The 112085-nt window shown below is 46.0% G+C and overlaps 2 protein-coding genes across 12 annotated transcripts; one reads left to right on the forward strand and one right to left on the reverse strand.

Moving 5' to 3' along the window:
* The first annotated feature begins 11967 nt into the window (after positions 1 to 11967).
* Positions 11968 to 28214, forward strand: TMEM11 (transmembrane protein 11). Of its 3 annotated transcripts, none has more exons than XM_063799691.1 (3): positions 12079 to 12477; positions 15344 to 15504; positions 27330 to 28214. In XM_063799691.1, the coding sequence occupies exons 1-3, from the start codon at positions 12178 to 12180 to the stop codon at positions 27844 to 27846; spliced, it is 978 nt and encodes a 325-aa protein (XP_063655761.1). In that variant the 5' UTR covers positions 12079 to 12177; the 3' UTR covers positions 27847 to 28214. The 3 variants fall into 3 exon arrangements, with proteins under 3 accessions (XP_003315618.1, XP_063655761.1, XP_054526959.1); XM_054670984.2 differs by having other exon boundaries at positions 12286 to 12477; positions 15344 to 15635; XM_003315570.7 differs by lacking the exon at positions 15344 to 15504 and having other exon boundaries at positions 11968 to 12477.
* Positions 28215 to 34762: 6548 nt separating this feature from the next.
* Positions 34763 to 99280, reverse strand: DHRS7B (dehydrogenase/reductase 7B). 9 transcript variants are annotated; one of them, XM_009432568.5, is made up of 7 exons: positions 99174 to 99280; positions 54014 to 54192; positions 47855 to 47964; positions 42369 to 42585; positions 41716 to 41808; positions 37321 to 37473; positions 34763 to 35235 (listed from the first exon to the last, which is right to left on the reverse strand). In XM_009432568.5, exons 1-7 carry the CDS (start codon positions 99191 to 99193, stop codon positions 35030 to 35032), a joined length of 978 nt encoding a protein of 325 aa, XP_009430843.4. In that variant the 5' UTR covers positions 99194 to 99280; the 3' UTR covers positions 34763 to 35029. The 9 variants fall into 9 exon arrangements, with proteins under 9 accessions (XP_009430843.4, XP_054526958.1, XP_016786295.3 ...); XM_054670983.2 differs by having other exon boundaries at positions 37329 to 37473; positions 99174 to 99259; XM_016930806.4 differs by having other exon boundaries at positions 98688 to 99201.
* Positions 99281 to 112085: the final 12805 nt, after the last annotated feature.

Consider the following 112085-nt stretch of genomic DNA (forward strand, 5'->3'; position numbering starts at 1 on the left):
AAGCTTACAGTGGGGCCCCAGGGTCATCTTAGGACCTCCCTAGGCTTCGCTGGGTTTCCTCTGTGGAAATGGGAAAAGTCACACCAGATCCCCCCGAGGCCCCTCCGAGCTGCAGCGTTCTCTCTAAAGAATTGGAGAGAAGTTTCTAGGAGTCCTTGGGTTTCAGGATCTGTGAGATACTCTCCAAGTGCAAAACCCCACAGAGAATTTGGAAGAGTCAGTATGAAGAAAAAGAATGTTGGCTGGGCGCAGTGGCTCACTCCTGTAATCCCGGCACTTTGGGAGGCTGAGGTGGGCGGATCACGAGGTCAGGAAATCGAGACCATCCTGGCCAACATGGTGAAACCCCGTCTCTACTAAAATACAAAAAATTAGCCAGCCGTGGTGGCGCGTGCCTGTAGTCCCAGCTACTCAGGAGGCTAAGGCAGAGGAATCACTTGAAACTGGGAGGCGGAGGTTACAGTGAGCCGAGATTGCACCACTGCACTCCAGCCTGGGCAACAGAGCAAGAGTCTGTCTCAAAAAGGGGGAAGAAAAGGGGAGGGAAGAGGGAGGAGAGGAGGAAGGGAGGGGAGGGGAGACAAGGGATGTTGGCTGGGTGTGGTGGCTCACGCCTGTAATCCCAGCACTTTGGGAGGCCAAGGCAGGTGGATTACCTGAGGTCAGGAGTTCAACACCAGCCTGACCAATATGGTGAAACCCTGCCTCTACTAAAATTACAAAAATTAGCCAGGCGTGGTGGCTTGTGCCTGTAGTCCCAGCTATTCGGGAGGCTGAGGCAGGAGAATCGCTTGAACCTGGGAGGCGGAGGTTGCAGTGAGCCAAGATCACACTACTGCATTCTAGCTTGGGCGAGAGAGAAAGACTCCGTCTCAAAAAAAAAAAAGAAAAAAAAGAAAGAAAAAGAATGTTAAAATATCTCAAATTCCTTTTTAAATTATTATCATACTTTAAGTTCTAGGGTACATGTGCACAATGTGCAAGTTTGTTACATAGGAATACATGTGCCATGTTGGTGTGCTGCACCCATCAACTCATCATTTACATTAGGTATTTCTCCTAATGCTATCCCTCCCCCTGCCCCCCACTCCCACCGGCCCCGGTGTGTCATGTTCCCCGCCCTGTGTCCATGTGTCCTCGTTGTTCAACTCCCACCTATGTCTCACTCATAAATTCTAATTGACATGATGAAATGATACTTTTTGGATATATACTGGGTTAAGTAAAATATATTATTAAAATTAACTTCAGGCCAGGCGTAGTGGTTTATGCCTGTAATCCCAGCATTTTGGGAGACCGAGGCAGGCGGATCACTTTAGGTCAGGAGTTCGAGACAGGCCTGGCCAACATGGCAAAACCACATCTCTACTAAAAATACAAAAATTAGCCAGGCTTGGTGGCGCATGCCTGTAATCCCAGCTGCTTGCAAGGCTGAGGCCAAAGAATCGCTTGAACCCGGGAGGCGGAGGCTGCAGTGAGCTGAGATTGCGCCACTGCACTCCAGCCTGGGCGACAGAGCAAGACTCTGTCTCAAAGAGAAAACATAATTTCACCTCCTTTTACTTTTTAAGTGTTGCTACTGGAAAATTGTGTTTGTTTTGGAGACAGTCTCACTCTGTCACCCAGGCTGGAGTGCAGTGGCGTGATCTTGGCTCACTGCAACCTATGCCTCCCCGGTTCAAGCAATTTTCCTGCCTCAGCCTCCCGAGTAACTGGGACTACAGGCACACACTGCCACTCCCGGCTAATTTTTTGTATTTTAGTAGACACGGGGTTTCACCGTGTTGCCCAGGTTGGTCTTGAACTCCTGACCTAAAGTGATCCACCCACCTTGGCCTCCCAAAGTGCTGGGATTACAGGCATGAGCCACCATGCCCAGCCGCTGCTGGAAAATTTTAAAGGACCTTTGTGAGCAGCACATTATCTATCCTGTGGCTCTCTGCAGTGGTCTCCCTCATCTCTGTCCCACTCATGCCAGGGCCCCTGGCATGTGCTCTATGGAAATGATGTGTGGATGCTGCCCAGATATCTCCAGGACCTGCTATTTGTTGGTCTGGGCTGGGGAGGTAGACCAGCAAGGGGCCAGAGAGTTCGGTTTAAGTGATACCCAGGTGAGCCCGGGGGTTTCCATGGCTGGGACAGATTTTGCTCTCATGGTCACCTTTTTCTTTAAATTTAGGTGAAATTCACACAATGTACAATTAATCATTTCAGAGTACAATTCAGTGGCATTTGGTGCATCCACAATGTGGCACAGCCATCGCCTCTATCTACTTCCAAAACATTCTCATCTCCCAAAAGAAACCTCATTCCCCCCAGAAGCCATCCCCATTTTCCCTCCTGCCCCCAGCCCCTGGCAGTTAACACATCTGGTTTCTGTCTCTGTGGATGTGCCCGTTCTGGACATTTCCACATAGTTGTAACCATACAATATTTTATTTTGTGTCTGGCTTCTTTCACCTGGAACAATGTTCTCAAGGTGCCTCCGCAAGGTCCATGCACCAGAGCTCCACTCTCCTTTAGCTGAATCACATTGCATCACGTGGCTGCACCTCCTTGTGTGTATCCATGTATTCATGGACGCCTGGGTGGATGCCCCTCCTGGCAATGGCAAGTGGAGCACACAGTCTCTAAGCAAAACCTACGAGACCGTCTGGGTGCTGTCTCAGTGATGGCTGGCCCTGCCCATTCCTTTTGCAACCCCTGGGAATCCATCATCCTACTGGGGTTCCCTTGTCCCTCCAGCCATCACGTAGGGTGGGACAGGATTGAACATAGCGTCAGACCCTCATTTCCATCGCCTTCCACCCAGAGTCAGCAATGTATCCAGCCCCAGCTCATATCTGTGTGCCCTGCCCTCTGTGTCTTGGGCCTCGGGCTGCCAAGGAAGCTGCTCCCCTTCAGAACCCTTGAGCATGGTCCTCCACCAGTCTGCTGCCCCAAAACCTTGGGACACAGAGCCATGTCCTCACCCTGTAGTGTCCTTGTCCCAAATCAACCTATTATCTCCAGCTCCCTCTCAGTCTTGCAGCTTCTCAGAAGAGGGACAGGTGAGGTGAGACAAGCCTGTCTTCATTTTGAGGCCTTGATCCAACTGGGAACGGGGGTGCTAGGGACTGAATTGTGTCCACCTAGAATTCCTGTGTTAAGGACCTAACTCCCAGGACCTCAGAATGGGACTGTACTTGGAAACGGGGCTTTTAGGAGGCAACGAAGGTGCAATGAGGCCACGGGGTGGCATCTTAATCTGACAGAAAGGGTGTGATTATAAGGAGAGAACTCTCTGTGTCTCTCAGCCATGTGGGGACACAAGAAGGCAGACATCTGCCTTCAGCAGCAACGGGATCTGCCAGCACCTTGATCTTGCACTTCAGCCTGCAGAACTGTGAGCAGGAACTGTGTTGTTTCAACCACCCAGTCTGTGGTATTTGGCTAGGACAGACTCACATACCTCCTTACCTAGGTAGACCTCCTTCCCCACTCACTCCTAAGTATGTTCAGTGATATCGCCTGCCTAGCACTCACCTGAAAATATCTCATTCTTGAATGCCTGTCTCCCCAGACGTGGGTTCCTTGCGGATGGGGCTGACCCATGAGGCTGCCCTGGCTCCCAGCCTGGAGCACACATGCCCTAACTAGGAGTGGGCAGAAGGATGGACAGAAGGAGAGATGAAAAAGTGTGATGCGATGCATGGGCGCTTCCTAGAATCTGTTTCCCATAACGTTAACTACCAGAGCAACTGCTGTCATCTGGCCAAGGGTTCCCTGGAAGTGTCTGGTGTCAGCAGGGGCCTTGCTGTGGAAATGCTGGACAAGAACAGGGCCCTGTTTGAGCAACAGGAGCCGCAGCCTCTTGTGGTCACCATGAGACACTGGGCAGCGTGGGCAGGCGCCTCCACCCATGTGTGTTTCCCAGTTCATGAAGTCAAAATGCTGCCAGATGTCTCACCTTCCACATCGTTGTTGTCAGGATGACATAGGCTCTGCAGTGAGCTATGGGAAGTGAGGGGCTGCAATGATCAAACCATCTTTGCCTTGCTTGCCACACCCTCATGTGACCAACTTGGCCCAGTTTGCCCAAAACTCTCCCAATATTAAAACTAAAAATCCCATGCCCTGGGATTCCCCTCAGGCCCAGGCAAGCCAGGAGAGCTGGCCACCCTTCCACATTCCTGCTCTGTTTTGGCCCCTGCCTTAGATGAGGGGCTGGCCACATGAGCTATGGAAGGGAGGGGCCTTGTCCATTCATCTCTCCACCACCAGGGTTGTACAAGCACGCTCTAAGGTTCTAGTTACAAATGCATCTCCAAGTCTGCACCACAAGCTCAGCATTCTTGCTGTTTCCATTCTCTGCCAAGGCGGACACTAACATAAAAGAGGGCTCATCTGTGCTTTCCTAGACTCACATTGTAAAACTATGGGACCAGTGAGGAGTTCCATTTGCATCTTGGGGCAGTGGGGTGTGCTTGGGGTTCCCTAGGAGTACTGCCCATGCTCACACCTTGGTGCCTTTCCCATGTCTGAGGTGGAAATGTTGATGTGGTGGGATAGATCAAGGCTCCCCAAGGACATCCTGGCTGCATGGTAGCCAGTGGCATTTTTGGCCAATAGCTGGGCTTCTCTGCTGCTGAGCCCTGTTAGGCTAGCTTTGGTCTCACCAAGTGGAGAATGTCTGCAGAGAGGCCTTTAGAAGGGGGTTGATTTCAGTGATCTACTGCTGCAAAACAAGGAAACCAGGGGCATCAAATCACAGCCACTTCATTCTGCTTGTGGATTCTGTGTGTGGGGAATCTAGAGAGGGCTCCACAAGAAGCAGAGGGCCCTGTCTCTGCTCAGCTGTGATGCTCACTAGAGCTTTGACACCTGGCCTCCCCACATGGCTTGGGCTTCTTCAGCATTAAGACTTCAGACTTCCATCATAGCACAGGGAGCTCCAGTGACAGAGCCTCTATGGCCTTTTAGGAGCCAACCTTAAAAGTCATTCAGCATCACTTCCTCTATACCCTGCTGACTGAAGCAGTTATAGGCCCACTCAGATTCCCTGAGAGGGGACTTAGGCACCACCCTGAAGGAAGGAATGCCGAGAAGTTTGCTGCCATGCTTTTAAACCACCACAGGGGTGCTGGGGGAGAAAAGAGTCTTCGCGTATGGAAAAGGTGGGACGGGGAGGCTGAGAGAGAGCGAGCGAGCAGAAGAAAGTGAACAGGTGAGAGACAGAGTGTGGCCACTGTGGTAAGTCCTGGGATTCTAGAGAAAAAGCCGTGCTATGTGTGATGTCACCATCCTCATCCATCTCCCTGGGCAACTTCCACCAAGTCCACACCATTTGTCACTGCTTCCAGCCTTGGATTTCTTTTTATCTCAATGATGTGACATATAGGACCAGCCACTGAGGTGCCTGCCAGGTAAAGGCTACCTCCATGAGGGTGGGGCAGGGCCAGTCAAGAGAGGCCTGGGGATGCCCAGATGGCAGTGTGGAGCCCTGAAATGAAGTAATGATGACTGGACCTTCGATTCACTGCACACACACACTGCCTCACTGTATGCTGAGGCTGAGGCTTCACTTTATTTTTCGAGACAGGGTCTCACTCTGTCACCCAGGCTGGAGTACAGTGGTGCAGTCATAGCTCACTGCATCCTCCAGTTCCTGGGCTCAAGTGATCCTCCCACCTTGGCCTCCCAAAGTGCTGGGATTATAGGTGTGAGCCACCTCCCCGGACCCGAAGAATTTTTTTAATCCTACGTGTTATGGGCTGAGTTGTGTGCCCCTGCCCCTCACCCTCACCTCAATTCAAATAACACAATCTTAACCTCCCAGTACTTCAGAATGGACTGCATTTGGACTTTTATTAAAGAGAAAATTAAGTTAAAATGAGGCCATGAGAGTGGGTCCTAACCCAATCTGACAAGTATCCATCTAAGAAGAGCAGATTAGGGCTGGGCATGTTAGCTCATGCCTATAATCCCAGCACCTTGGGGGGCCAAGGTAGGTGGATCACTTGAGGTCAGTTGTTCAAAACCAGCTTGGCATTTAGAACGAGGAAACATTTTAGAATGAGGAAAGGTAGGAAAGGATACACACCAACCTTTCAATATTGTTAGGATCACAGCAGTGCAGGGTGGCTTGTGGAATTATTAACTCTTATGACATGTCACTGAAGAACAAGATCCTGTAAGTGAAATTGCATATCTGGGGGAAAACATTGAAGCTGCACATTAATGGACGGAATGAGAAATACAATCTCCAGTAACAGAAATTTTAAATGTACTGTTAATGAATTTTTTTTTTTTTTTTTTTTTCAGATGGAGTCTCACTCTGTCCCCCAGGCTGGAGTGCAGTGGCGCAATCTCTGCTCACTGCAGGCTCCACCCCCCGGGTTTACGCCAGTCTCCTGCCTCAGCCTCCCGAGTAGCTGGGACTACAGGCGCCCGCCACCTCGCCCGGCTAATTTTTTGTGTTTTTAGTAGAGACAGGGTTTCACCATGTTACCAGGATGGTCTCGATCTCCTGACCTCGTGATCCGCCCGCCTCAGCCTCCCAAAGTGCTGGGATTACAGGCGTGAGCCACCGCGCCCGGCCTGAATTTTTTTAAAGTAAATAAACTCTGACTTTTTTCCTTAGTAAATACAAATTATTAAGGCCACCTTTTAAAAAGAGCATCATATTCAAAATGTTCCATTTCACTCATGAGAAATTCAAATTTTACAGAAAACAAGATGTCATTTTTTAAAGAAACCTTTTAAAGGATAATTTTAGATGTACAGAGAAGTCGCAAAAATAGTACAGTTCTGTATAGCCTTCATCCTGATTCCCCTGACATTAACATCTCACATAGTCATGGTATGTGCCAAAACTAAGGACCAACATTGGCAGTTACTATTAACTGAACTCAAGACCCCATTCAGATTTCACCTGTTTTTTTTTTTTTTTTCCTTTTTTGAGACAGAGTCTCACTCCATCACCCAGGCTGGAGTGCAGTGGCACAATCTTGGCTCACTGCAACCTCCACCTCCCAGGTTCAAGTGATTCTCCTGACTCAGCTTCCCAAGTAGCTGAGATTACAGGCTTGCACCACCATGCCCAGCTAACTTTTTTTGGTATTTTTAGTAGAGACGGGGTTTCACTATATTGGCCAGGCTGGTCTCGAACTCCTGACCTTGTGATCCGTCCGCCTCGGCCTCCCAAAGTGCTGGGATTACAGGCATGAGCCACCACACCCAGCCCAGATTTCACCTGTTTTTCCACAAATGTCCTCTGCTACCATATTGCATTTAGCGAGATACCACTTTCAAATTTGCAAAAAGAAAACACTTGCTAACAGACCATGCTGGCACAGCTGTGGGGAAATAGGCAGTGTCATGTACTGCTGGAGGGAGTGGGGAGCAGTCTGGCAATATTTATCAAAACAACAAGTGCCTACACTCTTTGACCCAGCAAGTTCTCGTCAGGAAATTATCCCAGTTTTATTTGCAATGGGTACCAGGAAGTGGCGCAAACATGTTTACTGCAGCACTCCTTGAAATAGTAAAAGACTGTCCAGAGACTGGCTGATACAATTATGGCATATCCAAACAATGGATTATCATGTACTGCTAAAACAAATCAGATATATACTGATGCAGAGTGATCTCCAAGATACAATTAAGTGGAAAAAACAAAAACAAACAAGAAATGGAGGAATGTGCATAATATGCATCCTCTGGGACAAAGAAAACATTTGTTAATATATGTCTACTTTATATCTGCAGAGGATCCATAACAAAGGTACCAGTTATTGCCTGCAGAGGGTTGTGGACAGAGATGGAAAGAGCCAGGTCACAAGAAGATGAGCAAAAAAACCCCCTTATTTTTCACTGTATATTGTTTTGTAATTTGAATTTTATACCATGTGAATATACTGCCCATTCAGACTTAAAATTCTACTTTTAAAATGCTCATTTTGATGCTTTTAATGGTAAATTCAAACCTTTATGTAGAACTATTATACCTAAGATATTGTTTTGGAAGATTTGCCTTTCCCTGAATGCTACTACATGCTATGAGGAATAAAATAGGCTGAGTTTTTACTCCTCAAAACAGCCCTGCAAGATAGGCGTTGTGTGAATGGCATCTATTTTCTCCCCTACACCTGCCTTTCTGTACTCTCCATGGTCAGGGCTGGAAGCCAGACAACTACATTTCCCAGACTCCCTTGTCATCTGACTCAGCCAGTGGGAGGCACTGGTGGGAGTTTGGAAGACATGAGATGGGGAAAGCAATTCTAATCTCTGGCTTCTGGTGGCACCCCAGGCCACAGCGGTGGTTCCAGTTGTGTGTCAGTAGTACCAGGCAGCAAGTGTGGCTCCAGGCTCCTGCTCAGCAGCTGAGGAATCAGTCTCTGGAAACGAATTTTCCTGTTGCTCCTCTAGCCTTGTGGGGGTCAGCCTTTGGGTGCCCTTGTTATCCCCTTGTTTCTCATGCCCTTCCAACACCTTTGTAAACAATACCCTGTATTAAATGGCTTTTCCTCTAATTACACACTGGCTAATATAGATAAAATTACTCATATTTTACAGGTGAGAAATTGAAATTCAAATAGAGAAAGTGACTTAACCAAAGGCAAGCTAAGTACCACGCTTGTCTCATGATGCTCCAGCCACCTTTGTCCTAACCTTATTGGAACACCCCAGGCCCATCTGCACTGCAAAGCCATTGCATTAATTCGCTCTGCACAGAACATTCTGTCTTCAGTCCTTCACATGCACACTCTTTCAAGTCCCACTCAAATGTTACCTTTTGATACAGTCGGGTTTTTGTTTTTAAGAGACAGGGTCTCACTCTGTCCCTCAGGCTGGAGTGTAGTAATACAAACATAGCTCACTGCAGTCTCAAACTCCTGGGCTCAAGAGATCCTCTCACCTCAGCCTCTCCAGTAGCTAGGACTACAGGCACGTGCCACCATACTTAGTTAATGTTTAAATTTTTTGTAGAGTCAAGGTCTCCCCATGTTGCCCAGGCTGGCCTCAAACTCCTGGACTCAAGCTGTCCTCCTTCCTCAGCCTCCTAAAGTGCTGGGGTTACAGGTGTGAGCCATTGTGCCCAGCCTTCAAATGTTACCTTTTTAGAGTGACCTCTTACCACCTGTGATCTCCAAGTCACTCCATTATATCATCCTGTTCCTTTTCTTCTTGGTACTCCTCTCTGAAAATATTTACTTAAGTTGTTTATCCCATTGGAATGTAAAGCCCGTTAAGACCCAGGAACAGTGTTTGTCTTACTAAACACCGTATCTCTGTGCCCAAGAGTACCTGCAGAGTATGCCTTCAACAACGATTTAAGAATGAATGAATGAAAAGTGTAGTAAGAGAAGTAGCAGATTACTTTGAGCACCAGCGAGGACATGCCCTTCCACTGGCTGCCTTCATACAGCAGGACAGAGGGCTCACGGGAGTCTCCACCGCAGGACAGCCCCCAGGAACTAATTCCCACCACTCAGGCTGTGCCCTCCAAAGGTGCTCAGCTAATACATACTGAGTCAATCAGGCTGCCTATGAACCTTCCAGACAACCTCCGTGCATTAACAGTAATCAGGAGGAAACACCGTGAGGATCTTAGACCAAGTTGGCAGATTAGAAGCAGACAGTCATTCAGAAGTTAAGGGGAGAGTAAAAAGCTGGAGAAATGGGATGTTCATTAGGGCCACGGTTGTTTCAGCATTTACATTTACTCTATGCACTAGACCTACCTCCAGTGCTTCTGGAGAGGCACAATGGCAGAGTGTAATCTCTGTAACTGGACAGTCTGGGCTCAAATCCTAGCACTTTCCTGGCTGGCAGTGTGAGCAAGTCACTCAGGTCCTCTGTAAGTTGATTTCCTCATTTACAAAATGAGATTGTTGATTAAAAAAAAAAGTGATACCATTATTAAGACAGAGTCTTGCTCTGTCATCCATTCTGGAGTGCAGTCGTGCGATCTCAGCTCACTGTAACCTCCACCTCCCGGGTTCAAGTGATTCTCATGCCTCAGCCTCCCGAGTAGCTGGGATTACAGGCGTGTGCCACCATGCCCGGCTAATTTTTGTATTTTTAGTACAGACGAGGTTTCACCATGCTGGCCAGGCTGGTCTTGAACTCCTGACCTCAGGTGATCCACCCGCCTTGGCCTCCCAAAGTGCTGGGATTACAGGCGTGAGCTAACGCACCTGGCCAACAGTATCACTTTTACAAGGTTGTTGTGAAAATCAAGATGTAGGTCACTTAAAACATAAAACAGCACTTGGCCTCCATACACGTATCACCTCATGAAATACCGCAATCCTCTGAGGGGAGATACTATCATCCCATGATACAAACCAGGCAGCTGAGAAACAGAAGTTACACAAGCAGCCCCTGAGCCAGAAGTGCGTTCTAGAATCCCTAGTATACCCTCTGAATCACCACACTGAAACAAAGAAAAGACAGCCATATCCGCAGTGTCATACCATGGAACTGTTCAGAGGTCTCCAGCATGAACTACGCTGACACTTGGAGGCAGGGCTGTATGACTCAACAGGAAGGCCAGGTACTTTTTAGAGACCAGACAGGTATAAGGTCTTGAAGGACAAAAGTTGGCTGGGAGAGCTGGGCACCGTGGCTCACGCCTGTAAATCCCAGCACTTTGGGAGGCCGAGGGGGATGGATCATGAGGTCAGGAGTTCGACACGACACCAGCCTGACCAACATGGTGAAACCCCGTCTCTACGAAAAATACAAAAATTAGCTGGGTGTGGTGGCACCACCTGTAATCCCAGGTACTCAGGAGGCTGAGGTAGGAGAATTGCTTGAACATGGGAGGCGGAGGTTGCAGTGAGCCGAGATCGCGCCACTGCACTCAAGCCTGGGCGACAGAGCAAGACTCTGTCTCAAAAAAAAAAAAAAAGTTGGCTGGGAGGTAAAAGCATTTTAGGTAAAGCATAGAACATCTGCGTATCTGCAAACCCTCTGAATTTACTAGCCTGGCAAGTTCCAGACGGGAAAGGTAGGCAGTTGAATTTGGAGAGCTAGGCAACTTCCAAACTAAGGAGGGGCTTCTTGATTGTGCTAAGGAGTTTGAATCACACACTGTAGGTGATGAGGGACGGTGAGAGGATTGCAAGCAGCTAAAACTGTGGTAGAATGTCAGCTGGAAGGAAATCGAAAGGAATCCTCAACAATGAGAGGGTCGCCTTTCCGTCTGCTGGCCCTCCTGCTGTGGCCTGCGGCGGGGTGGGGAGGGGGGTTCCACGACACAGAAGTGTGACGCGCAGGGCTGGGCTTCTTCTAGGCTGAATTCGGGACAGATTTTCGCATTTGTTTTGCTCAAGTATTTATGGGACCAATTAATATGTTTAGCAACGTTGTCTGTGGGAGCAGTAGAGGAACTGAGAAGTTCACAAACTGTAAGAGATCCTCCAAAGAGTCCACAGGTCTGAGGCAGCAGCACCTGGGAATCTCTGGGCTCCAGTTAGTCCTTCCTGACTTTGACTCGTTACAGCAGTGTCCAGACAGGGATATGTCGGGTCCTGTGGCAGGGTTCCCGTCAGGTGGGATGGTTTAGCCCCGCATCTGCCTTCAAAGATCCCGAGATTATGCCGTCGCAGCGGCCAGAGCAGGAGTGGGTGCGTGGCAGGGACTGAGTCTAAGAGGCCTGGAGGCCCTGTCTAAAACAAAGCTGTCGCTGGGCCCTCTCTCCTTCAAGCAGTTATCATACAGCTAGTCCCCTTTCTTGTTTTCAGACCCTCTCCTCTAACAGCCTGCACCTGCAAGCAGGGACCTCCGTGGCAGCAGGGACAGCGTGTCTGTCTCGGCCTCCAAAGTACCCCGGAGTCTAAGAGAACTGGGGGAGGATGGTGCGGGAGCAGCGCCTGCCTCCAAGGAGGGCCCGGGCGGCGCCTCCCGCCCCTCGGTGACCTTATGGGCCAAGGCTGTGAAGGGCAGGCGGGGCGACGCGGAGGGGCCGGGCGCTAGTGGCCCGCAGACAGCGCGGCGGCCCCCAGCGGGAGAGGCGGCCTGGCGGCCAGGACAGCGCGGCCGGGCGCCTCCGCGCGGTGCTCTGGGAGTTGTAGGCACTTGCCTCTCCTCTCTCCTTCAGCTACTGGCTCTCGAAACCCAAGGACCTACCGGTGGGTGGGCGCCTGTGACTCCCAGGCTGCGAACGCCGGGAACTCAGTTTCTTCAAAAATGCCCGAACCAGGACTGCTCCTGGGGTCCTCGCGCCCTCGCAGAAGGACTACGGGCCGCGGCGACCTCGGGGGCGGGGCTTCCGGCGCGCTGCCTTGTGGGCACGGTAGTTCCGCCGGGTCTGGCTTCCGCCTGCCGAGCGGCCCCGGACCGCAGTCCGGACTACACTTCCCGTCGGCCCGCCTGCTCTCCCCATGCCGCCTTGGCGCGAGACGTTGGCAAGCAGAGTGTCTCCAAGATGGCCGCTTGGGGAAGGAGGCGTCTTGGCCCGGGCAGCAGTGGCGGCAGCGCCCGAGAGAGGTGAGATCCAAGGGCTTGTTGCCCCCAGTGCAGGCGGCTCAGCGGCCGGAGAGCCCAGCGCGGCCTCCGAGGGCTGCAGCAGCCTTCCTTCCCTGGTTTCCCCGCGCTCCCCCTACCCTCGCCAGGCATACTGGGTTCCAGTTCCGGAGGATCCGGGATCCGGGTGGGAGCGAGGTCGAAGGCCTCGGCGGAGAGCTTAGGGGAAGGGGCGTTAGCCGGACTGAGTAAGGTAGGCAGCGGCCATGCGGGGCGGGGCCCGAGGCCGGGCCGTGCTGAAAGGAACTGGCGCCCAGCGCAGGCCTCAGGGACCCGCCTAGCTGCCCGCGGGCCGATCGGCTGCTGAAGCACCCTTCCCGCCTGGCCACGCGCGTGGCCTTCTCGGCCGCGGCCCCAGACGTGTAGAGGAAGGCAGGGCCCCCGGAGAGAGAAAGAAGGGGAAGCCTTCACAGAGCAGGCCGGCCGCGGCAGGGGTAGTTTGATCTGCACGTTTACCAGGGAGCTTTAGCTCCCGCCAGATGTGTCTCTTCCGGGCCCAGAGCCGGCCACTTCCTCGAGGGAAGATTCTGAAGACTTTTGGATGGTTCTGTGCAAGCGCTCCTGCCGTAGAAGTCCTTTAAAGTGACCTTTCCTAATGAATGGTGTGTGGGCAGGGAGCTAGGAGCGTGTTTCTTCCAACAGGGACCTCCATTTGAATAACTGATTTCTAGAAGATGAGATTGGAGTAGTTTCCGTGTTTCATGTTCAAGTTGCAGTTTTTGCATCTGGGAAGCAGTTTCAGCTAGTGGAAACCACTAGAAGCTGTTCAGCCACTAGAAATTTGGGAGAGGATGTATTGGTGGAGCCACGTGGATTAACTGTCCGCTAAAGCTTGATTGTTATAGCAGCGGTCAGCAAAAAAGGAAAGTTTTGGTTTTGCTGGTTCTCCCCCTCCCCGTCTTTTTGGTGAGGATTGTCTAACAGAAAAGTTATCTTCCTCTCAACTACTCTTTATTATTCCTTTTCTGTGACTGATTCCATCCCGTGTTCATTGCTATTGCTTACAGATGGCTTTCCCAGCTGGGAAGATTCTTCCTGTTTGGCAGTTGTGATAGAATCCTTTAGCTTGCTTGCACTTTATTCTTTAGCCCAGTTATCCAACGTTGCCCATTCTGCATTTCCTCTTCCTTGGAAAAGCAGTGGTAAACACACTTTTGTTTTTCTAACTCCCGCCTGGTATTTCTTAGATTGGACCATTTAAATAAGTTACCTCAATGGTTTTCAGATGCTCTTAAAAACTAGCAAACATTTTCAAGATATTCAATGCAAACAGTAATACGAAATAACCTGTTTAGAAAACAAAGTATTAGAAACATACGCCCTCTTGTTGGACTAAAAGCAACTGAAAAGAGCCGAATAGGGATGCCTCAGGCAGGGAACAGGAGCCTTGCCAGCACAGGTTAAGCTTTTATTGATCTAAGAAAATAGATGCTGAGAATTGTTTTTGCTTTGGCTTGAGACAAGTGTTTATTCAAAATGGATCTGCAAATTAGCAGTGCATAGGCTGGATCCAGTCCTTGACTGTTGAACCTCAACAGTTTTTAAGAGAATTTAAATTAGTTGCCAGCAGATTTCATATAAAACGCTCCCTGAAAAGCTGGGTAGTGGCTGACTCTTTTTGGTCGGGACAAGTGCTTGGTTCCAGTTCTTGGTTCCTCACCTGACAGCTTGACTCAAATCACCTGACAGCTTGACTCAAATCACCTGTCAGCTTGACTCAATGCATTTGCCTGCTTGGTCTCTGTAGGTGTTCAGGTTGCACCTTTGGCCTGGAACTGAAGGCTCTACTCACACACGCAGATGTTGTGTGTCAGCAGGAATGTGGCATTTGGTTTTGTAGTTTGGATGTCACCATCTACTCTCCTAGATAACGTGGTATGGGTGGAGACTACCTCTCTGTTTGCTCTTGCTGTAAACCCCTAGCCAGGTTCTGTTGGAAGAGTCATTTCCCCGAGCCCAGCTTCCCTAAGCTCTTCCCATGCTGAGCAGGGGATGGAAACATAACCCGCTGTGGGGCTAGCGAGCTGACTTCTGGGCATCCCTCCATTCCTGCTCAGTTGGTGATGACTGTTCAGGTGGGGCAGGGCGGATTAGCTGATGGCCCAGCACTCTAGATTATGAGATCTGAGTGTATTATTGGCTCTTATGACTGAAGTAGGCTGTTTATGGCTCTCTAAAATGACTTTGTTCCATGTCACATTCGTGCTGACTCAAATCTCAGCTCCATGTTATACGAGTGCTCTCTCCCATTGCTGCTCACACCTGGTTAGCATCTGCTTTTGCTGAAGCTGAGGGAAACATTATCTGGTTTGGGGAAGGGGCTAGAACAGAGTGACACTTTGGGCACACTTGCCAGATTTGCCAGCAGCTACCAACTCTGAAGCATGCATTGTACTTAAAGGTCCCACCCAGTGCCAGACTGCCTGCAGTATTACTGCTGGCGCTGTGTGTTGGATGGTCCAGTTTAGCACGTGTAGCGTGTGGGTTCTTGCTTTACCTTGTTGAGTCTAGAACCACAGCTCTAGAATTAGTGCTGAATTAACACAGCAGTTCAGTAGTCACCAGCTACATGTGGCAATTACATTTAAATTCATTAAAATTAAGTAAAATGAAGAATTCAGCTCCTCAGTCTCACTAGCCACATTTCAAGTGCTCAATAGCCACTTCTGGCCTGTGGCTACCATATTGGACAGCATAGGTGGAGGACATTTCCATCACTGCAGAAAGTTATGATATGGACAGTGCTGGTTTCGACTAAAATAGGAGGGGTGGAAATAGCAAAATGGTAGTGCTTGCATGTTGATTTTTCTCTCCACTCCATTAAATCTAGGGAACCAACAGTGTTTGTAATGAAGAACATCAGACTCTGAGCTGTAACCTGAATTCTTGTCCAAAATTCAGCACACTGGCAACGAGCACATCAAACAGATTGCCACTTGTCCTGTCGGCGTCTTTGAGACACACTTGCCCATCTAGGAAAGCACAGTGCAGGTATCTGTGTTCTGCCACCGTGTGCCAGCCCGGACCAGCTCACAGACAGCCCTGCCTGTCTTACTTGGGCTGCTCGGCTTCACTCTCTCAGGGCCCCTGAACCTCCCAGAGCCCTCCGTGATTGTTGGAATGTGAGTATAGCTGTGTGCTCTTGAGTTCCTGTTTTTATAATCACATGAAGATGTACTTGATCTGCTTCTGAGCATGATATGAGGCAACCTGGGGTGTGCAGAGGGCCAGATGCACGGGGCTAAAAGTTCAGGTTTAGCGCGAAGTTATTTGTTGTGGCCTGCCCCTCCCCTGGCTTGCGCGGCCATCTGCTCCAGCATTTTATAGGCAGCCAGTTCCCAGGGCTGACTTTCATGGCTTTCCTTGCCATGCTTTATTCCCCAGGACCTGTCCTCTTCTTTGTGAACTCAGGTGTGCCTGGTCCCAGGTGGCCCTTACACGTTCATCCAGTGAGCAGATGGAGCACAGGCCCCGGGGGCAGGTTGGGTCATGGTCCCGGGGTGACAGCTTCGCTTTCTGATCTGATCCTTCCCTTTTAGACTCTCAGGGTTTGGGAGTATTTAATCTCTCTTGAAAGACTCCATGCTTGCTTTTGTGTGTGGCGGGAGTTTTTGTTTCCTTCTGGCTGGGATGAGATGAGCAGATACGGGATCTGCACCCAAGTGTGTGGGGGTTTAGCCACTGGTTGTGGGGTTCTGCTCAGCTCTTTAACAAAGGCAAAGCCACATGTTCTGGCCGCAGAAGTTGGATTCGTAGGTAAGGATGGGGTTCATCCTCTTCAGTATTGATGTGCCTTCAAGTTTACAAGAATTTCTGTTTTCCTTGGTTCACTCAAGCAGCCTGGATTCCAAGTGCATTAATTTGTGTCTCAGTGGTTCAGTCCTTTAGGTCATGTTCCAGGGAAGGCTCCCCTTTCTGAAGAGGGGAGGGCTGCGCCTGGGTCCACGGAGGTGGGGAGGTGGCTCCTCTGCCCCAGCTTGTCGGTGTGCACCTGTTCTTCAATGAGCGAGGTGCGGGGGGTGGAGTTGGGCAGCACTCCATGACCGAGCGCACCCGGGAACCTCCTGACTGCCACGGTGTTCCGCCCTGGTGCCAGCAGCCACTTTATGGGCACAGTTCTCAGGAAAAGCTGACAGCCATGTAGTAGTCATAACAGTTCTTCAGAGCAGGGCTGTCCAGTAGGAGTTTCTGGCATGACAGACTCCTGGCGTGTCCCTGCAGTCCATTAGGGCAGCCATTAGCCACGTGTGGCTCTGAGGAACTGAGGTTTCATTTATTTATTTATTTTATGAGACAGGTCTGGCTCTGTCACCCCGGCTGGAGTGCAGTGGTGTGATCTCGGATCTCTGCAACCTCCGTCTCCCTGGCTCAAACCATTCTCCCACCCCAGCCTCCCGAGTAGCTGGGACCACAGGCATGTACCACCACGCCCAGCTCATTTTTGTATTTTTTGTAGAGGCAGAGTTTTCACCATGTTGTCTAGGCTGGTCTTAAAATTTGTGGGCTCAAGGAATCCACCCGCCCTGGCCTCCCAAAGTGCTGGGATTACAGGCGTGAGCCACTGTGCCCGGCCAGGAACTGAATTTTTTAAGATGTCTAATTTTAATTAATTTAAATTTCAACAGCCACATGTGCCTTAGGCAGAGGGGCAGTGCTTGGCGACTGTTCCCATCTTCACTGCAGTCCTCTGGGAGAGCCAGGGCCTCTGGCCCCGTTTGACAACACGGGAAACTGGCTCAGAGGGGCCGGGTGTTTTGCCCTAGGACACAAAGCCAGTAGGCAGCCGAGAGGGAACTTGAATCCACCCTCTCGACTCCCACACTCGGTGCGCCGTGTTCCGGCTCCCCAGATAGAAGGGCTGCTCAGTTACCAGTGCGCAGAGTAGGAAAGTGTCCTCTGAAGCAGACGAAAGGGCTGGGTGTCCTGTGAAAGTTCCTTGGCCTGTGGGAGCCGTCCTCAGGCCGTGGGGCCGCATGCCCGTGCCTTTGAGTCTGGGGCACGGGCTTTCACTGCTTCAGTCCTCTGCTTTCTGTGGGTCCCAAAGAAGCAGGGCTTAATTAGGCAGAAGCAGGTGGAGGTCCAGCCCAGCACCTCCTGTATCATAGGTGATCAAGTGACCCTTTCACTAAGTGAAAAGCAGCCTGACGGATGGGTTGACTTTTCTGGTACCAGTTCTCTTAATAACCATAATTGTTTTTCTCCTCCTGTGACTCCTGTGGCTCATGCCTGTAATCATTACAAATGTCCCTCCAACCTGTGTCTTTTGGGAACCTGTTACATTCAGGCCCAGTGCTGGGGAAACTACGATGAAAATGCAGCCTCTGCCCTCATGGAGCTTCAGGCCTGCCTGTGAGCCCGGGCCCCACTCCAAGAAGGGGCCTAATGTGGATGCTTCCACTCAGAATTGCCTCTGCTGGGTCTCTCAGAACTGGGAAGGTGATGGTGGCTGGCCTGGCAGCTTAGCCAGTGTTTGCTCAAGGGAAACGGAGCTGGAACTGTCCTCCTCTTTTTGGGCAGGACTACAGGTACACACCAGCATGACACCTCAGCCATGAGAAGCTGCCCGCGTCCAGACTTCTGCCTTTCATGGACACCGAGAAGGTTCTGGAGCAGGAAGTGAGCCACCTCCCGCTCTTCTTGGCAGTGGAAGGAGGCCCTCCCACGGGTATCTGGTCCCTTTACCTCAAGGGATATAGGGTTGAACAGAATTTTTCTTTTTAAGAATAAGTTTATAATTATTTTTCCTGTTATAAAAGAAACACTTTGGCCGGGCGCGGTGGCTCACGCCTGTAATCCCAACACTTTGGGAGGCCGAGGTGGGCGGATCACGAGGTCAGGAGATTGAGACCATCCTCGCTAACACAGTGAAACCCCGTCTCTACTAAAAATACAAAAAATTAGCCAGGCGTGGTGGCGATTGCCTGTAGTCCCAGCTACTCTGGAGGCTGAGGCAGGAGAATGGCGTGAACCCAGGAGGCGGAGCCTGCAGTGAGCCGAGATCACGCCACTGCACTTGAGCCTGGGCGACAGAGCGAGACTCCGTCTCAAAAAAAAAAAAAAAGAAACACTTTTTTTTTTAAAATATAGAAAAGCATGAAGAAATTGACAAGTCACCTATTAGGCCACCATCCAAAGAAAACCACTGTTGATCTATTTTCTTGTTTCTTTTGAGACAATGTCTCGCTCTTGTCCCCCTGGCTGGAGTGCAGTGGTGTGATCTTGGCTCACTGCAACCTCTACCTCCTAGGTTCAAGCGATTCTCCTGCCTCAGCCTCCTGAGTAGCTGGGATTACAGGCGCCTGTCACCACACCTGGCTAATTTTTGTGTTTTTAGTAGAGACGGGGTTTCACCATGTTGGCCAGGCTGGTCTGAAACTCCTGACCTTAGGTAATCCGCCCGCCTCGGCCTCCCAAAGTGCTGGGATTACAGGCGTGAGCCACCATGCCCAGCCTTATCTTAGATTTTTTAAAGTTATATGTTAAACACATCAAAAGTTATGTTTACAATATGTGAAAAGTAATAAACATGCCACAGCATGATGGCCCTTAAAAACATAATGCAAAATGAAAGAAGCCAGTTGTTGAAGACCACGTTACAGGATTCTATTTAAATGAAATACCCAGAATTGGCATATCCAGAGAGTTGGGAAGCCGACTGGTGGTTGGGGAGGGCTGGGGAGATGTGAAGGGACCGCTAATTGGTACAGGGTTTCTTTCTGAGATGATGAAAATGCACCAGGATCAGTTGTGCTATTGGTTGCACAACTTTGGGAAAGCCACCTCATCGTTCACCTCCGATGGGGGAGTTGCTCTGTGAATTCTATCTCAGTAAAGGTGCCATTAAAAAATACAAATCAGGCCAGGCATGGTGGCTCATGCCTGTAATTCCAGCATTTTGGGATCACCTGAGATCAGGAGTTCGAGACTAGCCTGGCCAACATAGAGAAACTCTGTCTCTACTAAAAATACAAAGTTAGCTGGGCGTTGTGGCACGTGCCTGTAATCCCAGCTACTTGGGAGGCTGAGGCAAGAGAATCGCTTGAACCCAGGAGGTAGAGGTTGCAGTGCTCCGAGATTGTGCACTGCACTCCAGTCTGGGTGACAAGAGTGAAACTCCGTCTCCACAAAATAAATAAACAAATAAAAATAAAGAAAATGAGACCAGGTACAATGGCTCTTACTTGTAATCCCAGTGCTTTGGGAAGCTGAGGCTGGCAGATCACTTAGGAGTTCGAGACCAGCCTGGCCACCATGGTGAAAACCCTGTCTCTACTAAAAATACAAAAATTAGCTGGGCGTGGCAGCACATGTCTGTAGTCCTAGCTATTTGGGAGGCTGAGGCAGGAGACTCGCTTAAGCCCCGGAGGCGGAGGTTGCAGTGAGTCGAGATAGCGCCATTGCGCTCCAGCCTGGGCGATGGAGCGAGACTGCCTCAAAAGAAAAGAAAACGGAAAATAACAAGTGTTGGTGAGGATATGGAGAAATGGGAACCCCTGTGCGCTGCTGGTGGGAATGTACAATGGTGCAGCTGCTCTGGAAAACAGTATAGAGATACCTCAAAAAAACTAAAAAATTGAACTGCTATATGATCCAGCAGTTCCACTTCTGGGTATATATACCCCCCCAAAAAAAAGCAGGGGCTCAAAGAGATGTTTGTGCACCCATGTTCATAGCAGCATTATTCACAATAGCCAGTGGTGGAAACCGAAGTGTCCATCACAGATGAATGGATTAACAAAATGTGGTTTATGCATACGGTGGAACATTACTGAGCCTTAAAAAGGAAGAAAATTCGGATACATGCTACAATATGGATGAACCTTGAAGACTAGTTATGCTCTGTGGAATAAGCCAGACACAAAAGGGCATATACTATATATGATCCCACTTGTATGAAGTACTTGTATAGTCAGATTCATTGGGGTAGAAAGTAGAATGGTAGTTTGCAGGGGCTTGGGGTTGGTGGGGAATGGGGGGATCATTTCATGGGTAGAGTTTCAGTTTGGGAAGGTAAAGGAATCCTGGAGGTGGATGGTGGTGATGGTTGGTACATCAGTGTGCATGTGCTTAGTGCCTCTGAACTGTACACTTAAAAGTGCTTACGGTGGTATATTTTACGTGTATTTTACCACACTTTAAAAAAGGCAAAGTGATAGTTGTGTGGGCTCCCCACCCAGCGCGATAGAGAACTAGCGTTACCCTGGCCTGCCTCCTCCTGCAGCGGAGACCCTGTGCCCCAAGTGCACCACAGCACCCTTGCTGTCCTTATAGTTGGCTTTCAGTGGCACATCCCTGAGCTCTGCCGCCTTAGAATGTGTGAGAATTGTATCCCTGGCTCAGGCCACTGGAACTGATTCATGTCACTAATGGAGGAGGTGCGATTCTGCTCTCCCCGCTCCTGTCATCTTTTGCTCTCACCGAACAGTCCTGCTCTGAACCTTCTTGTGCGGCTCTTGCCTTTTGGGGAGACGCCTCCAGACTGTGGCTGCTGGGACAGGCACAGGCTGCCCACATCCCAGAGGGGCCGTGGAGTTGCCCTGCTGAGTTTTCACTGTGGCCGCCTTTTAACTGGAATGCTAGTGTTGCCAGGGGATTCCTTTGCTGACTGCGAGAGCTGATTGAGTTGGGCTCAAAAGTGGAGAGATGAGGGCCTGAAGGCTGCCTCTGGTTGAAGGCTGAGGGAGGAAGTTCAAGATGCCCACTTTATGAGTGCCTGCAAGCTATCCTGAGGCAGCAGAGGGCGGTCCCATTCAGTGTCTGCAGCAGTCCCCCTGAGGTGCTGGAACGGGCTGACCCCTGCTCCCAGCACTAAAGGCTCAGAGAATCCAAAGCTTCCTCAGTGCTGGCATGATGTGTTTAGGATCATGACACTGATCCTTTTACTTTTCTTCTTCCATATGTTAAGACCCACTTCCGACAGTGATCTTTAAGTACCAGAGATCATGCCAGATTCAAAAGGATCAAAAGTCATTTACTAGAAAGAGCCTCCCTTCCTTTTCTTTCCTGAGCCCCTCAGTTCCCTCCCTAGTGACCAGTCATAAAAATCAGGTCTTTGTGTATCCTTTCAGAAGTGTTCTGTGCATATAAAAGCAAACAGAGACTTTTAAAAATACACTACGTATAGCATACTGTAAACACTCTTCTGAACCCTGCCTTTTCCCCTGAACTTGCTTTCAGTTGGAGACTTTGCTGTTACTGCTGCTACCTTTTTCTTTTTTTTTTTTTTTTTTTTATTGAGACGGAGTTTTACTCGTTGCCCACGCCGGAGTGCAATGGCATGATCTCAGCTCACTGCAACCTCCGCCTCCTGCATTCAAGCAATTCTTCTGCCTCAGGCTCCCAAGTAGCTGGGATTACAGGCACGTGCCACCAAACCCAGCTAATTTTTGTATTTGTAGCAGAGACAGGGTTTCACCGTGTTAGCCAGGCTGGTCTCGAACTCCTGATCTCAGGTGATCCGCCTGCCTTGGCCTCCCAAAGTGCTGGGATTACAGGCATGAGCCACCGCACCTGGCTACTTTTTCTTTCTTTTTTTTTTTTTTTTTAAACATAGACTCTATTAATTGCTCTCTTACTGGTCATTTCACACCTGCAATGAAAAGCAAAAATACAGTCCCTTAGGAAGCCCAGGGCTCAAAAGATTCCAACTAGCTCTTACTTAAAAAAAAAAAAAAAAGTCCATATAATTTAAAAAAAAAAAAAAAGGAAAAAAAAGATCTCCCATGCACCAGGGTTCAGGTCACCCAGTTCCTAAAGCCCATGGCCTTACCAGTTAGGGGGCAGCTGGTGATGCTCTGCAGTGGTTTGAGACAACCTTCTGACTGGGTTCTTTCCTTCATTAGGTTTTGTTTGACCCACAAGCAGAAGCAAGCCATATACGGGTGGCTGCTGGGTGGTCAGGAGCTGGCTGGACGTGGCTGTCTCCTGGGAGTACTCGGCAGTTTCTTTTTTCTTTTTCTTTTTTTTCTTTCTGTCATTCAGGCTGGAGTGCAGTGGCACAATCTTGGCTCACTGCAACCTCTGCCTCCCAGGTTCAAGTGATTCTTGTGCCTCAGCCTCCTGAGTAGCTGTAATTACAGGTGTGCAGCACCACGCCTGGCTAATTTTTGGTAAAGACGGTTTCACCATGTTGGCCAGGCTGGTCTCGAACTCCTGACATCAAGTGATCTGCACACCTTTGCCTCCCAAAGTGCTGGGATTACAGGCGTGAGCCACCGCACCTGGTCATGGCCACGAATTTCTGAAGTAAGAGAAGTCCAGCAGTCCCTGTCAGCAGTGCAGACCTGAACCCAAGGGCCCAGCAGTGACAGCTAAAAAACCTGTGTCTGCACTGACAGCACCCCACTCCCACCAGTGTACCAGGAAGTTGGAGTGCTGACTGCCTGGTCATGGCCGGGTGAGCTCCAACAGAGGGATCCTGCAGCTTTGGGTGCATCTGTGTGTGTTTTGGTTTGAACCTTGCCGTCTCCATATAGGGTCTGTTGCCTTATAGAATCCTAGAAATCCACTTCCCTAGACTTCACGTGTTGTCCTTTTCCAGTGGAAACCGAGATTCCCTTTGCCTAACTGGCTTTAAAAGCAGAATTGGTGAGCCTCTGGCCTCAGCGCCGTTGTGCAGGACCCTGCCTTTGTTTGAAGGCAGTGTGGCTTATGCCCTTTGTGTTTCCGCTGTGGATAGGTGTCTTAGACAGTGGGCAGCAACAGTGCCCGGCCCATATGAAGACGCCGAGGCTGCAGGAGGCCGGGGCCATGGTTTGACAGGCAGGTGGGGGCAGACCCATGCCACCATCTCAGGATGTGTGCTGACGAGTGCCCCCATGTCCACGTGCTTGCTTATGGCTGTGTCATTCACAGGACTGCCCACAGCCGAGGGCAGAGGATGCCCAGTCTCCTCACTCCCTGTGCTGGGGGGCGGGCCACACCTGGCAACAGCAGTGAGGTGGGAGGGAGCCTGGAGGGCCTTGGCTTCTGGCTGCTTCCAGGCTGGTTGGGACTCGTGGACACACCCACCCATCCGTCCCAGCAAGCGATGGAGCCTGCAGAGGGGTCTGGGTGGATGTGGGTGCCAGCTGGGCTTGCAGGGGGGCCGGAGGGGGTGAGGGGGTGGGATCTGCCCGCTGCTGTGTTTCCAGATGGGGCAGTCGGTTCCAGGACCGGGGTTTCCACTGGAATTTCCTCTGTGGGACCAACAGTGGTTTTCATTACATTCAGGATGGCGCTGGCCTGCTGGGCAGAGAAAGGTACCGCACTAGGGTGGATTTGGGTGTTGGCGAGAACATTGTGTAACCCCAGCTTGACACCTCCCTTTTGCTTTGAGTGTTCCTGAGGGAGGAAGCCCGCCTCTGGTGCCCGCCCCAAGGTGTCCCTGGCCTGGCTTTGACAGTCAGTAGGATGCACAGCTGACTTGGAAGCAACTCCATTTCCGTCTCAAGATTGGGACACGATTTGGCCCTCCACCCCTACCTTGTTATCTGGCCTCTCTGCTCCTGTTGCCTGATGGACTTGAGACCAGAAGGGAGTTCTCTTGGCCAGGAGTGCTCCCACCTGAGAGTGGAGGCCCCGCCCCTCCCCGCACAGCCAGGGCCACAGCCAGCCCATTGCGCCACCACCACTCATTTCTCATTTGAGCACGTGGGGGCACTGCTCGGCCTTCAGCCTTCCAGCGCCAGTGAAGACCCTGCTTTGGGTGTGCTTGTTTGCTGTAGGTAGCTTCTAAAATGCTGAATCTGGCTGGATGCGGTAGCTCATGCCTGTTAATCCCAGGACTTTGGGAGGCCAAGGCGGGTGGAACACTTGAGCCCAGGAGTTCGAGACCAGCCTGGGCAACATGGCATAACCCCATCTGTACAACAAAATTTTTTTAATTAGCCAGGCAGCCAGGCGTGGTGGCACATACCTATAGTCCCAGCTACTCGGGAGGCAGAGGTGGGAGGATCTCTTGAACCTGGGAGGTCGAGGCTGCCATCAGCAGAGATCACACCACTGCACTCCTGCCTGGGTGACAGAGCAGGAACCTGTCTCAAAAATAAAAACTGTTGAATCCTACCTGGGAGTAACAGCTGGCCTCTCCCTTACCTCTCCTCTAAGACCAAATGGAAAAACTCCACCGAGAACTTTAGAAGGAAAACCCTCCTTTCCCCATTTCATAAGCTGCTCGTGCACTCTTACAGTAACAGCTCATCAGTTCATCCCTGGCAAGGCAGCCGTGACACTGGCACACAGTCACAGGCGGCTTGGCAGCAACCCATGTTTAGGAGGCTCTTGTCCCACCCTCAGGGAACTGATTTCTCCCCAGTGCATGCCGTTTAATTAGGGCCTATGATTGAATTAGGAGGCTTTGCCTTAGCCCAGCTTAGTTACAGTGACTTTTTCAGGATAAAGAGTTCCGTTTGCCCAAGTCCAAGCCAGTGCCTTTTATGAAAGTGGTTCCCACCTGGGGGCGGGGTTAGGGTCCCCATGCTTGGGGGCACAGTCAGCCCATTACCAATGACTTTCATCTTTAATGTGGCCACATGAGATCGTTAACTAGTTGTTTATCCAACCAGAATGCAACCCTGCCTGTTAGGTTTGCTTATTTGTTTGCTGAAAGCTTTGAGCTGGGAGGAGTCTCAGTAGTAGGAAGAACTACGATTGCCTGTTCTTTTTCCTTGAAGTTTGCCGACAGTCCAATTTCCACCATCCTTCACTTGGAATTGCTCCATCTTTGAAGGAGGCTGGAGGGAGTTACCTTCATGCTGGGCTGAGGTTCTGGGGTGGCTTGTTACGAATATCTTCACTCGTCACTCCCATATTACGGCCAATGGCCAGGTGGCTCAGCTCCCCATGACTCTCTGCACCACAGCCAGGTGTGCCTGCCAGGACAGGCTGGGCAGACGGGACCTTCGCGTCTGTGCACACTGAGGGCTGTGCTTCTCGTTAGCCACGAAAGGAAGCTAGTTCCTGTCAGGCACATTCGGAGCTTCAGGTAGATGGGCCACATTAACCCTTGTGTTGCCTGGTACAGTGTTCCAGAGCCTCCCAGTTGGAAGGGCATGGACTCCAGCAGGGGAGCAGTGACCAGCAGGTCCCTGGAGCCTTGTGTCCTTTAGTCAGATGGGTCTGACCATCCTGGGTACCAGGGTGTGCTGAGGGAAGGGGCAGCTTTTCTCTGAGGCATGAGACAGAACATGGCTCTGTGCAGCCTTGGGAGCCATGAGTTGGAAAACTTGATCCAGCCTCAAGAGCTATGTCTAGCAGTGTCCCCGTCAGGGCCCAGATAAAGACTTCTTGCAGATGAGCAGATAACGGAAAAGTAGGATGTGGGGTGACGGTGCGGAGATTGAGAGAGATCTGTCTCAGCTGAAACCAGCCAAGGAAAGATGACAAGGCATGGATAGCCCTGTCTTCAGGCCTGCCCGCCACAGGTGAAGAAGATTCTGCTTTGGGTGGGAAATTTGTACCGCAGAGGCCTGAAACCAAGAAAAGCCAGACTGCCTGAAATGCAGCTTGGCCCACGGTCACTGCTGGGGCTGCAGCCGGGCTGCCGTCTGGCCTTGCTGCAGAGCTGAGCCTTCCGTGTGGTGGATTACTCTCCTGCTGGTTGGGGTCATGACATGCATCCCCAGTCCCAGGGGGAAAGCCCCTTGTGTGGTCTCCGTGGCAGTGTTTCTTATGCAAATGAGTGGCATTTGCCGGTGGTGCAGGGGCCTGGGCTTACAGGGCCAGAATCGGTGGCATTGCTGGGCTGGATGTTTTGAAGCCCCTCAGTTGACCCTCCTGCTTACTAAATTTGGAGCCCACTACTGTTCTTGAAGCGTTGTCTTTTCCTAATTCAGGGAAAGGGTCGCTTTTCCTATGCAGTGGGCTGGTGTCCTGGGTCTCCTCTTCTCCCCTCCGCAGCGGGGAGGAGCTGGGGGCTGCTGCCGGCCCAGGAAGGGCACCCAGGGCTTGTGCAGCCTGGCCTCCAGGAGAGCCAAAGGAGTTTGGATTTCATTCGCCCAAGGCAAAGCTCTTCCTTTCTGCCTCTGTTCTGCAGGCCCAGGATGACTACTTAGGAACCGTGCGGAGGGCAAGGGCTTAGCATTATCTGTCCTGAGGTCTGTGGTTTCCAGTGAAGAATCCTCTTGCAGTTGCCCTGATTAACTAAGAACGGCTTTCAGGCTGTTGGCCCTCTGCTGCCGTGTGTGCTCCTGTGATTCTGTGCCGAATTGTTCTTTCCCCTTTAGGCTCCTTTGCTGACTCAGATCAGTTGGTCCACAGCCTTAGGCTAACCACCAGGCCTGTGTTTGTCATTTTAAACGTCAAGGCACTGCTTTTCCTGCCTTTTTATATCTTTTTTTTTTTTTTTTTTTTTTGAGACGGAGTCTCGCCATGTCACCCAGGCTGGAGTGCAATGGCACGATCTCGGCTCACTGCAAGCTCCGCCTCCCAGGTTCAAGTGATTCTCCTGCCTCAGCCTCCCGAGTAGATTACAGGGATTATAGGCACGCGCCACCACACCTGGCTAATTTTGTTTTGTATCTTTAGTAGAGACAGGGTTTCACCATGTTGGCCAGGCTGGTCTCTAACTCCTGACCTCATGATCCGCCCCCCGGCCTCCCAAAGTGCTAGGATTACAGGTGTGAGCCACCGCACCCAGCTTTATTTCACTATTTTCAGGAAAAATCCTTTTTACTGATTATCTTGTGTTGGGATTTAAAGGAGATGAGGACCCAAGTGAGATGTGCTCTCCGCAGTGCAGGCTCAGACCTCCCCCAGCGCTGAAACACAGTTAAGTGCTCCTCAGCCTAATCATCCTGTCTCTCTCTCTCTCCCTTTCCTGCCCCCTCCATCAAAAGGGTGAGCTTGTCGGCCACAGACTGCTACATTGTGCATGAGATCTACAATGGGGAGAATGCCCAAGACCAGTTTGAGTACGAGCTGGAGCAGGCCCTGGAAGCCCAGTACAAGTACATTGTGATTGAGCCCACTCGCATTGGCGACGAGACAGCCCGCTGGATCACCGTGGGCAACTGCCTGCACAAGACGGCCGTGCTGGCGGGCACCGCCTGCCTCTTCACCCCGTTGGCGCTGCCCTTAGATTATTCCCACTACATTTCCCTGCCCGCTGGTGTGCTGAGCCTGGCCTGCTGCACCCTCTATGGGATCTCCTGGCAGTTTGACCCTTGCTGCAAGTACCAAGTGGAGTACGACGCCTATAAACTGTCGCGCCTGCCTCTGCACACACTCACCTCCTCCACCCCGGTGGTGCTGGTCCGGAAGGACGACCTGCACAGAAAGAGACTGCACAACACGATAGCACTGGCCGCCCTGGTGTACTGTGTAAAGAAGATTTACGAACTCTATGCCGTATGATTTCAGTAGAACAGGGAGCGAAGCAAAACCACCCGGCCCACAAGAGACAACAGAGTATTCAGATCGCCACACTCTGTGAGGCAGCAGAGCCTGGGAAGGTGTTTGGCTTAATATTTGTTATTTTTAAAAAATAACATCACGGGTGTACCCAGGGTTTTTCAGCTCATTACACTAAGATGTGGATTTCCATAACCCAAGAGGGGGGTCTGAGGCTGTGGAAGTCCGACTGGGCAGTGGAATGCTGATGGAGGCAGACGCTGCCGAGGGGGTGTGGACGTGCTTTGGGGGAGGTCTTTAAGTCTATTGTTTAACTGTACCATCCAGAGCCCACCAGAAGCTATTGATCATTAAAATTATGAGAATTTCAACTCCCGCTGTTCTCTCTTTCCATGACTGCCCGCAGCTGCTGCTGCACATCTGCTCTGGGTGGCGGCTTGCACATGGAAGGAGCAGGTGCCGTGGTAGCCACCCTGCCCTGCTCCTAGCTGCGGTCCAGTGTTACCACTTACAGCGACGACAAGCCTAGATCCAAGGTAGTCCTGGGGCCAAACCCCGCCCAGGAGCAGTCTCCTGGCTCACCTTGGCCTCATCATTCCGAAGGCCAGCACTGCCACCATGCTGTTCAGGAACATGGTAGGATAAGGTGACGAGGCTTGGAGGCCTTTGGGTGTCCACTTGGGTTCACGTGGGGAACTCTGGGCTCTAGGATCGCTCTTCAGAGATCTGAACACCTGTGTTTTCTTTGAAGCACCAAAACTCTTCCTGCTGTGGACCATGAGTTTATTAACCCATTGCCCTAGGCTGACAGAAGAGCCCTCGGAGCAATCTTGGAAGCACCCCCTGGCCTCAGTGCTCGCTGTTCCACAGGAGCCAAGCCGGTGCTTCTCCCTCACACCAGAAGGTAGATTGTGTCACCTGCCACATTTCCTCTAAGGCAGTGGTGGCCAATCTTGACTTCCCTGTGCCACATTGGAAAAAGAATTGTCTTGGACCACACATAAAATCCACTAACGACAGCTGATGAGCTAAAAAAAAAAAAAAAAAAAAAAAAATCACAAAAAAATAATGTTTCAAGAAAGTTTACAAATTTGTGTTGGGCCACATTCAAAGCCATCGTGGGCTGCATGAGGCCCGTGGGCTGCTGATTGGTGATTGGACAAGCTTGCTCTAAGGCCTTGGGTAAATGGGAAATTCTCTCTTCCACAAAAAGGCTGGGGCGCCTGTCTTCACTTCTGCCTTCCTAAAGCCCCATTCATCCCTGAAGAGCCACATGGCACCTCCTTCTGAAGGCCAGTCTTTTGTTTTGTTTTGTTTTGTTTTTGAGACAGAGTCTTGCTGTCACCCAGGATGGAGTGCAGTGATGTGATCTCAGCTCACTGCAACCTCCACCTCCCGAGTTCAAGTGATTCTCCTGCCTCAGCCCCGAGTAGCTGGGACTATAGCTGTGTGCTACCATACCTGGATACTTTTTGTATTTTTAGTATAGATGGGATTTCGCCTTGCTGGCCAGGCTGGTCTCTAACTCCTGGCCTCAAGTGATCTGCCCGGTTCGGCCTCCCAAAGTGTTGGGATTACAGGCGTGAGCTGCCGTGCCTGGCCAGGCCAATATTTAAGAGACAGCCAAAGTGGTTTCTCACCTAGTTTTAAAGTCCCCATCAGGAAGACCTGATGTCACAGAGTAATGAAAGGGTGCATGGGAAGGATTCACGAGGGGTGATTGGGCCATTTTTTGTAGGGGAGATTCAGACCTCTTAAGGATTTTCAAAGGGACCCACGGCCCACAAAAAGTTTAAGAAACTTTGATTTAATTCCAAGAGATTTAGAAATAACTTATCACTCAGTTGAGTGCTGGGGGCATGACGGTGTTGGGTGTGCACCACTGTTTACGTGGCAGTCTCTGGGCACCTGGAAAAATGGTAAAGGGGGAACTGCCTTAGCCACACAACTGATCCCGTAAAAACATGCCTCATCTCGACAGCAGTGTGAGTTGAAATGCAGCTGCCCATGACCCCTCAGGTGTCTGAGTGCTGGCATCTGAGCCTGCTGGGCAGGTTTTTGGTTTTTTTTTTTCTTAATAATGCCCAGGTTTGGAAAGGGAGCCCCATACCTGGCCTGGAAGTGCTCTGCCAACAAGTTAGATTTCATGGGGGAATTGACTAGAAGGCACAAGCTGGACAAGCCAGACAAGTCGAGGCAACCTCAAGTCAGCTGAGCAGGAGCCCTCCCCCGAGGTAGAAACCAGCTGCAAATGGGTAGCTCTTCTACCATTTCCCAAGCTGCACTGAACCAAGTGATTCTTTGGATGTATTAACCTAGATTCTGAAATGCCATCTTAGTTACATGGCCCCTGGCCAGGGAGATGGGGATGAGGTGCTGGTGTGGACTGCAGGCAGGGGTTTCGTGTGCCTGAGGCTGGCAGCAAGGAGAAGTGCGCCTCCCTTCCCACTGTCAGTGCTGACTTCTCTGTTCCTGCCATTGTCCTTGCTAGATGATCAGTCATGGCAGAGCTGCTGACAAGTCGCTTATGGTCATCTGTGATATGCGACAGTACTTCTCAAGAAATAGCATTTGAAGGCTGAGTGCAGTAGCTCATGCCTGTAATCCCAGCACGTTGGGAGGCTGAGGCAGGAGGACCATTAAATACTTGAGTCCAAGAGTTGAAGACCAGTCTGGGCAACATAACAAGACCTGTCTCTACAAAAAAAGACAAAAATTAGCCAGATGTGGTGGTACGCAAATGTGGTCTCAGCTACTCAGGAGTCTGAGGAGGGAGGATCATTCAAGCCTGAGAGGTTGAGAATGCAGTGAGCTGTGATCTTACCACTGCACTCCAGCCTAGGCAACAGAGTGTGACCCTGTCTCCAAAAAATAATTTTTTTTTTTGAGATGGAGTCTCTCTGTTGCCCAGGCTGCAGTGCAATGGCGCGATCTCGGCTCACTGCAGCTTCTGCCTCCCAGGTTCAAGCAGTTCTCCTGCCTCAGCCTCCCGAGTAGCTGAGATTACAGGTGCCCGTCACCACGTAGAGATGGGGTTTTGCCATGCTGGCTAGGCTGGTATTGAACTCCCGGCCTCAGCCATCTGCCTCGGCCTCCCAAAGTGCTGGGATTACAGGCGTGAGCTGCCGCGCCTGGCCAATTTTTTTTCTTTTTTTTAAACAGCATTCAGTAACTGCCAAGAAAAAGCAAAGGCCAAGTTACCAGGGCCCTCCTGTGCAAAATCCACTTAAATGAGTCCTACATGGACCACTTTAGGGAATACGTTGTGTCATTAATCTAGTAAATTAGTTGTAGCTACCCATCCCCACCCAATTTCAGAGAAGAGCGAAGAGCCGTTATGTAAAAGGACAACTGATCAAACTGGATCTCCCCGTTCCAGTCTGTCAGCTGCCTCCAAAGTTTTCACATCTGGTGCAGCAGCTGCTGGGCCCTGAGGGAAGGAAGGGAGACTTGCTGGGAGGTGGGCAGGGTGCCCAGGGCTGTACACTATTTTCTTCGATTCACTAATCAGCTGCGGCCCCTCTACACTGCATGGAGATGCTGCTGTTTGGAAAAGCTAATTGGTTTTATTTTTCCGTCTCTGGTTTTGGCATGATGTGAAACACCAAGGGGCTTAAAGAGCAAAGTGGAAAGTGTCTTTGAACTTCATCAGATATCTGAAGGCAGAACCAATTAAAAATCATGCTTTTTAGACCTCCCCAGCAGAATTTAAGGATGAAAGAGAAAGGGGCAAAAACCCTCTAAAGACAGAAAAGAGAAAGTGGAATGGCAGCATCGCTAACCCTGCTGGCAAACGTCCATATTCAAACACTGGTTTGAAAATCCAAGAGCAATGAAGGTTGCTCAAAGGCCATCAGCTGAACCAGGCTGTGGCTGGGCTTCTTGCTTTGGAGCAATGCACGTGGGGCTCACCCACAGGAAGTCACTTCAGCTGCTAAGTTGGGACAATTCTAAAGGCTAAGTCTCACATTATCCAAACCATTGCTGTCTCCAGGAAGGGACACTGAACTCCAGCGACCCAAGACAACTGTAGGAGCAACATGGACATGAAAGAGCACAGCTGCAGGCCCTTTTAGTCCTCAGCCTCTGAGGCCAAGAAGAGCGTCTGTCTGGTGTTGGTGTGACTTTAACAGGTCCCCTCTGGGACTTGCCAACCTCCTCCTCAAGAACAGTGGGCCTCAGACTCTGCCTTTGGCAAACAGCTTTATTTAGCTAGATTTTAATAATTCTTCAGTTTGTGTTAGTTTCTATTTATATGGCAAAATTATAAAGTTTATAAAGTTGAGTTTGAGAAAGTGATTTGAGGTTTTTAGAATGTTGGGTAAGTAAACAACCAATAATATTGACATCTGGCTGGTCTAGCACGTCAATCTCCAGTTGCTAACCACTTTATTTAATTGGGAGGAAATAAACTTTAGAAATGAACTTGACCTACTCAGTAAGCCTCAACCATGTATTTTTAATAAATTAGAAAGGTGGTAGCCAGGCATGGTGGCACACACCTGTAATCCCAGCTAGTCGGGAGACTGAGGCAGGAGAATCACTTGAAGGTGAATCACAGGAGGTGGCAGTTGCAGTGAGCCGAGATCACGCCATTGCACTCCAGCCTGGGCAACAAGAGCGAAACTCCCATCTCAAAAAAGAGGCCGGGTGCAGTGGCTCACGCCTGTAATCCCAGCACTTTGGGAGGCTGAGGCGGGCGGATCACGAGGTCAGGAGATCAAGGCCATCCTGGCTAACATGGTGAAACCACATCTCTACTAAAAATACAAAAAATTAGCCGGGCGTGGTGGCGGGCGCCTGTAGGAGGCTGAGGCGAGAGAATGGCATGAACCCAGGAGGCGGAGCTTGCACTGAGCAGAGATCATGCCACTTCACTCTAGCTGGGCAACAGAGCGAGACTCTGTCTCAAAAAAAATGAAAAAGAAAGAGAGGCTGGGCACGGTGGTTCACACCTGTAATCCCAGCATTTTGGGAGGCCAAGGCCGTCTCAGAAAAAAAACAAAAAAGAAAAAAAAAAACATGAAAGCAGGTGTTTGTTCTGGCTGCAATCCAACCAGTTACAGCTAACAGGTGGTATGTAGGTTAAGAAATCTTTAATGCTAGCCCAAGCTCCATGCACCCCAGCTGTGAGTCAGAACACAATGGCCCCAAAACCAAAAACCTCAGCAACATATGTGATGTTCCCATCTTCTGATGACGGAGTACACAGTTGGTAAACCTGCATTCCTTTGAGGGCAGCCTATCACATCAACCTCCAGTTGCTAACCATGTTATATAATGGAGAGGAAAGGACAGCACCTGGACACCAGGTGTCTCTGAATGTGGCAGCCAATAGCATCCAAGGAGAAATGTCCTCTCGTTTCCATCTAAAGGGAGAGCGCCCTTCATTGCTGCCATTTCCTGGAAACCTGCTGTGTGCTCGGCACTTTCATTCAACCTTAGACTCGGGCTGAGCTTTAGACAGGTGCTGCTGCTGTCTCAGTTCCAGCTCTTGCCTGGGTCTACTGTCTCCAGTGTGAACACTAAGGAGACCCTTCTCTTCCATGTCAGGAGGGAGGTTGACAATTTACCTGGAAAATGAAGAACGACCCATCACATCTGTGTCCACATTTTACCCAGACGCTCCTGGAACGTCCAGGAAGTGTTAGGAGCTGGGACAAGTCACCAGATCTAATCACCCATTTGTCCTCCTACCACCAGGAAACCTGAAACCCTCTGACACCCTAACCAAAGGCTGGCTATGGCCATTTTTATCATCTGTCTAGGGCAGCTGTTTAAAATACAAGCTCAGGCCAGGCACGGTGGCTCACACTTGTAATCCCAGCGCTTTGGGAGGCCGAGACAGGCAGATCACGAGGTTAAGAGATCGAGACTAGCCTGGCCAACATGGTGAAACCTCATCTCTACTAAAAATACAAAAAATAGCTGGGTGTGGTGGCGCGTGCCTGTAGTCCCACCTACTCGGGAGGCCGAGGCAGGAGAATTGCTTGAACCCGGGAGGCGGAGGTTGCAGTGAGCCGAGATTGCGCCACTGCACTCCAGCCTGGGTGACACAGCGAGACTCCGTCTCAAAAAAAATAAATAAATAAAATTTAAAAAAATAACATGTTGCTGACCATGTTATATAATGGTCATAAAATATAGGCTCAACAACGCCAGAGTTGGGATGTGGTGCAAGATGTCGGTATGATGTGCTAGGAGATTTGTAATCCAATTTGGGGAAGTCTACAGTGGACCTACATTTCAATTTTCAGTTTCAATAATAGGAAAAGTTTCCTCCTAAACACTAGAAATGAACTTGACCTACTCAGTGAGCCTCAACAATGTATTTTTAATAAATCAGAAAGGCAGAAACAGGCATTCTTTCTGGCTATGATCCAACTAGTTAGAGCTAACAAATGGCTCACTTCCACCAGACCAGGGGCTGCTGTAGAGTCTGCCCAGCTGGCCAATTTAATGGTTTCACTTCTAGAGGATGCATGGGGCCACACAGGGTCCTCCTCTCCCTTTTGGCTGCTCTCTCTTTAGTAAGTTCACCTTCTGCTTGGAGTGGTGCCTGGCATCCTACAGGGATTTGGTGAGAGTTAAGAGAGAAACAGGAATTCCTATGAGGTGCTAAAGCAGGCATCCCTTGGGATACACCAAATAAGCCATTACATACTGGCCCACTTTTTAAGTTGGATGAGATATCATAGGGACCTGGAAATGGGAGTGACTGCTGACTTCTTGAAACTACAACTTTCTCCCCTCAGTACTGGAGGTGGTCTTTCTGCCACAACAATGAGGTTTAAGTCAAATACAGAAACAACTGGGTCAGGTGACATAACATCTGATTCCAAGATTGAAACTATTTCTAGGAGCTGGCAGGGCGAGAATTCAAAGGACACAAGGTTCTAGTCCTGGAAGACTACAACTCTTACTGTTTGAGATGTTTATTTCTAGTTTTTAGCGGTAAACCCCAGCTCCATATTTATTCCTTAAGTGTTTCCCCTCACCCTGGGAAGAAGCTTGTTGTCGTTTTTGATGGCCCTCTGCCAGCAGATCTGCACGAAATGTGTTTCTTCAGTCTTTCCCACTTGTGAGACAAATCTCCATTAAAGCCTCAACAAATGCAACTGTCCCTTGTAGAGTAAGCAAGCCTAAGAGTGCTGCTTCTCTGCCCTGGCTCTGGCTGGTCAGAGTACTAGGAGTTCTTGGATTTCCGCTCTTTTCTGGCCCTGGAGGCCATGAGGCTGAAGAAGAGCCCAGGAGCCAGAGTTCGAAGATAAACAGCCAAGAAAGGCAGTAAGTCAGCCAGGATCACATCTTTCTTCTTCTTCCCCACAGCAGCAAGAACATCCTGGGCCACCTCCACAGGGCTTCGGCCCTGGGCTGTGGTGGTGTCCATAACTAAAATAAATAAAACAAAAGAAACACATGAACTTGGAAGCAGAGGTCCCTCTTGAGGAGTGGAGCTGATGTGAGCCGTCAGGTCAGCCTGCTGCCTTTCCCACCATGAAGCTCTTCCCAGGGCCAGGAAGCCAGTGGTGTGCCACCATCCCTGATGATTCCATGCTCCAAGGAAAGAGGGAACCATTTTGCAGCTGGATGTGGGTTAGTGGAGGAAGCGAGAGGTGGGTGGGATGTGGAAACAAGGTAGACTGAGGATCCCAGTTAGGGCTTGGAACCAAAGTGAGTCTGTCTGCCTGGTGCTCCACAGCAAAGGCACAGGGCCAGCCCGGGGTGGGGGCTTCAGAGTGAGCCCCTCACACCGCACCTGAAAAGCAGCTTCCTGACCTGGGAAACGTGTGCCTATTAGAACAACCAAAGACTAAGGGATGTTGTGCCACCTCATTTATCTTGGGTAGCTTGGCTTCAGGGTGGCCAGACAGAGGTGGGTGGGGACTATTGACCCCCATATGCACAAGCTCACTGAGTCAGGAGCAGACAGATGTCCCTGTTCTCGATGTCAAGTATTAATTGGATGAGAAACAGGAAGAAGTCCTTAGTTTGTTTTAGGTGTTAGAAGGGACAGCTGGGAGAGATTAGGAGGCGGTGTTAGATTAACGGCAACTGATGTTCCTTCTACCCTAGTAATTTGACAATTTTGCCCGCAAAGTAGGACCAGCTGGCAGGCACATAGGAGCGGCCACTAGCACAGACCATGTGAAACCACTTTTTTTTTTTTTTTTAAAGACAGGGTTTCGCTCTGTTGCCCAGGCTGGAGTGCAGTGGCACAATCATGGCTTACTGCAGCCTCGACCTCCTGGGCTCAAGCAATCCTCCTGCCTCAGCCTCCTGAGTAGCTAGACTACAGGTGGTGCCACCATGGTTGGCTAATTTTCGTATTTTTTGTGGAGGTTAGGTCTTGCACTATTGCCCAGACTGGTCTCAAACTCCTAGGCTGAAGTGATCCTCCTGACTTGACCTCCCAAAGTGCTGAGATTTCAGGTGTTGACCACAGTGCCTAGCCATATGAAACCACTCTTAAGTTGTCCAGATTGCCTGAGCTCCCTCACCAATGTCTGTTCTGTGTTTTTGTTAATGCAGAAAAGTAGGAAGTTTTGGATTACAGCTTATTTTTAAATGCTGCAGAGATAATTTTTTAAGTGGTATCTTCTAGGTATAAACAGGTGTAAAGCTGTATGAAGCCCCATGCCTCTGCATAGAGTCTACTGTGGGGAAAACAAGACTTGCTGTGTGAGAGAGCAGCTGCTGCCAGGACATGGGCAGTCTTGGTTCAGGCCTGGCTGGGCTGGGCGCAGGACCATGAGGCCCCTGGCAGACATCACAGCACAAACCCCAAGAGCTCACTTCAGGGAGGAGGACATGGCAGGACAGCACTGGAGGGGTGAGCAGGCCCTGTTCCAAGCATGGGGAGGCAGCACCAGCTCCAAGGGCTCCAGGGATCATGGGCACACTGGTCTCTGCTTGGCCTGAGCCTGCATGCTGGGGCCAGCTGCTCTGCCCGCGAGTGGTGACTGCAGGTCAGCTCTGCACTGTCTCCAAATGAGACAAGATGAAGGTGCTGAGACTGCTGCACTCGGCCTCACCCTGAAGACTGGCCCTGAATCAGTCATTTCTCAAGCCTACGGGACAGAGACAGACCATCAAACACCCTACACTTGCCATGAGGTCAATTCACTCCATCCCGATGCCGATAATACTCCTTGGACTCGGGATCTGCGAATGGGTTAGTTGGAAGTCTGTTGGCATTTCAGCTTGGCAACTTCCTTTTAGCCCTTGAGTCCTGCCCACAGAGGTCCTGTTCTGAATGCTGCAATGGTGACGTTCACACTAAGGGTAGGCCATGGTGGGGTAAAAGAAGATTATTCAATAGTCCATATCCAGAACCAACACCTCTGTCAAGTTTTTTTCACTTTAAAAGTTCTATTCCAAATGAAAATGACCAAAGAATCACTGAAGTAAGAGCAGCATGTCTCACTGTGGCTGACCGACAGATTTTCATAGGAGAAAAGAGAAACCGGGCCTCACCTCCATACCTAGATCCATCCGCGGTGATGGCATTTACAGAGAGGTTGGTGTGGATGTAGCCGGGGCTGATGACGGTCACCTCAATTTCATACTGTTCCATCTCGGCACGCAGACAGTCAAAGAAAGCCTGGGTTGCGTGCTTGGAGGCTGCATCTACACATGTGGACGGAGAGGCAGGTGAGTGAGTGCGCTGGGGTGGGCATGGCCTGGTGCCCAACTATTCACTACCATTCACGCTCTCTGTTTTGAAAACCTGGTTTTATTTGTGATCGTCTTGCTATGTTGCTTAGGCTGGACTCCAACTCCTGAGCTCAAGTGATCCTCCTGCCTCAGCTGGGACTGCAAGCGTGGGCCACTGTGCCCAGCTTTAAAACCTGGTTTTATTATTTAAGATTACAGTATTATAACAATGTTCATTTCCTGACTTTGAGAAGTGTACTGTGCCCTTGTTCTTAGGAAACAAACTGAAATAGGAATAAATGAGCATCATGTCTCCAGTTTCCTTTCAAATGGTTCAGGAAAAAAATTATAAATTATATACACATATAGTTTTATATATATTATAAACGGTATATATGCATATACACAGAGAGAGAGAATAAGATAAAGGAAATAAGGTAAAAGGTTAACAGTTAGGGAATCTGCATGAAGGGTGCATGGGAGTGATTTGTGCTGTTCCTGCAACTTTAAGTCTGAAGTTATTCCAAGTTAAAAGTTAAGCTGGGCACGGTGGCTCACACCTGTAATCCCAGCACTTTGGGAGGCCAAGGTGGGCGGATCACGAGGTCAGGAGATCGAGACCATCCTAGCTAACACGGTGAAACCCCGTCTCTACTAAATATGCAAAAAAAATTAGCCAGGCTTGGTGGCGGGTGCCTGTAGTCCCAGCTACACGGCAGGAGAATGGTGTGAACCCGGGAGGTGGAGCTTGCAGTGAGCGGAGATCGCGCCACTGCACTCCAGCCTGGGCGACAGAGCGAGACTCCATCTCAAAAATAAATAAATAAATAAATAAATAAATAAATAAATAAAAGTTAAAAACAAAAAACACTGAATGACTACTGGGTAAAACATTCAAATAGTACATAAAAGGACAGAAAGTTAAAAAAAAGAAAGTCCTCCTGTCTTCCAAATTCCATTCCTAGAGATAATCAGTGCTAACAGTTTCCCAGAATTTTTGTTTAATTCTATTTTGGTTTTCTTTTTTTTTCTTTTTTTTTTTTTTTTGAGACAGAGTCTTGCTCTGCCACCCAGGCGGGAGTGCTGGAGTGCAGTGGCACGATCTCGGCTCACTGAAACTCCGCCTGCCAGGTTCACACCGTTCTTCTCCCTCAGCCTCCCGAGTAGCTGGGACTACAGGCACCTGCCACCACGCCTGGCTACTTTTTTGTATTTTTTAGTAGAGACGGGGTTTCACTATGTTAGCCAGGATGGTCTGGATCTACTGACCTCGTGATGCACCAACCTCAGCCTCCCAGAGTGCTGGGATCACAGGCGTGAGCCACCGCACCCGGCCTTCTGTTTTGTTTTTTTAGAGAAGGCATCTTCTCTGTTACCCAGGCTGGAGTAGAGCTATGATCATAGGATCATAGCTCCTTGCAGCCTCGACTTCTTGGCCTCAAGCAATCCTCCCACCTCACCCTCCCAAAGCGCTGGGATTACAGGAGTAAGCAGCCATGCCCAGTGATTTTTTAAAAATATATTCTACGTATATTCATGTGATTTTACACATTTTATATTTTATATATATATATATATATCTTTTAATACAGAAATGAACTCTTACCTATTCTACTGTTCCTGCAAGTAGCTTTCTTCACCTGGTGGCAGGTTGGACAGCTCCCATGCTGGCCCTGCAGACCTGCCATGTAGCTGTGGCTGCCTAGTCCTCCCCAGTGAGTTACCAAGTGACAGAACTGGCCCCATCAGTGGGCCTTCATGGGTGTAAAAAATCCAAACCTGCCTTCTTATGTCTCATTTTGACAAATGTCCAGGCAGTGGCTTTTCATCTAGAAGAGCTATAGAGCTTACTCCACCTGCAAGAAACAGAGCTGTGCCTGCTCTCGAGCAAGGGCTTCACAACCCAGTAAAAGGTGCTCTGAATGGGAACACAGTGACCCTATAATGACATTCCTGGGAAACACACCAGTGTCTTCACAGTAAATCAGTTTCCTCCAATTCAGAATTGTAAATGTTTTAGCCTTAGGAAAGAAGGGGCATCCATCAGCTAAGGAAACAGGAAGACAGAAAGAAAGGAAGTGTCGCAGCAAGTCACATGAGGCAGTTCAGCAGTGTCTGAGCTTGCTGCAGTGCCTTGCTGGGCCTGCTCCATTGGTTTGGGGCACAGTTTCTGGGGTCTGGATGAGTTGGCTGTGGGTGGATGGAGAGGACTGCTCCTATCAGCCATGATTCCAAGAGTACAGCCCAGGCTTGGGGACAGGGAAGAGTGGGTTATCATGTAAGTCCCCAAAACAGAAGGATACACTCTGACAGCTGGGTCTCCCCAGAGCTCTCAGGCTGTGAGTTCTCAGCCAGGCTGTGCTGACCTCGCCGCTGGCCACATCACTTACCCTGCCAGTGTGAGGCCCAGTACTAAGGACACTGTGGATCACGTGACTTGGTCTTTACTTTAGCAGTGTGACAGAGAAAATGCCATTCTCCCCATTTTATAGGTGAGAAGGCCGCTACTTATCTGAGTTAACCAACTTGCCCAAGAGGCACTCCATATTCAGCCTGGTCATTATAAAGCTGAATACGGAGACCAACCATTGTATGCCTTACTGCAGTCAGCAGGCCAGACAACAAAAATCAGTGGTATTATTATAAATCAAAGTAAAACTTGAAAATAATTTAGTATAAAGAACTCCAGCTGGGCACGGTGGCTCATGCCTGTAATCTCAACGCTTTGGGAGGCTGAGGTGGGCGGATCACTTGAGGTCAGGAGTTTGAGACCAGCCTGGCCAACATGGTGAAACCCTGTGTCTACTAAAAATACAAAAGTTAGCCAGGTGTGGTGGCACACGCCTATAATCTCAGCTACTCAGGAGGCTGAGGCAGAAGAATCGCCTGAACCCGGGAGGCAGAGGTTGTAGTGAGCCGAGATTGCACTACTGTACTCTAGCCTGGGCGAGAAGAGCGAAACTCTGTTTCCAAAAAAAAAAAAAAAACCTCTTTATCCTGATTTACCTATTATTAACATTTTAACTCATTTGCTTTATCATTGATGATTCTATATATAATTGTTTTTTCCTGAACCATTTGAGAAGCCTTAGATGGCTGTCCTATCCAAAGTTGAAAGAGAATATTAACAAACAGGGAAATCATGCATGTACAAGCATGTATGATGATTGTAAATCTCACTAATATGTAAGGAAACAGGATCAGAATAGTTAAGTAATGTGTCCAAGAAAATACAACCAGAACCAAAAGGTAGAGCTGGGATCCAGATCTTGGAAGAAAGAATAAACTGTGTTACACTCTCAGTTCACAGCTGGCCCTATAGTGTCATGGAACTGGATGTTTGTGGCTGCCCTTGCAAAGTGCTGCAGCAGCTCAGATTTCCCTGCCTTTGCTGACCAGGCTGTGGCTGGGTCTAGCCCTTGGGTGGCTGAGAGGAGATGAGGCTGGTATAGGCAGTATTTCCTTTCAGGAGGTGATGCAAAGAAAGGACAGTTTGTGAAATTACCTTAAAACCCTTTTTATTGAAACCTTCCCATTTGAGTGCCCAGAGATATAAATATTTGAGAATGTTCTACATAGAACACTGCTGCTAATGGTCAAAGACTGAGGGGGAAAAAATATCCTCAAGTGTCCAGGAAAATGGCTAAATCAATTATGTCACACTCATTCAATGGATTACTGTATTGAAAGGATGAGGTAAATCCATACACGCTGATGTAGAAAGATACATTAAGTGAGATTAACAAGCCACAAAGCAATATGAATAATGCCATTCCATTTTTGCATGTTTGAATTATATGTAGAAAAAACTGTGGAAGCATATGCCCCAAAGTGATGGCATGGTTATGTATGTGGGACGAGCTAAAAATCTTAACAGTAGGAGTGGCTAGCACATGCCTAGTGCTTAGTGTCTGGGGCAGCTCCAAGCACGGCGCTCACAGCAGTCCTCTGGGCTAAGACTGAGGCTGTCTCCATTTACACTTGAGGGCAGGGCACAGAGAAGTGGGGATACTTGCCCAAGGTCACACAGGGGACAGAAAGTGGAGCTGGGATTTGATCCCCGGCATGTGGCTCTGGAGAACACATTCTAAAGTGCCTTTGCATTCTGGATAGTTTATTTCTACAATGTCTAAATTCTAGATAGTAAATGTGTTATTTTTATAATCAGGAAAAAACAATAAAGCCAAGCATTTTGTGGGAGAGAGAAGTACTCACATGCTGATCGAAAAGGAATGCTGATCTTGCCCTGGATGCTGCTGATGGCGACAATGTGGCCTTGCCTCCTCTTGATCATGGAGGGCAGGAGTGCTGAGGACAGACGCAGAGGCTTAGGCAAGCGCCCTACTTCCAGTCATTGCACCCGATGCTGATGGAAGGCGACCTTGCTTTTGATATTTAGTCAGAATGAGGGAGAATGGTGAAAACCCCTTAGGGTAGAGGACTATGTTGGAACTTCCAGCCTCCTATGGCCAGCAGAGTGCCAGCAGGCCAGCAGGAGAGAGGAGAGAGGCAAGGAAACAGGGACAGAGGTCACTGCAAATGGTTAGCTCAGTTCCCTTTTCCTGCTGGAGCCTCTCCCCTGGACTGAAATCCGTGGTGGGACATAAAAATATCCCCACCTTGTAGGGGTTTGCAGTCACCATGAAAAAGACATGTAGGTAATGCTGCACAAATGTGGCTGTCACTAAAGAGAACATCTTGATTGGAAGCTATAAAGCAAATACCCAAACTCTAACGATAACACCTAACACCCACTCCAGGGCAACAGAGAGGATGGAGATGGGGAACGTTTAGCTGAAAAGGATCCAAGTGAAGTAAAAAGAATGCCAACATATCACTTATCACTGCTCTTTTCTCAAGACTGTTACCTTTCGTTAGAGCAACTGGGCCAAAGTAGTTTGTCTCCATGACCCTCTTGTCCACATCCACTGTGGTGTCCATGATGGTACCACGGTAGCTGATCCCAGCATTGTTGACAAGTATGTCGACATAGCCAAAGCACTGCAGGATCTCAGCTGCTGCTGCAACTATGGCCCCAGAGTCTGTGAGGTCGAAGGTCACCAAGTAAGGCTTGTGTGTCTGCACCTGGTCAAATACAACAGATACAAATTCACTTTCTGAGTGGCAGGCCATCTGGCTATGTGTCCCACGGATCACTTAGGCTCAAAACAATAATGTAACTTTATATTTTAAGGAACTAGAAAAAGAATAGCAAACTAAACCCAAAACCAGCAGAGGAAGGAAACATTATAATAAAGATTAGAACAGAGAAAAACAAACAGAATACAGAAAAACAATAAAAATCAATGAAACCAAAAGTTGGCTCTTTGAAAAGATCAACAAAATTGAGAAAGCATTAACTAGAATGACAAGGAAAAAACAGAAGACACAAATAACTAAAATCAGAAATGAAAGTGGGACCACTGACTTTACAGAAATGATGAGATGATAAAAAAGATTATAAAGATTATAAAAATGATTATAAAAGAATACTATGAACAATTATTTGCCAACAAGTTAGAAAAACTAGAATAAATGGATACATTCCTTGAAAAACACAAATTACCTAAACTGACTCAAGAAGAAATAAAAAATCTCAGGAGACTTATAACAGATAGAGATTGGATCAGTAATCAAAAACCTTCCACAAAGAAAAGTCCTGGACCGGATGGCTTCACTGGTGAATTCTGCCAAACATTTAAAGGAGAATTAACACCAGTCCTTCTTGTACTCTTCTAGAAAACTGAAGAGGAGAAAACATTTCCTAATTCAGTCTGAGGCCAACATTACTTTGATACTAAAGCCAGATTAAAGATATCACAAGAAAATTATAGAGCAATATCTCTTATGAATATAGATGCAAAAATCTTCAACAAAGTACCAGCAAATTGAATTTAACAGCGTATTGAAAGGATTATTCACCATGACCAAGTGGGAGTTATCCTAGGAATGCAAGCAAAGTTGGTTCAACATAGGAAAATCAATCATGGCCAGGTACAGTGGCTCACGCCTGTAATCCCCAGCACTTTGGGAGGCTGAGGAGGGAGGCTTGCTTGAGCCCAGGAGTTCGAGGCCAGCCTGGGCAACATGGCAAGACCCTGTCTCTTTAAATTAAAAAAAAGAAAATTGGCCAGGGGCAGTGGCTCATGCCTATAATCCTAGCACTTTGGGAGGCCGAGGTGGGTGGATCACCTGAGGTCAGGAGTTCAAGACTAGCCTGACTAACATGGAGAAACCCCCGTCTCTACTAAAAATACAAAACTAGCTGGGCATGGAGGCATATGCCTGTAATCCCAGCTACTCGGGAGGCTGAGGCAGCAGAATCACTTGAACCTGGGAGGCGGAGGTTGTGGTGAGCCGAGATCGCACCATTGCACTCCAGCCTGGGCAACAAGAGCAAAAACTCCTTCTCAAAAAAAGAAAGAAAAAAAAGAAAATTGAACATTATAATATATCGCATTAATAGAATGAGGGAAAAACCCCACTTGATCATCTCAATTGATGCAGAAAAGAGATCTCACAAAATCTAACACCCTTTCATGGTAAACATACTCAATAAACTAGGACTAGACCAGAAATTCCTCAACACAGCAAAGGGTGTTTATGAAAAACCCACAGATAATATACTCAGTGGAAAAAGATGGAAAGCCTTCCTCTAAGATCAGGAACAAGATAAGGACGCCTGCTTTCACAACGGCTACTCAACATTGTACTGGAAGTGCTCACCAGAACAATTAGACAAGAAAAAAGTGACCCAATTTGGAAAGGAAAAAGTAAAACTACCTCTGTTTGCAGATGGCATGATTCTATATATAGGAAATTCCAATAAACCCACAAAAAGCTAATAAGAGTTAATTAACAAATTAAGCAAAGTGGCAAGGTACAAGAGCAACATCCAAAAATCAGCTGTGTTTCTATATACAAACAATGAATAATCTGAAAAGGGAATCAGGAAAGCAATTCTATTTACAGTAGCAGTTAAAAAAATTAAATATGCTATGGTTTGAATGTGTCTCCCAAAACCTATGTGTTAGAAACTTAATCCCCAATGCAACAGTGTTGAAAGGTGGGAACTTCATGAATGGATTAATGCTGTTATTGTGGGAGCTTCCTTATCAAAGGATAAAATCAGCCCTTTTCCCTCTCTCTCGCCCACGTGATGCCTTCCTACATGTTAAGATGTGGCAAGAAAGCCCCTGCCAGACACCAGACCCTTGCCAGATGCTGGCCCCTCAAACTTGGATTTCTCAGCCTCCAGACTTTGAAAACTAGATTTCTTTAAAAATTACTCAGTCCGGCGAGGCGCACTGGCTCACTCCTGTAATCCTGGCATTTTGGGAGGGCAAAGTGGGCAACTCAGTTGAAGCCTGGAGTTCGAGACCAGCCTGGGTAACATAGCAGGACCCTGTCCCTACAAAAAATGAAAAAATTAACCCAATACAGTGGTGTGTGCCTGTAGTCCCAGCTACTCAGGAGGCTGAGGCAGAGGATTGCTTGAGCCTGAGATTTTCAGGCTGCAGTGAGCCATGATTGCACTACTGAACTCTAGCCTAGATGACCGAGCAAGACTATGTCTCTAAAAATAATAATAAAATAAAAATAAAAATCACCCAGTCTCTGTTATTGTTACAGCAGCATAAAACAGACTAAGACAAACACTTGGCAATAAATCTAAGGAGATGAAAGACTGTAAAACACTGCTGACATTAAAGAAGATGTAAGTTCATGGAAAGACATCCTGCATTCATGGACTGGAAGACCGTGTTGTTGATGTGAGAGTACTCCCCAAAGGGACCAATAGATTCGATGGTATTCCTATCAAAATCCCACTGGCAGTTTTTGCAGAAATAGAAAAAAATAATCCTAAAATTCATATGGGATTACAATGGGCCTTGAATAGCCAAAACACTCCTGAAAAAGGACAGATGGAGGACTCACACTTCCTCACTTCAAAACTTGTACAAAGCTACAGCAATTAAAACAGTATGGGTCCTTCCCCTCCTCCTCCCCCTTGCCTCCCCCTGCCTACCCTCATGCTCCACCTCGTCCCCCTAAGGGGGAGAAAATCCAGTACGGTACTGACATAAGACAGACATATAGACCAACTGAATAGCACAAGGAACCTAGACATAGACACTTCAAATATGTAATCAATTGATTTTTGTAAGGATGCCCATTCAATGAGGAAAGACAGTCTTCAACAAATGGTGCTGGGAAAAGTAGATAACCACATGCAAAATAATGAAATTGGACTCTTATCTAATACCATGTATAAAAATTAACTCAAATGGATCAATCACCTAAATGTAAGATTTAAAATTATAAAACTTGGCCAGGCGTGGTGGCTAACACCTGTAATCCCAACATTGTGGGAGGCTGAGGCAGGTGGATCATGAGGTCAAGAGATTGAGACCATTCTGGCCAACACGGTGAAACCCAATCTCTACTAAAAATACAAAAATTAGCTAGGTGTGGTGGTGCGTGCCTGTAGTCCCAGATATTTGGGAGGCTGAGGCAGGAGAATCACTTGAACCTGGGAGGCGGAGCTTGCAGGGAGCCAAGATGGTGTCACTGCATTCCAGCCTGGGTGACAGAGTGAGACTCCCTCTCAAAAAAAAAAAAAAAAAAGAAAGTGGGCTGGGCATGGTGGCTCATGCCTGTAACCCCAGCACTTTGGGAGGCCCAGGCGGGTGGATCACCTGAGGTCGGGAGTTAGAGACCAGCCTGACCAATATGGAGAAGCCCCGTCTCTACTAAAAATACAAAATTAGCCGGGCGTGGTGGCGCTTGCCAGTCATCCCAGCTACTTGGGAGGCTGAGGCAGGAGAATCGCTTGAACCCAGGAGGCGGAGGTTGTGGTGAGCTGAGATCGCACCATTGCACTCCAGCCTGGGAAACAAGAGTGAAACTCCATCTCAAAAAGAAAAAAAAAAGAAAGTGAAAAGATACTGAGTGAGAGAAAATATTTGCAAATCACATATCTTATAAGGGATTAATATCCCGAATACATAAAGAACTCCTAAACTCAACAACAACAAACAACAACCTGATTAAAAAAACAAGCAAAGGACTTGAATAGACATTTCTTTTTTTTTGAGACAGAGTCTCGCTCTGTCACCCAGGGTGGAGTGCAGTGGTGCGATCTTGGTTCACTGTAACCTCCACCTCCCGGGTTCAAGTGATTCTGCTGCCTCAGCCTTCTGAGTAGTTGGGACTACGGGCATGCACCACCACACCCAGCTAAGTTTTGTATTTTTTGGTAGAGATGGGTTTCGTCATGTTGGCCAGGCTGGTCTCGAACTCCAGGCCTCAAGTGATCATCCACTCACCTCGGCCTCCCAAAGTGCTGGAATTACAGGCGTGAGCCACAGTGCCTGGCCTTGAATAGACATTTCTCCAAAGATTAATAAATGGTCAATAAGCACATGAAAAGATGCTCAACATCATTTTCAATTAGGGAAATACAAATCAAAACCACAAGAAGGAGGCTCAGGTAGGAGGATCACTTGAGGCCACAAGTCCAAGACCAATCTGGGCAACATAGTGAGACCGTGTCTCTACATAAAAGTAGAAAAAAAAAAATTTAGCTGGGTGTGGTGGCACATGCCTATAGTCCTAGCTACTCAAGAGGCTGACGTGGGAGGATCACTTGAGCCCAGGAGTTCAAGGCTGCAGTGAGCTATGACTGTGCCACTGCACTCTAGCCTGGGTGACAGAGCAAGAGCCTAAGAAAATAAAACAAGGGCTGTTGTGGTGGCTCACGCCTGTAATCCCAGCACTTTGGGAGGCTGAGGCGGGCAGATCACCTGAGATCAGGAGTCCAGCCTGGTCAACATGGTGAAACCACGTCTCTACAAAAAATACAAAAATCAGCTGAGCGTGGTGGTGTGCACCTGTAATCCCAGCTACTCGGGAGGCTGAGGTGGAAGAATCGCTTGAACCCAGGGGGCGGAGATTGCAGTGAGCCGAGATTGGGCCATTGCACTCCAGCCTGGGTGACAGAGCGAGACTCCGTGTCCAAAAAAAAAAAAAAAAAAAACACCTTTTAAAGTTATCACCATCCCCCACTCCCACCCAATAAGTAGAGCTTAGCCAGGTAAAAGGAAAGGGAGAAAAGAGAACTTTCTCAACTCACAGTGCTAGCCAGTAGGGGCATCAGGATGTAAACCACTGGACAGTTCTCTCTCCCCATGCAGTGGGCCCAGTTCGCTATGGAGACCTGCTGCCTTCCCTGGGACAGTGTGACGCATGGATGTCCTACAGCTCAGCAGTCCAGGAGTGGGCCACTATCTCCTCAGTGCCTACAGAAGACAGCCTGCACTCCTTCCCCATGGAAAGCACGCCCCTGGCTCACCTTGGTGGCATGAGAAGCGGTGAGTTCTCTGATGAGCTCTTCTAGGGCCCCACCATTCCGGCCACAGAGCACCAGCTTAGCACCCGCAGCATAGAAGACTTTTGCACATTCTAAGGGAAGAGAAAAGAGCCTTGACAGCCATTCTTCCTCAGTGCCGTTCAGTTTAAATTCACCCAGCATTGCTGTTTGCTGCTTCACACCCTTGACAGGTCTGTGTTGGCACCTGCTGTGTGGCCCAGCATGAAGCTGGGAGCTAGGGCCCAATGCCGGGCTCACGCCCAGTGCTACAAACATCCACGGGGCAAAGAGAAAGGAGGGCCAAGGTGGACAGATGTGTTAAGTATCATGCTCAGAACACCCCATGATGTTCCTGTTCACCTGGATCAGCTGTGAGCATCACCTATCTTCACAGCTGAGGGAGCTCACCAAGGTCACTCAGGCAGGGTCTTGTCCTGATTGGCAAGGTCAATGAGGGCCAGCTATTATGGTGCTGTGCCCTGCCAAGGCTGTGTGGTGGCACTACCCAGGCACAGCTCTCCTGGAAATACTCACACAGTCCTGCAGAAAAGCTGGGGCAGGGGACCGAGGCCCTTCCCAGATCTGATGGGCTGTTTCCCAGGGAGTGCTTGAGGCAGAGGGAGCAGAGTGCCTGAAGGGCCGCAGGCAGATAGAGCTGGGACAGAAGGTGGAGGGTCTAACAGCCTCACTGGCTGGGGAGGGGTCAAGTCAGTGCACGCAAGCACCTGCCACACGCAGGACTATTAAGGGTGCCTGCCTTTGAAAAGGCTCAGTCCTGCTGGGCGGGAGGGAGTGGGGACACTGGAGGAAAGCAGGCTCCACCAAGCCCACCACACTATTCCAGGTGACAATCGATGCGGACTTCAACTACGACCACAGCAGGGACAGTCCAAAGCTAGTCAGACACGTGTTCTATATTCTTTTGGTGGCAAGAAACAGCAACTAAACTCACACTGGGGCAAAGCAAAAAGAGAATTTGCCAGAGGGATTGTGGGGAAGTTCAAGAATGAAGAGGAGAGCTGGATGGCCGAAACCTAGGAGGGACCCAAGTGCTGGCTGCCCGGGTGCTCTCACGTGCCTGGGTGCTCTCACACGTGGGCAGGCCCCAGAGCTCACATGCACAGTTTTGTCTTGTCTCTTCCCAGCTCTGATCAAATCCCAGGGAAGGCCGTGATCAGCCTTAAGTGGGGGGCCCAGCAAGGGTCACAGGTAATTCTCCTGTGGCTAAGCAGGAGGGCCTGACAAGAAACCCCCTGGACGCAGCAGGGTAAACCATGAGAACTGGGGGTGGAGGACTACTCTATGGGGAGTCAGAAAGGAAACGGAGTGATGGGAGGAGAGGAGGCAGAGGGTGGTGTCGTTGCTTCTTGCTTACCCTCCCCTGCAACATATCCTATGTAAATGTTCAGTGCCCCAAAAATGTACATATAGCTTATGAAAAGCAGGACAGCCCAGCAGCCAAGAGAGTGGACTTGAGCTAGACTTCCAACTCCAGTAAGTTAGAACCTCTTTGTTTCTGACTTTCCTCTTATTTAGGATGCTTTTTATCTATCAAACACAGTAGTAAGAGATTACCTACCTTAACTCATTCAGTCCCTCGGGGTGTAACTGTGAGATTGAATGAGTTAAGGTAGGTAATCTCTTACCACAGTGTTTGATAAACAGCACTACAGCAGTGTCAATTGTCATTTTTGTATTTCTATTTATTAAAAATTTTTTTTTAGAGACAGGGTCTTACTCTGTTGCTCAGGCTGGAGTGCAGTGGCACAATTATAGTTCACTGTAGCCTCGAACTCCTGGGTTCCAGTGATCCTTCCACCTCAGCCTCCAGAGTAGGTGGGACCATAGATACTCGCCACCATGGCTGGCTAATTTTTGTATTTTTGTAGAGATGGAGATTTTGCCATGTTGCCCAGGCTGGTGTCAAATTCCTGGGCTCAAGCGATCTTCCTGCCATGACTTCCCAAAATGCTGAGATTACAGGCATGAGCCACTGTGCCTGGCCATATTTCTGAACTACTTTGTAAAAATGTTCTGGCCGGGCACAGTGGCTCATGCCTGTAATCTCAGCACTATGGGAAGCTGAGGCAGAAGGATTGCTTGAGCCCAGAAGTTTGAGACCAGCCTGGGCAACATAGGAATCTTGTCTCTACAAAAAATAAAAAATTAGCCAGGTGTGGTGGCGCATGCCTGTAGTCCCAGCTACTCAGGAGGCTAAGGTGGGAGGATCCCTTGAGCCTGGGAAGTCAAGTGAGCCATGATCACACCACTGTACTCCAGCCTGGGTGACAGAGCAAGACCTGTCTCAAAAAATAAAAATATGTGTAAATAATAATGTTCTAAAAACTGATGATGAAAACTGAAACATAGTTTTTTACTTTTTCTTTTTTTTTTGGATACAGGGTCTCGCTCTGCACCCAGGCTAGAATGCAGTAGTGTCATCATGGCTCTCTGCAGCCTCAACCTCCCAGGCTCAAGCGAGCCTCCACCTCAGGCTTCCAAGTTGCCGGGACTACAGGCACATGCCACCATGCTTGGCTAACTTTTGTAGAGATGAGGTTTCGCCATGTTGCCCAGGCTGGTCTAGAACTCCTGAACTCAAGCGATCCTCCTGCCTGGGCCTCCAAAAGTGCTGGGATTACAGGCATGAGCCACCGCACCCGGCCACATGCTGGTTTAAAGAGGCACTCCTGTCCTCACCTGAGGCATAGTCTCCCTTAAGTGCTCACCAGCAGATCTGCACAGGATACCTTGGCCCCTGGCTGACCCTGACCTGACACCAGTGAGCCACTGACTTGGTTCCAGACCGAATCTTAGAGGCCCAGGTGATTAGGTGGCACCCTAGCTCCTGGTTCATGGAAGGGAATGGCCTTTGCAGGCTAATTCCATCTCTGGGAGCCATGTGGTGATGGGCCAATGCTGCAGGGTCGGAGGATCAGGGCTGCCATCTCCTCAGCTGGGAAGGAAAGGTCAGAGGGGCAGGCGGTGTGTACTGGTCTGAACAGGCCTGCCCTTAGAGAAGTGTCAAACTTCCTTAAAGCTAGATGGGTTCAAAACATGGGAGGAGAAGAAACTCCTTCAGCACCAGGGGTCCTGAGAGGTCTGAGGGAAGGCTCCCTGACGTCTGTCTCATGGTGTGAAGCCTCCGTGTGCTCCACAGCTTCTTGTTCAGCTCCCCACACAGCATTTGCTCATCCCCCAGGCGCCTCTCCATACACCCGACAGTCTTCGGGAAAGAGGTGCTAAGTAGACTCAATCTAGACACACTATCTTCTTTGAAGGAGATGAGGTTGGTGTGTTCGTTGGCTCATCCCAACAAAGGGCAAAAGCCCGGAGAGAGCACCCACCCTGGGTAGTGAGGCCTGGTCCCAGCGCCCCAACCCTGCCTCCCTGGTGCGCTTCTCAGCAGAGCAGTAGAGCCCCCACAGGAATGAGGGGGGTGATGGCTGCACTCCAAGCCAGATGCCAGCATTCCTGAGGCTAGAACTGCTCATCCGGTTTATAAATCATTCCCAAAGGCTAGGAACCTTGGGCCCTGCTGGCTTCCTCACCCCATTTTGTCTTGTCCTGACCAATACCTAGGACATTTGTGAGGTGCCACCAAAGGGTGCAGACACAGAACCCTTCAAAGGTGGGAGTCCCGCTGGAGTCTAAACAGCTTTGGGGAGATGACTGCCTCAAATCTGTTTGAGTTTTGCTTCCTAGCAAAGCTAAAAAGAGAGGAAATGAAAGTTTGTGTAGGGAGTGACAGAAATGAAAACAACAGATTGGAAGGATTCCATTTTCATTTATTGAAAAGCTGATATTGGAAGGTAGGAGGGTCCAAGGAAAACAACTCCAAGGTACGATATGTGAAGGGCTGCAGATGACTGTCCAGTGCCGCTGGCACGCCTGGCTGGAAATCAACAGAGCTGTGCACAGCCCTGTGGCTAAAGCTGGAGGAAGGAGATATCCAGAACGTTCTGTTCCTTTAGTCAGTGGTCCCACAGTATTCTACAAGGACAAGCTCAAGAGGCTTAAGTACACAAAACAAGAGACAAGATAGGAGAAACACGGAAAACTGAAGACTCGTTGCATAACTCCAAACCTTCCGGGTGGCTGACACGGCAGGCAGAGCCACTGAGGACAGCATAGCTCTGCCTCCTCACAGAAGCAAGGCAACATCAGAACGTCCTTGGTGGCATCAACAGTGGCTGTACTTGACATGGCCAGTTAAGAACCTGCCCTACTTTATCTGGATGGAGGGACTCTTGTTCCCAAAAAGTTAAATGGGGCAGAATATAAGCAGTGACTGGAATCCAGGAAGGGCCTGACATCTTATGATACATAGACAGGTCTGGTGACCTCCGTGACATTTTCTGTTCCCTTCATAGTCTTGGTGTCAGGAGAGGAGATGCAGAATGAAGATGACAGCATGCTTCTCAAACATGCACGGATGGGAGCACGTGCGACTCAGAGCTCCACCTCTGCCAGCCCTCAAATGCTCTTCAAGGACTTTCACAAAATGCTTCTCTTTGAGCTCAAGAGAAGTGGCTGCTGACCACCCTATATATAGTAACTGAGTAAGGTCAGAGGACTGACGATGGCAAAGGGCCTGCAGACAGCTGTCCCTGCAAAGGTCTGGATATCCAATGACAGACATGGTGTTCATCCCTGGAGACCTCACCTAACATCCACAGTGGTGCACAAATGAATCCATACTCCCTAAAGCTTTCCCAAGCCACCCCTGGCCAACTGCAAGCCACTTCCACCACAAAGACCCACCTGCTTCTCTGTGTTCATGCAACACCCAACTGTATAAGTCCCTGCAGGACCGTGCTTCTCCCCTACCTCTGGGCCTGTCTGGAATGTTCTGTCTACTAGCCCACCTATTCCTTCTACCTGGCCATCTCCCCTGCTGAAGCTTTGAGACTGTGAGTTCTAGAGACAGAGATGTGGGTTTGACTCTAGGTTTTGTACCTTCTGGCTGGAAGTCCTAGTCATTCCTTCTCTGAATCTTAGCTGTGAGAAGTCAGTGAGATAATGCATGTAAAAGTGCTTAGCACAAGTCAGCACATATACATGTGCCTTGTTGCCACCAGGCTGGTTTGAGAGCATATGTTACTGCAATGGCAATATATTGAGATAAGTCCTTGCCTTTCTCCTTACAACAGACAACTGTGACCTCCTTGAAGGAAGGGACCCTGTCTTTCATCTGTTTGTTCTAGAACCTGACCCAGAGCTTCCCACTTTAGTGGGTACTCCATCAGCTCCAGCTGAGCTATCACCAACCAGAAGATGTAGCAGCGGGTGGGGTCACCACAATTCAGGGAACTCCTCAGCTTTCTTCCATGGAACTCAGAGTAAGCGTGGATGGCAGATGGTATGGTGTGTGCATGTGCAATGTGCCAAGTCAATATACGTGTGTGGCAGGAAAACAATGGAGCCCTGTAACTCAGAGGCTTCCAGAAATGGGAGAAGGGGGAACCCAGGTTTTGACACTCCAGGCCAGGGTCCCGGTACACCATTCCTGAGACTTAGAAGCTCATGGTGTTCACTGGGTTGGAATGGACCTAGATTGGAGACCCTGGAACAGCTGAGGCACCATTTATCCTGTCTTTGACCTTGTCTAGACCATGCTGAGGGGACAGCTGGGGGCCTGGCCTGGGATGGCAAGGCCCAGAGAAAGCATGCACCAAAGCTGTGAACCAGAGGCCCCAGCTGAATCTAGGAAAGGACATGTTTCATTTGGTCCTCATAGAGGTAAAAACACGTTTTAAGTTAGCTGTCCATATTTGGAAATTGGGAGATTTCACATAAAATTCCTACCTCAGCAAGCAGCTGAGGCTGAGCAGGACTGCCCTGTGAGGGGCAGGTATCCCATCCCACCCCACCCCACCCCACCCCACCCCACCCCACCCCCGGGGCCAGGCTGCTTCTCTCACACTTGCCTCCCACCCTGACGCTGAGTCATTTCTCACTGTGCCTTGGCTCCTGCTTTTTCCACTTGTACCAAGGACAGTGCCATCCGGCCCACTTCCCTTATCTGGCCTTCTGCTGCCGCTTCAGGCATTTGCGCTGGTGGTCCCCGTGCAGCTGGGCCGCTCCTCATCCCTGGCTGACTTACCCCTGCCCCCTGGCAGCACTGCCTCCAGGACCCACCTTTGCCCAGCCCTGAGGTGGCGCCTGTGATCACCACCACAGCATTCCGCAGGTAGGCCTTCCCGCGCACCCACTGCAGCAGCCGGAAGAGGCCGAAGACGCCCAGGCAGCCGAACAGCAGGGGCAGGATGGCTGTGGAGGTGATGAAGTCCATGGCCTTCACCTTCGGCAGACTCTTCCTGGAAGAACCAAAACCAAACACACCAGTGACAAAGTAGCAGAGTTCAGGGGACTTTCCCAGGCTCTTCCTCTCATCTGATATGAATCCCAGATCTCCCTCTGGACTCCAGCTCTAAGCCCTAGCAAGTATTGACTCAGGCCCTGCACCCTCGGCCGACTGTTCAGCATTGCAGAACTTTCTTCCTCTCAGTACTGACATGAGCAGACAGAAAAGCCACAGGCCTCATGCTGCCCCTCAGGGAACAAGCGGAGATTGCCATTCAGCCTAGGATGTAGTCACCCACAGTGTTACAGGAAGAGGTGGCGTGTCAGTACTCACCTGCCTCTCCTTCGGAAACCTGTGTTGGCCTTACCTCAAGTAACGCCTGTTTTCATTTTCAATCCCTGAATACTTGTGAAACTAGAAAGGGGTTTTTTGAGGAAAGGAAAAAGGAAGTCGTACCAATTCTTATCCTCTTCAGAGCAGACACTCAGAGGATGGACGTTTCTGGGTGGAGCAGCCCCTAGATTGTTACAGTGAGGGCCACAGATGGACTTCTGACCACAGGCCTCACAGACACCCAAAGGGGATTCAGTGCAGGGCCCTGCCCCAAGCACCAGCATGGGCTCCGGCCGGTGAGCGTGTTGCCCCGCTGTGCCTGTGGCATGTTCCTGCCCAGCATTCCCCAGTGAGCCATGAAATCTGGAGGCTGTATGAGTGTCTGTGCAACAGTGTGCAGTTGATTCTTAGAAAATGTGTTTTTCCCCACCTGCCCTTATTTCCCCTGAACCTCCCCCATTCCTCCGCATTCACCTGTCCTCCTGTGCCCAAAGCAGGAGATAAGAGGGGACACAGGGTTAAAGGAAGGCTGAGGAGGAGCTGGTGAGGACCGTGGTGAGCACCATGTGCTGTCGCTGGGAAGCAATGCCCTGGAAGGCCACTTGACGAGCGAGCCAGAGTCTATGAGACAAAAGGCCCCCCACAGTCCACCTCCAGGGCTGTGGTTTACGAGCACAGAATCCTTCTCAGGAAGGAAGAGGCTGGAATCCAAGAAAAGAGTTCTGGCAAACCAGACTGTAGCTCTAAATTATTCATAAGCTTGGAGCAATAATGTAAAACCCTCACCCACCTACTTAATATCCCATCTCAAGCCCACATGTAAAAAAAAATTCTGCTTCCTTTCGTAAGAGGACATCAACTCTGGATGCCAGAGTGAAGCCAGGAACACTGTGGACTCTCAACACACATCCATCTATGCACCAAGTTGCTTTGATCCTGAAGTTCATGTTTAGGGTGGCTGTCCCGATCTATGCTAAATTGCCCCCTACAAGAGGATTCTACTGCAACGGAACTGTCAACTGAACTAGATTAGCATTTACTTTTTCACCTGCTTTTCCAGATACACCTGAATTCTTAACCACCATAAAAAACAGCCACATTCTTGGACTGTAAAAATGACAGTTTCCCATCAACCGCCACTTAATCCACCTCTGAAAACACCTCAGCTACTATCTGCTGCGTGGATAAAGCTCCCTCTTGCCCTACACTATGCCAAGCCTCCATTGTATGAACTGGGGATTAAGGTGGTATCTAAAGCACCAAGCTTTTCACCCAGGCACTACTGGTACCATCCCTGCCCCAAGAGGAAGTTCTGACCAGGTGTTCTTGCCTGCAGGCTATGCTGGGTCCCAAGGACCCTTTGTGTGGAATCTGAGAAGTGCTCAGGAAAGGTGTAGAGTAGGCACCGAGGCCTGTGCCACTCCAGGGTTCTGTGGGTGCTGCCTGGAGTCCTGCACAGGACCAAGATCCTGAAAACAGGGAATGTGGGAGGGTTTCCTAGGGGAAGGAGGGATAAACAGTGGGAGGCAGGAATGGTTGCCATTTTGTTTATATAGCTTTACCAGAAAATTACAGCAATTGACAAAAGGCAAGAGAAGGTTCCAGGCAAGGATAGCTTAAAACTTGCATGTAATAAGCTGGTTGAGGGGTGGGGGCTTGGGAAGAGTTCAACCCGGCTGGATGGCTATTTGGTAAAAGCTTTTTTCTCACTGCAATCCCAGGTCTTTGTACCAGGTAGGTCTCAGGGTAGGACCACCCTGCCTTGTCCAGAATGGCCCAGGGCCCAGCCACTGCCCAGGATGAGCTTGAGGTGTGAAAGGGGTGGGGGCCTCAGCTCAGGGAAGGATAGTAGGGCTCAGCCTCTGGGGCCGGGACCCAGAGCCCCACTAGGCGTGTTGGGTGGAAACCCCTCCGAACACTCCTCCATGGGCCCCTGGAGGCCAGCGCCTGTGAAGTCCACCCAATTTCAAATTGACAACCTGGGGCTGAGGCACAGTGCCACCGAGGTCATGGGGGTCAAGAGCCAAGTATGCAGCCTGTCGCTTCCCAAAACTCAGAGACCACTTGAAAAACACTAACTGCAGCACAACAGCGGCAGTGCAGGGGTCATGAGGATGAACCCTCAAGCCAGCCTGGCTTGGGTGACACCCTGGCCCAGTCACTTGGCAGCCTGGCAAAGGGGCCTCACTGCCCTGGGCCTCAGTGTCCTCGCCTCTGAGCTGAAGTTGTGAGAGGACCTCCCTCCTGGGTTTGTTATGAGGTTGAATGAATTCATCTGTACACAGAGGGAACACAGCTGCCACCAGCATCATAATGACCACCACTAACTCAAAGTTCCTGGATCAGGACCTCACCTCCCAGCAATCCGACTCCCAAGACTGTCTGAAGGGACCCCTGGCTTGTGAAGAGTGGTTCTTTCCAAATAAAGGAAGCTCATTAAATGTATTAAGTGTCCAATGTTGTTTAACTTCTATATTTTCATAAACCTTTCAGTTTAATCAAATTAACAAATAGGAAAAAACTCCACAACATTGGCAGAAGTCAGGCTCTCATATCCCAAGTTTTGTGTTAGAAAATGTGGTTATCAAGGCCAGCAAAGCAGGAGAGAGCAGACAGGTACTAAAATGTCCCTCAACCCCGTTTTCACACCCAGGGAGGAGCAGGATGAAAATAAACCAGCCCAGCAAGGCTCCCCAGTGGAAGATGATTAAAGTTCCCAACAAATTGCACTTTCATGCAACCTAATTAAAACTCAAGCCAGGAATCTATGACATGAAGAAAAGAGAGAAAACTACACACCGTCTTGTACACTTCTGGGATTCCTTGAGCACCTGACACAACATCACAGGCCAGCCTTGGTCTCCTGGCCCTGGAGACCACTTTGCCTGAGGCCAACATGGCGCCGGGTGAATGGGATTCATCCTTGGCCCGGGCCGCTGTCTGTGGGGAGAGCGCACGTCTGCATTCAGTCTGGTAGGTTGCTATCGAATCAGAATGCAAAGCAAATTAAAAGCCAGTGCCAAGGCCAAACGCAGTGCCTCGCGCCTGTAATTCCAGCACTTTGGGAGGCTGAGGTAGGGGGATCGCTTGAGCCTGGGAATTCAAGACCAGCCCGGGCAACATGGTGAAATCCCGTCTCTACAAAAAACACAAAAACTAACCAGGTATGGTAGTGCACGTCTGTAGTCCCAGCTTCTTGGGAGGCTGAGGTGGGAGGATTGCTTGAGCCTAGGAAATTGAGGCTACAGTGAGCCAAGATTGCACCACTGCACTCCAGCCTGGGTGACAAAGTGAGGCCCTGTCTCAAAAACAAACAAAAAACAAAATCCAGTGCCAACTCTCCCCTGCTAACAAAGAATGACCATGGTGGGAAAAGACACCCCAGAGTGAGCCATTTATCTGAGAATCAGGTTCAATTCCAGCATAACTTTCCTGACCAGATGAAGTTGTTCATATTGATAATCCCGACTCTTTCCAGAGTTTTTCAAACTCTGAAAGCCCTCCTAATAGTTCTTCCACTATGCAGGGCATGTGGCCACACTGCTGGGCCTTCTTGGGTTCTTAGAGACAGCTGTGCCAACACTTTCCTAGCTTGTCTTTGGAAGTCAGGATGACCATGAGAGCTAGCCACGGAAAGCCCCACCACCTTGCTGTGGTGTCCAGGGCTTTCTACCAGCTAAAAGGACAGCTTCACAGTGGAAGAAAGGAACAGTGTTCTAGCTGGCCACATTTCCAGATTAGGAAATAAATCTACATAAAGCAAGGTCAAAGGGAGGCCTGTTTTCTTTGAAAATGGCATACAAGAAGGATTTATATATATGTATAAACTTTAATATATTTATCAATCATGCATTTTATACCAAAATCCTTATTAACTGCTTGTTTCAGATATATAGCCAGATCATGGACTGAGAAGGCAAGATTGATGGTATAAAAAGGGACTGGGAAAAAATATCTGGCTCACGATTTTCAGCATTTGGAGATCAGCTTGTAGAAAGAAGGGACAGAGTCTGTCTAGCACCACTGTGAGCCATGGCGGAAAGCAGGACAGAGACATGGGGAGAGAGAGTGAAGCCAGAAAAAGAAGGTGAGAGCCCCTCAAATAGAAACCATAGTGCACACGGCATCTGGAAGCAGAGGGCACCACCTACACATGGAATGTGTGCAGTCATAGTCACACTCTTAGTCCTTGGGCAAGAGACCTGAAACACGGTCTCACACTGATGAGACTCACGAACTGGCGTGAGGAAGGGAGAGAGCTCAGGGGCTCACATATTAATACTGTCTGCTTATATTTTCATCCTTTGCCAGATCCATGAGCTCTAGACCCAGGTTAAAAGAGTGCAAAGGTAGCAAAGTCCCGCTAAGGGTGAGGGTTCCTTGGGCCCGGGCAGCCAGAGTTCGGGGCTTCTCTCTGTGATTCTGCTGCTCCTTTACTTTCTGCTGAACCCACCACTGTGTAACTCCCTCACATCCATTTATGCAGCTCATCCACCCTTTAAAGGGCTTCTGGAACCTCAAATTAGACATGAGACTATCACCAAGAAATCAACTCTGAGCACAAATGTCACCCTTTATGTCATCCATTCCATTCCTTCTACTTTGGCCAAAATTCTCCCTTGCATTTCACAGACGGAATCCGTTCCTAAGATTCCTTTCTCTCAAGCATTTTTTTTTTAAAAGAACTGTTAATAAAAATAGGTTGTTGGAAGCTACTCAGAAACCACATATAGAAATTAAACTACTAACAGCCACATCTGAGAATCAAAGCAGGGGATCTCAAAACCCACCAAAGTTTTTTTTAAAAAGAACAATTTCAGGTCTGTAAGAAGGATTAGCCATGAAATAATTTGCCATGTTACACACAAGAAAATCAGGCTAAAGGGCAGAGAGGAGTTCCAACTGGAAGGAAAGACACTGAAATCACACGGCAAGGAGTGGCTTAGTATTGCTAAAGCAGTCAGGATCCTGCTCCCACAAACCTACACATACTCTTTTATTTTATAACCAATGGCCAGTTCTAATCAGCTGCTCTATTTAAGGTGACATAAACTATGGGTCATGCTTATGACCCATATCTTGAAATATATCTGAAAGCTTCTGTCATTTTCAGAAAGTAAAGGCAGGGTCAAACTGCCTTTTTTTTTTTTTAATCTCAAATGTCTGAGAAGCCACATTAAGGCTGCCTTCGACTGGAAAAAAAAAAAAGAACAATATCCTACCTCAGATGGCAGCTACCTTGCCAGTGGCGGTTCCTGGCGCCAGTGTCTTCTCTGGTCTTTTGACCTGGGCCAGAGGACACCTTCAGGTCAGCAAGCCCTCCCTGGAATGCCTGAACAAGCCACGGCAGAGTGGCCTGTGGGGTGTATTTTCAGAAGCCAGCCTTCAGCTCCCTGGTTTAAAAGAGTACAGGCTGGCTTTAGTAAAAATAAAACCTGAAGGAAGGCTGGAGATTTCAGACCAGGCTCCTGAGTGTTCAATCCTGGGAAAAGCAGCCACATTGAAGTGAGCTCTGCTCTCCAGAAAGATGCCAAGCACATGCTTCCCGGCAATCCTGTGAGGGGGGGCGGAGAAAGGTGCCAAAGCCCAGCCCCGGGCCCTGTAATATGATGGCACAGGAGTGCGGTGACAACGAACAGGAGGCAGAGCCTGCGCCAAGTCTGTTCATTATGGCCTAAAGCCCTCCTTATCAATTATAGCACTTACTATGGCTACCTAGGAACTTGGACACACACAATTTTGGTTTTTAATGTGGTTTTTTTTTTTTTTTTGGAGACGGAGTCTTGCTCTGTTGCCCAGGCTGGAGAGCAGTGCCGCGATCTTTGCTCACTGCAACCTCCACCTCCTGGGTTCAAGTAATTCTTCTGCCTCAGCCTCCCGCGTAGCTGGGACTACAGGCGCACGCCACCACACCTGGCTAATTTTTGTATTTTTAGTAGAGACGGGGTTTCACCATACTGGCCAGGCTGGTCTCGAACTCCTGACCTTGTGATCTGCCCACCTCAGCCTCCCAAAATGCTGAGCCACCACGTCCGGCCTTAATATGCTTCTTAAAGTGAATTTAGATCAGGCACAGTTGACTCACACCTGTAATCTCACCATTTTGGGAGGCCAGGATGGGTGGACTGCTTGAGCTCACAAGTTTGGGACCAGCCTGGGCAACAGCGAAACCCCATCTTTACCAAAAATTAAAAATTAGCCAGGCATGGTGGCACGCGCCTGTAGTCCCAGCTACTTGGGAGGCTGAAGTGGGAGGACAGCTTGAACGCAGGAGGTGGAGATGGTGCCATTGCACTCCAGCCTGGGTGACAGAGTGAGACCCTGTCCCAAAAAAAAGAAAAAAAAAAAGTAAATATAGTGTTACCAGAAGACACTGGAATAATGTCACTCTCTTTCCTAGAAAACACACCAGAGCCCCAGGCCTCCCGCACCCACCCCTGACAGAAACTGGACAAGGCACTGACTGTGGTGGTGAAGAAGAGAAAACACCAAGCCAGCATGGGGGAGGGGGACAAGACCACCATGCTGCATACTTGCTGTGCAACACAGGCAGATTCATTCACTACTTGAAACTAAGCACACTCACCTCAGAATGGGGATGATCGCTCCAATAGGAAAATGCATAGGAAAGCACTTTGTAAATATGAAAATCTTGAACAACTGTGCTGTTGAATCATAAACTGACTGAAAAAAGGCAATTCCCAGAGAGGATTTCAGAAACGTTCCAAGCAATAGCAGCCAAGCTGGCAACTTTAAGGGCTCATCATGTTTGAGTATGTTTGGTAGAAAGACCAACCGTATTCCTTCACACCCACACCAGGGATCACCTCAGATCCTGGATGTCGTGCACTCATCCACTCAACTACACTTCTCAAGTGCCCTCTGGTACCAGGCACTGGGCTAGGGCTGGGGTGGAGGGCAATGAACAAAGGAGAAAAGCTGTCTGACCTCATGGAGGCAGCCCCTATGGAAGACTGACAATATACAAAGAAACACAAAAATTAAATAATTGTGATAATGAAAGAAACAATCAATGTGAAACAACACAGAGTAGTGGGCTGTCCAAAGTACAAGCCTTGCCTGAAGACTTCATTCAAAGTCAAAACAATTCAAACTGCTGTGCTGGCCGAACACCGCACCTGGCCGAGGCCACTGCTGGTTTGTGACTCCTAAATCAGATTATTGTCTTTAAAAATTACATATAACAACAGCAACAAGACAGACAAGATGCCAACATAAATATGAGGTCAGAAATCTAGGAGTTCAGAAATCTAGTTTAAAGGGAGATGCTACAGCGTCAACTAGAGTATCTAAGAGGAACTATCTACAGGCATCAGTTTCAGAAACTTAATTAAGCAAGGCTGGCCCAGTGGCTCATGCCTGTAATCCCCAGCTACTCAGGAGGCTGAGGCGGGAGGACTGCTTGAGCCCAGGAGTTTGAGACCAGCCTGGGCAACAGAGTGAGACCCCGTCTGTATAAAAAAAGTGAAAAAAGTAGCCAGGTGTGGTGGCATGCACCTGTAGTCCCAGCTACTCAGGAGGCTGAGGTGGGAGGATTGCCTGAGCCCAGGAGTTTGAGGTTATAGTGAGCTATGATGATGCCACTGCACTCCAGCCTAGGAGACAGAATGACACCCTGTCTCAAAAAAAAAAAAAAAAAAAAAAAAGCACAACAATTGACAATATCTGCACTCAAGATTGAGCAGCATAGCCAGGTGCTGTGGCTCATGCCTGTAATTTCAGCCCTTTAGGAGGCCAAGACAGGAGGATCACTTGAGCTCAGGAGCTTGAGACCGGCCTGGGCAACATGGTAAAACCCCGTCTCTACCAAAAATACAAAAATTAGCAGGGCATACTGGCACATGTCTGTGGTCCTAGCTACTTGGGAGGCTGAAGTGGGAGGATCACTTGAGACCCAGAAGTAGAGGCTGCAGTGAGCTGTGATCACACCCTAAGGATGTGGAGCTTGGATATCAGCGAATCAACAAGACCCAGCCCCTGATGCCACTGTGTGTGTGGACTAAGCCAGTGAGAACAATCAGTAACAAACATTTAATTACCATGTGGCAAGGGCTACAAGGAGGCCACCTGATGCAATTTTAAGCACCTAGGTAATCCGGTCATTTATATTGCTTTTCCATCCACTAAAATGCCTTATAACATTTCATGGGATTTTCTTCACGGCGGCATTGAAGTGGGGACAGAAGAGACCTCATTACTAACACTTCACTGCAAGCAGACTCTGGGAGATTTGTAGCATGAATAGAAACACAACAAAAGCAGTTTTACTTTCTGATATGCTTTTTAAAGGGAACTCAATTCACTGAAATAGAGTGGTCAGCACAAAGACTCAAGAAGTAAAATACACAGAACTGACAAAAACTCCAGAAGTAAATGTCCCCCTAGTGTCCTGACAACGTACCAAAGCCATTTCTAATTTAACTTGATTATTTAGATTATACCTGTGTTTTTTGGTTTTTTTTGTTTTTTTTTTTTTGAGACAGTCTCGCTCTGTCACCCAGGCTGTAGTGCAGTGGCGTGATCTCGGTTCACTGCAACCTCTGCCTCCCGGGTTCAAGCGATTCTCCTGCCTCAGCCTTCTGAGTAGCTGGGATTACAAGTGCCCGCCACCACAACCAGCTAATTTTTGTGTTTTTAGTAGAGACGGGGTTTCTCCATGCTGGCCAGGCTGGTCTCGAAGTCCTGACCTCAGATGATCCACTCACCTCAGCCTCCCAAAGTGCTGAGATTACAGGCGTGAGCCACTGTGCCCGGCCTAAACCTGTATTTTAAATGGTACCAAGCATGTTCAAGAAATATTAAATAATAATTTTAAGAGCCTTCATTATAGAAAACACTCTCAATGCTAAATACTTTTTGATAAGTAGAAAGCAGAAGAAAAATTGGGTCTCTAGAAGTTTGTTCTTGCCTGCTGTCCTCTTTGATAACTCCTATCCAATCTTCAAGTCCTGCTTGGGCACTATCTCCCTGAAACCTTTCAAGCCACCCAGCAACCCTGCCCTCCATATCTGGACAGGGTTAATCACTTCCTTTTCAGTGTAGCCTCCATAGCATCTCACAAAACATCACAATGATTTCCCTTCACTGCCACGTGCCTCCCAAGACAGCAGTTCTCTGAGGGTCTGGCCTTTTATTCTGACTCCCACACCATCTATGTGGTGAGAACTTCATAAATGTTTGTTGAATAAGATTGTATCATGGAAATAATCTAATCCAATACCATCAGATTACAGAAAAAAACAGAGCCCAGATGTGTTGTTTTATTTGCCTACACTCAGTATTAAACAGAATCCTGAAGAACAAATGTTCTCACAGTCCATTTTAACTACTCGCCAGTTGCCATAAGAAAAGCAAACATTCCTGCAGCTTTATCTCAGCAAAATATCACTAAAACGAATTACGGCAAACAAATCACATCCCAGAGCAAAAGTATGTCATTAAGTGTTGCTTAATTTCATGTAGTCTCATGGTTGAAATCATAATACTTTGAATTCTAACAAATTCCTGTCTTGGTTTCCTCACGAAGTTAGATAAATCATCATGTCTCTGTTGGCTCCCTTTCTCTCAGACAAATGTGCCTTACTGTAATTTATCTAGGATGATGGCTCACCCTGAATTCCAAGTTATTTTTAGAGCTGTGTGGAAAACATTTTTGTGAAATTTAACTAGAAAATGCTCTTTATTCTAAGGGAGGTTTTGAAAGTTTATATAACAACTCTCCTGAAAACGTTTAGTACACTGACTTTTAATGCCAGCAAACACAGAGGAGGAAGGGCACATGCGGGAAGAACTGACTGGGAAGCAAAGTGTCATGAGCTGAGAAGGCTGTGCCACTCCCAACATCTATGATTTCATTTAAAAATAGCCTAGCAGGTGCCCTATCACTTTCTTTTACCAAGCGTCCTAGCAAATATTTCCTGAGGACACGGCTGTGTCTCTTTCGGACAGTCATACAGTAAGTAATCAATCTATTTCACCCACTGTTAGATTTCCCACTTTTCTTCACAGATACATGTCTTCTCTTCTTATTTCTCTCACAAGGCCCTCTTCCTGGGGATTCAAGATAATGTCTGGAGTCATTTCCTTTTAGCCTAAAGGACTTCCTTTAATACAGCATTTCTTGAAGGACAAATCTACAATCTACCAATTATCTCAGTCTTTGTTTATATGGGAATGTCTTTATCTTACCTTCAATTTTGAAGGATAGTTTTAGATTCAGAATTTCATGTATATTCTTTGAACATACTGTTCTACTGCCTCATAGCTGCCATTTTTTTTATTAATAAAATTTCTAAGACAAACTTTAGGTTCACAGGAAAACTGAGCGGAAAGTAGAGTTCCCATACACCCCTGTGTCCACACAAGTACAGCCTCCCCCATTATCCACATCCCCCACCGGTGTTACACTGTTAAAACCCATGCGCCTATGCTGTCACATCATTGTTACCCAGAGGGCAAAGTTTACATTAGTGCCCACTCTCAGTGCTATGCATTCTCTTGGTTTGGACAAATGTATACTGACATATATCTATCATTGTAGTTTCATACAGAATAGTTTCACTGCCCTAAAAATCCTCTGTGCTCCACCTATTCATCTCTCCCTCCTCCCCAACCCATGAACCTTTAACTATCTCCACAGTTTTGCCTTTTCCAGAATGTCATATACTTGGAAACATATGGTACATAGCCTTTCTGGATTGACTACTTTCACTTAGTAATATACATTTCAGTTTCCTCCATGTCTTTTCATAGCTTCATAGCTCATTTTTTTTTAGTACTGAATAATATTCAGTTGTCTGGATGTACCAGAGTTTATACATTCAAAGACATCTTGGTGGCTTCGAAGTTTCGGCAATTATGAATAAAGCTGCTATAAACATGTGTGTGCAGGTTTTTGAGTAGATATACGTTTTCAGTTTATCTGGGTAAATATCAAGGGGTGTGATTACTGTGGTGTATGTTAAGAGTACATTTCATTTTGTAAGAAACTACCAACTGTCTTCCAAAGTGGGTATAGCATTTTGCATTCCCACTAGGAATGAATAAGAGTTTCTATTGCTCCACTTCCTTGCTAGCATTTGGTGATGTCAATGTTCTGGATTTTGGCCATCCTATTTAGTGGTGGTATCTCACTGTCATTTTAATTTGCATTTCCCTTATGAAATACGATGCAGAGCATCTTTTCATATGCTTATTTGCCACTTGTATATTTTCTTCACTCAGGTCTCTTCAGATATTTTGTCCATTTTTTTTTATTGTGTTGTTCATTTTTAATTTTTTAAATTTTTTTATTTTTGAGACAGAGTCTAACTTTGTCGCCCAGGCTAGAGTGCACTGGCATGATCTTGGATCATTGCAACCTCCGCCTCCTGGGTTCAAGCGATTCTCCTGCCTCAGCCTTCCGAGTAGCTGGGATTACAGGCCCACACCACCATGCCCGGCTAATTTTTGTATTTTTTTTAGTAGAGACAGGGTTTCACCATGTTGGCCCAGCTGGTCTCGAACTCATGACATTGTGATCTACCCACCTCGGCCTCCCAAAATGCTGGGAATACAGGCGTGAGCCAACATGCCAGGCCTAATTTTTGTATTTTTAGTAGAGACAGGGTTTCACCATGTTGGCCAGGCTGGTCTTGAACTCCTGACCTCAAATGATCCACCACGTCAGCCTCCCAAAGTGCTGAGATTACAGGCATGAACTACCATGCCTGGCCCTATTTTTCATTGATGAGTTTTAACAGTTCTTTGTATAATTTAGATAATAGTCCTTTTTTTTTTTTTTTTTTTTTTTGAGACAGGGTCTTGCTCTGTGACCCAGGCTGGAATGCAGTGGCTCACTGCCACCTCAACTTCCTGGTCTCAAGGGATTCTCCTGCCTCAGCTTCCCAAGTAGCTAGGACTATAGGCACACACCACTGTGACTAGCTAACTTTAAAAAAAATTTTGCAGAGACAGGGTCTTGCCATCTTGCCCAGGCTGGTCTCAAACTCCTGAGCTCAGTGATCCTCTCATCTTGGCCTCCCAAAGTGCTGGGATTATAGACATGAGCCACCATTCCAACTGATAACAGTCCTTTAAAATGTGTCTTTCGAAAATATTGGCCAGGTGCGGTGGCTCACACCTGTAATCCCAACATTTTGGGAGGCCAAGGCAGCAGGATCATGAGGTCAGGAGCTTGAGACCATCCTGACCAACACAGTGAAACCCCGTCTCTACTAAAAATACAAAAAAAAAAAAAAAATTAGCCGGGCGTGGTGGTGCACTCCTGTAATCCCAGATACTCAGGAGGCTGAGGCAGGAGAATCACTTGAACCCGGGAGGCGGAGGTTGCAATGAGCCAAGATCACGCCACTGCACTCTAGCCTGGGCGACAGAGCAAGACTCCGTCTTTAAAAAAAAAAAAAAGAAAGAAAGAAAAAGAAAATATTTTCTACTAGTCTGTGGTTTGTCTTCTCATTCTCTTGACATAGTCTTTCTCAGACTAGAAGTTTTTAATTTTAATGAAGTCCAGTTTATCAATTATTTCTTTCCTGGATCATGCCCAAAAGTCACCACCATACCCGAGGTCATCAAATTTTCTCTTATGTTATCTTCTAGCAGTTTCATAGTTTTGCATTTTACATTTAGGTCTATGATCCATTTTGAGTTAACTTTTGAGAAAGTTGTGAAGTCTGTGTTTAGATTTTTTTTTTTTTTTTTGCATGCAGATAGTGTTTCAATCTGCTGAAAAGACTATCTTTTCTCCATTGTCAAACATCAGTTGGCTCTATTTATGTGAGTCTATTTCTGGGCTCTCTATTCTGTTCCATTGATCTACTTGTTGTTTCACCAATATCACTGTCCTGATTAATGTAGCTTTATACTAAGTCTTGGAGTCAGGTAGCGTCAGTCCTCTAACTTGTTTCTCCTACAATATTGAGTTGGTTATTCTTGGTCTTTTGCCTTTCCACATAAACTTTATAATCAGTTTGTCAATATCCATAAAATGACTTGCTGGGATTTGGATTGGGATTGCATTGACTCCATAGATAAGCTAGGAAGAAATTATATCTTGACATTATTGAGTTGTTCTATCTGTGAACATGGAATATCTATTTAGTTGATACATTTCATCACAGTTTTATAGTCTGCCTCATTAAAAAACTTGTTCATACTTAATGTCTTTTTAATTTCAAATTCTACTTGTTCACGGCTGGTATACAGAAAAGTGATTCATGTTTATACATTAACCTTGTATCCTGCAACTTTTTGGAGTTTTTACATAAATGATTGCCATCTGTGAACAAATACATTTTCATTTCTTCCTTCCCAATCTCTACAATTTTTATTTCATTTTCTTGTCTTACTGCACTATATAGGACTTCCAGTATGATGTTAAAAAACAGTAATGATTCAATATGAGATTTGGGTGGGAAAAATTTTTTTTAAAGCAGTGGTGAGAGGGAACATCCTTGCCTTGTTCTTGATCTTAGTGGGCAAGCTGAGTTCTTCACCATTAAGTATGATGGCTGTAGTTTTTCTTAAGTATTTATCAAGTTGAGGGAGTTCCCCTCTACTCCGATTTGCTGAGAGTTTTAATCATGAATCAGAGATAGATATTGTCAAATACTTTCTCTGCAGCTACTGATATGATCATGTGACTTTTTTTCCTCTTTAGTTTGTTGATGTGATGGATTATTATTATTATTATTTTCAGACAGGGTCTCACTCTGTCAACCAAGCTGGAGTGCAGTGGTGCAATCTCAGCTCATTGCAGCCCTTACCTCCCAGGCTTAAGTAATTTTTCTGCCTCAGCCTCCTGAGTAGCTGGCACTACAGTAGTGTGCCACCACACCTGGGTCATTTTTGTAGAGACGGGGTTTCACCATTTTGCCTCCCAAAGTACTGGGACTACAGGAATGAGCCACCGCCTCCAGCCAGATTACATTAGTTTTGTTTTGTTTTGAGACAGGGTCTCACTTTCTTGCCCACACTGGAGTGCAGTGGTATGATCACAACTCACTGCACCCTCAACTGCCCAGGCTCAAGCAGTTCTCCCACCTTAGCCTCCTAAGTAGCTGAGACCACAGGTGTACACTACCACACCTGGCTGATTTTATTATTTGTAGAGATGAGGTCTTGCTCTGTTGCCCAAGCTGGTCTTGAATTCCTGGCCTCACGCAATTCTCCCACTTCAGCCCTCCCAACGTGCTGGGATTACAAGCATGAGCACTGTGCCTAGCCTGATTTGAATATTGAACCAGACTTACACATCTTGGATAAATCCCACTTGGTCATGGTCTTGGTCATTTTCATACATTATTGCATTCAATTTGCTAATATTTTGTTGAGGATATTTGCATCTATGCTCATGAGAGACATTGGTACATATTTTTATTTTCTTGTAGTATCTTTGGTTTTGGTATTAGGGTAATGGAAGTCTCATAGGTTGAGTTAGAAAGTATTCTCTCTGCTTCTATCTCCTGGGAGAGATTGTAGAGAATTGGTATAATTCTTTCTTAATTATTTGGTAGAATTCATCAGTGAATCTATCTGGGCTTGGTGCTTTCTGTTGGGAAAGTTATTATTATTGATTCCATTTCTCTAATAGATACAGGCCCGTTCAGAGTGTCTATTTCTTATTGCGTGAGTTTTGGCAGATTGTCTTTTCATGGAATTGGTCTATTTCATCTAGGTTATCAAGAAATGATAACCTAGTTATCATAATAACAGAGTTATTCATAGCATTCTTTTTTTTTTTTTTTTTTGAGACGGAATTTTGTTCTTGTCACCCTAGCTGGGGTGCAATGGGATGATCTCAGTTCACTGCAACCTCCACCTCCCAGGTTCAAGCGATTCTCCTGCCTCAGCCCCCCGAATAGCTGGGATGACAGGTGCATGCCACCACGTCCAACTAATTTTTGTATTTTCAGTAGAGACAGGGTTTCACCACGTTGGCCAGGCTAGTCTCGAACTCCTGACCTCAGGTGATCCACCTGCCTTGGCCTCCTAAAGTGCTGGGATTACAGGCATAAGCCACCACACCCGGCTTATTTTTTTTATTATAATTATTTTTTGAGATGGAGTCTCGCTCTGTTACCCAGGATAGAGTGCAGTGGTGCAATATTGGCTCAATGCAACCTCTACCTCCCAGGTTCAAGCGATTCTCCTGCCTCAGCCTCCCAAGTAGCTGGGATTACAGGTGCACAACACCATGCCTGGCTAACTTTTGTATTTTTGTAGAGATGTGGTTTCACCATGTTGGCCAGGCTGGTCTCAATCTCCTGATCTTAGGTAATCCACCTGCCTCTGCCCCCCAAAGTGCTAGGATTACAGGCGTGAGCCCCCACGCCCGGCTACATTTATTATTCTTTTGATGTCCATGGGCTCTGTGGTGATGTCCTTGCTTTCATTTCTGATATTAGTCATTTGTGCCTTAGTTTTTTAGCTAACTTTCTTAGCTGGACTAGAGGCTTATTGATTTTATTTATTATCTTTTCAAAGAACGAGCTTTTAGTTTTGTTGGTTTTCTGTACTGATTTCCTATTCTCAATTTCATTGATTTCTGCTCTAATTTTTATTATTTTTCTTCTGCTTACTTTGGATTTAATTTTCTCTTCTTTTTCTAGTTGCCTAAAGTATAAACTTAGATTGTTGATTTTAGATCTTTCTTCTTTTCTAATACATACATTCAATGCTATAAATTTCCCTCTAAGCACTGCTTTTGCTGCATTCTACAAATTTGGTAAGGTTTTCATTTTCTTTTACTTCAAAATATTTTCAGTTTTCTCTTGAGATTTCTTCTTTAACCCATGTGTTATTTACAAGTATGTTGTTTAATCACTAACTATTTGGGGGATTTCCAGTTATCTTTCTGTTACTGATTTCTAGTTCAATTCCATCGTGGTCTGGAAGCAGACAATGTATTTCTGTTCCTTTATATTTATTAAGGTGTGTTTTGTGGCCTAGAATGTGGTCTAAGTGAATGTTTCATTCACTTGGGAAGAATGTATAATCTGCTATTGTTGGACAAAGTAGTTTATACATGTTAACTATATCCAATTGACCGCTGTTGAGTTGAACTATGTTCTTACTAATTTTCTGCATGCCAAATCTGTCTTTCTGATAAAGGAGCATTGAAGTCTCCAAATACAATAGTGGATTCATCTCTTTCTCCCTGCAGTTCCATCAGTTTTTGCCTCACATATTTTGATGCTCTATTATGTGTATATACATTAAAGATTATTGTCTTATTGGAGGATTGATCTGCGGTCATAATGTAATGCTCTTTAACCCTGATAACTTTCCTTGCTCTGTAGTCTACTCTGTGTAGAAATATAGCTACTCCCACTTTCTTTAATTAATGTTAGTATGGTGGATCTTTTTTCATCTCTTTATGTTTAATCTATATGTGTCTTTATACTTAAAGTTGGTTTCTTATAGACAACATATATTTGGGTCTTATTCTTTGATAAACTCTCACAATCTCTGCCTTTTAAATGATGTAACTGACAAAACCACTGACATTTAAAGTGATTATTGACATAGCTGGATTAATAGCTACCATATTCGTTAATTTTTTTTTCATTTGTTACCCTTGTTCTTTGCTCCTCTTTTTGTCTTCCACAGTTCTTCTGCCCACTGTGGTTAACTGAGCATTTTATATGATTCTATTTTCTCTCCTTTCATAGCTTATCAACTATGCTTCTTTTTTTAAAAAAACTTTTTTTAGTGGTTGCCCTAGAGTTTACAGTATACATTTCCAATGAATCCAAGTCCACTTTCAAATAACACTATATCACTCCACAGGCATTGCAAGTATCATATAATAACAAAATACTCCTGATTCTTCCCTCTCTTCCCTTACACTGTTGCTGTCATTCATTTCACTTATAACTAAAAATACATAAACACATATTTATGTTCATTTATATACATAATGTATTGGTATATAAAAGCATACATAATAAAATACATTGTTGCTATGATTATTTTGAACAAACTTTTATCTGTTAGGTCAATTAGGAATAAGAAAAATAATGCTTTTCTTTTACCTTCACTTATTCTTTTTCCAATGTTGTTCTTTTATGTAGATCAGAGTTTCTGACTCGTATCATTTTCTTTCTCTCTGAAAAACTTTTTACATTTCTTGCAAGGCAGGTCTACCGGCAACAAATTCCTCCAATTTCATTTATTTATTTTTGGTCTGAGAAAGTCTCTATTTCTCCTTTGCTTTTGAAGGATAATTGTGCAGGGTACAGAATTCCAGGTTGGTGGGTTTTTTTCTCTCTCTACGCTTTAAATATTTCACACCATTCTCTTCTCATTTGCATAATTTCTGAGAAGTCAGATGTAATTTTTTTTTTTTTTTTTGGAGAGAGAGCTTGGCTCTTGTCTCCCAGGCTGGGATGCAATGTCACGATCTCGGCTCACTGCAGCCTCCACCTCCTGGATTCAAGCAATTCTCCTGCCTCAGCCTCCAGAGTAGCTGGGATTACAGGTGCATGCCACCATACCCAGTTAATTTTTGTATTATTAGTAGAGACAGGGTTTCACCATGTTTGGCCAGGCTGGTCTCAAACTCCTGATCTCAGGTGATCTACCCACCTCAGCCTCCCAAAGTGCTGGGATTTACAGGCATGAGCGACCGTGCCCAACCTAGATGTAATTCTTATCTTTCCTCCTCTATAGGTAGCATTTTTCCTCTCTGGTTTTTTTCTAGATGTTTTTCTTTATCTTTGATTTTCTGTAGTTTGACTATGATATGTCTGTATAGTCTTTTTTCCCTTTATCCTGTGCTATGGTTTGAATGTTTTTGTCCCTTTCAAAATTCATGTTGAAACTGTATCCCCAATCCAACAGTATTAAGAGTTGTGACCTTTTGTAGGTGATTGAGTCATGAGTGCTCTGCCCTCATGAATGGGATTACATGCCCTTCCCCCTTTTTTTCACCCATTCTATCCCGTCTGCCATGTGAGGACACTTAGATGGCACCTTCTATAAGGAACAGGCCCTCACCAGACAGTGAACCTGCCAGTGCTTTGATCTTCTACTTCCTAGCCTCTGGAACTGTAAGAAAGACATTTCTGTTTTTTTATAAATTACCCAGTCTACAGGACTAAGACATCCTGCTTGGTGTTCTCTGAACTTCCTTGTTCTGTGATTTGGTGTCTGAGATTAATTCTGGGGGAAATTCTCAACGTTATTCCTTAAAATATTGCTTCTATTCCTTTCTCTCTTCTTTCTGGCATTCCAATTATGTGTATGTTACATCTTTTGTAGTTATCTCACATTTCTTGGATATTTTGTTCCTGTTTTTTTCAGTCTTTTTTCTCTTTGCTTTTAAGTTTTGGAAGTTTCTACTGTCATATCCTCAAAGCTCAGAGATTCTCTCCTCTGCCATGTCCCGTCTACTGAGCCCATCAGAGGCATTCTTCATTTCTGTTATATCACTTTTGATTTCTAGCATTTTGTTTTTCTTCTTAGATTTTTCATCTTTCTGTTTACATTACCGATCAGTTCTTGCATGTTGTCTACTTTTCCATTAAAGTCCTTAGCATATTAATCATGATTTTTAAAAATTCTTGGTCTGATAAATCCAGCATTCCTGCCATATCAAACTCTGGTTCTGATGCTTCTTCAGTCTCTTCTGTGTATTTTCCCTTTTAGTATGCCTTGTAATTTTTTAATCAAAAGGTGGACAGGATGCACTGGGTAAAAAGAACTGTGGTAAAAAGGCCTTTAGTAACGTAGTGGTAAGGTGCTGGAGGAAGGGGAAGTGTTCTACAGTCCTATTAGGTCTCAGTTTTTTTGGTGAGCCTGTGAACTATAGATTTCACCAGTGCCTCTCAGTTTTCCCCCTTCAGGTGGGACAGGATGGCTAGAGAGGGCTGGAGTTGGGTATTAATTTTCCCCACATGAAAGAATAGAGTGAGCTGAGGTTGAGTATTACCCTTCCCCAAAGTAAGTTAGACTCTGGTAAAATAGTTTCTCCTGAGGGCAGGCATTGTTAAGATGAGCAGAATGCTCTGGCATATTTCAAAGTGATGATTTTTTTTTCCCCTCCCTCTGCTGGAAGCACAAAGGGATGTCTCTCCAATATTCATTGTGAGGGGCTGGTAGAATTCTTGGAGGTAAAACTTACGGAAAGCATGAGCACCCCCCATGACTGGGTCCCACTGAAGTTTTTAACTTTCTGTGTTACACTGTTCTTGCATTGCTATAAAGAAACACCTGGGCTGGGTGTGGTGGTTCACACCTGTAATCCCAACACTTTGGGAGGCTGAGGCAGGCATATTGCTTGAGTCCAGGAGTTCGACACTAGCCTGGGCAATGTGGTGAAATCCTGTCTCTTCAAAAAATACAAAAATAAGGCAGGTGTGGTGGCATGTGCTTGTTGTCTCAGGTACTCAGGAGGCTGAGGCAGGAGGATCACTTGAGTCCAGGAGGCTGAGGCTACAGTGAGCTGAGATCAGGACAGTACACTCTGGCCTGGGTGACACAGTGAGACCCTTTCTCAAAAAATAAAAATAAAAAAAAACACCCAAAGCTAGGTAATTCATAAAGAAAAGAGGTTTAATTGGCTCACGGTTCTGCAGGCTTCGCAGCAAACATGGTGCTGGCATCTGCTCAGCTTTTGGGGAGGCCTCAAGAAGCTTACAATCATGGTGGATGGTGAACAGGGAGTAGTTGAGAGTGGGAGCGAGAGAGAACAAGGGGGAAAGATGCCACCAACTTTTACACAGCCAGATCTTGTGAAAACTCACTCACTGTTGCGAGGACAGCACCAGGAGGATGGCATTAAACCATTTCATAAGATTCCTCATGATCCAATCACCTTCCACCATACCCCATCTCCAACGTTGGGGATTACAATTGAACATGAGATTTTAGTGGGAACAACATTCAACTAAATCACTCTCAGACTTGTCCACACTGAGTCTCCAGCCATTTGTCAATTACACTTCATGTTTTCCTACCACAGGACTGGTTCCCACAGAGGTTTCTGCTCCAGTAAGTGTGATTCCATGTATCCACCTATCTGTCTTTTATTCTGGGGGCAACAGTGTGCGGTATGATTTCATGTCTCTGATGTATCAAAGAAGAGTTGATTTTTCAGTTTGTTAAGCTTTTTACTTGTTAGGAACAAGTGGCAACTTCTTTTTTTTTTTTTTTTTTGAGACAGAGTCTCACACTGTCATCCAGGCTGGAGTGCAGTGGTGTGATCTCGGCTCACTGCCAACTCCACCTCCCAGCTTCAAGCAATTCTCTGCCTCAGCCTCCCAAATAGCTGGGATTACAGGTGCCTGCCAACACGCCCAGCTAATTTTTTTTAAATTTTTTATTTTTAGTAGAGACAGGGTTTCACCATCTTGGCCAGGCTGGTCTTGAACTCCAACCTCATGATCCACCTGCCTAGGCCTCCCAAAGTGCTGGGATTACAGGCGTGAGCCACCGCACCCAGCCTAGAAGTGGCAACTTCTAAGCTACCTACCTGCTGGACTGAAAATTCAAAGCCCTGCGGCCATTTCTTATAATGAGAAGCCAGACACTAATCACATAACTGTTGTTCCCTTGTATCTGATGCGTAATTTTTCTTTTGCTGCTTTTGAGCTTATGCCTTTGGCTTTCAACAGTTTGACTAGGATGTATCTAGATGTGGTGGATCTCTTTGTGTCTGTCCTACTTGGAGCTCACAAAGTTTCTTGGATATGTATATTAATGTTTGTGGTAGCCTAAATAATACCTCTCAAAGATATCCACATTCTAATCCTAATATCTAGAATCAGTGGGCATGTTACTTCAGTTATATGGTAAAAAGAAACTTTGCAGCTGTGATTAATTTAAGAATCTCGAGATAGGGGGATTATCCTAGACCCTCCAGAAGAAATCAAGCACTGCTGATGGCTTAATTTTAGGACTTCCAACTTTTAGAACTGTAAAATAATAAATATGTGGTTTATTAAGCCACTAAATTTGTGGTAATTTTATTATAGCTCTCGGCATGTATGTCACAGACTCCTACTGCTCTTACTCAAAGTTCCATGTTTTTTCATTAATAAATGCTTTTTTAAAAAACAGAGTTTTGCTCTTTTGCCCAGGCTGGAGTGCAATGGTGCAATCTCGGCTCATTGCAACCTCCGCCTCCTGGGTTCATGACATTCTCCTGCCCCAGCCTCCCAAGTAGCTGGGATTACAGGCATGCACCACCACGCCCGGATAATATTTGTATTTGTAGTAGAGACGGGGTTTCACCAAGTTGGCCAGGCTGGTCTCAAACTCCTGACCTCAGGTGATCCACCCGCCTCAGCCTCCCAAAGTGCTGGGATTACAGGCATGAGCCACCATGCCCGGACAAAGAAATGCTTCTTGATTTGTTGCATGTCTTTGGTCAATTTCTACACCCATGAAGTGGTTGTTTTTAATAATTTCATCCTGTTTCATACTTTTTTAATAGGTTGGTTTTCTAGGAGATTTACCAGCCTCCTCGTCTGCCATACCAGACACCTTGCCCCTTTTCCAAGGGCTTTTTATCCATTCAGATACTCTATGCCTTAGTTTTGTTGTTTTTTTTTTTTTTTTAAAATAGAGATGGAGCCTTGTTATGTTGCCCAGGCTGGTCTTGAACTCCTGGGCTCAATTGATCCAGTGATCCTCCCACCTCAGCCTCCCAAAGTGCTGGAATTACAAGTATGAGCCACCATGCCTGGCTAAAGAAAATTCTATGCTATTTAATTGGAGAACTGAGTTCATTAACATTCAGTGTTATTATTGATAAGAACTTACTACTGCCATTTTGTTCCTTATTTTCTGGTTGTTTTGCAACTCCTCTCTTCCTTTCTTCTGGTCTTCCTTTGTGGTTAAGTGATTTTCTCTGGTAGAATGTTTTGTTGCTTTATATTTTTAGTAAACCTATTACAAGTGTTTTGCATTGTGGTTCCCATGAGGCTTACAAAAAAATATCTCACAGATGTAATAAGTCATTTTAAAGAGATGACAACTTATCTTAAATAACAAAGAAACAAAGAAAAATATGTTTAAAAAACCCCCTCTACACTTTATCCTCGTCCCCCCACATTTTGACTTTTAGTTGTCTTAATTTACTTAATTTTATATTATCTACCTCTTAACAGGTTGCTATACATATTTTTGTTTTGATAGATTTGTCTTTTGGGCTCCATACTAGACTTATGAGTGAATTGAACACCACAATTACAGTATTAGAGTATTCTGGGTTTGTCCATGTACTTAACTTTATCAGTGGGTTTTAGACATTCAAATGTCTTCCTATTTGCCCATGAGTGTTTTCTTTCTGTTTGAAGAACTCTCTTTAGCATTTCTTGTAAGATGGGTTTAGTGGTGGTAAATTCTCTCAACTTTGGTTTGTGTGGGAAAGACTTTACCTCTCCTTCATATTGAAGGACAATTTTGCTGGACACAGTATTTTTGAATGGCAGGTTTTTTTTTCTTTCAGCACTTTGAAAATATCGTTCCATACCTCCCTGGCCTGTATGGTTTCCTGCATGCTTTTTTTGCATCATGGTTCCCATGAGGCTTCTTCATTGAGAAGTCTGTTGCCAGACAAATTGGAGCTCCTTTATGTTATTTGCTTCTTTTTTCTTGCTGCTTTTAGGATTCTCTCTTTGTTGACCTTTAAGAGTCTGATTATTATATGCCTTGGGGTCTTATTTGGGTCAAATCTGATGTTCTCTGATTTTCCTGTTCCCAAATATTTATATCTTTCTTAAGTTGTGTAAAGTTTTCTGTTGTTATTTCTTAGACTAAGCTTTCTACCCTTTGCTCTTGCTCAACTCTCTCTTGAACACCAGTAATTCTTAGTTTGGGCCTTTTCAGGTAGTTTTCTACGTCTTATGGGCAATCTTCATGGCTTTTCATTATTTTTTTTTTACCTCTGTGTATTTTCTGGTTTTGTTTGTTTGTTTTTTACAATCTCGCTCTGTCACCTAGGCTGGAGTGCAGTGGCACGATCTTGGCTCACTGCAACCTCCGCCTCCTAGGTTCAAGCGATTCTCCTGCCTCAGCCTCCCAAGTAGCTGGGATTCCAGGTGCACACCACCACACTCGGCTAATTTTTTATACTTTTTGGTAGAAACGGGGTTTCACCACATTGGCCAGGCTGGTCTCGAACTCCTGACTTAAAGTGATCCACCCTCGGCCTCCCAAAGTGCTGGGATTACAGGCATAAGCCACTGTGCCCAGTCGTGTATTTTCAAATCATCTCTCAGCTCACTGATTCTTTCCTCTGCTTGATCCATTCTGCTGCTGAAAGCCACTAACGAATTTTTCAGGTTAGCAAATGTATTTCTCAGTTCTGAGACTTCTGTTTCTTATTTCAATATCTTAAGTTTCTCTGATAAATTTCTGAATTTTTTTTGTGTGTGTTTTCTTGGAGATCATTGAGTTTCCTTGAAACTACTATTTTGAATTCTTTTTTTAAAAATTATTTTTTAGGGCTGGGCATGGTGGCTTCTCCCTGTAATCCCAGTGTTTTGGGAGGCTTAGGTGGGAGGATTGCTTGAGCTCAGGAGTTTGACACCAGTCTGAGCAACATGGTGAGAACTTGTCTCTACAAAAAGTATAAAATAAATTTCAAAAATTATTTTATTTTTTAAAATAGAGACACTATCTCACCATGTTGCCCAGGCTGGTCTCAAACTCCTGGGCTCATGCAGTCCTCCTGTCTTAGCCTCCCTGAGTCCTGGGATTACAGGCTTGAGCCATGGTGCTGGCCTATTTTGAATTCTTGATCCTCCCACACTGTGCCCAAGGGACCTGTAGGTGAAACCTCCTACAGTGTTGTGTTGCTGAGCAGCCATTATGATTTGCCATCTCCTTTGGCTGAATTACAGAGCAGAGTTTCCAGGGCTGGGGATGGCATCCTGCCTCCCACCTTTGTCTCTGCCTGTCCTCAGGGATTTCTCCCTTCAGGCACTTGAGATGCTCCCTGTGGGTTAAGGCAGAGACAAGTCTCCTGCTAGGGAATCCAAGATGATGGGGATGTTGGTTGTTCATCTCAGTCTTACTTTTTCCAGTGCAAAAATGGTGACTTGCAGGGAAATTTTCCTCACACTTGGTGCCAGGCAGAAGGGATATGGAAGTCCAATTCTCTTACCATCTGCTCGGAGCTTTTTCATTTCTCCATGGCCTCGAGAACTGTCTCATCTTCATGTTTGAGTTCTGGGACATTTCTCGTGATAATCTCAGCACTATACATTTGTTTTTGGTTGTCTGTGGAGGTGAGTGAAGTCAGCTTGCTTCTATGTTGCTACTTTGGAACCAGAAGTAGTCCAAATATATATTCTTATTTCTCCACTCTTTTTGTCAGCCCATGTTCAGTGGGCTGACTTCCATGTGTACTTCAGGGCCCCAAGTTCTGCCATAGCCCAAGGCTTCAGAGTCTTCACTGATATAAGGCACACTGGTTTTGGCCTACAACAGTGACAGCGTTTAAAATGTCCTGAGATCACTGGCTACAGCAAGACCCCCAGCTCTGTTCAGCACCTCAACAGACTCTAAGCGCCACAAATTTCCCAAGAACTTATTAATATAATTATCCCACTGCTAGAAATTAAAATCTTGATAAAATAGACAAAAAACCCTAATCACACAGAAATTATGTCTCTGAAATAATCCTATCCAAATGTCTTCATAGTAGTGCACGTCAATTAGAAACTTTCAAGAAGAGATGCCTTTTAAGACATTATATTTGCCAAGTTAAATAAAAAATGTTTGGGGAAAAAGGAAATATCCTTAATTCCAAGTTTATGAGAAAAAGACAGTAGATCATTGCAAAACTTTCCTCTTGTCGTAAGAATTAACGTTTCCTCACTTTAACCAGTACCCTTGGCCTGGGGTCAGTTGCTATAGTTGTCCAACCACATCTTCCTTCTTATTCAGTAAGAAACCACATTTTGTTTCTTGCAATTCATTGTTTTTTCCATAAAATAATTTCTCTTTAAATTCAAGTCTGACTTGCTTTTTGCTTAAGATCAAGTTGCTAGCTGCCATTTTTCTACTGAGATATAAATAAATTTGAGGTGTGAATGACCATTTCAAATGCTTGATATAGCAAACTATTGTTGGAACCATGCAGACCTTGGATCAAATACCAACATCATACTAAGTGAGTGCCTTTGAACAAGTTACTTAATGTTTCTGCCAGTTTCCTCATCTGCAAAATGTATCTAATATCTGCCTTATAAGACTGCAGAAAGGATTAAATAGGTATATGCATGTTTTTTGTTTTCTGTTTTGTTTTTGTTTTCTGAGACAAGGTCTCACTCTGTCACCCAGGCTGGAGTGCAGTACTGTGATCTCAGCTCACTGCAGCCTTGACCTCCGGGGCTCAAATGATCCTCTCACCACAACCTCCCAAGTAGCTGGGACTACAGGTGCACACCAGTGTGCCCAGATAATTTTCTGTAGAGATCTGGTTTTGCCATGTTGCTCAGGAGCCTTGAGCTCCTGAGTTCAGGCAATCTGCCTGCCTCAGCCTCCCAAAGTGCTGGGATTACAAACATGTACTATGCTACAGTGCCCAGGCTTATATGTAGGTTAGGAGGCCTTTTATTTGGTCTAGTTAAATGATATTATTACCACAACTGCTGGGTTATCTATCTGAGGGGGTGTTAGGTAATATAAGAAACAGTAAAGAGAACGAACGAAGAAAATGGATAAATTATTATTCTTCCTTGTGCCCAACATTAATGGGCAACCAAATCAACTACAGATGCTCCTCAATTTACATGGGATTGTCTCAATAAACCCATCATAAGTTGAAAATACCATAAATAAAAATACATTTAATACACCTAACCTACTAAACATCATACCTTAGCCTAACCTAACTTAAACATGCTCAGAATGCTTACATTAGCCTACAGTTAGGCAAAATCATCTCAGATAAACATATTTTATAATAAAGTGTTGATTATTTCATGTGATTTATTAATACTGTACTGAAAGTGAAAAACAGAATGGGTGTATAGGTACTTGAGTATAGTTTCTACATGCATATGACTTTTGCACCATCATAAAGTTGAAAAATGGTTGAGTAGAACCATCATAAGTTGGGAACCATCTGTAGTTTAAATTTCTTTATCTCTCCTTATCCAGCAATGGAAAATGAAGTGACCTTTTAAAATTCCCCTTTTCATTAATTGAGATGCTTCTACACAGTACAATATTATACCACATGGAACATAATAAGAAATGTAACATTTTCCCATAAACCTGCATTTAAATGTTTTCTTTTTAAACACGTTTTCTGAAGAGTTACTGAGAAGCACTCCATTAAGTACTATAATTTAAAAATTTACAGGTTGATTTTCTTTTTTTTTTTTTGAGACGGTGTCTCACTCTGTCGCCCAGGCTGGAATGCAGTGGCGCGATCCCAGCTTACTCCAAGCTCCACCTCCTGGGTTCATGCCATTCTCCTGCCTCAGCCACCTGAGTAGCTGGGACTACAGGCACCCGCCACCATGCCTGGCTAATTTTTTGTAGTTTTAGTAGAGATTGGGTTTCACCATGTTAGCCAGGATGGTCTCAATCTCCTGACCTCGTGATCTGCCCACCTCGGCCTCCCAAAGTGCTGGGATTACAAGCGTGAGCCACCATGCATGGCCTACAGGTTGATTTTTTTTAATCCACTAGAGTGGTGGGGGTCTCTACCATTTCTCTGTATAGATTCCTTTGGAAATCTGATTATTACTATGTCTGCTAAAAGGTAAGTATATACAAAATTGTGGAAATGATTTCAGGAGACCTACAAAACCCTTGAAGCGCATCTGTACACTCCAAGTTACAATACCTACTTTTATTGGAAAATCTTATTATTATTATTTTTTGAGATAGAGTCTCACTCTGTCACCCAGGCTGGAGGGCAGTGGCGCAATCTGGGATCACTGCAACATCTGCCTCCTGGGTTCAAGCGGTTCCTCTGCCTCAGCTTCCCATGTAGCTGGGATTATAGGCACGCACCACTATGCCTGGCTAATTTTTGTATTTTTAGTAGAGACAGCGTTTCACCATGTTGGCCAGGCTGGTCTTGAACTCCTGACCTTAGGTGATCCACCCACTTTGGCCTCTCAGAGTGCTGGGATTACAGGCCTGAGTCACCATGCCCAGCCTGGAAAATCCTTCTGCAATGCAAATATTCACCATTTAAACTTGGGTGAATCAGTAAACCTGGGTTTTCATAAATCTAGATTCCTTAAACTAAGGTAGTCCAGCATGACAAATGAAATGCTTGTTAGATTTATAGTTACTGCATGTTGGAGCAACTTATTTGGAGTAAAAATGTTGCCACCATTTACTTCCTCTGTTTGATTTGGGAACTTATCCCCTTTGGGCCCCAGTTTTCTCACCTCCAGAATGAGTAGATTCTCATTCTACCTGCATCTCTAGGCACTTATAAGATAAGACCTAAAGAGGTAACAGTTCCTCATTCACTATAAAGCATTACATGTTGAATGGAGTCTGCTGGAATGATCTGTCCTCAGACCTGTCCTCAGCTGCTACAAGCATCCTCTACTGCTGCATGTCTACATCAGGTGAGTGTTTCTCAACCTGATAGTAAGAAATTAGATCATGAAAAAGCCCAGAATTGTCTGGAGCCTCCTGCCATAGCTCCTAGAACCCTTGGTTGCACTTGACCTGTCCACAGGTGGTCTCTCTCTGGTGGCCTAAGAAAGGCCACTTGATTCATCTCTCTGTTTCCTGTGCCATGCACAAGCTTGATGCTGAATAAACATCTGAAATGATAAGCAAATGAAAAGCAGATGTGAAAAAGAGCAAACATTTAACATGTTAGGCTCCCTCACTGTAATCTTCCCGTTTTCAGTAACTGGGATTTCAGCACCCCAATTGCTACCCCAAAGAGTCAGCAGTCAGCAATAACTACAACTCTTTTGTGCAAGCTGCCAGATTGGATCCTCAGAAGGGGCACACACAGGTATATGAGAACCACTATTTTACTGTCATAATTTGTAAATCTCGTAGGTTAAAATGAGAGGAAAAAAGCTGACCCTCTGTAAATACTTGACAATTGATAGGGAGAGAGGAACTATGCTCCTTTCAGGTGCTTTTTATATATTACAAAATGCTGTAATGTCACAATCCTTCGTTCCTTTGAAAATGTTGTAGAAAACACTATATATGCCAACTTCACAAATCTGAAGTACGTTTTTATTTCTAATATAATTAACATTTTGCCCATCCTGTGGCTATTTCTCACATGACAGCTTTGAGTGAAACAATATTACACAGATGTCCAAATCATACTTTAAAAGCAAGTAATTTTGGATAGACACAGTGGCTCACGCCTGTAATCACAGCATTTTGGGAGGCCAAGGCTGCAGATCACTTGAGATCAGGAGTTCAAGACCAGCTTGGCCAACATGGTGAAACCCCATCTCTACTAAAAATACAAAAATTAGGCTGGGTGCGGTGGCTCACACCTGTAATCCCAGCACTTTGGGAAGCCGAGGTGGGCGGATCACCTGAGGTCGAGTTCGAGACTAGCCTGGCCAAGATGGTGAAACCCTGTCTCTACTAAAAATACAAAAATTAGCTGGGCGTGGTGGCAGGTGCCTGTAATCCTAGCTGCTCAGGAGGCTGAGGCAAGAGAATCACTTGAACCCAGGAGGTGGAGGTTGTGATGAGCCAAGATTGCGCCACGGCACTCCAGTCTGGGCAACATAGCAAGACTCCACCTCAAAACAAACATACAAACAAAACCCCAAGTAATTTTTAGCCTATTACTGTGAAAGGAAAATATCTTGGGCTCCTTCAAGCTAGGAACTGCTCAAGACAAATCTACCTATTCTATTCATAGCCATCACTTTGCTCACAGAGATAGATGCATATTCTGATTGCCTCCTTTGGAAGACTTCAGAAACTCAAAAGAACGTTACCAATTGTCTCTCACCTACCTGTGACCTGGAAGCCCCCAGGGTAACGGCGGGGCGGGGGAGGGGGTGAGGGGGTGGGAGAACTTGCTTGCTTTGAGTTGTCCCTGCATTTCTGGATGGAACTAACGTACTTCTTACATATACTGATTGATGTCTCGTCTTCCTAAAATGTATAAAACTAAGCTGTTCCCCAACCACCTTGGGAACATGTCTTCAGGACTTTCTGAGGCTGTGTCATGGGCACATCCTCTGAAGGAAGAGAGAGACCCTCTCATATTGTTTTATATTGTTTTATACTCAGAAAAGGAAAGAGAAGCGAAACTAAAGACAGGTAGCCCAGCGCCTAGGAACCAGACCGGAAACCAGGCCTGGGCCTGCCTGACCTAAGCCTGGTAGTTAAAATTCGACCCCTGACCTAGCAACTGATGTTATCTATAGATTCCAGACACTGTATGGAAAGACATTGTGAAACCTCCCGTTCTGTTCTGTTTCACTCTGACCACCGGTGCTTGCAGCCCCTGTCACGTACCCTCTGGCTTGCTCAATCGATCATGACCCTCTCACGTGGACCCCCTTAGAGTTGTGAGTCCTTAAAAGGGACAGAAGTTGAGCACCTGAAGAGCTCAGATTTTAAGACACTAGCCTGCCGATGCTCCCAGCTGATGAAAGCCACTCCCTTCACTATCTTGGTGTCTGAGGGGTTTTGTCCGCAGCTTGTCCTGCTACACCTCAACCTTGGCAAAACAAACTTTCTAAATTAACTGAGACCTGTCTCAGATTTTCTGGGTTCACATTTTGGTAACCATGGGGGTATTCTGAGTGGAGATGCCCTTGACCTTTGACAAATTTCCTACTGGTGCTTGGTACCAGCATCAGCTACCTTTATGGCACAAACCAATAGGACGATTTGCTGGGATCTGAGAGCACTCCCTCCAGAGAATCCCTGATCTCCCAAAATTTGATCGAGATCTAAAGTTTATTTTGCTGTATAACTCCTCTTTTGTTTTGGAGTTTTACCTGCTTCCAGCACAAGGCAAGTGATTTTCCTGTTTCCATAATGATGGAAGGCAGTAACTCCTTTGTGGAGTTTGAGATGAGGTTGCTTTTTTTTTTTTTTTTTTGCTTTCCTGCTGGTAGAAATCAGTCTTCAGCCTGAGACTCATCCCTAGGTAAGTAACTGAACTGGGGTTTGTCTTGGTTAAAGTTAATATTAACAACTAACTGGTCGTAATTCCTCCTTACCATTGGAGCGCTCAGTGATCCTACTGCTGTTTTGTGTGTGTGTTTGTTTTTGCTATTTGTTCCTGTCTGAAGTTGTTAAGGATCCTAATTCTAGTTCAGAGATGCATTCTAAAGGCTCTTCCCTATTGCTTTTTCTCTCAAATTTAATCTTAATTCAGTTTTTCTGTGTGCATTTGTGTGAGGAACTGAACTGCTGTTTTCATATGTTAATGAGAGACTGAGTTTTGTCAGTTGAGAAGAAAAAGGGTGTTTTGCTCCTCCCAGCCAGAAGGCACCCCTGGGTGACCGGTGGCCTCCTGGGGGTGTCTGGGGGTTAAGTTCCGCCCCCGACAATGACATGCAGCAGCCTTGCAGGGAAATCCCCAACAGAAATTAATTTTTAAAATGGCTCGTCCAGGAATCGCATATAAGGACTGATCACCCAGCGTTCTGAGCCCTCTCTGAGGTCACAGACCTCTGGAGAGAGAAACTGAGACATGTAAAAGGGTGGAAGCGACTCAGTGGTGACATACTGTGTAGTCCTGCCCACAAGGAGCACATATTGATCCACCACACAAAAACCCTAGGCTACAGCTCAGTTCCCCCTTTTAAGAAAAAAAAGGGCAGGAAGCAAATAATCGAAGAATGAGGAGAAAAGGAGAATGACCCCCTTTTGAGCATTCCATAGGTTTTATGGCACCTCTACTTGCCAAAGTTTATGTAAAATGGAAATAATATGGTCTTTGTGCACATTCACATTAAGGAAAAGGAGGCCTAAGGTTGACCTGCAAACTACAGAGTTCCTAAGTACTCTTTTTCTCTATTTTTTCTTTTCTGCCTGCTCTCAATCTGCTGTTATTTTTCTATTAAGATAAAAACCACTGTTTAGATCCAACAAGATATTTTTGCAAGCCAGTAAATTTCTATTTATCTCGTGGCAAAAAGTTCTGAAGTAAAAGCTATAGGGTGTCAGGGTGTGTGTGTGTGTGTGTGTATTTAAAAGGCCTTTAAAATTTCTATAACCCAAACTTTTTCTCTCCGCATCTTATAATGTAAACTTTGCTATTTGACTTTCACCTGAGTTGGTTCCTTTAACATGCAAATTTAAGGCTACGTAGCTGACAGCTGCCCAGGGTTGTAAAACAGGTTATCAAGAATCTGAGGCCAGGTGCAGCTGTAATTCCAGCACTTTGGGAGGCCAAGGCGGGTGGATCACGAAGTCAGGAGATCGAGACCATCCTGGCTAACACGGTGAAACCCCATCTTACTAAATATACAGAAAATTAGCTGGGTGTAGTGGTGGGCGCCTGTAGTCCCAGCTAGGGGGAGGCTGAGGCAAGAGAATGGCGTGAACCCAGGGGGCGGAGCTTGCAGTGAGCAGAGATCACGCCACCGCACTCCAGCCTGGGCGACAGAGTGAGACTCTGTCTCAAAAAAAAAAAAAAATAAATAAGAATCTGAAAGTCTGATAGGAAAAAAAAGGTTTCTATGAATCTACAAAATGTACTTCTATTGGCATGCCTATATGTCTGTGTATGTGTTGTGTACACAATGTTTCACTACTAAAAATACATATAAAAGAGCTCTAGGTAATTGGCTTTTAAAAAAGCACTTAAATCAGATACTAAAAAAGACTACTCAAATGCTTTTTCAAGTTCATGTAACTTAAGTAGACTCTTTAATAAAAAGCTAGTTTTAAAATTATTGGGAAACATTAGAAATGTCTTAACAATTGCCAGCATTCATTTTTGCTTGCATTTATTAATCAAGCAATTTCTTTTATTTATTTATTTATTTTTTGAGATGGAGTCTCGCTCTGTCACCCAGGGCTGAAGTGCAGTGGCGCGATCTTGGCTCACTGCAACCTCTGCCTCCCAGGTTCAAGTGATTCTCCTGCCTTAGCCTCCTGAGTAGCTGGGATTACAGGCACGTGCCACCATGCCCGGCTAATTTTTGTATTTTTAGTAGAGACAGGGTTTAACCACATTGGTCAGGCTGGTCTCAAACTCCTGACCTTGTGATCCGCCTGCCTCAGCCTCCCAAAGTGCTGGGATTACAGGCGTGAGCCACCATGCGTGGCCTAATCAAGCAGTTTCATAGTTCTCTGCCAGATACATTAAGGTGTCAAAATACGGCACGGGGGTTACAAAACATTAAACCCAGCCCAAAACAGAATGATCTTTGCTTGTGTAATTTTTAACAAATAAGACATTAATACTGGTTTAATGAAAATAGCTGCATCTTAAATATGGTAAAATTACCATAACTTCTAATCTCATGGCTTTAGGCAGTCTAGTCCACAGGCAATAAGGAGGTTTCTTTTGGGAAAGGACTGTTATCATCTTTGTTTCAAAGCTAAACTATAAGTTCCTCCCAAAGTTAGTTTAGCCTATGCCCAGGAATGAACAAGGACAGATTGGAGGTTAAGAGCAAGATGAAGTTTAGTTAGGTCAAATCATTTTTCACTGTTACAATTTTGCAATGGTGGTTTCATAACTTTAAATTATGACTATCATAGTTTTCATAAATAATGTACGTAAACAAAATAAAATAATTAGGTAAATGTAATGGGATAAATACCTGTAGATAAACTGGTCATAATTTAGAATATAAAGTTATATTAAATTAAATAATAGGTATTTAATTATTTGGGTATTTTCCAATAAATATATATTGTAGGAAAACACTCTTGCTAAAAAAACAGAAGGATGTGTCCTTTTTAAAAAAAGGTGAACAAGTTTTGTCTAATTCACAGCTTACTTAAAGGTTACATATAAAACAAGGTAAAAGGAACCAGAAAATAAAAAGAGATGTAAAGAAAGTTTTAAAAATAAATAGGATTTTTGTATGTGTGGTAAGAAAGCTTAAAGAAAAATAATTTTATGAGAAAGAATATTGTATGGTAAATTTAGTCCTAAAATAAAATGACTGGTTAAGAAGGAGGGATGTTGCCAGGCGCGGTGGCTCACACCTGTAATCCCAGCACTTTGGGAGGCAGATGCAGGTGGATCACAAGGTCAGGAGATCAAGACCATCCTGGCTAACATGGCGAAACCCCATCTCTACTAAAAATAGAAAAAATTAGCAGGGCATGGTGGTGGCAGCCTGCAGTCCCGGCTACTCAGGAGGCTGAGGCAGGAGAATGGTGTGAACCCGGGAGGCGGAGCTTGGAACTTGCAGTGAGCCAAGATCGCGCCACTGCACTCCAGTGTAGGCAACAGAGAGAGACTCCATCTCAAAAAAAAAAAAAAAAGAAGGAGGGATGGATGTTCAAGACAAATGAGAAAGTCCAAGCATGTCACGAATGGTCAGTATAAGTCGCAATAAATATATGTGTGTGTGTGTATATATATATATATATATTTTTTTTTTTTTTTTTAAAGAGGCCGGGCACCTGTAATCCCAGAACTATGGGAGGCCTGTAATCCCAGAACTATGTAATCCCAGAGGTATGGGAGGCCGAGGCAAGCAGATCACGAGGTCGGGAGATCGAGACCATCCTGGCTAACATGGTGAAATGCCGTCTCTACTAAAAATACAAAAAATTAGCCAGAGGCCAGGTGCGGTGGCTGTAATCCCAGAACTATGGGAGGCCGAGGCAAGCAGATCACGAGGTTGGGAGATCGAGACCATCCTGGCTAACATGGTGAAATGCCGTCTCTACTAAAAATACAAAAAATTAGCCAGAGGCCGGGTGCGGTGGCTCACATCTGTAATCCCAGCACTTTGGGAGGCCGAGGCAGGCGGATCACCTGAGGTTGGGAGTTCGAGACCAGCCTGACCAACATGGAGAAACCCCGTCTCTACTAAAAATATAAAACTAGCCTGGCGTGGTGGCACATGCCTCTAATCCCAGCTACTTGGGAGGCTCAGGCAGGAGAATCGCTTGAACCCAGGAGGCGGAGGTTGCGGTGAGCCAATATTACGCCATTACACTCCAGCCTGGGCAACAAGAGCAAAACTCCATCTCAAAAAAAAAAAAAATTAGCCAGGCGTGGTGGCAGGTGCCTGTCCCAGCTACTTCGGAGGCTGAGGCAGGATGGTGTGAACCCAGTAAGTGGAGCTTGCAGTGAGCCGAGATTGTGCCACTGCACTCCAGCCTGGGTGACAGAGCAAGACTCTGTCTCAAAAAAAAAAAAAAAAAGACAAAAAAGAAAAATGGGCAGGCCCAGTGGCTCATGCCTATAATTCCTATAATTCCAGCAGTTTAGGAGGCCAAGGCAGGTGGATCACCTGAGGTCAGGAGTTCAAGACCAGCCTGGCCAGAATAGTGAAACCCTGTCTCTACTAAAAATACACAAATTACTCAGGCATGATGGCAGGCACCTGTAATCCCAGCTACACGGGAGACTGAGACAGGAGAACTGCATGAACCCTGGGGGCAGAGGTTGCAGCAAGCTGAGATTACACCACTGCACTCCAGCCTGGGTGACAGAGTGAGACTCTGTCTCACAAAAAAAAAAAAAAGAAATAAAAATAAAAAAAAATTTTAAAAGCCAAAAAACTTTAATATGACCAAGTTGCTATATTATTATTAAGTTTTGGTTTGCTTAGAAATAAAAAAACTGAGATTAAAAAACTTTTTTTGACTGGGTGCGGTGGCTCACACCTGTAATCCCAGCACTTTGGGAGGCTGAAACAGGCAGATCACCTGAAGTCGGGAGTTCAAGACCAGTCTGGCTAACATAGTGAAACCCTGTCTCTACTAAAAATACAAAAATTAGCTGGGCATGGTGGCACACGCCTGTAATCCCAGCTACTCGGGAGTCTGAGGCAGGAGAATGAATCGCTTGAACCTGGGAGGCGGAAGTTGCAGTGAGCCAAGGTCGGGCCACTGCACTTCAGTCTGGGCAACAGAGCAAGGCTCCATCTCAAAACAAACAAACAAACAAAAAAAACCCCCACAAAACCTTTTCTTTTTTTTTTCTTTTGAGATGGAGTTTCATTCATTGCCCAGGCTGGAGTGCAAAGGTGTGATCTCGGCTCACCACAACCTCCACCTCCCAGGTTCAAGCGATTCAGCCTCCATGTATCTTCCTGTATGTGCTTTTAAAGTCCTTGTGACATTGAGTTACAGGGCTTTGAGTCCTGGATCTAAAAGAGGACACCAAGTCTTGCTAAATCTTTTTCTTTTTTTTTTAATGGAGTTTTGCTCTTGTTGCCCAGGCTGGAGTGCAATGGTGTGATCTCGGCTCACTGCAACCTCCACCTCCTGGGTTCAAGTGATTCTCCTGCCTCAGCCTCTCGAGTAGCTGAGATTACAGGTGTGCACCACCACATTCAGCTAATTTTTTTGGTATTATTAGTAGAGACGGGGTTTCACCATGTTGGCCAGGCTAGTCTCGAACTCCTGACCTCAGGTGATCCACCCGCCTCAGCCTCCCAAAGTGCTGGGATTATAGGCATGAGTCACCATCCCTGGCCAGTCTTGCTAAATCTTAAACACTGACTGCAATTAAAGCCTTGTCTTCAGGCCCCATAGAAGATGCCCATCAAAATAAACTGCATTCCTGAGACACAGGGCAAGAAGTTAAAAGCTATTCAACTCCTCAAAGCCCAGGGACTATTGTGGAAGAGGTGGGCATGTAAGATTGTAACAGCCAATTTTGAAAGATAAAATAAGTTCAATTTCTCTATAAATTAATTATTAATGTCAAAGGCACACTGATGCAAGACCAGCATATAGGCCCCTGTGTCAGATTAGTTAGGTTTTCTTGAAGCATTAACCAACTCCTTAATAAAGGTTATAAAAGGCTTATGGAAGCTATATCTTATGGTCAAGATTAAAATCTTATAGATTATTTAGAAAATTTTGAAAAACAAATTTAATTGGCTTCATGCTGGTTTTATTAAGGCTTATTGTTTGCAAAATTAATTCTTCTCTCTCAACAAATAAAGGTTTTCACCTTTTTGTTTTTGAAATCCTTATCATTTTGGTTAAATGGATGACTTATTTTACAAAGACCTGTGATCTATTTTGTGATACCAAGTGTTTAAAACCTTTGATATTTGACAAACTTTCCCAAATCAAATCATAAATTATGTCTTTTTCTGACCTAATTAATCCTTTAAGACATTAGAGGTTCCCTAAAGTCCAAAAAATAACATAATTTGGCTTATCTGGTCCAAAAATTATACAGGAGGCATTGTCAAATATAAAATGGTGTTTGGTTTCCTTTGGGCTGTATTTGTATAAATATGTTATTGGTATGTGTTCCAAAATTATGTGAAACTCCTATAATTCTGATATAACTTAGTATACATTATCAGTAATAATCATAATTGTTATGTTAAAATTATTGTGTGTCACAGAGGTAACAAATTTCCTTGTCAATTGTGTCTTTGACTATGGCTGCCCTAAAACTTTTTGTCATCCACAGACAACTGTTGTCTTGTTTTGGTCCTCTTTAGAAGGTGATTTTATAATCAGCTACAAAACTCTAACAGGTGCTCTTGAATGCAGGTTTCTCATAACTTTAGAGATTGTGATATCAGAATAGAGGAAAAACTTCCAGGACTCACGGAGAGCTAAAATGTTCATGAGTATCAAGCAGAACAGGAATTAACTGCATGGACTGAATTTTTGCTTAAAATGTTTGCTGATCCTTTGTTTTGTTTTTCAGAGTCTCAAAACTTTTCTTTTGAGCTACTGACAGCTTTTAACAATTCAGCATACTCCTATGAACAAAATTTGGAGCATATTTGTTTCTCTCTACCTGATTACTCCAGAATCTGGAAACTATTTATGAGTATTCTTATGGCAATACAGTTATTTGCATCAGTGCTGTAAGACTGTGTTTTCATTTGTAGCAGGACACAATTGGAGAAACTGGTTATTTTACCAAGGCTTTGACTGGAATGGAGTGCTTTCCTTTAAGGAATCAAACATGACATATAGAGCCAATAAAGCCCCTGGAAAAACTGGCCTCATATTTTGTGTATACAGTCCATGTACAGGGTTTCTGACCTGTGGTAAGTAAAGAATGTCACTTTCTGACAGTCCCAGAAGCCCCAGGTTTATCTTGGAACCTAAAGAGGTGAGGAAATTCACCCAGCTCATAGGTATTTGACGACACAAATCATGGCTCAGCTTTAGAAAGTCTTATCTGAGATTCCTCCTATGGAACAAGTTCCATCAAAGCAATTTAAAAGTGTATGTAAAAAAAAATTATTCTTGCTGCACTGTATACAAATAATTAGGTCAAGTATAATAAAGCAAACCAGTCCTAGCGTGACTTGTCTTTGGCAAAATTGGGAAACCAGAGAGAGAAAAATTATGTTTCAAAACTATAGTTAACCTGTTGTTGGAGTCTAGTGTTGCCTAATGTTTTTTCAATTTTTATTATTTTCTACAGTTTGAACTGAATTCTAATTTTTCTTGGCTGTAAGTCTTCAAAATAATGTTTTCAGTTTTTTTCCTTTTTTTTTCCCATTTTTCCTAATTTGGAGTCACTGAAAACTAAGCTGTGCTTTCTTAAAGCCCTGCAAACTGAAGCCAGACAACTTACACTTCAGAAGAAAATAATAGCAACCTATTTACATACATAAGCCACTTTCATACCTGCCTACTAATGTGTGGACTTCAGAGTAATGTGGCCAATATCGATTTTTCCAGGATTGTTCTTTTGTTTGTTGTTGTTTTTCTCCCTTCCTCCCCCCATTTTCTCTTCACAGGACATGAGACTTCACAACCTGCTAAGAATGAGCTTTCAGGACCTAACTATCTAGGAATAAACCATCCTAGCCATGAGAGATCAGATGAAACTTGAGACCAGAGATTCATTTTCTTCTAAAATGCTTTCTCCAAATGATTTTAAAAAAGAAAAGTGGGGAAATGTGAAAGGAAAATATCTTGGGCTCCTTCTAGCTGGGAACTGTTCAGGGCAAACCTGCCTCCCATTCTATTCAAAGTCATCCCTCTGCTCACAGAGATAGATGCATATTCTGATTGCCTCCTTTTGGAAGGCTCATCAGAAACTCAAAAGAATGCAACCATTTGTCTCTCACCTATCTGTGACCTGGAAGCCCCTGAGGGGGGGCCCTACTTTGAGTGGTCCTGCCTTTCTAGATGGAATTAAAGTACTTCTTACATATATTGATTGATGTCTCATGTCTCCCTAAAATGTATAAAACCAAGTTGTGCCCTGACCACCCTGGGCACATGTCATCAGGACCTCCTGAGGCTGTGTCATGGGCACATCCTCAACCTTGGCAAAATAAACTCTCTGAATTAACTAAGACCTGTCTCAGATTTTCTGGGTTCACAGTACCATACATGGCTGTTGAAAAGGAAAAATATTAATAACAATTACTAACTTTTTAAAGTATTTGCAATGTGCCAGACACTGAAATACACATTCTCCATACCCATGATCTCATTTCATCCTCACAGCAATCCTGAGGTAGGTATGACAGTTATTTTCATTTGCTAAATAAGAAAAGTACCTGAAGTCACATGGCTAGCAAATGGTGGAAAAGAGATTTCAACGAATGTACTCAGACTCTGAAGCCCACATTCTTAACTCTTAAGTGCATCAAATAGGGGGTCATGTAAAAAAAAAAAAATCCTTTAGCTGGAACTTTAAACAGGAAGGATTCTAATACTGTCTAAGAGATGAAGAGATCCCTAAGCTTAGCTCTAATCACCTTGTTATAAGAAGTTTAGCCTAAAGCTGCCTCCTTACATATTTTAAGTTTAGCCTAAATGTTCCTCCATAGCTAGTGACCTGTAACCTAACTGGATGTGCAAACAAACTTTAACCTACTCTTGTAACAAGTAGCCCAGTCTCAGCCAATCACAGCAGCCCAGTTTCAGCCAGTCATAGGCAGCCAACTGCTCAAATAAGGCAAACACTAGGCTGCAACCAATCTAGCTCTTTCTACACCTCACTTCCCTGTTTTTTTGTTTTGTTTTGTTTTGTTTTTGAGACAAGGTCTCCCTCTGCCGCCTAGGCTGGGGTGCAGTGGTGTGATCATAGCTCACTGCAGCCTCAACCTCCCAGGTTCAAGCGATCCTCCCACCTCAGTCTCCTGAGTAGCTAGGACCACAGGCATGAGTGGTACACCTGCATATCTATATCTATATCTATATCTATCTATCTATCTATCTATCTATCTATCTATCTATCTATCTATATTTTTTTTTTAAGAGATGGGGTCTCCCTATGTTGCCCAGGGTGGTCTCAAACTCCTGGGCTCAAGCAATCCTCCTGCCTTGGCCTCCTAAAGTGCTGGGATTATAGGTGTAAGCCACTGAGCCTGGCCTGTACCTCACTTCCATTTTCTGTATGTCACTTTGCTGTTTCTGTCCACAAATACTATCCAACCATGTAGCTACCCCAGAGTCACTCTGAACCTATTCTAGTTCCAGAGGCTGCTGATCTGCAAATCATTCTTTGTTCAGTTAAACTCTGTTGAATTTAGTTTGTCTGAAGTTTTTCTTTTAACAACTCAAACAGAATACAAAGGCTTCTAAGCAACAATTGAACATAAACAAGTTAGCTGCTTAACAGGAACTCAGTACAGTTTCTTTGATTCAGTTTAGCTAACATTTTAAACCAATCTGGATTATAATGCCATACTCATAGAGAATTCTGCAATGGTAGTTTCTTAATGTAGTAGTATCCAATTTAATGACCACTAAGTGCTGCTCATATAAACTGGAAAAATTTATATCCCCTTCAGAACTTAGTGTTCCTAGTACAAACATAGCCTTACTTAATAAAACACTAGCTAAGTACAGCAAGGAAGCTCAAACCACTGGTAAGCAATATTCAATCAATTTATCAGTCATCTGAACCAGAGCAACTCTATTTTGAATAGAGGCTGGGTAAAATAAGGCTGAGACCTACTGGGCTGCATTCCCAGGTTAGGCATTCTAAATCACAAGATGAGATAGGAGGTCACATAAGATACAGGTCACAAAGACCTTGCTGATAAAGCAGGCTGAGGTAAAGAAGCCGGCCAAAATCCACCAAATGGAAAATGGCAATGAAAGTGACCTCTGGTCACCCTCACTGCTCATTATATGCTAATTATAAGGCATTAGCACGCTAAAAGACACTCCTACCAGCACCATAACAGTTTACAAATGCCATGGCAATGTCAAGAAGTTACCCTATATAGTCTATGAAGGGGAGGAACTCTCAGTTCCGGGAATTACCCACCCCTTTCCTAGAAAATTCATGAATAATCCACCCCTTCTTTAGCATATAATCAGGAAATGACCATAAATGTGGCCAGCCAGCAGCCCTCAGGGCTGCTTTGCCTATGGAGTAGCCATTCTCGTTTCTTTACTTTTCTAATAAACTTGCTTTCACTTTTCTCTATGGATTGGCCTCAAATTATTTCTTACACAAGATCCTAGAACCCTCTCTTGAGGTCTGGATCAAGACTCTTCTCCAGTAGCAAATTCAGTGGCCATCACAGACCTCTCCCTCCACTAAGCAGTTTAAATGGCCAAGCCTCATGTTACTGGGAACTTTAGAAGACAGGAGGGAGAGCTCAGGTAAAATCCTAAGGAATTTGTTGTATTTCCTATCTGGGTGGGTGGCAAGAAGCTTTCAAACTGAATTTACACACCATTCAATCCCAATTTTCACCCTCATGCTTATGGCCTTCCAGAATAGAGAGTTCATTTTTGCATTAAAATAACATTGGCTACCAAAGAAAGGTTTCTTATGTGTATAATGGGGTGGGAATGAATAATCCCTACACCATCCAACATTATGGATGTTGCTCTAGTCCAACATTTTACTGTACTGTAAGTAAATTTTTTTTTTAGTTGTCATGCAAACATATAGTAAAAATTTTAAAACTGAATTTTCACTGTTTCCAAAGGGAAAGAGTTCTTCTCTCCTTCCTTTTCCTCACAGCATTTCTTTGAAAAACCCAGTATTTATAAATTATTCCTCTGTCCCTTTGATATGTATGCAAATCTTTTTAAAGGCTAAATAAACTACCCCTAGCTTAGCTTGTTTAAACCCAGTAAATACAGTAAAACCCAGGACTGTTTTTCTGAAGGGCCTGGAATCCCCCCTTCACGTACGTACGTACGTACGTACGTACATACATACATACATACATACATACGTTTATTTATTTATTTATTTATTTTTTGAGATGGAGTCTCACTCTGTAGCCCAGGCTGGAGTACAGTGACACAATCTCGACTCATTGCAACCTCTGCTTCCCAGTTCAAGCGATTCTCCTGCCTCAGCCTCCTGAGTAGCTGGGATTACAGGCACACACCACCACACATTTTTGTATTTTAAATAGAGACGGGGTTCGCCATGTTGGCCAGGCTGGTCTCGAACTCCTGACCTCAGGTGATCTGCCCTCCTCAGCCTCCCAAAGTACTGGGATTACAGGCGTGAGCCACCGTGCTCAGCCAAACCCCCTATTTTAAATGGAAATATCCAGGAAGACAATGCCCCAGCCCTATCCCTATCACTGTGGAAGTTTAGCCTAGGCACCTCAACTACTTGTTTTATCATAGAGCTGTTTCATGTTTTCCTTTGGAAAAAAGTAACTAGGTAGCACAGATGACCAACCCAATTACCAGGTGAATTTAGAATGAACTATGAAAACATGTACAGCAAATGGTGCTGTCAAGTCTTCTTACAAGAGGACAAATTACCATTAATCTTGAGACTACATAATGGGTTGTATCTGCTCAGCTGCATACAAATAAGTGGTGGGATTTCTTTTCTGAAAGAAACTGCATTAGCATATTATCCATAATACATCCCAGTCTGGTTTAATGCTTATTTTTTTCTTTCTTTTTTTTTTTTGAGTCAGGGTCTTACTCTGTTGCCCAGGCTGGAGTGCCGTAGTATTATCACAGTTTACTGCAGCCGCAAACTCCTGGGCTCAAGTGATCCTCCTGACTCAGCCTTCTGAGTAACTGGGTCAACAGGTACACACCAGCACGCCTAGATAATTTTTTATTTTTTGTAGAAATGGGGTCTCCCTATGTTGCCCAGGCTAGTCTCAAACTCCTGGCCTCACATGATCCTCCCACCTCAGCCTCCCAAAGCGCTCGGATTATAGGTGTGAGCCACCACATTCAGCCTCACACGGGTCTTTAAGTAACAAGATACAAGCTCCTCCTAGTCTCAAGACTTCACACATGCCCTTCCCTCCTCCTGTTAGCTCTTTGTCCAATTTAACTCCAACTCAGTCCTTGAAGTCTCAGCTAAATATTATTTTCTTGGGAAAGCCTTCCCTGTCTCTCCTCATTTCCCCCCCGCATGCCGGTGACTCCATTATGTATCCTCACAGCACCCTCTACTGTCCTCCACAGCATGCATCAAAATCGTATTTAATATTTAGTTTTATTTATATATTTACTATCTCCCTTGCTAGATTTATAAGCAATTTAAAGACAGGGGCTTTATCTGTTTTGATCATCATTGTATCCACAACACCCAGCACAATGCTGGTACACTGTAAACGTTCAATAAGTATCTGAAGGAATGAATGAAATTTGTAGCTAAGCGCTAGGTTCTGGAGTGACATGGCATTGGATCGGCCTTTACTAGCTCTATGCCTTTGTTGTTGTTTGTTGTTGTTGTTGTTGTTGTTTGAGACAGGGTGTCACTTTTTTTTTTTTTTTTTTTTTTTTAAGACCGAGTCTCGCTCTTGTCGCCCAGGCTGGAATGCAGTGGCGGCATCTCGGCTCACTGCAACCTCTACCTCCCAGGTTCAAGCGATTCTCCTGCCAAAGCCTCCCGAGTAGCTGGGATTACAGGCGCCCACCACCACGCCCGGCTAATTTTTGTTTGTTTGTTTGTTTGTTTTGAGACAGAGTCTCACTATGTCGCCCAGGCTGGAGTGCAGCGGCGGGATCTCGGCTCACTGCAAGCTCCGCCATCCGGAGCACGCCATTCTCCTGCCTCAGCCTCCCTAGTAGCTGGGACTACAGACGCCCGCCACCAAGCCCAGCCAATTTTTTTGAATTTTTTTAGTAGAGACGGGGTTTCACCGTGTTAGCCAGGATGGTCTCGATGTCCTGACCTCGTGATCCGCCCGCCTTGGCCTCCCAAAGTGCTGGAAATACAGGCGTGAGCCACCGCGCCCAGCCAATTTTTGTATTTTTTAGTAGAGACGGGGTTTCACCACGTTGGCCAGGCTGGTCTCGAACTCCTGACCTCAGGTGATCCGCCCGCCTCAGCCTCCTAAAGTGCTGGGATTACATGTGTGAGCCACTGCGCCCAGCCAAGACAGGGTCTCACTTTGTCACCCAGACTTGAATGCAATGGCGTGATCTCGGCTCACTGCAGCCTGTCTCCCAGGTTCAAGCAATCCACTTGCCTCAGCCCCAACAAATAGCTGGGACTACAGGCGTGTGCCACCTTGCCTGGCTAATAGCTCTATGCCTTTGGATAAATTTCTTAACATCTCTAAGCCCATTTCTCCCTCCATAAATAAAAATTATAGTTCCTATGATTAGGGTTATTACAGGATTGAATAATTCAGTAAAGGGATTAGTACAGTGCCTGTAACATAGCAAACACTCAAAAAATATCAACTATTATTAAGGAATGGAGAAAAGGGGACATGTACATGGTAGGGAAGGCATATTCCACACCCTTGACAAAGGCACAAACATAGCTTCCATTATGCAAACACACCGTTGCAATCGGCAACAGTGTAAGCAAGAATTCTGCTTACTAAATGTATGAGTGTATGAAACCCAAACGTTACTTCAAAAGTAACTTCACGATTCTCCAATCACTACATCGAAGGTTTGGAAACTGAAAAAAAGAGCATTATGTGGCTACCATTTGTTGAATACCTACTATGTGCCAGACACCAGCTGAGCACCTTGCACGCGCAGTCTCATTTACGCTTCACAACAACCTTATGAGTGGGCTTGTTACTCCCAAAGTTACAGCTGAAGAAACACTCAGAGTTTAAAACATTTGCCCAAAGCCGCACAGCCAGGAAGCCGCAGAGTAAGTAATGGAAGAGCAAGATATCTCAAACAGCCATTCCCGTGGACGCTCGAGTCAGCACCCACCTCCTGCCTTCCGAAAAACCGGACTTTCTTTGCTAGTCCTAACTCGCCGTCACTGGCTAAGGTGCCACTGGCCCCCAGCGCTCAACCCTCGGTCCTGCCACTCGCAGACGCTGCGGAGCCTCCCCTACGTCGCGCAGAAATGCGGGAATAAACAGGCTGAAGCCAGGAGCCCTGTGGGCGCAGAGGCCTTTCACACACAGCGCCCGGCGCGACACCCATTCCCAGCAGCGGAAACTGGACTCAAGACACCTCGGCGACAGGTGGGTTTCCCCGCCACGCACTCGCCGGAGCCAGGGCCCTGGTCCCAGCGCCTGAGCTGAGTCTTCCTTCAGAGTTCGGCGTCGCGGGGATCCGGAAGCCGCCCAGGGCCAGCAGCCTTAGCTCGACCACTACACCGCTTCCCCTCACCCAGGCCGGGGCGTCGCCTCAGCTCAAGGTCAGACCCTATCGCCTCATCTCGGAGGTTCCTTCTTCCCCAGCCCCTACCTGGTTGCCGGAGAGACCATAGTCAATCAACTTCATCCTCCCGCCTCGGAAGTGACGTGTACGCAGCCAGCGAGGCTCCGTCCAATCCCAGCATTGAGGCTGCGCATGCGCGTTGGGTGGGCGTCCCTCAAGGTGTACACAGGACCCGATGGACCCGAGATCTGATAGGGTCCACCCGCATAACCACAGTGCCTTCATCTTCCGGAGGGAAATTCCGAAGGTCGTGGTTGGTGTTCCGTGGACTTCCGGCGAAGAACACAGTTGGAGAATTCACGATACAGTTATCAAGATGATTATAATGCCACAGTAATCAGAACAGTGTGATAACTGGCACAAAGGTAAAAACAATGAATGAAAAAGAGAGAGGCCAGAAACAGACCTGCAGCTATGTAGTCACTTTTTCCTCCTACAAGTAGCCACTGTAATGCAATAAGAAGAGTTTTTTCAATATATAGTGCTAGGTCAATTGAAGGTCGATTGGGGGGAGATTAACCTTGACTCCTATCTCAAGTAAAATAATTCTAGACGGATGGTAGACCTGAATGTGAACAATACAACTCTAGACAATAAAATCGCAGAATATTATGACCATAAGAGAGGAAAATAACGTTTTAGCAGAACACAAAAAGTGCCAGTCCTAAAGGAAAAAGCTGATAAATTGGGTGTCTGTAACTATAAGACACCGAAAAGACCCCATTGAGAAAAGGGAAAGACAATAGAACAGACAAGATATTTGTAATACATATATCTGAAAATGAATTTTATTCAGAATATATACGTACTTCTTGCAAATAATTTTTTTAAAGGACCTGAAGTGATTAAAAAAAAAAAAAAAGCATGAAAAGAGGATATTGAGAGAGTAAAGGGCAGAGGAAGGAAGGGGCAGGGCAGAGGAAGGAAGGGGCGGGGGGACTCTTATCGTTCAAATTCATAAGATGGCAAATGTGTGTAAGGTGGAAAATCTCCCTTTCTGTTCTCCAGGACCCACTTCACCTTCCCCTAGGTAACGATGCTATTAGCTATGTGTGTCCTTCCAGAGCCAGTTTATTCATAACCAAGCAATTATGTATGTATTCAGCACCCCCTTGTTACACAAACAATAGCATTCTGAAACGTCCTTCTGTTTCTTGCTTTTATTAACTTTAGCGAATTAATATATCCTGGAAATTCTTACAGATATTCACAAAATCTGAAAATGGGAAATTTTATTTTTAACTAAATATTTATTTTTTGACGTTTTCACAAAAGTTTTTATACCTTCCTGGCCCCTCTCCATTGTTCTGGAAACTCTAGATTCCTGCTTGCCAATTCACAAAGTTTGAATATCCTTGTAACAAACCCAATATGAACCGTAAGGCAGAAAAATAGAGTCTGGAGGCAGGGAACCTAAGGCCAATTCACGCTGACTTCCTAGACCTAATCAAAAGGAAAACCCGAACTTTCCATGCCCAGGTAACAAAAGGAACAGAAGCTAGTCCCTTTGCAACCTGCCCCGCTTTTCTGCCTGGCGGATGAAAAATTGAAGGTACCTCTGATTGGTCCCCTCTTGCAACCAATCAGGCTGATCACAGGCCACTACTTCTTTTACATAGAGTGTACACCAAGTAACCAACGGGAACCCTCTAGAGGGTATTTAAACTCCAGAAAATTCTGTAACCGGGCTCTTGAGCCACCTGCTAGGCAGGCTCCCACCCCGTGGAGTGTGCTTTTGTTTTCAATGAATCTCTGCTTTTGTTGCATCATTCTTTCCTTGCTTTGTTTGTGTGTTTTGTCCAATTGTTTGTTCAAAATGCCAAGAACCTGGACACTCTCCACTGGTAACACCTGAGTCTTCATTGCATGACTAAGTCAGTTTCCTGGGGTTCATTTCCCAGGCCTGCTACCTTCTTAGCCTACCCACTCTTCAATCCTGCATGGAATTTGTTTTAGAAGCAACTCAATATATTTCAAAGTTTTGGTAACCAATTTGAATTGCATCTGCCAAATGCAAGTGTAAGAACTCTAACTTCACAGCCAGGATATTATACAAAAAGGATTCCAGTGGGCCGGGTGCAGTGGCTCACACCTGTAATCCAGCACTTTGGAAGGCTGAGGCAGGCGGATCACCTGAGGTCGGGAGTTTGAGATCAGCCTGGCCAACGTGGGGAAACCCCATCTACTAAAAATACAAAAAAATCAGCCAGGCATGGTGTCGTTTACCTGTAGTCCCAGCTACTCAGGAGGCTGAGGCAGGAGAATCACTTGAAACCAGGAGGTGGAGGTTGCAGTGAGCAGAGATCATGCCACTGCACTCCAGCCTGGGCAACACAGCGAGACTCCATCTCAAACAAACAAACAAAACAAATAGGTTCCAGTGGTTAGCACAGTTCCATGGCCTTCTATGAAAACAAGATGGAAGATTTTTGTTTCCAGGAAGATGAACTAGACACAATTTTCCCTATTCCTTTTACTAAGTACAACTAAAAATTGTGGGCATTATATATAAAACAATCTAAGACTCCGAAAGTTGGAGAGAAGGCAAACCAGCTAGCCACCCTGAGACCCAAGGAACAACATGGTGGGTGTTGCCTTATATATCCCAGACTGGGTGCTAGGAAGCAAGCAACCTGGAAATGCCAACAGGCAAAGACAATGCCCTAAGAAAAGCCTTTTCTCTCTAGCCACAGGACCAGGAAATGGGCAGCCTCAGAGGACAGAAAACGTTTACACAATAATGGCTCTAATCCAGCCCAAACCACAGAAAAAGCCCCATCCCCATGCTTGCCTCTTGGAAAGCCTAGACTGCCACCAATGCTAGGCTGTAAAGAGGCACCACCGTCCCCTCTCCCTGGCATGGTGTCAGAGAAGGCCAAGCGGAGTGCTGGATTTTCTTTTTCTTTTTCTTTTTTCTTTTTTTTTTGAGACGGAGTCTCGTTCTCTCACCCAAGCTGGAGTGCAGTGGCACAATCTCGGCTCACTGCAACCTCTGCCTCCTGGGTTCAAGCAATTCTCCTGCCTCAGCCTCCTGAGTAGCTGGGATTACAGGCTCACGCCACCACGCCCGGCTAATTTTTGTATTTTTAGCAGAGACGGGGTTTCAACATATTGGCCAGGATGGTCTTGATCTCTTGACCCTGTGATCCACCCACCTCGGCCTCCTAAAGTGCTGGGATTATAGGCATGAGCCACCCGAGGGCTGGATTTTAATTCCCACTGAGAGGTGAGGAGACTCTCCCCCAGCATGGTATCAGTGGAAACCATATGGAGAACCTGGACTTCTACCCCACTTAATTGTAAGAAAGCACTCATCCTCTTCCCTGGGGTGGTGTCAGAGAGAGTGTTCCATGAAAGCCACCCCCAAAGCCACCCCCAAATGCCCAAGGAGCTGAGAAAACGTAGGAAGCAGACAAATCCAGTTTGTCCATATAGGATAATTATTAGAGGGAGTTTACAGACAGAAGCATGGTCTTGGGTGTCCACAAGGCAGGTGGATCTCCACACAGTAGCCCCCCAGAACCAGGGCTTATATCTTGGGGAAAAAATATACTTACTCTCAGAGGAATATGTAGATGGTTGAGAGAATGCTGTGGGTGTCACAACCTATGATTTCTGCAACAGCATCAAGGGTTGTTTCTGTAAAAAGGCAAAAGTTACAGTGAACAGGTGATCCTGTATAAAGAGTAATACATCAACTAGACATTTTGGAGGCATTCCTGGAATTGGAGTTAGCGGATTCGCATTGAAAATAAAGTCACTCTTGTCCCCATAGGGAGCCAAGTGGAGAGTCAGGACTTTCAACGTCACTCAGTTGCAACAAAGCCACCTCCCACCCCACATATCAGTGGAGGTCCCCTCCCCATCCCAGCAAGGGTGGTATCCCTGGAGGCCAACTGGAGAGCCTGAACTCCCACTTGTGCCAAACAACCTCCCTCCACGTGTCAACAAAGGTCAAGTGGAAAACCTGGACTTCCACCCCTACTTGGCAATAATGAAGAGGCATCCCCTTCCCCTGCCAAAGTGGGTCAGGAAGCCTGCTAAAACACAAGATTTAAATAAGATCCAGAGTCTTATGACACCCCAAAGTCCAGGTTTCCACCAAAGAGCACTCATTATACCAAGAAATGGGAAAATCTAAACTTCAATGAGAAAACACAATCAACAGCCGGGCGTGGTGGCTCGCGCCTGTAATCCCAGCACTTTGGGAGGCCAAGGTGGGTGGATCACCTGAGGTCAGGAGTTCAAGACCAGCCTGACCAACATGGTGAAACCCCGTCTCTATTAAAAATACAAAAATTAGCCGGGCATGGTGGCACATGCCTATAATCCCAGCTACTCGGAGGCTAAGGCAGGAGAATCGCTTGAAACCGGGAGGCAGAGGTTGTGGTGAGCTGAGATCACGCCATTGCACTCCAGCTGGGGCAACAAGAGCAAAACTTCATCTCAAAAAAAAAAAAAAAAAAGAAAAGAAAAGAAAACACAATGAACAGATGCCAACACAGTCGAACAAGGGGGCACACACCTGTAACTGCAGCACTTTGGGAGGCCAAGATGGAAGGATCCCTTAAACCCAGGAGTTCAAAACCAGCCTCGGCAACATAGTGAGACCCCCATCTCTACGAATAAATTTTTTTAAAAAATTAGTGGGGCTTGGTGACATGTGCCTGTAGTCCCAGCTACCTGGGAGGCTGAGGTGGGAGGATCACTTGAGCACAGGAGTTTGAGGCTGCAGTGAGCTATGATTGCACCACTGCACTCCAGCCTGGGTGACAAAGTGAGACCCTGTCTCAAAAAAAATTTTTTTTAAAAAAAGAAAAATCAATTGTATTTCCATATACTAGCAACAAACATGAAAACCAAAAATTTAAATGCAGTACCATTTATAATCACTCAAAAAATCAAAATACTTAGGTGTAAGTTTAACAAAATATGTACAGGACTTATAAGCTAAAAGCTACAAAAGAGTGTTGTAAGAAATCAAAGATCAGCTGGGCACAGTGGCTCATGCCTACAATCCTAGTACTTTGGGAGGCCGAGGCAGACAGATGGCTTGAGTCCAGGAGTTCAAGACAGCCTGGGCAAGACCCCATCTCTACAAAAAAAAAAAAATACAAAAAATTAACTGGGCACGGTAGCCTGTAGTCCCAGCTACTTGGGAGGCTGAGGTGGGAGGATTACTTGAGTCTGGGAGGCAAAGGTTGTAGTGAGCCAAAATCACACCACTGCACTCTAGCCTGGGCGACCGAGTGAGACCCTGTCTCAAAAAAGAAAGGAAATTAAAGATCTAAAGAAACAGACATTTCAAGCTCATGGACTGAAGACTCAACATAGTAATGATGTCAATACTCCTTTAATTGATATACAGGTTTAACAAAATTCCTATCAAAATACCAGCAAAATTTTTTGAAGATGTAGAAAAGATTTTTTTTTTAAATGTATGTGGAAAGGCAAAGGAACTAGAATAAATAGAATAAATAGCTAAAACAATTTTGGAAAACAATAATAAAATGGAACTACCTGATTTCAATTTTTATTATTATTTTTTTGAGACAGGGTCTTACTTTGCTGTCCAGGCTGGAGTGCAGTGGCGCAAACACAGCTCATTGCAGCATCAACCTCCCAGGCTCAAGTGATCCTCCCACTTCAGCCTCCCAGGTAGCTGGGACTACAGGTGCATGTCACCACACACGGCTAACTTTTTCTGTATGTTTTGTAGAGACAGGGTCTTGCTATGTTGACCAGGCTGGTCTCGAACTCCTGGGCTCAAGCAATCCTCCCACTGTGGGCTCCCAAAGTTCTGGGATTACAGACGAGAGCAACCGCACCTGGCTTCAAATCTAATTATATAGCTCAAGATTGTTTGGTATTATCGAAGGATGAATACATAGGTCAATGGGAAAGAATAGAGGACCCAGAAATAGCCCCACACAAGTATGTCCATCTGATTTTTTAAGAAAGATTCAAAACAATTCAATGAGATGATAGGCTTTTTCAATAAATGGTGCTGGAGCAATTGAATGTTAATAGGCAAAAATTTAAAAATAAAAATAAAGAACCTTGACCTAAACCTCACACCATTTATGAAAATTAACTCAAAATGAATAATAGATTTAAACATAAAGCATAAAAATTTTAGAAGATAGTACAGGAGAAAATGTGGGGGAACCCTAGTTCTCTACCTAGTTGGTAGAGATTTCTTCAAAATGACACTGAAAGTACGATTCATAAAAGAAAAAAATTCATAAAGTGGACTTGATCAAAATTAAAAATGTTTTGCTCTGCAAAAGACTGTTAATGGAATCAAAAGGCAAACTACACACTGGAAGAATATATATGCAAACTATATATCTGAAAAAGGACTCATATCTAGAATATACAAAGAATTCTCAGCCAGGCACTGAGTGGCTCACACTTGTAATGCTAACACTTTGGGAGGCCAAGGTAGGAGAATTGCTTGAGCCCAGGAGTTTGAGACCAGCCTGGGCAACATAGTGAGATCCTGTTTCTATTTTTTTAAATTAAAAAAAAACCTCTCAAAACTCAACGTGAAAAAATTGAGCAATTCAATTTAAAAAATGGACAAAGACATGAAGAAACACTTCATTGAAGAGAATATACAACCGGCAAATAAGCACATAGAAAGATGATCAACATTACTAGCCATTAGGGAAATACAAATCAAGACCATGTGGAGGTATCACTACACACCTATTAGAACAGCTAGACAGATGTTGAATTTCTTAACACCCCAAAACCTTAGCCTCTCATCCTTAAGATAGTAAAGAAATTGTGAGGCCAAAGATGATAACACTTGTAAAGTGCCACAGAAGATAGTACTCAATAAATTGCAGCCGTTTTTATTGCTGTTGGTGGTGGAATTGTTGCAAAAATACTGGGATGCATAACTATATTTTTCCTCTGATGAAGCCAGAAAAAACTGTTTCAGTAATAACTAAGTTTAGTATAGCTCTAGGAAGAATTTCCTTTAGTGACAGGAACTCTAACAAGTCCCTCCCCCGCCCCCCCCCCCCCCCCCCCCGTCCCTCCCGCTGCTGGGAATTTTAAAATAAAATCTGTTTCCTGCTGACCTGTCCTTTGAATGATGCTGCTTGGAGGCTGCGGAAACGTCTCCACCAAATTTCTTTTTCTGAGGTACCTGATGAGCTGCACGGAAACAGCGCCACCTTCCTGAAGCACGCGGAATGGAATCAATAGTTTGTAGTCCCGTGTTTGCGTGTATCACGCCATCTCTCCTCCGGGAGGTGCAAGGTGAACATTAATGGTGTACTGAAGCTATCAAATTATTAGAACAACTGAGAAGCGATAAGAGAAGAAAAACAATGCATTTTTAAGAACATTGTTGGTTTAAGACTAGGGTGCATGAAGCTGACACAGAGACAAAATGTTCTGTTATTTGCGGTTTCTGGAAAATGTCAGCTTCCTGGCAGGAAAGAAAGTTTCACTGCAACTCCCTGAAACTTAAAAGCTAGTGTTGGTGGCTGCCTCACAGAAATTGTGACTCTCAGAGATAAGAAAGCCCAGACCGGGCGTGGTGGCTCAGCCTGTAATCCCAGCACTTTGGGAAGCCGAGGCAGGCGACAGGCGGATCGCTTGAGCCCAGGAGTTCAAGACCAGCCTGAGCAACATGGTGAAACCCCGTCTCTACTAAAAATACGAAAATTAGCCAGGCGTGGTGGCACGTGCCTGTGGTCCCAGCAACTCGGGAAACTAAGGTAGGAGAATCGTTCCAAGCAGGGAGGCAGAGGTTGCAGTGAGTCGAGATCACGCCACTGCACTCCAGCCTGGGTGACAGAGCAAGGCCCTGTCTCAGAAAAAGAAGAGAAAGAAAAAAGAAAAGAAAAGAAAAAGAAATAAGAAAGCCATATTTCTTCTCTTAGAGAAAGGATTTATAATTTTTATTTATTTATTTTTTGAGACGGAATCATCACGCTCTGTCACCCAGGCTGGAGTGCAGTGGCGCAATCTCGGCTCACTGCAAGCTCCGCCTCCCGGGTTCAAGTGGTTTTTCTGCCTCAGCCTCCCGAGTAGCTGGGATTACAGGGGCCCACCACCAGGCCTGTCTAATTGTTTTGTATTTTTAGTAGAGACGGGGTTTCACCATGTTGGCAAGGCTGGTTTCTAACTCCTGACCTCAAGCGATCCGCCTGCCTTGGCCTCCCAAAGTGCTAGGATTACAAGCAGGAGCCATTGCGCCCGGCCAGGATTTATCAAATTTTGTATAAAACTGTATTTTAGGGTCTTACGTCTATTCTACAAACAATATCTATACTGTATTTTCTTCAAATCCTTAATCAGATATTATATTGAAGAGGGACATCCAGAAAGGCTGAGTGCAGGGTAGGACACATATTTTAATAAAATTGATTTTTCCACAGGAAGCTGTTGGCACTTGGGAGCTAGACCAGTGCTGTCCCATCTGGTGGCTACTAGCTACATGTGGCTGTTTATGTTTAAATTCAGTAAAGTTTAAAATTCAGTTCTTCAGTCCCACTAGCCACATTTCAAGTGTTCAACTCCCACTGTGGGCTCCCAAAGTTCTGGGATTACAGACGAGAGCAACCGCACCTGGCTTCAAATCTAATTATATAGCTCAAGATTGTTTGGTATTATCAAAGGATGAATACATAGGTCAATGGGAAAGAATAGAGGACCCAGAAATAGCCCCCACACAAGTATGTCCATCACACAGTGACCAATACAGCAAATGTCCAATGTTCGTTACAGATGTAGAGCATTTCCACCATGCATATGGGTCGCAGAGAAGCCACATTTACCTTAAAAAAACAGCCTTTCTGCACTCAATTATTTCTACTAAATAGTTCTACTCCTGTTGAAGACATCTCTGTGTCAGACTATGAGCTGATGTCAAATGGGAAAAAACCTCAGACACTGGCATTGAACCTGGAGAGTCTGGCTCCAGAGCACCCTTGCAAACAGTTACACTGTCTGGATTTCCCATACAGGAGTGGGGTTAGTGGGTGCAGCTCTGCAGCACAATGACATGGCTGGCTCGGTTCTAGTCCAGGGAGGAAATTCTCTGACATTGGAGTCCCATGAACTCGCCTCCCCACTGACACACACACATACACACACACACACACATACACACACACATCTTCCCTCAGAGATTGTGCAGAATGTGTAGGAGACCTCCCTCCTAAGGAACCAGGTCTTACTCTGTTGCCCAGACTGGAGTGCAGTGGCATAATCTCAGCTCACTGCAACTTCTGCCTCCTGAGTTCAAGATTCAAGTGATTCTCCTACCTCAGCCTCCTGAGTAGCTGGGATTACAGGCATATACCACCATGCTCTGCTAATTTTTCTATGTTTACTAGAGATGGGATTTCACCATGTTGGCTGGGCTGGTCTCGAACTCCTGACCTCAGGTAATCCACCCACCTTGGCATCCCAAATAAGAAACCAATTCTATTTTATGCTCACCAGGAGCTGTCTGGGTTTTGTTTGAATCAGCCTGTCAGTTTAACAGTTGCCACATCTTAATCCTGGCTTGACGAGAGATAGTTTTATTTGCTTCTCTCATGTATATTCAACTTCAGAGCTTCCACTTTTTGGGGAACACATTTAATAAATGAAAGGGGGGAAAAAAGAGCCAAAATGAGATTATGATAATTATGAAATATTTTTAAAGCAGTCAATTTAATAAAACAATTTTAACATGCAAATATACGATGTAATGCATTTGTGATTTTTATAAGACAGTTTCAGAATTCATGGAAAAATCTACTAATTGGTAGTGCCTCAGAAGCTGTGCAGTGATGCTGGAGGGAGTGCAAGTGACGTTTTTCTCATCACTGTCTTCTCTGTGATGCTGCGGCCTCATACAGCAGTAAGGTCCAAAGCCTAAACTCTAGGGCCTTTTTGAATACGAAGTGGGGACCACTGCCTGGCCCACTCTTACCAGCCTCCCTCCTCCAGCAGGCGGTGGGGCCTGGGTGCGTCTCCCAGGAGTCATCTTGCCCTGGCCCTTCCAGCCCCATTCTCTCCGTTTCCCAGCAGGCATCTGTATTGATGTTCCCGAGGCAAGTGACTGACCTTCACTGTCCCTTTCCCCCCTTCCTGCCAGGAAGAATATTGGGGTGCATAAGCTACCACCTACCCTACCATTTAAGCTCCTCCTTCTAGAATCATGCATGGCCTACTGGTCATGAGGTGGGTTTCTTCCATCTGTTCCAGTCCCCTAGGGAAGCAGCTGTTTAACCCCTCACCGTTAACACCGTGATGCTAACGCAGGACATTTCAGGAGTTGTTCAGTTCAGTGTTTCTCTATTCCTTTAGCATGGATTTACCCACACAAGAGGCTATGGGTTTCTAAGCATCTTTGTATTCCAGAGGTGACCACATCCCTCCTTGAGGCCGGGAAAATCTGCCTCTGAGCCAAATAAGGGGTGTGTGTGTGTGTGTGTGTGTGTGTGTTGATGTTGTTGTTGTTGTTTTGTTTTGTTTTTTGGGAACAGGGTCTCTCTCTGTCACCCAGGCTGGAGTACAGTGACCCAATCACAGGCTCACTGCAGCCTTGACCTTCTGGACCCAAGCAATTCTCCTACCTCTGACTTCTGTGTTGGTGGGACTACAGAGTGCACCAGGAAGCCTGGCTAATTTTTGTACTTTTTTTTTTTTTTTTTTTTGTAGAGACAGGGTCTCACCATGTGGCCCAGACTGGTCTTGAACTCTTGGGCTCAAGCAATCCATCCACTTCGGCTTCCCAAAGTGCTGGGATTATAGGTATAAGCTACTGTACCCAGCCTCCAAATAAGCTTTGATCTTAAGATTTCTCCCATGAAAGAATTAAATTATCCAGGCTCAAAAAGTGCTGAAAAGATGCTAAACAGCATCTGCTGTTTAGCAACAGAGAGACTTTCTGCCACCAGGAAGGTATTTTGGGTTTTTAGAAACACATATGATTCTCAAACACTCTGCTTAAGGATCTATAAAAACCTATTTGTATCCCTGTTGCCCACAAACAGCCCCATCAGCTACAGCACGGCAGACCCTTGGCATTTCTGTGTTAATTTAAACTGACCTGGGCTGGGCACGGTGGCTCATGCCTGTAATCTCAGAACTTTGTGAGGCCAAAGCAGGCGGATCACTTGAGGCCAGGAGTTCGAGATCACCTGGCCAATGTGGCAAAACCCTGTCTCTACTAAAAATACAAAAATTAGCTGAGCGTGGTGACATACACCTGTAATCCCAGCTACTTGGAAGGCTGAGGCAGGAGAATTGCTTGAACCTGGGAGGCAGAGGTTGCAGTGAGCTGAGATAGCACCACTGCACTCTGGCCTGGGCAACAGAGCGAGACTCTGTCTCAAAAGAATAATAAAAATAAACTGTCTGATCTGTAAGATGAAATGGGAAGCAAAGGCTCCCATCCTTAGTGACTGCAGAGAGTAGAGAGACATAAAATGAGATCCACGGAGTCTACGGGTGCAGCTACTTGCAGTCAAGGACTTCAGGCCTGGCTTAGTATATTGCAAAGTGCTCGGAAGAGTACTGGCAAGGCATTATTTTAGATCTGTGGTTCAGGTGTCTTATGGGGAAACACACTTCATTTTCTTTCTTTTTCTTTTTGAGATGGAGTTTCGCTTTTGTTGCCCAGGCTGGAGTGTAATGGCACGATCTCGGCTCACCACAACCTCTACCTCCTGGGTTCAAGCGATTCTCCTGCCTCAGCCTCCCGAGTAGCTGGGATTACAGGCATGCGCCACTATGCCTGGCTAATTTTTTGTATTTTTAGTAGAGATGGGGGTTTCTCCATGTTGGTCAGGCTGGTCTAGAACTCCTGACCTCAGGTGATCCACCCGCCTTGGCCTCCCAAAGTGCTGGGATTACAGGCATGAACCACTGTGCCCAGCCCAATGCACTTCATTTTGTTACTTCTCCTTGCTTATAACAAATTCATTCATTCAATAAATGCTGACAGAGCATTTACTACGTTCAGGGTACTATGGCAAGTCAAGGATTAAGCAGGCACAGCTCCGGCTCACAAGAAGCTCATGAGCTGGGGGAAGAGAACATATGTACACACTTAGCTGTCACAGGAAAACATGGCGTGTGGAGTTTCAAATACATAGCTGTGGAAATTTAAGTGGGGATGGAGTAAGGTGAGCATCCAGGAAGGTTTCATCAAAGAGTAGATACTTCTGTGGGACCTTGAAGGATGGGAGAATTTGGACATGTCCAATTCACCCTTTTTGACATTAGCAAGGACATAAAGGAACACTCAGAGAATGGTTAGTCCCTTTATTTGGCTGCTGTGCAGGGAGGATGAAGATGAGAATTGGGAAAGAAGATAGGGTCAGATTGGGGAGGGGTTGGACTCTATTAAGGCAGCAGAGGAAAGCCATGATGGGCTTTGTAGCAGGAAATCCACCAGATCATCCTGTTGCATGAGAAAAACTCTCTCAGCTGCTCCTCTGAAAGGTGGATGGAAGAAGGGAGAGGGTCAAGGCAGATAGTTAAAGTGGGAAGCTGCGGCAGTTGCCAATACTGTTGGCAGAAGCTTGGGTTCGCAGATGTATCCCTAGCAGTTTGCTTGTTGCAAGTTTTTCCAAAATAGTTGTTGGAGATTACGGGTTGTTTTTTTTTTTTTTTTTTTTTTTTTTTTTTTTTTTTTTTGAAACGGAGTCTCACTCTGTCGCTCTGTTGCCCAGGCTGGAGTGCAGCGGCACCATCTCGGCTCACTGCAAGCTCCACCTCCCAGGTTCACGCCATTCTCCCGCCTCAGCCTCCCGAGTAGCTGGGACTACAAGCGCCCGCCACCACGCCCAGCTAATTTTTTGTATTTTTAGTAGAGACAGGGTTTCACCATGTTAGCCAGGATGGTCTCGATCTTCTGAGCTTGTGATCCTCCCGCCTCGGCCTCCCAAAGTGCTGGGATTGCAGGCGTGAGCCACCACG

The sequence above is a fragment of the Pan troglodytes genome, chromosome 19 (assembly GCF_028858775.2).
Source record: "Pan troglodytes isolate AG18354 chromosome 19, NHGRI_mPanTro3-v2.0_pri, whole genome shotgun sequence".
Classification (NCBI taxonomy): domain Eukaryota; kingdom Metazoa; phylum Chordata; class Mammalia; order Primates; family Hominidae; genus Pan; species Pan troglodytes.

Coding starts and splice junctions, on each gene's coding strand:
- TMEM11 (XM_063799691.1), top strand. CDS start 12,178: ATGCCCGAACCAGGACTGCTCCTGGGGTCCTCGCGCCCTCGCAGAAGG. Junction 12,478..15,343: donor GGCGGCAGCGCCCGAGAGAG/GTGAGATCCAAG, acceptor CATTAAATCTAG/GGAACCAACAGTGTTTGTAA. Junction 15,505..27,329: donor TCTAGGAAAGCACAGTGCAG/GTATCTGTGTTC, acceptor CTCCATCAAAAG/GGTGAGCTTGTCGGCCACAG.
- DHRS7B (XM_054670979.2), bottom strand. CDS start 57,433: ATGAATCCCATTCACCCGGCGCCATGTTGGCCTCAGGCAAAGTGGTCT. Junction 54,193..57,311: donor TCCCAGAAGTGTACAAGACG/GTGTGTAGTTTT, acceptor TGGTTCTTCCAG/GAAGAGTCTGCCGAAGGTGA. Junction 37,474..41,715: donor CATTCCTTTTCGATCAGCAT/GTGAGTACTTCT, acceptor CCACATGTGTAG/ATGCAGCCTCCAAGCACGCA.